This window comes from Salmo trutta, chromosome 32 (genome assembly GCF_901001165.1).
Source record: "Salmo trutta chromosome 32, fSalTru1.1, whole genome shotgun sequence".
Taxonomy (NCBI): domain Eukaryota; kingdom Metazoa; phylum Chordata; class Actinopteri; order Salmoniformes; family Salmonidae; genus Salmo; species Salmo trutta.
The window spans coordinates 8,899,351-9,043,529 of record NC_042988.1 but is presented as its reverse complement, the minus strand read 5'-3'; the positions used below and the strand labels follow the sequence as shown (position 1 = coordinate 9,043,529).

Below are 144,179 nucleotides of genomic sequence, written 5' to 3'. Positions count from 1 at the left end.
CTTTAATGTTGGGGATGAGGCACCAAAATATTATTTCTCTAAAATGTTGTGCACAAATTTGTTTACATCCCTGTTAGTGAGCATGTCACCTTTGCCAAGATAATCCATCCACCTGACAGGTGTAGCAAATCAAGAAGCTGATTAAACAGCATGAGCATTACAGAGGTGCACCTTGTGCTGGGGACAATAAAAGGCCACTCTAAAATGTGTAGTTTTGTCACACAGCGCCACAGACGTCTCAAGTTTTAAGGAAGCGTGTAATTGGTATGCTGACAGCAGGAATGTCCACCAGAGCTGTTGGCAGAGAATTGAATGTTAATTTCTCTAACGTAAGCGGACTCCAACGTCATTTTAGAGAATTTGGCAGTGCATCCAACCGGCCTCACAAGCGCAGACCACGTGTAACCACGCCACCCCAGGACCTCCACATCTGGCTTCTTCACCTGTGGGATCATATTTCTGTGTGTAATAAAGCCCTTTTCTGGGAACAAACATAATCTGCTTGGCTGTGTTCTGACTATCTGGGCCTGGCTCCCAAGTGGGTAGGCCTATGCCCTCCAAAGCCCACCCATGGCTGTGCCACTGCCCAGTCGTGTGAAATCCATAGATTGAGGCCTAATTAATTTATTTCTATTGACTGATTTCCTTATATGAACTGTAACTCAGTAAAAATCTTTGAAATTGTTGCATTGCTATTTTTGTTCAGTGTACATTAGTATAATCGTTTGGACACCATTAGCATAATAATGCCATGCCTTGTAACAGCAATGTATCTGATGTTGCCAACCAAGGTTTGATATGAGACACAGCATGACAGGTATTTCTCTCATTCCCACAATCGCTCAGTGAGGGTGCTAGAAATGGCATTTCAAATAAAACATTCTGTTGTCTCCTGGCTAGCTGCCAAGCTAAACGTAGCTGCAGGGAGCAAGCTGATCCCAGAGAGCCTCCTACTCAGCACATGCCAGAGGGCGTGATGAAGAACAAGGACGGGATGGGGGCGGTCTGTCTGAGAAGGGTTAGGAGTTAGGACATACTGCCAAGAGTCTGGCGCTAGCCCCGTCCCACTGACCCACAGGCCTGTCTTGTACAGGATATGCTGGATCAAAAGGTGGTTAACCCCTTGACACATTACAATTTCTGGGATTTTCCTTCCCTTTGTGACACGTTATTAAGAGGAAGCACTGCATGTTAACTATTCTTCAAGCTAGCAGGTTAATTGAGAACTTGTCCCCCTTAATATTATTTTACATTTTTCCCCCCATATCCCCGGATTCCTACCGCTAACTCTGAACATTTTCATCTGGATCTTCGCAACTAGCTAACCGCAATCCTGGGTGACTACTCCTGGCTAGCGTTTCCATCCCGGAGCAAGCACCAATTAGCCTGAAGCTAGCCCGGCCAGGGCTCCTGTGCTACCACCGAAGCCCACTCCTGGGCTGCAATATCAGGACCCCTTCTACTGCCGGTACGGGGCACGGTACCCCGCCGATCCTCTACGACTGGAATACCGACAAAATTTGCCCGAGGATTCCAACAGGCCCCCCAGGCGCGACGTCCGCTGAAGGCCCATTCTGCTAACCGCGGCCTACTAGCTACCTAGAGCTACTTGGAACCCTACTAATTCCACGACTGGTCTATCAATGTCACCACACGAAGAGGCAAAAACAGACTTACCCCCATCGCGACGTCCCCCAAAGGCTAACTTGCTAGCCCCGGTCTGTTAACTGCTAGCTTGCTTGCCCTGGTCTGCTAACTGCTAGCTTGCCAGCCCCAGTCTGCTAACTGCTAGCTTGTTTAGCCCCGGCCTACTGACTGTTAGCTTGTTAGCATCGGCCTGCTAACTGTCTGAATCGCCGTGTCCCCAGTCAGCCCAACCACTCACTGGACCCATATGTTAACTTGGCTACGAATGCCTCTCTCTAATATCGATATGCCTCGTCCATTACTGTACTGGTTAGTGATTACTGTCTTATTTCACTGTAGAGCCTCTTAGCCCTGCTCAATATGCCTTAACCAACCATGTTGTTCCACCTCCTACATATGCGATGACATCACCTGGTTTAAATGTCTCTAGAGACTATATCTCTCTCATCATTACTCAATGCCTAGATTTACCTCCAATGTACTCACATCCTACCTTACCTTTGTCTGTACACTATGCCTTGAATCTATGCTATCGTGCCCAGAAACCTGCTCCTTTTACTCTCTGTTCCCGAACGTGCTAGACGGCCAGTTCGTGTAGCCTTTAGCCGTACCCTTATCCTACTTCTCCTCTGTTCCTCTGGTGATGTGGAGGTTAATCCAGGTCCTGCAGTGCCTAGCTCCACTCCCACTCCCCAGGTGCTCTCATTTGTTGACTTCTGTAACCGTAAAAGCCTTGGTTTCATGCATGTTAACATTAGAAGCCTACTCCCTAAGTTTGTTTTACTCAGTGCTTTAGCACACTGTGCCAACCCGGATGTCTTAGCCGTGTCTGAATCCTGGCTTAACAAAACCACCAAAAACTCTGAAATCTCCATCGCTATCTATAACATTTTCCGCCAAGATAGAACTGCCAAATGGGGGCGGTGTTGCAATCTACTGCAAAGATAGCCTGCAGAGTTTTGTATTACTATTCAAGTCTGTACCCAAACAATTCGAGCTTCTACTTCTAAAGATTCACCTTTCCAGAAACAAGTATCTCACTGTTGCCGCTTGCTATAGACCTCCCTCTGCCCCCAGCTGTGCCCTCGATACCATATGTGAATTGATTGCCCCCCATCCATCTTCTGAGCTCGTGCTACGAGGTGACCTAAACTGGGACATGCTTAACACCCCAGCCATCCTACAATCTAAGCTTGATGCCCTCAATCTCATACAAATTATCAATGAACCTACCAGGTACAACCCCAAATCCGTAAACACGGGCACCCTCATAGATGTCATCCTAACTAACTCGCCCTCCAAATACACCTCTGCTGTTTTCAATCAAGATCTCAGCGATCACTGCCTCATTGCCTGCATCCGTAATGGGTCTGCAACCAAACGACCACCCCTCATCACTGTCAAATGCTCCCTAAAACACTTCTGCGAGCAGGCCTTTCTAATCGACCTGGCCGGGGTATCCTGGAATGACATTGACCTCATCCCGTCAGTAGATGATGCCTGGCTATTCTTTAAAAGTGCCTTTCTCACCATCTTAAATAAACATGCCCCACTCAAAAAATGTAGAACTAGGAATAGCTATAGTCCTTGGTTCACTCCAGACGTGTCTGCCCTTGACCAGCACAAAAACATCCTGTGGCATTCTGCATTAGCATCGAATAGTTCCCGTGATACGCAACATTTCAGGGAAGTTAGGGACAAATATACACAGGCAGTTTGAAAAAGCTAGCCTTAGCTTTTCTAACAGAAATTTGTATCCTGTAGTACTAACTCAAAAAAGTTCTGGGACACTGTAAAGTCCATGGAGAATAAGAGCACATCCTGCCAGCTGCCCACTGCTCTGAGGCTAGGAAACACTGTTACCACCGATAAATCCACTATAATTGGGAATTTCAATAAGCATTTCTCTACGGCTGGCCATGCTTTCCACCTGGCTACCCCTACCCCGGTCAACTGCCCGGCTCCCTCCACAGCAACCCGCCAAAGCCCCCACCATTTCTCCTTCACCCAAATCCAGAGAGCTTATGCTCTGAAAGAGCGGCAAAATCTGGACCCATACAAATCAGCCAGGCTAGACAATCTGGACCCTATCTTTCTAAAATTATCTGCCGAAATTGTTGCAACCCCTATTACTAGCCTGTTCAACCTCTCTTTCGTATCGTCTGAGATTCCCAAAGATGGGAAAGCTGCCGCGGTCATCCCCATCGTCAAAGGGGGTGACACTCTAGACCCAAACTGCTACAGACCTATATCTATCCTACCCTGTCTTTCTAAGGTCTTCGAAAGCCAAGTTAATAAACATATTACCGACCATTTCGAATCGCACCGTACCTTTTCCGCTATGCAATCTGGTTTCCGAGCTGGTCATGGTTGCACCTCAGCCACGCTCAAGGTCCTAAACGACATCATAACCGCCATCGATAAGAGACATTACTGTGCAGCTGTATTCATCGACCTGGCCAAGGCTTTCAACTCTGTCAATCAGCACATTCTTATTGGCAGACTCGACAGCCTTGGTTTCTCAAATGATTGCCTCGCCTGGTTTACCAACTACTTCTCTGAGAGAGTTCAGTTTGTCAAATCGGAGGGCCTGTTGTCCGGACCTCTGGCAGTCTCTATGGGTGTGCCACAGGGTTCAATTCTCGGGCCGACTCTCTTCACTGTATACATCAATGATGTTGCTCTTGCTGCTGGTGATTCTCTGATCCACCTCTACGCAGACAACACCATTCTGTATACTTCTGGCACCTCTTTGGACACTGTTAACTAACCTTCAGACGAACTTCAATGCCATACAACCCTCCTTCCGTGGCCTCCAACTGCTCTTAAACGCAAGTAAAACTAAATGCATGCTATTCAATCGATCACTGCCCACACCTGCTCGCCCGTCCAGCATCACTACTCTGGACGGCTCTGACTTAGAATACGTGGACAACTACAAATACCTGGGTGTCTGGTTAGACTGTAAACTCTCCTTCCAGACTCACATTAAGCATCTCCAATTCAAAATGAAATCTCGAATTGGCTTCCTATATCGCAACAAAGCATCCTTCACTCATGCTGCCAAACATACCCTCGTAAAACTGACCATCCTACCAATCCTCGACTTCGGTGATATCATCTATAAAATACCCTCCAACACTCTACTCAACAAACTGGATGCAGTCTATCACAGTGCCATCCGTTTTGTCACCAAAGCCCCATACACTACCCACCATTGCGACCTGTACGCTCTCGTTGGTTGGCCCTCGCTTCATACTCGTCGCCAAACCCACTGGCTACAGGTTATCTACAAGTCTCTGCTAGGTAAAGCCCCGCATTATCTCAGCTCACTGGTCACCATAGCAGCACCCACCCGTAGCACGCGCTCCAGCAGGTATATGTCACTGGTCACCCCCAAAGCCAATTCCTCCTTTGGTCGTCTTTCCTTCCAGTATTCTGCTGCCAATGACTGGAACGAACTGCAAAAATCTCTGAAGCTGGAGACTCATATCTCCCTCGCTAGCTTTAAGCACCAGCTGTCAGAGCAGCTCACAGATCACTGCACCTGTACATAGCCCATCTGTAAACAGCCCATCTATCTACCTACCTCATCCCCATACTGTATTTTTTTAGCTTGCTCATTTGCAACCCAGTATCTCTACTTGCACATTCATCTTCTGCACATCTACCATTCCAGTGTTTAATTGCTATATTGTAATTACTTCACCACCATTGTCTATTTATTGCCTTAACTTACCTCATTTGCACTCACTGTATATAGACTTTTTGTTTTCTTTTGTTCTATTGTATTATTGACTGTATGTTTTGTTTATTCCATGTGTAACTCTGTGTTGTTGTATGTTATCGAATTGCTATGCTTTATCTTGGCCAGGTCGCAGTTGCAAATGAGAACTTGTTCTCATCTAGCCTACCTGGTTAAATTAAGGTGAAATAAAAAATAAAAAAAATAGGGTGTCATTTAAATTGAGGATTCAGAAAGAGGATGGTGCTGGCTTTTATGCTACTTTCCAACGTCCTGTCCGTTATGTTTCACACTGCTAGCCAGTGACTGAAAGGTCAACGAGGACAGCAGTCATAGTTCAAAACTGCAGATTTTATTGTAGGTCTTAAGATGGTCAGAAGGGTGACCGCAGGTTTACACAACTTTAGATGTCTTCATTTGACAATAGACATTTACATTTACATTTACATTTAAGTCATTTAGCAGACGCTCTTATCCAGAGCGACTTACAAATTGGTGCATTCACCTTAAGATATCCAGTGGAACAACCACTTTACAATAGTGCATCTAAATCTTTCGGGGGGGGGGGGGGGTAGAAGGATTACTTTATCCTATCCCAGGTATTCCTTAAAGAGGTGGGGTTTCAGGTGTCTCCGGAAGGTGGTGATTGACTCCGCTGTCCTGGCGTCGTGAGGGAGCTTGTTCCACCATTGGGGTGCCAGAGCAGCGAACAGTTTTGACTGGGCTGAGCGGGAGCTGTGCTTCCTCAGAGGTAGGGAGGCGAGCAGGCCAGAGGATGAACGCAGTGCCCTTGTTTGGGTGTAGGGCCTGATCAGAGCCTGAAGGTACGGAGGTGCCGTTCCCCTCACAGCTCCGTAGGCAAGCAGCATGGACTTGTAGCGGATGCGAGCTTCAACTGGTAGCCAGTGGAGAGAGCGGAGGAGCGGGGTGACGTGAGAGAACTTGGGAAGGTTGAACACCAGACGGGCTGCGGCGTTCTGGATGAGTTGTAGGGGTTTAATGGCACAGGCAGGGAGCCCAGCCAACAGCGAGTTGCAGTAATCCAGACGGGAGATGACAAGTGCCTGGACTAGGACCTGCGCCGCTTCCTGTGTGAGGCAGGGTCGTACTCTGCGAATGTTGTAGAGCATGAACCTACAGGATCGGGTCACTGCCTTGATGTTAGTGGAGAACGACAGGGTGTTGTCCAGGGTCACGCCAAGGTTCTTAGCACTCTGGGAGGAGGACACAAGGGAGTTGTCAACCGTGATGGCGAGATCATGGAACAGGCAGTCCTTCCCTGGGAGGAGGAGCAGCTCCGTCTTGCCGAGGTTCAGCTTGAGGTGGTGAGCCGTCATCCACACTGATATGTCTGCCAGACATGCAGAGATGCGATTCGCCACCTGGTTATCAGAAGGGGGAAAGGAGAAGATTAATTGTGTGTCGTCTGCGTAGCAATGATAGGAGGGACCATGTGAGGATATGACCGAGCCAAGTGACTTGGTGTATAGTGAGAATAGGAGAGGGCCTAGAACAGAGCCCTGAGGGACACCAGTGGTGAGAGCACGTGGTGCAGAGACAGATTCTCGCCATGCCACCTGGTAGGAGCGACCTGTCAGGTAGGACGCAATCCAAGCGTGGGCCGCGCCGGAGATGCCCAGCTCGGAGAGGGTGGAGAGGAGGATCTGATGGTTCACGGTATCAAAGGCAGCAGATAGGTCTAGAAGGATGAGAGCAGAGGAGAGAGAGTTAGCTTTAGCAGTGCGGAGAGCCTCCGTGACACAGAGAAGAGCAGTCTCAGTTGAATGCCCAGTCTTGAAACCTGACTGATTAGGATCAAGAAGGTCATTCTGAGAGAGATAGCAGGAGAGCTGGCCAAGGACGGCACGTTCAAGAGTTTTGGAGAGAAAAGAAAGAAGGGATACTGGTCTGTAGTTGTTGATATCGGAGGGATCGAGTGTAGGTTTTTTCAGAAGGGGTGCAACTCTCGCTCTCTTGAAGACGGAAGGGACATAGCCAGCGGTCAAGGATGAGTTGATGAGCGAGGTGAGGTAGGGGAGAAGGTCTCCGGAAATGGTCTGGAGAAGAGAGGAGGGGATAGGTTCAAGTGGGCAGGTTGTTGGGCGGCCGGCCGTCACGAGACGCGAGATTTCATCTGGAGAGAGAGGGGAGAAAGAGGTCAAAGCACAGGGTAGGGCAGTGTGAGCAGGACCGGCGTTGTCGTTTGGCTTAGCAAACGAGGATCGGATGTCATCAGCCTTCTTTTCAAAATGGTTGACGAAGTCATCCGCAGAGAGAGAGGAGGTGGGGAGGGGGAGGAGGATTCAGGAGGGAGGAGAAGGTAGCAAAGAGCTTCCTAGGGTTAGAGGCAGATGCTTGGAATTTAGAGTGGTAGAAAGTGGCTTTAGCAGCAGAGACAGAAGAGGAAAATGTAGAGAGGAGGGCGTGAAAGGATGCCAGGTCCGCAGGGAGGCGAGTTTTCCTCCATTTCCGCTCGGCTGCCCGGAGCCCTGTTCTGTGAGCTCGCAGTGAGTCGTCGAGCCACGGTGCAGGAGTGGAGGACCGAGCCGGCCTGGAGGATAGGGGACAGAGAAAATTGAAGGATGCAGAAAGGGAGGAGAGGGGGGTTGAGGAGGCAGAATCAGGAGATAGGTTGGAGAAGGTTTGAGCAGAGGGAAGAGATGATAGGATGGAAGAGGAGAGAGTAGCGGGAGAGAGAGAGCGAAGGTTGGGACGGCGCAATACCATCCGAGTAGGGGCAGAGTGAGAAGTGTTGGATGAGAGCGAGAGGGAAAAGGATACAAGGTAGTGGTCGGAGACTTGGAGGGGAGTTGCAATGAGATTAGTGGAAGAACAGCATCTAGTAAAGATGAGGTCAAGCGTATTGCCTGCCTTGTGAGTAGGGGGGGAAGGTGAGAGGGTGAGGTCAAAGGAGGAGAGGAGTGGAAAGAAGGAGGCAGAGAGGAATGAGTCAAAGGTAGACGTGGGGAGGTTAAAGTCACCCAGAACTGTGAGAGGTGAGCCATCCTCAGGGAAGGAACTTATCAAGGCATCAAGCTCATTGATGAACTCTCCAAGGGAACCTGGAGGGCGATAAATGATAAGGATGTTAAGCTTGAAAGGGCTGGTAACTGTGACAGCATGGAATTCAAATGAGGAGATAGACAGATGGGTCAGGGGAGAAAGAGAGAATGTCCACTTGGGAGAGATGAGGATTCCAGTGCCACCACCCCGCTGGCTCGATGCTCTAGGAGAACACGTAGGCAGACGAGGAGAGAGCAGTAGGAGTAGCAGTGTTATCTGTGGTAATCCATGTTTCCGTCAGCGCCAGGAAGTCTAGGGACTGGAGGGTAGCATAGGCTGAGATGAACTCAGCCTTGTTGGCCGCAGACCGGCAGTTCCAGAGGCTGCCGGAGACCTGGAACTCCACGTGGGTCGTGCGCGCTGGGACCACCAGGTTAGAGTGGCAGCGGCCACGCGGTGTGAAGCGTTTGTATGGCCTGTGCAGAGGGGAGAGAACAGGGATAGCCAGACACATAGTTGACAAGCTACAGAAGAGGCTACGCTAATTCAAAGGAGATTGGAATGACAAGTGGACTACACGTCTCGAATGTTCAGAAAGTTAAGCTTACGTTGCGAAAATCTTATTGACTAAAGTGACGAAAATGCTAGCTAACTAACACAACACTACACTAATCAAGTCGTTCCGTTGTAATGTAATAGTTTCTACAGTGCTGCTAGTCGGTAGAGGTTGGCTATTATACAAAAGCAACTTTGTAGCTAGCTAACATAACATAACACTAATCAAGACGTTCCTTTGTAATGTATTTAGTTTCTACAATGCTGCTCGTCAGTAATAGTTGGCTGGGTATGGAACAATGGCGTCGCGGGGGACGGAAATAGCTGGCTAGCTAACCTAGCTAGCCTCGATAATTACTAAACTACACAATTATCAAGCTATGACAAAGACAGCTATGTAGCTAGCTAGCTAACACTGCACTAGTCAAATCGTTCCGTTGTAATGTAATAGTTTCTACAGTGCTGCTAGTCGGTAGAGGTTGGCTATTATACAAAAGCAACTTTGTAGCTAGCTAACATAACATAACACTAATCAAGACGTTCCTTTGTAACGTATTTAGTTTCTACAATGCTGCTCGTCGGTAATAGTTGGCTGGGTATGGAACAATGGCGTCGCGGGGGACGGAAATAGCTGGCTAGCTAACCTAGCTATTACTAAACTGCACAATTATCAAGCTATGACAAAGACAGCTATGTAGCTAGCTAGCTAACACTGCACTAGTCAAATCGTTCCGTTGTAATGTATTAGTAATTACAGCGCTGCTAGTCGGTAGCGGTTGGCTAGCTAGCGGTGTTGACTAGCTAGCAGCTAGCAGGCAGCAGTGTTGACTACGTTAGGAGGACGAAAAAATAGCTGGCCTCGATAATTACTCTAATTACTCTAAACTACACAATTATCTTTGATAGCTAAGAAAAAATTGTTCAGATCAAACAAACCAAACCGTTGTAATGTAAAGAAGTGTAATATTACCTGTGGAGCGAAGCGAAATGCGACTGCTCGCTCCGGACCGGAAGTAGTAATAGACAACAGCAGGAGATGAATGAGTAGGGAGGAAGATGGATTAATCATTCAAGAGAAATCAATATATTTTCATAGAGGTGCATTTATCATTTAAATAAACAGCACAGCAGTGGTCATGAGAAATTGTCCCTAAAGTCCAGCTTTGACTACAATGATCTTGAAGGATTGGGTTCATTATGCTTTACCATGATCAAACTGGGTCATTTCTAGTCAGATGCAGGAATCCTTCCTTCTCCCAAATCCCCTCCCTCTCTCTCTTAATACAAGCTCCCTTACTCTCTCGTTCTCTCTTTACTTAACTTGGTAACATTTGACTACCCCGACCATTCTTTCCTGCCCTGGAAATCAGCCCATGGGGGAACATGATACACCCACACACAGACCAGAGGTAACTTACCCATTCCCTCATAACAGTGACATAGGTAAAGCATACATTAAAGTTCTGTGTGCATCTGTGTACATTATGTATAAATATTATCCAGTATTTTAAATGTTACATTTCAGTGTTTAGAGACCCTTTGTTGTCATCTGCATGAACCTTGAATGGTTCCCCTTTATTTGTAGAAATCTGTCCCTTGACTTGACTCGAGCTCCAGATACAGTATTTGTTTGAAACATCAACCCAGTCGCCCTTTATTTCCTAGCTCCCTGCTGGACAGTGCTGTGAGAGGTTGGGCAGGGTCAAAGTGTTGTTTGAGGACAATCTGTCGAACACTAGAAACCAGATTTCTCAAATGTCATCCCGAAATCTCTCCAAAAGAAAAAAACTGTTCCCTGTTGATTTGAGCTCAAATAAAACCGTTTATGATCGATGTGGTAGCTGTGTCACCCTTTGTAACATACCTGCATGCTGTGATGGGATTTGAATTGGCAGGTAAAAGTTTTTGTAAATGACATGTAAAAGTATTTCTCCTTACATCGAATTAGGCCTATTGTCGCTACTACTTTTCAGCAACGTGCTGCAAATGTGTTCCGTGCCAGTTTGTCTGAGTAAAAGTTCAGTTCAACGCTTCTACTGTGGCATCATTATACAACTGAACTGCTATCTCTACACCGCTAACTCACTCGGTGGTTTGGGAGATTCATTTACAAATCAACACAGGGTTGAGATTGGGAAGAGGAGACTTAAATCCACATGCCAAGGTATCATTTGTGGTCACTAGAGACAGGGAGAAGACGAGAGAGAAAGATAGCAGACGAGAGACAAGCGTGCCAAACCCCTTTGGCGTGTTATAAAGTCCAAATGCACCAGCATGAATTGGTAAGGACCTTTTGGAATCTTTCTGGAGCAATCTCTTACTAACAGTAAAGGGTCCTCCACATGAAAAAAATAATAGGTATATTGGGTGCACATTTTCCCCTTCTGGACCTAAAGCTGAAATCTGTAAATGGGGAAACAGCGCCACTGTTCACCCCAGCGACTTGGTCATCGTTTATGTTTTGTTGATGAAACGGAGGAGAGAAAAATCCAGAATCGTGGTAAAAAAAAAGTAGCAGTACAAATTCTGCTGTTCCATTGTGCAATGATGTCCAAGGAAAAAAATAACTGTTTGGTGTTTGAAGTAGCTTCTTTGTTGTTGTAATATTGCTAAGTGGACGTGGACGTGGCCGTTTCACCAACTGTGGATTTCAGCTTTGAGGCCTCTTTCTGATGACCTTTCCCCAAAGGAATTTTCAAAGAAGCAGCGCACCCGTTACTCTCCTTCACAGGCCTTCTCTAACCTCACGGTCCTGAGTACTAATACTTCCGCCAATGTTGTGTTTTATTATGTCCAGGATACTGAGCAGCAGGCCCTCTAGTGAATGGTGAAACAGTTGGGAAAGATGCTATATCACACAGGAAACTGTGGACGGCTCTGGTTTACAGGACGTCGCTAACGGCATTCGTTAACCTTGAGAGTTTTCACACACACATACCAAATAAAGTCAAACTCCAGACATGCTGCTTGCCCAACAGGGACATGATCTAATTCTTTATTTTAGAAGAAATGATAGACATTACACCAAATGTTGGCCATGCATGGCTTTACTAATTATTTTTTCTTTACCATAACATAACGAAAGCATGGAAGAGGAAGTGGCATGGTTATAGGTCCGACCTCTACCCATGATCCTTTGCAGCAGTTAATTGGACCGTGGGTGCTGAGTGTGTGTGATATAAGGGGAAAATACTGATTGTTTACACAGTGCTGCTTGGTAGGTGCTGTACTGCCCTGTCGCTGCCTTCTAATGGAGAGAGGATTGTAAGTTCCAGCTCTCAACAGGCAGGCTGCACTACTGAGAGCATTCTTTCCCCATTACATCACGTAGGCCTCATCATCTACAGGAGACAATTCCTGGGCTTATTTTTTTTTTTTTCTTCACACAAGTTTTCTTTAAGTGTTGTACGCAAATCTTGATATATCTACAACATTAAAGAGAATGATAAATTCTACATTTAATGTTCCTTGAAAACAATAGTTTTTTCTCTATAACCGCTGTAGCAATCTCTCCCACATTCTGTTCTTCTCCTTTCCCTGTACTGCCTCTCTAAATATATCCTCTTTGATCCACTTCTCCATCACTCTTTCTCCTTTTCTGTTTCTTTCACCCGTTCTCTTTCCTCAGTTCCACCCTGTGTCTGTGCAGAACTGAACCAGAGGACCAGAGACCCAGATAGAAGACAGTGAGTTAATGTAGTCTCCAGACAGGCAGCTGAGCTCACTCTCTGACTCATTTTCCCATACTGGAACGTTGAACGACGGGGGGAAGGGTAAACCTAATCGCTGCCTCAAGAGCTGTTTTTCCAAGGCTGCGCAGGTCTGGACAGTATTTTCAGCCAAGCTGGAGAAAACGGCCTCTAGACTGACTGCAGTGATATTCAACCAAGAATCCCTTTAGATAAAATAAGGCTAGAATAATTCTCTAACAGCTGGTCCCAATGTATTATTTTCTAGGGAACAAGCCAGCATGATGCATGCTAGCATGATGCATACTATAGATGCATTAACATTCAGTGTGTGTGTGCAGTCATAATCTGTTGCTAAACCATGGCTTGCCCTTAGGCCCATTATAGTTTCATTTAAAGGTAATTAAATCAACTCCTAGTTCAGACAATCTCTGTCTGAGGTCACAAAACATACCTTCCCCTATAATGCTGAAAAGACACCCAAATTAGGAATATAACTTTAAAAAGCAGGGGAATATTTATGGGACATTTATTCAAATATCAACATTTTTCAAAGAATGCTAGGCTACTGTAGGTTTGCTAGGTGGTTTCTGTCAGTTGGCTAACCGTTTAAGTGTTTACCAGTCGTCCCAATGTCAGTGTTTCTTCAGAAATTCTAGGTGTGATATAGGCAATTCTGTTGGTGTCCGTTATAGTTAGCTACACAGTAAATCAAGGAGAGTTGAAATCACAGAGTAAAAAAAATGTAGAGTTAAATTTACTCTACTGGAGTTATCTTAACCCTCGACAGAGTTTTAAACGCTCCCTGGAGTTAGTGTTGATAACTGGAGTTGATTGGGACTGAGTACTTTTAACTCCATTAAGAGTAACCAGAGACAGGGAGTTAAAACTATGGAGTAGCCACAAATGTCTCATACTTCCCAGCATGCTCTGTTGAAGGTTGATTTTTAAAAAATTGTTTCAGTATCTGCTTTCGCATGTACATTGATTCATTTTGATCTTGTACTACACAATTATATGTAACATACATTTTCCTAAACTAATCTCATCTGTAAATGGTTGGATTTATTGTAACCATTACCGAGAAGACTGTTCCAGTTTACATGGTGTAGGCAGTCTACATGATGGTACTCTCCTCCTTACTCTGACATGTATTCTGAATGTACATTGTGGATGTAAAATTGCTGGACATCCTCTCTCTTAAATGATACATTATGTACTTTACACTTACACCTCAAATGGGACCATATAAACCCCAAAATAGTCTCCAAAGGAGTTGAATTAACTAGTGTAATTATATTGTGAAAGTAAATATTACTCTAAATATTAAACTATAGAATACTGAACAACATTGCAGAGTTTTAAAAAGGTACTTATTTTCAATGAATACTGTACAGAGTGAGTATGCCTTTCTAAAGACCATGAAAACACATGAATTCAATTTGGAAATTTACCTCCACATTGTCAATTTCATCATCTGTTTTCACTTTTGTTATTCAGCCAGGAATGTTCCATTACACACCCGTCTCTTCGGCCGACCCCCGTTGAACAATGTGCAATGGTCTAACCAAGTTCTGGACTGTCTGTCATAGAGCATGAGGGAAGAACAATGGCTTCACTGAAAAATCTCATTTTTTTACTAGTGAGAAAATACCAATGTGGCGCCAGTAAGAGTGGAAAGGAAAGGATTGAATATTGAATGGAGATTGCAATGTCTACCCCTCAGGTCAGAGTTCTTACCAGAGTATTTACCACTAAGAAAATGCCAAAGTATTTACCCCTAAGGAATCTATATAGCATGAATTATTATGTCTTGAAAAGGAGGAACCACAATGTCGGGCAGTGGATCCATAGAGATCCTTTAACTATAAGTATTCTCATTCTTAATTTTATGAGTGGGCCACTCTCTTTCATCCAGAGCGAATTATGTTTCCTTTAGGGTGTTTCCTTCTGGTCTGAACAAAAATGGCTGCCACAGTGATGTGGGTTCACAGATTATCAAAGTGGGAAGCTTACACAGGCAGGAAGCAATGGTGAGGTCACTGCATCTGGCCCAGTAAGAAAAACAGAAATAGTGCTAGGTTTTCATCCGTGGGGGTCCACGTCAGCCGTGACTAGCCACCCTGGAGGCAGAATCTACTGCGGGAGCACACTCATAGCTATCCCATGAAGCACCCTGTTCTTGAATTAGAGTCAAGCAAAAGGTAGTGCTTGGATCTAAAAGGCATAATCATATAGTAGAAAATGATACACTTCTTTGGGCGCTTGGACTCAGAAACCCATGTTGGCATCTTCCAACTGCAAAGCGATATCAGTGCTTTAGAAGTGAAAGAGTCATGTGCCGTGTCAGAAATCTGTCTTGCCTACTACTTACTTAAACTGCATACTGTGTACTAATTGTACAACATACTATTTAGAACGTACTGTTTAGTAAAAACAAACGCGGCAAGCAACAAATATCAGCATAATAAATATCAGCATGTGTCGTCTAACGCGTAATTACGTTGATTGGTTCATTTTGGTACAGCGCGTCCCCTCGGCTGATTATCAGCTGTTGTCAAACACACGTGAGTCTTGAAAGACGATTCTCTTCTTCCATAGCGTGCAGCGAATTCTACTAGATGAAAAGCCGAATGAGTACGACATCCTGGCATTTAAAGCATGCATACACCATTTTTTTTTTTAAATGTCACATAATATAAAACGTTATTTTTTCTCATACCCAAAATGCCAATTATTTATAACGCAAATACGGGTATTCGGACCGTGGATCTGAAAAAGTCATCGAAAATAACGAAAGAAGGAAAGAGCCTGCCCTAGGTTTCAATGGGCAGCCTGCCTATGCTAATGTGAGAGTCTTAGGCCTGGCACACAGATGATAGGTAAATTGATGTCCATGCCGACTCCGCTCCACATTGCTCTACTGTAGCTGCCGGTGATGTAATTCCACCCTGTAATTGAACCCCTCCCATGCTCGGCTTCGTCCTCTCTCTCATTTAGTAAAAACACTGCTTTTGGTGCTCTCCATCTTCCTCTTCGTCGGTGTATTTGCTCTTCCCACTGGGCAAAAAAATTTGTTGAATCAACGTTGTTTCCACGTCATTTCAACAACAACAAAAATCAATGTGATGAAGTGTTTTTACTAAACGAGAGAACGGAAAAATGATTGGATTTGAAAAAAGTTCTCAACGTTTGCGAATTTTGTCATTTCCTTCACCCAACTTTGAACCTAAATCCAATGACATGGTGACATTTTTTGTTGATTTCACATTGAATTCAGGTTAGTTGACAAATCAACAAATTGTAAATCAAAACAAGATGTTGAACTGACGTCTGTGCCCAGTGGGCCCCCTCTCGCCCATTCCCTCTTTGGCATGGCCTACTATACCTGTGGTCTGCTACACACACACACACACACAAAACCTGGTGCCAGACACCAGTCCTCAGGCCCTGTCTGTGTTTATGTTGGGTTTGAGAGAAACAGCCCGTCTGGGTGTGTGGCACTGGCTGGCTGCGGCAGGTGAGCTACACACTGTGAAGTGTTTGTAGGGCGAGTGATGTTTACTCACACTCATCTGAGGATTAAGAGCCATGCCAATTAGGTTAAGACGCTTATAATAGATCTGAGACCAGATGATCATCACTTTAACATTTCTCAATGGAAGCTTAGTGTGGCCAACCACACTCTATCCCTGGGTTTCTCTCTGGAGGGAACAGATAAGTAAACTGACATTAAATAAAAAACATATATTAAAAAAAGCTACTGTCAAATGTCACTTTTTTATTCATGAAACACAATTTCAAATCAACTTCCTGGATTGACTGAATCAACATGGAATTGACTCCAACCCTGAAACGAACAACTTTAGCATCTACAGACACGTCATCAAATTGCTCCATGTCGGTGTGGTTGTCCCTGGGTTTTGCTTCATACTCTCCCTCTCCATGCTTCTCCAGTGTCTTCCCTGACCAACAAAAACAAAGGCAGAGAAGTGTACACAGAAATGATTCCATTTGGGAATGTTGAAAACCCACTGTGTGGGGACAACAGTAGTTCGTAAGCTACAGAGCAAAGGCTTTACCTTACTTTCAACCGTAAACCATGAGAGTTCCACAGTTCCCTGATAACAAATGACTGACAAATCACTGTACCGTGGTAAAACGTATCCAATGTTTTCAGGAAATGCAGTTAACTTGGGGGGGTAGCTCAAGCAGGACTCAAACCCACAACCCTGCATCAGCAAGAGAGCGAGAGCTCACAGAGGTCAATGAGCACCTAGCGCTGTGGTGTGAATGGTGCTGGTGACATGGATGTTCACAACTCAGCCGTGTGTAGACACCGCTGCCCATATTTACAGACCTGCCTGCTAACGGCATTGGAAGCCAGGATTTAATGCTCTACTTATAGAAGTTTAAGTTGCTTTCCCCCCCCTCAGCGTTAGATCTAAGCACATCTATACCTGTAGTTATCAATTTTTCTTCAAATCATCTGAACGCAATTCTCTCTGTTAGGACTATGACATTTTCTATGTTTTCTTTCGGTGCTTTTCATGTCTCCTGAAGACTACATAAAACCCTAATGTCTGAGTTTAGCTGCCGTAGCTGTGTTAGAGCCAGCCTGAGGTGTCTTTTATAAAACTAAGTAACGGGGAATACTATCGGTAATGAGCAATGACCTAGTTGACCATTAGTTCAGACAACTACCTCATCCCCATATTGTTTTTTTTTAAATGCATGAAATTAAATGTATGAAATGTATGCATTCACTACTGTAAGTCGCTCTGGATAAGAGCGTCTGCTAAATGACTAAAATGTAAAATGTAAGTGTATTTTTTGCTCCTTTGCACCCCAGTATGTCTACTTGCACATTCATCTTCTGCACATCTATCAATCCAATGTTTAATTGCTAAATTGTCATTATTTCGCCACTATGGCCTATTTATTGCCTTACCTCCCTAATCTTACTACATTTGCACACACTGTATATAGACTGTTTTATTGTGTTAACGACTGTACGTTTGTTTATCCCATGTGTAACTCTGTGTTGTTTGTGTCGCACCGCTTTGCTTTATCTTGGCCAGGTCGCAGTTGTAAATGAGAACGTGTTCTCAGCTGGCCTACCTGGTTAAATAAAAGGTGAAATAAAATAAAAATGAATTTGTCAACAGAATGGAGCCGAGTAAACTCGGAGTTGCAATAGGACAAGCCCAAGGTTAATGATAGGGTAAGGAAGCTGTAAAATGTTGTACATGACCTTATGTTCCATTCAGGTCATCCAGTTCCATTTGCCATGGCAACCAATGCAAGAATCCTTTCTGGACATTTTGTTTGTCAACATAATGACGTCATTGAACCAAGTAAGACTCAAGACACCCTTTCTCTCTCCCTCATCCCGGTCCTAGTGTGTCTGTAACATTGGGAAAGACAGTGGCAGGTTACCTGTAATTGGAGCAGATTATTTTTAACTCTGCGTTAAATGACATGTTTTACAGTCTCCCAAATTGAAGTGGCTTGAAAAGGGTGCGATTTTGCCCCCGTTCTCCCCCCGGCCTATAATTTGTCTGGAACGCGAGGGCCTATCAAAGAGGATCCAATACCGCCGCTGCACCTGGCGGGGATAAAAAAACAACAGACGCTCTGGGAAGGGAAAGAGGAGAGAGGGTATTATCTCCACATTAACAAACCCTTCTGTCTCATCTCATCCCACTGGGGCACGACCTGGTTTCCTCGAAGTTGTCGCCATGTCATTTCAACAAACATTTGATTACATTGTAACCCCATGAGCACAGAAATAGAATTCTATTCATGTGAATTTGTGTGTTGTCATATTAGCCAAGTCTCCGGTGTCTCTCTCTGGCATCCCTGCTCATCTATACTACCAGTAGGTCTCCTCATAACACCCCTGTCACTACAGATATGGTTGAAGTACTATATAATACAGCCATGGACTGAATTCTCAGCAGCTGGCTGGGGGCGGGGCCTCTGCTCTACCTCTACCTCACCTGACCATCCACGTCAGCTACTGACAGAACGAGGGATTTGATTCAGTGCTCGCGGCCCTGGAGGCCATATGCGACGCGGCAGAAAATGGTCAGTGCCGAGACGGGGACCTTTCCAAAGAATCGTATTGGCTACATTGGGGTTTAAACCAAAATCTACCTCGACAAGATGAAAATAGTCAGCCAACATTAGGCTATAGGAGACAACTTTATGCCTTGGATACCGATTTGAAAAACCCTATGTCTAGCATGTGTAGGAGTGCTACTACACATGTAGGAGCCAGTTTACAGCACATGTAGGAGTTGTACGTTACAGCCCGGTAGCGGTTCACTGTGCTTTGTGGAGTAGCGTAGAGTCCTGACACAGTAAAAATTGTGGCGTCTGGTAGTAGCCTAATCGCAGCCGGAACACCTGCTGTGAAACAGAAGCCCTCGTTGGAAGGAGGCGCCGAATGACTGCGCCTCTCCTGCCCCTTACCTCTTAACAGAGGCTCGTGAAGTGTGTCTCACAGCTAGTATCTGCTGCCTTCCTTGCCCCGGAGGTGCGCGCACACACACACACACACACACACACACAAGCATATAATCAAATACTCATGGAAAAAACACACTTTTGCAGACTCAGACACAAGAACATTCACACAAAACATGAATTGCCACCAGTGAAACGATACATTAGTAAACTATCGCATGAAGCCATTGCGCCATGATGTTCAGACTTGTGAGATGGCTAAGCATCGGCTAAATGGACGTTTGAACATTAACCTCTGCAAATCATACCCCGGTGCATCACTTTCACAAGTCCCTCACCTATTTCTCTGGGCACACGTCTGATAGCGTCACCTTGGTCAAATATCCCACTTCGGACACCAAGAAGGGAAATGGCGAGTGAGACATTCAAACCAGCAACCAGTTTCAGATGTTTTGCATCTTGTGAGGTTGCTAAGCATTTCAGTAATGGCTCCTATAAAACACACCCATATCTATGGGCACTTAAAAGGCGAAGATGGGAAATCATTACTTGTGATGAATAGGCATGAACACTCTATAGGTATAAAAGGCCTGATTGCTACCATTCAGCTAGTTTTATTTCACCTGGGAAATAACAGGGATCCTGCCAACCAATGCAGTACATTTTCCCTTCTATGGATTCTGTTCTCAATCTAGACGAGGGCTCATGAGAGGCAACATAACTCAATTACAAATGGGATGAGCAGAGAACATAAGAACCTGCGCTGCACTAACGATGCAGGGTCATTACTGTGGTACGAAGGAAGCTCTAAGTGACGCCACACACCAACTAACTATGCAGGCCCACAATGTGATGAGGTGGCTGCACAGTGCCCGTTCTAAATTCACACTTTCCTTACAGGGCTGTGTAAAGGAAGTAATTCAGGTTCAAATATCTGCTCAATAGCTGCAAAAAGTGACACTTGAAGGGGTTGTTCTTTTTGAGCAGCTGGGATTTCTGCTAATTTGGGGACAATTTATCGAGGAGGAATGTATACAATTAGTATTTAGGGAGGGTGCTAACAAGGCTAAATTACAGGATATCTATCAAACCTTACAGATGTTTTGTTGTATAAATAGACTCTAGTCTATGAAGAAACATGTACTGTATTAGTTGAAATGGATGCCTATTTCAACATTGTGCTTTGTATCCTAAACCCTCAGGAAAAAAAAACTATGTACATGACACCACTTCCTGGTACAAAAATCATTATGAGTAGCATGAGTTAGGCTACGCAAAAACAAATATCAACACACACACACACACACACACACACACACACACACACACACACACACACACACTTAATAGATTGTTTTAAATGCTCATAAATGTTCAAAACAAGCTGTTCAGTTACTACTCTGCCCCTCAGTGACTGCCAGCAGCAGCAGCTCCGCAGGCGCATAGGCCATGCAAAAAAAATGATGATTGTTTTTTCCAGCTATTTGCTATGAGGAGGAACTGCCCCAATGAAATCACAGGATTTCATAGAAAAATTATAAACGGCACAAAGTAAATGGATCGTCCTGGGGGCGCTCAAATGTGAGTCCCATCAGAACTTCTGGGTCTGCTCTCCCTCCCAATAAGTCCCTCGAGCCAAATGACTTACTTCCGCATGTGAGACTAGATCTGCTCTATCAGGTAAAGATGGCGCTAAACCAAAAAGTTCTTTGTAATCACAAGTCATGGGAGCCTGGAACCTGATGAACCGGACATCTACATCCGACAAGAGTCGAAGGACAGAAGGATACACTAGCTAGAACTTTCTCATCGCAGATCTAGTAGAACAAAAAAGCATGATGGTGGCTGGCCAATATTATTATTCATCAGGTTCTACTGTGGGTGACAGGTCGACATCTTGTTTGGACTAAAACAGCATAAAACTGGGTGTATCACAAAGCATGATAAAATTAATTAGCCTGCTAGAGTAATTTTGAGAAACATTTGTCAATTTTTGGGGTCAAATTAACCAGTTATCTACCAGCAGCTAGCTGGTAGCTTGCTAGCTGCTTAACTACCATGCCAATTTTAAGTCTTTCTAAACTAATACCTGATTAACTCGGAAATATGAAGTTATTTCAGAGTGAAAGTTAATGTTACAAAGCATGATGCGCTATCCAGTTATGTTTGTAGTGAGGGATAATGTGTTTTTACTTCTTGCATCAAAATGCTTGTTGTGTTCTCCCTGGTGCGCTCATTCGTTTGTGAGCTGGCTGCTTGTTCTAATTAGTATAGTCTAATCTTTTTCAGATTAAAAAAAAAATGTATTACCCCTTTTTCTCCCCTAATTTCGTGATATCTATATTGGTAGTTACAGTCTTGTCTCATTGCTGCAACTCCCATACGGATTTCGGGAGAGGCAAAGGTCAAGAGCTGTGCGTCCTCCGAAACACAACCCAACCAAGCCGCACTGCTTCTTGACACAATGCCCACTGAACCCGGAAGCCAGCCGCACCAATAGTCTAATCTTTTTTAACAAGTGGCATTATGTGCAGCAGTCTTCATTCAGTTTTTGACATGCAAAAGTGAAATACAGTTGAAGTCGGAAATTTACATAAACCGCAGCCAAATACATTTAAACTCCGTTTTTCACTATTCCTGACATTTAATCCAAGTAAAACATTCCCTGTCTTAGGTCAGTTAGGATCACCACTTTATTTTAAGAATGTGAAATGTCAGAATAATAGTAGAGAGAATGATTTATTTCAGCTTTTATTTCTTTCATCACATTCCCAGTGCGTCAGAAGTTAACATTCACTCAATTAGTATTTGGTAGCATTGCCTTTAAATTGTTTAACTTGGGTGAAACGTTTCAGGTAGCCTTCCACAAGCTTCCCACAATAAGTTGGGTGAATTTTGGCCCATTCCTCCTGACAGAGCTGGTGTAACTGAGTCAGGTTTGTAGGCCTCCTTGCTTGCACGTTTTTTCAGTTCTGCCGACAATTTTTTTATAGGATTGAGGTCAGGGCTTTGTGATGACCACTCCAATATCTTGACTTTGTTGTCCTTAAGCCATTTTGCCACAACTTTAGAAGTATGCTTGGGGTCATTGTCCATTTGGAAGACTCATTTACGACCAAGCTTTAACTTCCTGACTGATGTCTTGAGATGTTCCACATAATTTTCCTACCTCATGATGCCATCTATTTTATGAAGTGCACCAGTCCCTCCTGCAGCAAAGCACCCCCACAACATGATGCTTCCATCCCCGTGCTTCACGGTTGGGATGGTGTTCTTCGGCTTAAAAGCCTTCCCCTTTTTCCTCCAAACATAACAATGGTCATTATGGCCAAACAGTTCTATTTTTGTTTCATCAGACCAGAGGACATTTCTCCAAAAAGTACAATCTCTGTCCCCATGTGCAGTTGCAAAACGTAGTCTGGCTTTTTAATGGTGGTTTTGGAGCAGTGGCTTCTTTCAGGTTTCAATATATATATATATTCTTTCAGGTTATGTCAATATATGACTTGTTTTACTGTGGATATAGATACTTTTGTATCTGTTTCCTCCAGCATCTTCACAAGGTGCTTTGCTGTTGTTCTGGGATTGATTTGCACTTTTCACACCAAAGTACGTTCATCTATAGGAGACAGAACGCGTCTCCTTCCTGAGCGGTATGACGGCTGCGTGGTCCCATGGTGTTTATACTTGCGTACTATATTTTGTACAGATGAACGCGGTACCTTCAGGCATTTGGAAATTGCTCCCAAGGATGAACCAGACTTGTGGACGTCTACCACTTATTTTCTGAGGTCTTGGCTGATTTCTTTTGATTTTCCCATGATGTCAAGCAAAGAGGCACTGAGTTTGAAGGTAGGCCTTGAAATACATCCACAGGTACACCTCCAATTGACTCAAATGATGTCAATTAGCCTATCAGAAGCTTCTAAAGCCATGACATAATTCCCCCCAAAAATCCAAACTGTTTTAAGGCACAGTCAACTTATGTGTATGTAACATACATACATACTTGTGTATGTAAACTTCTGTATGTAAACTTCTGACCCACTGGAATTGTGATACAGTGAATTATAAGTGATATAATTTGTCTGTAAACAATTGTTGGAAAAATTACTTGTGTCATGCACAAAGTAGATGTCCTAACCGACTTGCCAAAACTATAGTTTGTTAACAATAAATTTGTGGAGTGGTTGAAAAACGAGTTTTAAATGACTCCAACCTAAGTGTATGTAAACTTCTGACTATTTATGCTGTTGTTAAAATGCACAGATCACTTTATTTTCTCAAAGAAACCCTTGGTAGTTCGAACAGTTGGTATTATATTTCTGTCATGCTGCTTTGTTGAGAACTCCAACCACCCCGCGCCCCGGATATTCAGCCAATCAGAGGCCGCCACTGTTCCGATGACACCTTTCATGTGGTTACTTCCCATCTTCTGAGATGAGCAAATGTTCCTCATTGGGTAATTACAGGTTCACATTACTGTACAGGTGTGTTTCATTTTTCAACAGACAGTTAGCAGAAACGTCCATGTAGCCATTGATGTGAAGTTGAACCCCTCTGCACAGACGCAAAGAAAATAAATCTTAGGTAACCGCGCTCCTCCAGCAGACACAAAATGCCCAATTTACTGGTGCCCTGGTTCCTGTCTTGCAGATGTTCGTAAACTACATGTTGTGTGTTTAAATATATGATTATTAGCCCCCCAGTAATGCGCTTTTTTTCACCCCCCTCCTCCCCACTGACATCCACTCGCTGCTTTTGGCAAACATGCGGCTCCTGCAAAACTTCAAACGGCAAGGCTTCCGTTCATAAAAACGACATGCTTTAAAGAGAGAGGCACCTTTAGGGTTGTGGGCCGTGAGGAAAAAGCCGCATCAGTGTATTCATTAAAGGCCTCTTATGGAGGTAATGAAAAAGCTACAGTCATCTTTTCATCACTTGCTGTGCTGGCTTGCTCTGTTCTGCAAGTCTGTGGTCTCCCTAGTGGGAAATGGTACATAATAAATAATAACGATAAAATCATTCTCTTTACCCCAAGCTGCTCTGAAGTGCAAGGTAGACCGAACAGAACATCAAGCTACATTGGTGTGTTTTATGGTAGCATGTAGCTGCTGTACACTTACACAGTGCAGTCAACTTCTGATAAGTAAAGATAAAGCCTTGTGCCTAAACTATAGCCCCAGCCATGCTAATATTCTTGATATACCTGTAGCCTCTCGGGGTTATTGCTTCATTGAAATGTGCACGCTTACATACTTACTCAGTCAAATCTTTCACGAGTAAGACAAAAGTACTATAATATAGGAGGCACTTGATCATCTTTCTATTGTATGTACATGTACTTAAAAATTATATTTGGATGAATTTGGCTCTAAAGCCTTGTGCCCCACCTCTTTAAGGAATACCTGGGATAGGATAAAGTAATCCTTCTAACCCCCCCACCCCCGCCCCCAAAAAAAAGATATAGATGTACTATTGTAAAGTGGTTGTTCCACTGGATATCATAAGGTGAATGCACCAATTTGTAAGTCGCTCTGGATAAGAGCATCTGCTAAATGACTTAAATGTAAATGCTGACCAAGAATCAGTCTGAGCAATATAAAGGAGTTGACCTCCTAGGTCTGAACAAACATTTGTCTTCAACTTTGGGGTAAATGGCAAGGCATAGAAGGGTATGGTGTGTGAAATTATGTGTACACACATATGGCAGTTGGCAAACTAAACCCCTAAATTTTACTAGTAGCTTGGCATGACCAACCCTGCTCTTATGGTTTGTCCTTAGAGGCCCCAAATGTAATAATCTGTCCTTCTTTAAAACCCTTTCCTGCAGGGAAATGACCTAGTGGCCTCATCGGTAGAATGTTCATATTTTTCATTATTTCATTTAATTAATAAACATTTTCAAAAAGACTACCAAGAAAGATGCCAATAAACACCTGTTTAGCCCACTGCATTAAAAGGTTAACAATGTGTGTAAATCAAACATCCCATTGCCCTTTGTTTCTTTCTGTGGTAAAAACAATAATAGTATTTTCCCCCCAATTAAGACTAATGCTAATCTTATGTGCTTCTCTGGCACTCAACTACATCCAGTCTCACAACTTTTCCACTATCTTCTGTCCAACTTAACTCAAGAGCCTGACGTCTGCTATCGCTATGGGGGGGAGGGGGGGGGTTATTGTCTCGTGTCAACTGCAAGAGGAGCTGTAACCTTTCTGCGCTGCGGTCTGCAGAAGAAAAGTACACCGCGACAGTTCGTCCTCTCCCTCTTTCCATCTCTCTAAGAGTCTGAGCCAACCCGACACAGTGGGACTCCACCCTTCTTAACCACCAGTTTGAACTGTACAAGACACTGACCACAGAACAGTAGATTACAAAGAGTCCTGTCTGGCCAGCCGGACCAGTAAATTAATGTTTCTATTTCAGACGCTGTTTGCCCTTTGGCCAATGCAAGGCACCAGCGGTGCTCTCAGGATAGCTGAACCCCTAACAAATGGAGATGGGTAAGAGTAGGTGACTAACTGGTGCGTGACTTTGTGGTACTGCAGTAATACATTTAGCATATATGGCATTTTGCAGCCATTTTGGTGGAAAGTAAAGGTATCTGACCACTTGTGGCCTTCACTGCACATTACAGAAACTCACTAAAGAATGAATGGTGTTAAAAATGCCAAATGCTAGTGAGAATTGCAGTACAACCCTTTGAATTCCACCGGCTCCTTGAGAGTAATGAAGCCAATGAAATGAAAAGCAACAAAGACAACAATCATATATAGGACAGAAAAGTTCAACTGGTTCTACAGTATCTCCTCCTTTCTTCCGAACTTCAATTCCTCCCTGGTCCTGTGTTTCCATTCCAGGAAAGCTTCCGGTCGGTCTGCTGGCAGGGCCAGGCTCAACAAGAGAACGTTTCTCTGCTCCGTCTGGCTTCAACCAGCACATTGAGCAACACTCACATACAGTGCATTCTGAAAGTATTCAGACCCCTTGACTTTTTCCACATTTTGTTACGTTACAGCTTTATTCTAAAATGGATTAAATACAAAATCTCATCAATCTACACACAATACATCAATGACAAAGCGAAAAGAAAAAAAACTTTTGGCAAATATATAAACAATTAAAAACAATTACCTTATTTATGTAGGTTTTCAGACCCTTTGATATGACTCGAAATTGAGCTTAGTTGCATCCTGTTTCCATTGATCATCCTTGAGATGTTTCTACAACTTGGAGCCACCTGTGGTAAATTCAATAGATTGGACATGATTTGGAAAGGGACTCATCTGTCAATATAAGGTCCCACAGTTGACAGTGCATGTCAGAGCAAAAACCAAACCATGAGGTCGAAGGAATTGTCCATAGAGCTCCGAGACAGGACTTTGTCGAGGCACAGATCTGGGGGAAGGGTAACAAAAAATGTCTGCAGCATTGAAGGTTCCCAAGAACACAGTGGCCTCCATCATTCTAAAATGGAAGAAGTTTGGAACCACCAAATCTCTTCCTAGATCTGGCCACCCGGCCAAACTGAGAAATCGGGGGAGAAGGGCCTTGGTCAGGGAGGTAACCAAGAACCCGATGGTCACTCTGACAGAGCTCCAGAGTTCCTCTGTGGAGATGGGAGAACCTTCCAGAAGGACAACCATCTCTGCAGCACTCCACCAATCAGGCCTTTATCGTAGATTGGCCAGACGGAACAACTCCTCAGTAAAGGGCATATGACATCACGCTTGGAGTTTGCCAAAAGGCACCAAAAGGACTCAGAGACCATGAGAAACAAGATTCTCTGGTCTGATGAAACCAAGATTGAACTCATTAGCCTGAATGCCAAGCTTTGAGTTTGGAGGAAACCTGGCACCATCCCTACGGTGAAGCATGGTGGTGGCAGCATCATGCTGTGGGATGTTTTCAGCTGCAGGGACTGGGAGACTAGTCAGGATCGAGGGAGAGATGAATGGAGCAAAGTACAGAGAGATCCTTAATGAAAACCTGCTCCAGAGTGCGCAGGACCTCAGACTCGGGCGAAGGTTCACCTTCCAACAGGACAACAACCCTAAGCACACAGCCAAGACATCGCAGGAGTGGCTTCGGGACAGGTTTCTGAATGTCCTTGAGTGGCCCAGCCAGAGCCCGGACTTGAGCCCGTTCAAACATCTCTGAAGAGACCTGAAAAATAGCTATGCAGCGACGCTCCCCATACAACCTGACAAAGCTTGAGAGGATCTGCAGAGAAGAATGGGAGAAACTCCCCAAATACAGGTGTGCCAAGCTTGTAGCGTCATACCCAAGAAGACTCGAGGCTGTAATTTTTATACATTTGCAAACATTTATAAAACCTGTTTTTGCTTTGTCATTATGAGATAATGTGTGTAGATTGTATTAAATTGCCCGCCCCAATCATTTTACAATAAGGCTGTAATGTAACAAAATGTGAAAAAAAAGTCAAGGGGCCTGAATACTATGAATGTACTGTATAATACATCTATTTGACTCCTCTGCTAAAATATACAGGATCTTAATTTGAGCCAGTTTGCTACAGCAAGAATAATCCTCCAGCAACAGGAAATGTGAATTATTATGTGGATTATAATTCATTTCATGGAAATGTTTGTAGGGGTTGATATATTTTTCATAAGGGCAAATCAAGACTGAAATGACAAACTTCAGAAGCCTTTTTCATTCTCAGCAACAAAAGTGATCAAATTAAGATCCTACATCTTTGTTAATTTCTTAATTCCCGATTTCATTGTATTCTTTGTTAATAATAAAATACAGTTTCACTGCAGTGCAGACGATAAAAAATACAGTATTCAACTACAGCATAACAGAAATTATACAGTATGAGGCGATGAGTGAGTGATAGTGAGTGATATTGGGTTGCATTCTTCCCCTACCAGTCCTTACTGAAATGGTAACGACAGCATCATAAACCCTCACCTGGTCACAGTGTAACAAAAGGGTGTGGTGGTGGGGGTATGGAACGATAGGTCTCCGTCTTACCCAATCTGACATCAAGAATCCATCTCATTTGCATACAATTGGTTGGAGCATGCAGCTAAGTCATTATGATAATGGTATTGTCAAGAGTTCCAGCATAGTAACACGATGAGACAGATCTGAAGTCTCACATGTTGTATGTCCAGGCTTCATTGAGTTCATAATATGTTACTTATCTTCACCCTTAGATGAATAGACAGTAATGGTATGCAGTATGGGTGTGATGGAACCTCAAATGTCTTCCTATTTGTAGTCCAGATAGGTAAAAACCCATAACTAAGTATTTGTATGTCTCAGATTAAGTCAGTTCGTCTTTTGTTCCATTTCAGACGTGGTGGTTTGGCCTTAGTTGTCAGAAATCATGTTGAGTGCTACAATTTCAGTGACTTGGAATGAAACGAGAGGACCCAAATATTTTGTAAGCAACAACTTCCTCTCAAAATGAGCCAATGGTTTTCTACGAGCCAATCGAGTCATAGTTTGAGGCCTTTGATTGGCTCATTCCGAGAACTTTAAGTCAGTCATTTCTATTTTTCTCAAGTCCTTTTTAGAGATTAGTTTTGTTTGTACATGTGTGTGTGGGTGGAGGCTGTTTGAGGACCTATGTGCTGCATCCAGTGTCCATAGATGTTCATATGACGTTGTGTTTGAACTATGCTGTCACAGAATACGTCTAGATGTACTTTCCAAATGCACATTTCTCTAGAGTCTAGAACAGCAAGTGATCAAGATAAGTTTCTGCAAAATAAAGCTATTATTACTATAGACAGAATAGAACCATGTCTTTTTATGAATGAGCAGCATACGCTTTTCTTTCCATGATTTACTGACGATAATTGAGGTCTTGCAGTGCCATTGGGTCCATCTTGCATTCCTCTCCTTCTTTCCAGGTTTGCAGAGAGTCCTACTCATTTTCTGGTTTTATGATGCTGCCGGGAACCACAAAGAGGATGGGACCCTTTCCAAGAGGGAACAGCTGCGGTGAAACACCAACCTGCGTGAAGCTGGTGTTTTCAGAGGCATTCCCCCCCTTCGTACAAGACTGACACCCACCCATCAACCAGTCTTCTTGTATTTTCCTTCAACAAGCAGCGCCAGTAGTTGTTGATTAGATTAATTAGGCAACGCTCCAAAATAGAATAATGAGAGGGTACGTGGCTGTGCATCAAGGGTCAGGGCTCAAGGCTTGTTATGTGCTGCGTTTACATAGGCAGCCCAATTCTGATAGTTGTTCCACTAACTGCTTTTTGACCAATCACAACAGATCTTTTCACATCAGATATTTTTCAGAGCTGATCTGATTGGTCAAAAGACCACTTAGTGAAAAAAAGATCAGAATTGGGCTGCCTGTGTAAACCCAGCTTCAGAGGGCCACTTGGCATAAAACAGCAAAGAATGACAATCATAGGAAACTGATCATTAGTTTATTGTAGATGGGAGTTCTACCTTGAAAGGTTGGGTAATTGGGTAAAGGGTAATTCCACGGTAACAGAGTGATGCTGAGACTCAGATTTTTCACTTTAAAACGTACTATATGTCAAACTAAAACCAATGGTTGCAAAGTTAAACAAACCAACTCTATACACACAGACAATTTGTATCAATTTCTACAGATTTTGTTGTACAAAAACACATTTACTTGAAGAACAGTGCAGAAGCAAAGTTCGGTAACAGAATGATGACACAAACAGCACAAACTATCATTCGGTTACCAAACTTTGCATCTGCACAGTGGAATTGCCCATATGTGAACTGGCATGCATGTGTAAACTGCCCTTTACTCAATTACTGTACTCCATTAACATCCTCTGACTTTATCATGTAGGCTTGGGGTCAATGGCATCTCAATTCTATCACTGGCATTGCATATCTAAGTGAAGCTCTGCAGCTCTTAATAAGCCACATGTGAGGTGTTTTGGTTGGCAAAGAGATGAAGATCCTTTTTCAATGCTGGTTCTAGACGATGGCGAGATCATTGAAGTCTCTGCGTTCTCTCGGCCTCGCTCTTGCCCTCCGACTGAATGATCAAAACTACAGCCCTTTTCGTTGCAGCTTCCCATCTCTCTCATGCGGTCTTTCCACCATCAACAGTCCATGTCCAAACACTCATAGGCCTAAATGTCTTTGCTTCCTCGTTTTATTTATCCCTTCCTTCCTGAGGTGAGAGCAATATGGCTGCTGCAGCCACCAGCTATAGCAGCGGAGATTTCCATCACACTGCTTTTACACATTCATATATCGTTAGGAGCATATGGCAATGTTGCCACACTTCTGGGGGGGGGGTCTATTTGTCAGCTGGTGCGTGATGTCTAATATTAACGAAGTCTTGAGATGTTGCTCGCCTGAGGTAGAGTACCTCGCTCGTCGGATGTGGCAGAGCTTGCAAACTATTACGGACTACAAAGGGAAACCCAGCTGCGAGCTGCCCAGTGACGCCTGCCTACCAGACGAGCTAAATGCCTAAAGCATGCATGAGAGCACCAGCTGTTCCGGACGACTGTGTGATCGCGCTCTCTGTAACCGATGTGAGCAAGACCTTTAAACTGATCAACATTCAAAAAGCCGCAGGGCAAGACAGATTAACAGGACATGTCCTCAAACCATGCGTGGACCAAGTGGCAAGTGTCTTCACTGCCGTTTTAAACCTCTCCCTGACCAAGTCTGTAATACCTACATGTTTCAAGCAGACCACCATAGTCCCTGTGCCCAAGAAAGCGAAATTAACCTGCCTAAATGATTACCGCCCCATAGCACTCACGTCAGTAGCTATGAAGTGCTTTGAAAGGCTGGTCATGGCTCACATCAACACCATCAACCCGAAAACCATATTCGCATACTGCCCAAACAGACCCACAGATGACGCAATCTCAATCGGACTCCACACTTCGCTTTCCCACCTGGACAAAAGGAACATCTATGTGAGAATTCTGTTGATTGACTACAGCTCAGCGTTCAACACCAAAGTGCCCACAAAGCTCATCACTAAGCTAAGGTCCCTGCGATTAAACACCTCCCTCTGCAACTAGATCGTGGACTTCCTGACGGGCCACACCCAGTTGGTAAGGGTAGGCAACAACACATCTGCCATGCTGATCCTCAACACGGGGGCCCCTCCTGTACTCCCTGTTCACGCACGACTCCATGGCCAGGCACGACTCCAACACCATCATTAAGTTTGCTGATGACACAACAGTGGTAGGCCTGATCACCGACAACGATGAGACAGCCTATAAGGAGGAGGTCAGAAACCGGACTGTGTGGTGCAAGGACAACAACCTCTCCCTCAACGTGATCAAGACAAAGGAGATGATTGTGGACTACAGGAAAAGGCGGACCGAGCAGGCCCCCATTAACATTGACAGGGATGTAGTGGAGCGGGTTGAGAGTTTCAAGTTCCTTGCTGTCCACATCACCAACGAACTATCATGGTTGAAACACACCAAGAACGTTGGGAAGAGGGCACGACAACACCTTTTCTGCCTCAGGAGACTGAAAAGATTTGTCGTGGGTCCTCAGATCCTCAAAAAGTTCTACTGCTGCACCATCGAGAGCATCCTGACCGGTTGCATCACCGCCTGGTATGGCAACTGCTCAGCATCTAACAGTAAGGTGCTACAGAGGGTAGTGCGTACGGCCCAGTACATCACTGGGGCCAAGCTTCCTGCTATCCAGGACCTATATACTAGGCGGTGTCAGAGGAAGGGCCAAAAAATGGTCAATGACTCTAGTCACCAAGTCATAGACTGTTCTCTCTGCTACTGCACGGTAAGTGGTACCAGAGCGCCAAGACTCGGACCAAAAGGCTCCTTAACAGCTTCTACCCGCAAGCCATAAGACTGCTGAACAATTAATTAAATGGCCACCGAGACTATTTACATTGACACACACACACCCTTTGTTTTTCCACTGCTGCTACTAGCTGTTTATTATCTATGCATAGTCACTTTACCCCAAACTACATGTACAAATTACCTTGACTAACCTGAACCCCGCACATTGACTCTGTTCTGGTACCTCCTGTATATAGCCTCATTATTGTTATTTTATTGTGTTACTTTTTAATTTTTTTATTACTTTAGTTTATTTTGTAAATATTTTCTTAACTCTATTTCTTGAACTGCATTGATAGTTAAGGGCTTGTAACTAAGCATTTCACGGTAAGGTCTACACTTGTTGTATTCGACGCATGTAACAAATCAAATTTGATTTGATATACTAAGAACTAAGCCAAGGTTAAGGTCTTGAATTACAGGCTTGTAGTTTGACTTTTTAAATTTGAGATATTTGACACTTTTGCTTGACCAAAAGTAGCCCTGCACAACTCCTTCTTTAGCAAATTTTTCAGCGTGACCATGTTTATGTATTTTTTTTAATGTAGCCAATTTTTTTGTATGCATTGCCCTCTGGAGACATTGGCGGCCATCACAGCAGACAACACTGTGGCTTTTGCTGTTTCACTTGACATTCTTACTGCACGGTCAATTTCACATTTTAGCGACGATTCGATTTGGAGAGTTTGGGCGAACATCTGACAACAACAAAAAAAAGAGTAACGCCTCTCGGTATGGAAGCATAACCTCAATTTATGACGGACATTACTTTTATACGACCCTGCGGTCTGTCAAAAATAAACATTTTTAGTAGTCTAGGCCTATACAAGCCAATCTAGGAAAGAGTGCCCAATACGTAATTGCAGTAACCAATGCGAAGTTGCAGTTCAGTCATTGTTGTTAAACATTCAACATGAATATACAGTCTTCCATCAAATTACGTTTCTATTTTAATCTGCTGATCGACAAGTGACGCTTAAAATTGCATCATCAAAAATAAAGCAAGGCTTACATTTACAAAAGGTAGGGTATTTTCCGCGCGTAAAGAAAATCACAAAACTACGACGAATTGCATTGATCATTGTAGACATACAGCCTATTAAACATGCGGCTGATCCGAGTGGAATTATTTTAAGCACGGATGATTTGGTCGTAACCGCAATCTCTCTCATTCACACAATTGCCGGGTGGCTCGCAATTGGTCCTGTAGACTGCCATTGGACTGTACAGCAGTCCATCCTAAATGCTACCTATCCAAATGGAGGGTGCATTCACGCAAAGCAAGCTTCCTTTTCTCACTGACTTTCCATCATTATGAGAAGCCAATCGTGCCCCGTTCTGTGTTTATAATGGTACAATGCACCTGTAATCCAGTCCCAGATACACCTGATTCAGAACTCGAAATGATGAGGTGGCGCTTTCCATCTCAGAGAAAGCATTCCATCGTCATCCTCGTAAAAAAAAAAAAGACACGCATTTCTTGGATAATGCGAAGGCACGTGAGAAAGGCTCAGAAGTGAAGGGAAAGAGTAGGGATGGGATTGGATAGTTCTGCTCAAAGCTGCAACGTGTCTGCAGTGCAGAGAAAAGACTACTGATGCCAAAAAAAAATATTTTTCATAAGGAAGACGCAGACGCGTCTATGGAGAGGTGTCTTTCTGTGCGCAATAATTATAGTATGGGCGCTACGGAGCAGTGCCTCTGACGAACTACAATTACACTTTATTCACTGATATCTCGTTGTATTGATTTGCTATATGTGCATGGATGTTGTATGATACCTTCATCTGGGGAGTTGGGATGCTTTTTGTTTTGATTTTTAACAAACTTGAGAGAGACAGACGTCCTAAATAAATACATTATTTTTCGTTCTGAATAATTCGTTTCCATTGTGGAAACTCCCCTGAACATCCACATCGGTTTCTGTCACGCTAACTTCTTTTGAGTGTTTATGGCCGTGCACAGACGTTCTGCAGCATACATACGACCAGTAGAAGTAGAATAATTGACGGTTTCCATTCACAGAGAGAATCGGGTATATATTATTCAAACAGGCTATAACCGGGAGTTAATTGACGGTATTCTCCTCAAGCGACCTGTAGTGGGGTTGATGCCAAGATGAAAGATGCGCTGGCAAGCCACAGGCATTCAATTTTCCGACCACTCGTTCCACGTACCTTTCTGAAGCCGAGCCCATATCGCATGAACTATACGATGAACAAATTTGAAATAAAAACGTAAAATTACAGCCAAAATAATACTATAGCCTAAACTGTGGGGTTACATTGTGCCACATAACGACACTGTACACACTCCTTCTCTAAACTGTAGCTCAGTAAGGCCTAGCAGCCATCCTTTCAGCAATCAAGATCCTTATAGATATGATGATGGGCTACATACAATAGGTTATCGAAAGCCCGCACACCTCTCCCAATATGATCGGTCATAGAACTTCAAACCACATTTACTACAAAAACGAAAATAATCTTAGGAATACATTCGATAGTGCCCCACATCTGGATTCAATCGATGAGCAATTTCACCTTACACAAAAATGTAGGCAAACGTTTCCGATAGGATATTTCTGATCGAAATGTATCTAGGCCTGGACACAGATGTATAGGCCTGCTAAGCAACAGCCAATCCATCCCCACAGAATAATACATGGCAAAGGAACCACAGCTCCTGAGCTTACAGTGCGTGCCCAATTTAGTGCCCAAGTTGATGTGGCACTTTTACTCGTAAAAGTAAGACTGTGCTACAACTGCAAAGCATTCAATATTGACAACAAAATAGCATCTTCCTGGAAACACACACGCGAGGTAAGGAACATAATTTCCTGTGCACAGCTCGTTTCTATTTAATTGCAACCCAGAAGAATCTACCGAAAGTGAGCTAGGTATCCGGGCCCTCCTCGCCAATCGACTTTTGGAGAAGTCATGGCCTGTCGTCTGTCTAAGCCAGGATGGGATGGGTTTTTTACAAAGCCTCCACCTTTTCTAGAAAGATCAAGTTTCCTGAGACTTTAAGGTGAAAAAAAAGTGCCTACGACACCCCCTTTGTACCGATGGAAGGAGGGACTTTTTTGTAATGAACATGAGCATGCTAGAGCTTTCTGGTGAAGCCAGCACCTCCCCAAAAGTTTGGAATATAAAAGGCAGGGCAAAAAGTTTATGTAGGCAGTAGGGAGTTTTCTGCGGGGTCTGGATTGGAAATACAGAGGACCGGTCCCCTACTTGTATGATTGGAGTCTAACGGAAAATATAACTTCCCCCCTCGCCTCAAAGAGTCTACATGTCTAATATTTAGACATGTTCAGCTTTGTGGATATTCGGTTAGCGCTGTTGCTCAGCGCAACAGTGCTTTTGGCAAGAGGACAAGGCGAGGACGATCGTAAGTGTCACTTTGTAGTCTATCCTTGCCTCTGGTATGTAATTGTCTTGATGAAATTCATATGGAAAGACAGTTGGTTGATGGAGAAAAGTGGTTTTCATAGGGTCAAGGTTTGCTCATGACTGAGCCATTGAGATACATATTAGGATACATTTCTATTCTTTATCTGTGGTAAGTGTTTATTGACTGGTTCCCTGTTTTTTTGTGTGTGTGGCATTAATAAGGATAGCCAACCTCTTGCAACTTGAGCAGAGTGTATGCGCATCATTGCTTGTTGGCCTTCTCACGCTTTGGAACGAGTTGGTACAGGTTCCAAGGCTTTCCCTTCCACTCGTTATTTGATGCCCTGGAGGTACATTTTAACAGCTGGAAATATTGGAATGCATGTAAGGGACAGAGGAGAAAGCTATAAGGCATGCCAACTCGCTGCCCATTGGATTGGGTGGAATTGAATAGGCCTATATGGCTCAACAGTCTGGAAATAAAGGATACAGCTATGCAGTTGGTTATTAAACAGTAATTCGTAGCCTGAGGCTAAATGGCAGCCAAGTAGAAAAGGATCAGGGTCATTCCTGAACGATGGAAATCTTGAAACTCTAGTTTTTCTAAATGGCATGTAGCCTAGGATACAGTCATTCATCACATGTAGGCTATACATTTTCTAATAGAATTGTTTTACTTTTGTGGAAAGATTACAGTGACCTCAACATTGAAGGAGAGGACAAAGCATCATCATGCGCAATAAGCTCAGTTATTTGGCCTAGGTAGCTACTTACAAAACGTTTATTCTAATAGAGGTAAAAGGATAAGAACTTAAATGCATTACCTATAGACAAACTACATTATCCGTTTTAAACTTTTGGATTATGGAGTCAAATTGTCTAGACTGGTTGAGTATAGGGTTTCTAGTTGCATCTGGGGCGGACAGATGTGCAAATTCGCTCTACGGCCCAGTAGCGCCACCATGTGGTTCTGACATGCAACTCCAACAATGAAATGCATTAGACGCGCCCCCTACCATCTCCTTCCATTTTTTTATGATAATTGAAAACACATTCAGACTTCGGAAACTTTCCACTGAGGGATAAACGCTGGTGCTTGCCAAGCCGATCGTTTTCAATTATTTCAGCAGCGTTTTGGGGACAGCATTGACGACGTGGACCTTTTCCACTGACTGTTTCGCCCTCTACAGTCAAATTGTAGTAACTCCTGTGGACCAACATTTTTGGTTTTGGACACAGGTAGGCGGCTAAACGAAGACCACAAATTAACCATCAATACAATATAGGCTATTTAGGCCTAGTTCGAGCGCTAGCTGGGCTTACTTCGGAAATGCAATGTCTGGTTGGATATCTAACAATAAATAAACAAGCTCAAAACGAATTTTGATGTAGTCAAGCCTGCTGAGTATACGACAAAGCAGGATCAATTAGTTAGCCAGCTAATTTGAATAAAATAAAATGAAATACTTAACGTTATACATTTTCTGGTTCATTAAGAAAATAATACGTTATTTCAGATTTAAGCAAGATATCCGGGTAACTAATTGAGCCTACTTTGTAGTATAGGTTACGTTTCAATAATATTTGTTAATATAAATGTAGGACATAGGCCTTGCTTTATTCGTTTTCCAGGCCTTCTGTCCAGTTGTTCATTCCTATCAAGGCATTACAAATGCATTTGTCATTTAGCAGTGTTTCTCAACCCAAGTCCTTGAGTACCCCCAACAGCACACACATTTTTGTTGTTGCCCCTGACAAACTCACCTGAATGAACTTGTTGGGGATTAATTCTAGTTGACAAGTTGAATCAGGTCAGTTTGTCTGGGGCTTCAAGAAAAATGTGTACTGTGGGGGTACTCGAGGACTGGAGTTGATTTATCAGACACTTATCCAGAGCGACTTGGTGAGTACATACATTTTCGTATACATCACCTGGTCAAGGCGTCATCACATGGGCATCCGTGTCTTCCAAGTCGACATTGAAGGCAGCGTTGTGAACTATTTCCTCTCTGCATCTTTCACAGGCACCGCCGGCAGCTGTACGTTGGACGGTCAATTCTACAACGACAGAGATGTCTGGAAACCCGAGCCATGCCAGATCTGCGTGTGCGATAGCGGCACGGTCATGTGCGACGAAGTTATCTGCGAGGACACATCCGACTGCCCCAATCCAGTGATCCCCCACGACGAATGCTGCCCCATCTGCCCCGATGACGGTACGCCGATTTCCTCCCGACTCAACGTTCACGGAGTTTACGTTACAGGCGCTTCCAGAATCAGTTTTGAAAAGTTTTTCGAGGCCTCAGAGGGACTATTCGGCTTTTACTTTTAAGGGGTTGGAGAGCATTTTGTGGATGGCCAACGAGGAATAAACTTGGATTTACCTTTATTCCAATCACACCAGTCATTTTTTCCCCTTTTCCTCCGAAATGTGATGGGATACTATTCAGTGCTCCAGGCACATATTATGCGCATGACCAGTCTGGTGCCACTGCCACCTCCTAACTACCTTTGGCCTTCCTTTCAACTTTGGCCTAGTCTCAAATTGGGCATTTTGTGTACATTTTCATTAGGCCTAGTTCAGAGATTGTAGGCCCCTGTTAGTTCTAAATCTAATAGCATAGGCCTAATGTACAATTTGAATGCACCCTACAAATATTAAAGTTTTTTACTATTCAGATTATTTCAGATATTTCACATTTTAATCTAATTGTTGTTTTTCTGTTGCTACCATAGGCTTCCAGGAGCCAAAGGTTGAGGTAAATATGATATGATCCTTATTGTTATTATCTATTAGATAAAACGTATAATTAGATTTGCTATTATTGTTAACGTTTAAAGTGTACTTTACATGTATTCTTAATTGTTGATTCATTATAAACACATCATTGCAACCAAACTATTTGATCTTGACTGCAAAGCTAGTAAGGCCATAGGACAATAAGAACCACATCCTCATTTACAATCATAACCTAATGCTCCTATTTTCCCGTCAAATAGGGACCCCAGGGTGATCGTGGAGCCAAGGGCGAGCCAGTACGTTTCACTTCCTTATTTCTATCATGCTTTGTATTCACTTCCTGGGGGCCAAAACCTAACAAACATGAGATGCATGCAAAACCTTCAAGTCACAGTCTTTCACCGATCCTCCTTTGACAGAGGTGTGTGGACGTTTTAAGGTTTGCACCTGTATCCCAAGTTAGGATTTGGCCATTGTGTTCTGGTATATTTTTGTACTTGTGTGCCTCTTGTCTCAGTTTTAAAGGACAGGCCTAGCATCTTGCACATATCACTCATCATGACTGTTGTATTATCTCGTAATACTCATAGCCGAGTTTTGGCCTATAAGATATTAGCCATTAGTAGTTTCTGCTTTTATATTGGTAATGTCTGACACGAGGTTAGATTGTTATCGAAGGCAATGGATAGACATGTACATCCAGAGTCTTTGGAGTTTACTAGTGGGGCTAAATGGCTAAATAGTCGACCACTACCTTCATTATTTAAATCTCAATTCATATTCTTCAATTGGTATAGATATTATACTTAATCCAAAACCCAACCTGTCTAGATACCCATTTGGTGACTAGCATTTTGAGATATGTGCGGATTTGTATTGGGCCAGCATATGCAGATATATTGTACATTTATTGAAATAGAAATACAATTTCTTAACTTGAGTAGTTCTACTCCATTTCAAATTAATTTGAAGAATAATGTAGTTCTCACAATATCTGGGACAGTGACTGGTTGGCCCTAACCAAATACTTTAAGTGGGTACAGTGTAGTGTAACAATCTTTATGACTTAAGTCACTTGGGATTGTCTTATAACTGAGACCGTGCGTGTAATTTTATCTCCGATCAGTTGGATGGATGGATGGATGGATGGATGGACCGACTGGTAGATACTTATACAGTTGGATGAACAAATAGATAGATTGATGTATGGAAGGACAGGTAGATAGCTAGACTAATGTACAAGTAATCTGAAGGTATTACAGATATGACCCATCAATTTGCTTCTAATATACTAAGGGCCTATATGCCTTGAGTTCACCCCAAACCCTGGGCCTATGTTAGCTTCTCCCTTGTCACTCTTCACTGATGCCTTATCCCCCATAGATAATAATGAAGCCATTTTCTATATTCAATGACTACTACTATGTCTCTGTGATAGTTCATCACTAACCAGCTTCTCTCTCTTGTCTCTCCTGCAGGGAGCACCTGGTTTCCCCGGCAATGATGGTATTCCCGGCCAGCCCGGCCTTCCTGGACCCCCAGGCCCCCCTGGACCCCCTGGCCTCGGCGGAGTAAGTATCTCAGGCCAAGATGGACGTTTAGCCCACTTAGTAATGACCCGGTGTCTTCTTTGACCCAGGTGGAAAGGTTATGCGTTAGACAGAGGAAACTGATCCTAGATCAGAGATTAGGGGCAGCTTCTGTTGGGGGTTAGTAACTCAGATTTAAAGAAATGGGAGAAAGTGGCTAACTCTGACAGCCGGTAGGAGAACACAGCAACACCCTCTTATGATGTCACATATCTTAATCTCACTGATCTCCATGTAGTCTGGACAGGCTCCAAATACAGTTAGCGCAGTAAATACAACAGAAACTTTTGTGCTAGTCTATTCAGAATGGAAATCTCCAAATCATAATGATAAACCTCCAAAAAGAGTACAGGCAAGAGCACGGGAGGTGTAATGCTAAGCTATCCTGGTTAGAGTGCAGTGCAGTCTGTATTTCAGCACCAGGGCAGGTGGACAGTGCCCAGCCAGGAGTGGACAGGGAGGTAATGCCAAACACAGCTAGGGAACGCCAGAGAGGTAGTCACCCTGTAGATATATAATGGTTATGAACAGATCTGCCATTGATATGGACAGGCCTAGTGCCTTGTATTCTCTAGCCGTGTTAGGCCCATCCATATACTGTATGTCGAGATTGCAGCACTGTTCTCATGATTCCCAATACTGACTGACTGTAACACACCTCTCCCTTGTGTTTCCCGTACAGAACTTCTCCCCTCAGATGTCTGGTGGTTTTGATGAGAAGAGCGGTGGTGGCATGTCCATGCCCGGCCCCATGGTACGGACATACAACTACACAGAGCATGTTGGCCCAGTAGTATCACTCGCTCGTGGAATCTGTTTTATGTATAGGCACTACCGAAAACTATGGCCATGAGAGACTTTTGCTCAGCAGAAGTCCCACAAATTGACCTCTGTGGTACTCCATAGGTCACAGAAAATACTATCCCTTAAAAAAGAAGATATTTTCATGTCTTATGTACTTCCATATTCCATAAACGACTAACACTATACATTAGATGTTTGAGATACCTGCATAACCTTTGACTCATAATCTCCCTGTTACCACTGTGTAGATGCCTTGAAAAGTTACTGATACCACTATTCTAATATCACTCTTCATGGAACGACTGTTGGGCATTAGAATGTATACTTTGGGAGGAATATAACTCTCGCCCACCCACCCTTTGGTTGATCCTTTGGTCAGTTGGCTCCTTCTCAAAGATATCTTCTAATGGGAAGACTGATGTGATTGGTCAATAATTGACTGATTGTTTCTCTTCCTTTTGATTGACAGGGCCCCATGGGTCCCCGTGGTCCCCCAGGACCTCCTGGCTCAAGTGTAAGTATCCCTTCCCATTGTGTTCTAGCTGTTTAAATGGCATTTGTCATGTAGGGGAAGAGACCTCGGGTCAACGGTCAAAAAGAGGTCAGTTTATGACCCTAAATGACTTGCATGATGGGAGTTGAAGTCGCTCTCGAGTTGTTTAATTGTAGGTGTGTTTTTTTAAGCATATATGGCTGTATGTAAACTTTGTTTCATTTGATAGGTTCCTGACCATTTCTATTTAGTATCTTTTTAGTTCTTGTTACTTTTATTTTAGTTTTCGTTAGCTCCTAGTGTCTGTCATTGGCTTTACTTTTAGACTATATGTATTGCTTTGTTGTTCATTTTTCTGTTGTTGTTACATTCAGTTTCAGTCTTCGGTAACTATAATGACCGTGGGAATGTTTTACCCACAGGACTCATTGTTCCATATGCTCATAGCCCATTGACAACAGAATTAAACAATGTTGTTTTTTGGATGGATGAGCGTCATAGTCTGACATTGTCTCTTTGTCTCCCCCTACAGGGACCTCAGGGTTTCACTGGCCCCCCTGGTGAGCCTGGTGAGGCTGGTTCTTCCGTGAGTATCTCGTTCCCAGAATTTTCCAGAAAATGATACACCACCATCTCAATATCACCTCAGTATCTGAATCCCTCATAAACACACACTTTGAACTAAATTCTACACTATATTCTGCAGGGCAATACAATGTCAAAAAGCAGGAAATAAATCAATATACAATAGCTACACTTAAAAAAACAACTTCCAAACAACCTCCAGAATACTAAGCCACCCATTACCTGCTGCATAGGCCATGCCCTAGCCTGATGCTTGGAATAGACTCCACTAAGGTCACAGGGTCACCAATGTATGTTAATGTAGCACCCCCCCCCACACACACACACACACAACACAGATACACACACACACACACACACACATCACCACCTTCCAATAGTATTTTGACTTACCTACCTATTAATTATAGTTTCTAGATTAAGGACAAATGATCCTAGATTATTTCCATTACTGAGAAATTGTAATGATATTTCTCATATCAAGAAATCTCACACACACACACACAGCCTTCTCACCCAGTGGTTTATTTCTTACAGGGTCCCATGGGTCCCCGTGGTCCTGCTGGTCCCCCTGGCAAGAACGGAGATGATGTAAGTCACCAAGATATCCATCATTAAAATCGACCTTTAACATCTATGTCCCAGGACAATTTCTGGGTAAGATATTCATAAAGGGGATGGATTTGGAGCATCATTTATTCCTCACCTTGTCTCCTCCTCTCCATCCCTCTCTCCTTCCTTCCTTCCTTCCTTCCCTCCTTCCTACCCTCTTCCCATCCAGGGTGAGTCTGGCAAGCCTGGTCGCCCCGGTGAGCGTGGAGCTTCTGGCCCACAGGTGAGTCGCAATGTCATTCTAATGTCACCTTATGTCACTCCATACTACACTCACTCTAGAACCTTAGTCTCAAGAGCAATAGCACCTAATGGTCAGACACCATGAGACATCTCATATACTTGAAGGGATGTTAAGCCATCATAACTCGCTCTCTTTCTTTCTCTTTCTTTCTTTCTTTCTTTCTTTCTTTCTTTCTTTCTTTCTTTCTTTCTCTCCAGGGAGCTCGTGGATTCCCCGGAACCCCCGGCCTTCCCGGCATCAAGGGACACAGAGTGAGTCACCGCATCCTCAAACTGTCCTGGTAGAAGTTGCTCTCCAGAGCAGACCCAGGATCAGCTAAACGTCCCCATGTCTAACCTTAATCATGAAGGGGATGCACGTTCAACTGATCGTGGATCAGTGTCTGGTGGCAACATCAGCCTACACTTCCCAAATAGCAGCAATACAATCTGCCCTATTTTCCTCTCTAATCTTGTCCTCTCTCCCTCTGTCCCTCTCTCTCTCTCCCTCTCTACTTCCTTCTCTAGGGATTCAGCGGTCTTGATGGAGCTAAGGGAGAGACTGGCCCCGCTGGACCCAAGGTGAGGCCCCTTCTCCTCCATCTCTCCTACTGATGTTGAAATCACACACAATCCCCCTTTCCCCCCTCTCCCATCCCCCATTCACTGACCTGTCTGTGTCCGTTTGTCCTTCCTCAGGGAGAGGGTGGTGCATCCGGTGAGAACGGAGCCGCTGGAGCCATGGTGAGTCCCAGCCTCCATTTAGTCAGCAGACCTACGCAGTACTATGAGTGTAGAGAGAAGATCACACTCATTTTTAACATTCTGCAGCAGTAGCAATGTGAATGGCAGCCATGGTTACTTACCGTGCCACTATCTCTCCCTCTCTTTTAGGGGCCCCGTGGTCTGCCTGGTGAGAGAGGCCGTGCTGGTCCCAACGGAGCTGCTGTAAGTCAACCCCAAAACCACCCCCTGTAACCAGTTGTGGGAAAAGTACCCAATTGTCATACTGGAGGGAAAGTAAAAAACACCTAAATAGTAGTACTTTAAAGTATTTTTACTTAATAAGTACTTTACACCACCCGCTGTAACCATAAACAAGGGGTGCAATATCATCATCACAACATTGTCCTATTGACAGAGACCCTATACCGGTAGTTCAAAGGTCATCACATTTCCCAAGTCATTTTGTATATTTCAGATGTTTACTGATCAGTCCAGGGCTAACTTGTTGGAAACAACCGTTCTTACTCTCAATCTACAAAATGCCTCACAAACTGATTTGCCTGAATGTCCTATATTGTTGAACATAAGCCTTGTACAGCCTTGCATACTGGCCTCAGTAGGAAGCCATATTTGATATGTTCTAAAAATTCAGTATGTCAGTTAATTCGTTTTACAGTGTCATGTTGGATTCTGACATTGAAGGGTCAGCCATTTTGTTTGTTTACAATTCATGTTTACAGTTCAGCCATATTGGAATTGGACCCTGAAGGGTGGTAGCTGGTTGCATCTGACCCAGTTGTGCCTCTCTCTCTTTGTATCTTTCTCTCCTGCAGGGTGCTCGTGGTAACGATGGTGCTGCTGGTGCTGCTGGTCCTCCTGTAAGTACTAACGCCAGCTATCTATTCACACAACCACAACCATCAACAGAAACATATTGGTACACAAGCTCACTTATGCAGTATTCATGATTTAGACTGTAACTCAATCCTCTCTCTCTTGTTTTCTTGTATTCTAGGGCCCCACTGGCCCCGCTGGTGCCCCCGGTTTCCCCGGTGGCCCCGGAGCCAAGGTAAGATATCAACTGGCACCTATCCGTGTTCACACACCTGTGTACCTTCTATCCTCCCCCCTCTACCCTCACCTCTAGTTCTTTCCCAGGGGGCCGTATTTGGAGAGGTAGATGAGATAAAACATACAGTACATCCATTCTAGCACAAAAGAAAACAACAAAACAACAATGGTAATAGTAATCTACATACTGCTGGGTTTCCAAGATAGTGGTATCCATTTGCACCATGCATGAAACCGTGTGCAGTTGACTGCCAGTTGAAAGTATATCCAGCTTCACTATTGTGATTGTGCCATGCCATGTGACCTTCAGAGGTCACATTGATTTATATGTGGATATGATTCTATTGAATGGCAGCATAGTCGAGTATTAGTACAGTACTACCATAGGGAAGTACTAGGTAGTAGGGTAGTATAGTACACTAGTACTTCACTTGGTAGCAGTAGTACTACTAGAGTAGTACTTGTGTAGGGTAGTACTAGTACAATACTAGTTCCATGTTCTTTCTGTTCTTGCCCTGACCATATCTATCTTCACCCCAACAGGGAGAGGTTGGTGCCCAGGGAGCTCGTGGTGGCGAGGGACCCCAGGGATCCCGTGGAGAGGCTGGTAACCCAGGACCCGCTGGCGCTGCTGGCCCTGCTGTGAGTCTCACCCTCAGAAACCTCTAGTGAAATACACCTCTGGACTGTGTGGGAGACTTGAAGTTACATTTGCTATCCTTGTGAGAGACTTTCCCCTCTAACCCGTTGGTTTGTGTCTCTTGTAGGGAAACAACGGTGCTGATGGAAACCCCGGTACCAAGGGTGCCCCTGTAAGTATACACCTCACCCCACTCCTCAGTGAACTAGCCATTTTAGTTGTCATTGCTTTGTCTTGGTATTTGTTAGAGTTCAACTTTGGAAATAACCAATATTGTTGTCACTGACTGGTCTCTCAGTGATGATGAATCCAGGAAGTATAATGATTGTTGTCTCTCTGCTGCCTCCTTTAGGGTTCTGCTGGTATTGCTGGCGCTCCTGGCTTCCCTGGACCCCGTGGACCCCCCGGACCCCAGGGTGCTGGTGGAGCTCCCGGACCCAAGGGTAACACTGTAAGTCCAGCTCTCTCTGACTTCCATCACTAAATATTGTGTATATATATATATATATATATATATATATATATATATATATATATATATTATATAATATCTTAAGTTGCTGTTATAACTTGGTCAGAATGCACAGACCATTGAGTGTGGATTCTGATAATGATGTTTGTTGTTTCTTCAACCTAGGGTGAGGTTGGTGCTACTGGAGCCAAGGGAGAGGCTGGTGCTAAGGGAGAGTCTGTAAGTACACCTTTTGACTTCCTCTTTGGTCAAATACGATCCACCAAGTCCCCCATACCACGTACACTGTATCCACATACTCTGTCAGCAGTCTATATGTGTCTGAACTCTACCACTGTACTGATCCACATCTCAGCACAATGCCTTGCCACCCTCCATTTCTCTGACCTCCATCTTGTTTCTCCATTACCCAGGGCCCCGCTGGAGTCCAGGGACCCGCCGGCCCTGCTGGTGAGGAAGGCAAGAGAGGGTCCCGTGGTGAGCCCGGTGCTGCTGGTGCCCGTGGAGCCCCCGGCGAGCGCGTAAGTACCCCAGATAGTCACACACTGTCCCTTCTTCATCATACTGTTCTCCTGTCCTTTACATGTAGGAATTCCCCCCTTCTCTTACTGTTAGGACAGCCAGTTTGACTGTCCTCTTACGCCACATGTCCTCTGATCTCCTAGTTTTAGATTACCCTCCCCCTGCCTCACTAAACTGTGTTGTAGGCCTCCAAAATCCACTGTCTTCCTATTCCAAAGAACCACCATTGCATTACTGCCCCATACCCATCAAAATGATGGTGTTTGAGCCATCCAATATGATGCATTCAATCAACTATAGGAACTGGGTCAGTAGGGGAGTGCGATACAAGAACTTGAGCATTTGTCTTTTTATACATTGCTTACTTCCTCAACAGTACAGCTAGCGTTGGCACACGCATACACAACGATGGTATCTCTATGACTATTCCATCACATAAATAATCACATTTCGACTTATGAATGCTTAGCTCGTTGGAACCAATGTCTAGCTAACAAACTCTCTGGTTCCCAGTCAGCTAAATGTAACTGTCGCCCTCTCCCTGATGTTTCACCTCATTTGGCCACCAGAGGGCTGTGAGCGCTGAGCAGTAATATAGTGTTACTGAATGGTTGTGTTATGGTGCTGAGGTAGCAGTAATGTTGTGGCACTGACTGAGTGACGGTGTTGAGGTATTGACCTGTGTTGTGTTTGTCGCCCCCTACAGGGCGGCCCTGGAAGCCGCGGTTTCCCTGGTGCTGATGGAGCTGCTGGCCCCAAGGTGACTACACATACACACACACACACACACACACACACACACACACACACACACACACACACATACCTGGAACAGACACACATACACACCTGCAACACCCACCCACTTGTTCAAATGTATATATTACAGTACACCACCAAACGTTGCTACATGCTATGGTCACTAGCTAAGTACAGCAAACTCATCTCTCCATCTCTCTCTCTCTCCCTCCATCACAGGGTGGCCCCGGTGAGCGTGGTGGCGCCGGAGTTGCTGGAGCTAAGGGTAACACTGGTGAGCCTGGCCGCAACGGCGAGCCTGGTATGCCTGGATCCAAGGTGAGTAAGACAGAGGACCGGTCTCAGATCGCTGGACCTTTGTTATGCTCTATCATTGTTGGATAATTACTCAACAACTAATAGATACTAGAAGAATGGAACCAATATATTCATGTTAATGTGGCATATCAAGATATGTTATGTACCTGACCTTTGCCCTCTCACCTTTGCCCCCCCCCCCCATCTCTAGGGTATGACTGGTAGCCCTGGCAGCCCTGGTCCCGATGGCAAGACTGGCCCCTCTGTAAGTTCCTCAGCTACAGATTCACCTGACCCTCACGACACCGATTCAACGACACTGAAAGACACTGATAAAGATGAAGACCTATGGCTACTTCACCCAATTTCACTGTGGTCACTGACTCTCTACCCTCCTCTGTGACAGGGAGCCGGTGGTCAAGATGGTCGCCCCGGACCTCCCGGCCCCGTTGGAGCCAGAGGCCAGCCCGGAGTCATGGGATTCCCCGGACCTAAGGGAGCCGCTGTGAGTAACCCCTCTCTCGCGCTGCTCTCATTCGGGCGCAGTATTTTATGGGCTGATTCGAGAAATGTGATCTGAAGTTGCGAGGAAACACAATGTATCAGTGGAGGCTGCTGAGGGGGAGGAAGGCTCGTAACAATGGTTTCCATGTGGTTGATACCATTCCGTTGACTCCATTCCAGCCATTACTATGAGGCGTTCTCACCTCAGCAGCCTCCACTGCAATGTATGATATAGTTGTCCATAGCCTAAAACCTAGGTTTCAGTATACAGTATTGATCTCTGATGGGAAATGAGCTAATGGGTATTTGTCTTCTCCTGTAGGGTGAGGGTGGCAAGCCTGGTGAGAGAGGAGTCATGGGACCCGGTGGCGCTGTTGGCGCTCCCGGCAAAGATGGTGATGTTGGTGCTCCTGGTGCCCCCGGTGTTGCCGTAAGTACACTTCCAGCATCCCACAATGCTTCACTCCCATTCTCCCCGAAGCTTTGAGGACAACATTCTTCAGTATTACCTGCACTGCGTCACACTTGCACACAAGCAAACACACTATCACTAATACAAGCCAGCATGGAATCTCCTAGGAGACTGCAACACCACTTTTGCTTACATTAAATGGGGGTAACTCCATATACATCCACTACCAAGGTGTAGCACCCACCATTATATCGGTCACACTGATTTTCCTAACCAACTCTCCTCCTTCTTCTCCTCCTCATAGGGACCTTCTGGAGAGCGAGGTGAGCAGGGAGCCGGTGGCCCCCCTGGATTCCAGGTACAGCACTGAACAATGGGAAATAATCAGCATCTGACCAATCACAGATCTCCTCCTACTTCAGGACCTCTGGCCCTTGCCTCACCTGTCTCTCACTTGTCTCTTTGTATAACAGGGACTTCCAGGACCCCAAGGTGCTATTGGTGAGACTGGCAAGCCCGGAGAGCAGGTAAGAATACTACAGGAGTACAGCATCTTTGGTGTCACTCACTGCCCCATGCCTTGTCCTTGGTACTCATCACTACATGACACTTGACTTCCTGACAAGATTTGTGACTTGACAATGCTAATCTCAAATCTCTAATTGTGATCACTAATATCCTCTCCTCTATCTCCTGTCTAGGGTCTGCCCGGTGAGGGTGGTGCCCCTGGTTCTGCTGGATCCAGAGTGAGTATCCCAGAATAAAAATGACATCACTTCCTGTGTGGTAGACTGCTACAGCTACACTGTAGCCTAGCGGCCTAGCCAAACTAGACAACGGCTAACAGCTAAAGCAGCAACAGACTAGCACCCAGCCGACCCTGGCTAAAAACATTAGCATTGACATCGAAAACATCCTTCATCTTATATACATGTGATGTGATGCTCCGGAACCAAAGCTGATGTCCTCTCTTCTCTCCGTACCCCAGGGTGACAGAGGTTTCCCCGGTGAGCGTGGTGCCCCCGGCCCATCTGGACCCGCTGGTGCCCGTGGCTCTCCTGGCTCTGCTGGTAACGATGGTGCTAAGGGAGAGGCTGGTGCCGCAGGAGCCCCCGGTGGCCAGGGACCCCCTGGCCTGCAGGGAATGCCCGGAGAGCGTGGTGCTGGTGGTCTGCCAGGCCTGAAGGGAGACAGAGTGAGTACCGGTGCCGCCCTTCACTTATCATCCGCCATGCCTAAATTCATGTTCATCAGTAGGCCTTGACTTCATACTTCTGTGGCACTCAGTGGCATACCCTCCATCCATCCAAACTTCCACTTGCATTACAGTGGACTTGACTGAGTCCATCCATCTCTGTATCTGTATAACCCACAGCCATCAATACTAATTCAGCTACTCTTGTGTTTGACAGGGTGACCAAGGAGTCAAGGGTGCTGATGGCGCCGGTGGTAAGGATGGCGCCCGTGGTATGACTGGCCCCATCGGACCCAACGGCCCTGCTGGCTCTCCTGGTGATAAGGGAGAGACTGGCGCTCCTGGAGCTGTTGGACCTTCTGGTGCCCGTGGTGCACCTGTGAGTACCCCAGGCCCACCCTGTCACCATCTCACCACAGACATGACACAAAGACCTAAAAACATAGCTCCCCATGCATCCATACCACAGGGCATCGCTCTATGGGAGTTAGTCTGGAAGCTTCAAATAGAGACCACATTGCCACAATGCATGAAGCAAAGTAAAAATGGTGCCGGAACGCACCGAGCACCAAAGCGAGCAATAAAGAATGAAACTTAAGTAGAAATAAAAGGCGTATAGAAGAAAGAACTTACCCACACTCATGTGATGCTAGTCCCTGACCTGTAACACACTCCTGGCCTGACTAACCCTAACCTTCTCTCCCAGGGTGAGCGCGGTGAGTCTGGTGCCCCCGGACCCGCTGGATTCGCTGGGCCTCCTGTAAGTACACACACCTCTTTACCTGTCCTCATTTCACGCAGAAATCACTTCTCAATTCACACAGAAATCACTTCTCAATTCACACAGAAAACACTTCTCAATTCACTCAGAAATCAGCTGCCAATTCAAACAGACATCGGTTGTCAATCAAGATGACGACTCGTAACATCTTGCACACTATGACAATTCTAAATTTAATTCGTTGACATTAAAGGAGACCGGCTTATCTTACCATAGCATCCAGTCTAGATGAACCTCCACACTAATCTACTCTACATTCACTCAATCACTTCTTCTTCAGGGTGGTGATGGTCAGCCTGGTGCTAAGGGAGAGGCTGGAGATAACGGTGCCAAGGGTGACGGTGGTGCCCAAGGACCCGCTGGACCTACTGGAGCCCCTGGACCTCAGGTATAACACGTGGGACTGACCACTGGGTACCCACCCTGACCCATCTTAAATGGTTCTCTGTAGCTCGGTTGGTAGAGCATGGCAGTTGCAATGCCAGGATAGTGGGTTTGATTCCCGGGACCACCCATATGTGAAATGTATGCACGCATGACTGTAAGTTACTTTAGATAAAAGCATTTGCTAAATGGCATATATTATGATATAGTTCTTTATTGATATGCATTCAAGTCATTCAAATGAATTCCACTATCATAGCCCTGCAGCGGGTACTCTCGGTGACTTCAGCTGTTATATTGGTCTACCCGGTAAGACCACAGTATTACAGAGATGTTTGGATTGCTCTTGCTTACTGACTGAAGCACTGCTGTATCCACACAGGGTCCCGCTGGAAACACCGGCGCTAAGGGCGCCCGTGGTGCTGCTGGTCCCCCTGTAAGTAGCTTTGTATCTTATCCTCCCAACGTCTCTCATCTGTCTGACTGTAAAAGATAGCATTTGTAAAGTAGAATCATGCTTCCCAATCTGATACACTAGGTTGACCAGTGCCTCTCTTTCTCTCCTTAGGGTGCCACTGGTTTCCCCGGTGCTGCTGGTAGAGTTGGACCTCCCGGCCCATCTGTAAGTACTTCTTTCTCTACCACCATTCCATTCGAACTGAACCATATCCATCCTCCATCAATATACCAGTCAATACCCTGGATCTGGCCGCTGGTTCCAGATTTAACCATAGGCTAACACTAAGCAAGCAAACAGCTCGATAAGAGCTTAAGACAGCAATCCCACAATACAACAGCACAACTATCAATACAACATGTTATTGTGCAACCAACCCAAGACATAACGGCATTGCCTGATGCCCAAACAAGCATCTAGCTAGGCGTTAGCTTAACATTTCGTTGATCCCAATACTGTCATCGATAACAGCCATCGATACAGGTTTATTCGGTCAACTTCAGCCTCATCTCATACTCAACCATCCTCTCCTCTTTCTTTCAGGGCAACAACGGACCCCCCGGACCCTCAGGCCCTGGTGGAAAGGAAGGACAGAAGGGTAACCGTGGTGAGACTGGCCCCGCCGGTCGTCCTGGTGAGCTTGGCGCTGCCGGACCCCCTGGTGCCCAGGGAGAGAAGGGACAGCCTGGTGGAGATGGTCCCAATGTAAGTACCCCTTTTTCGTCTGTCACTGTCACCCTAACAAAGTAACACTCTGACATCTAAACTAACAAGAGAGAACAATACGAATACTCCTTTTGGAGTGCACCTGTAACACACGCCGCTAGAGTTCAGATCTGACGCTTTAGAAAAGGGACACCTCAATGACCTATTCTCTCTTTCTCTTCTTCTCTCCTACAGGGACCCTCTGGAACTCCTGGACCTCAGGGTATTGGTGGACAGCGTGGTATTGTTGGTCTGCCCGGACAGAGAGGCGAGCGCGGTTTCCCCGGCCTCGCCGGACAACTGGTCAGTGCCTAAGAGTGCTATAGTTCTAGAACTTCACGTTAAAGGGCGTTAGGCTTTTGCAGAGGAGACAGCGTTCACGGTGGATATCCCTCGTTTTCAATAAGGCAGTGACTAGGTGGTCTATAAGCCTGCCGCAATGATGCTAAAGGCCCTCTGTGCTATCTCTGCCAAGATGGCAGATGACAAGTGCAACGCTCTTGCAGTAGCTTATTCATACAGTGTAGTTGTCATTGCGCTACTTCAGTAGTGGTACTCCGGTGTTATGATTGAGGTCTAACCCTGTTCTCTGTTTCCTGCTTTAGGGAGAGCCTGGCAAGCAGGGACCTGGTGGCCCCTCTGGTGAGCGTGGACCCCCCGGACCCATGGGGCCCCCTGGACTGGCTGGAGCACCTGGTGAGCCTGGTCGTGAGGGAACTCCTGGTAATGAGGGATCTTCTGGTCGCGATGGTGCTGCTGGACCCAAGGTGAGAGCTATGCTCGTACACTGTCCTCAAGACAGAGTTAACCCTTCACTTTGGGAACCAGCCTGTAGACAATCTACACTGGGCACCATTACACGACCACTTGCATGGCTGAAATAGGCATCACATACTGTAAAGTATTGGGATTATGTCAGGAGTTTGATCTTCTCTTGACCCGTCTCTGTTCCCCTCTGTCTTGCCTATAGGGAGAACGTGGTGAGTCTGGTGTTGCCGGTGCTTCCGGTGCCCCCGGGCCCCCTGGTGCCCCTGGACCCGTCGGCCCTGCTGGAAAGTCTGGTGACCGTGGAGAGTCTGTAAGTGTCCAGATCCTCAGCTATTACTCCCTTAGACTGACGAGGAATACATAACTGGATGCAATTCAGACTTGATAATGTTCAGAGACCTTACTGTATGTTGAAAACTGTTGTTGCCTCAAAATGGCCGCCCGTCGCACAGTAACTAGTTAAGGCTCTAGAAGGGGTTGAGGTCTTAGTTTGTAGTCCTGTTAGAATACAGCATATACTGGAGGTTCCTAGTAGTTGAGCTACATAGTCTTTATGACATGCCATCGAGTTGGGATTATCAATTGAATTGATTGTCATATTCTCTTTATCTCTCTTTCCCTTTCTCTCTTCTTCAGGGTCCTGCTGGCCCCGCTGGTATTGCTGGCCCTGCTGGTCCCCGTGGCCCATCTGTACGTATATACTCCATCACAAATTCATAAAACCATCACGATGAATACAATATCTGCTCTTCCACTCCGAGTCTGAGGAAAAGGTATACTGAACACACCTGTCCTTTTCCCACCCAGGGACCCGCTGGAGCTCGTGGAGACAAGGGAGAGGCTGGCGAGGCTGGAGAGCGAGGCATGAAGGGACACAGAGGATTCACTGGCATGCAGGGACCCCCTGGCCCCTCTGTGAGTACCCCTACTGATTACAAATCAACAATAATAACAACACACAAGTGACTCCAGCAGAAACAAGGGAAATGGGTCGCCACACACAAGGAAGAGATAACACAGAACCTAGCAAGTGGGAAAAATCAACCTTCTCCCTGTAATGTTGTTTGATACAATAGGCACCTAAATCTGTTGTTTCTGCCCATAGGGACAATCTGGAGAGTCAGGACCTGCTGGAGCCTCTGGCCCCGCTGGACCTAGAGTGAGTATGACCCACATTATGACAACGGTCACACAACTATCAGCACAGCAACGTTATGACTGTGGATCACTTCTCTGGTGACAACATGATGTGGATAGTCTACACTGTCGTATTAAGCGTTGGCTCTCCCTACACTAGGGACCTTCTGGATCTGCTGGTGCCGCCGGTAAGGATGGTATGAGCGGTCTGCCCGGCCCCATCGGACCTCCCGGACCCCGTGGTCGCTCTGGAGAGATGGGACCCTCCGTAAGTCACTTCAACCACTTCAAAATCGATATATTTTGCTACTTATTCTTCTTCACATCCTGAAACCTTATGCTTCCTCCACATATAGGGACCCCCTGGCCCTCCCGGTCCCCCTGGCCCCCCCGGACCTCCCGGCGGTGGATTCGACATGGGCTTCATTGCTCAGCCCGCTCAGGAGAAGGCCCCCGATCCCTTCCGTCACTTCCGCGCCGACGACGCCAACGTGATGCGCGACCGTGACCTGGAGGTAGACACCACCCTCAAGAGCCTGAGCCAGCAGATTGAGAACATCCGCTCTCCCGAGGGCACCAAGAAGAACCCCGCCCGCACCTGCAGAGACCTGAAGATGTGCCACCCCGACTGGAAGAGCGGTGAGTTGGAGAGTCATAGACCCATTCTAGACTACGGTTGCTCGCTCATCGTTAGTCAAGAAATTGCTTGGCTTTGAGGAAAGCATGGAGCTGTATTGGTTCTGACAAGCTTTGGCATAGTGTGTAATGACATCTTCAGTAGACACAAGCTCTTTTAGTTTCTGTTGAGTCTTGCTGTCTGTGGAGTCTCAAAACAACCACAATCACATTGGATGTTCTTGACGCGATCCACTCTCTTCTCCATGCAGGCGAGTACTGGATCGACCCCGACCAGGGCTGCACCCAGGATGCCATCAAGGTTTACTGCAACATGGAGACCGGCGAGACCTGCGTCTACCCCACCGAGGCTGATATCCCCAAGAAGAGCTGGTACACCAGTAAGAACATCAAGGAGAAGAAGCACGTCTGGTTCGGCGAGGCAATGACCGATGGCTTCCAGGTGAGAACCTCGGCGCGACAACCTGGGCTGTTGGGAAAAGAGGACCCTAATCGCACCATTCTCTCGGATGACGAGTCCTTGATGCTAACTCCATCTCTTTCTCCTCTCCCTCACAGTTCGAGTATGGCAGTGAGGGCTCCAACGCTAAGGATGTTAACATCCAGCTGACCTTCCTGCGCCTTATGGCCACTGAGGCCAGCCAGAACATCACATACCACTGCAAGAACAGCATCGCCTACATGGACCAGCAGTCCGGCAACCTGAAGAAGTCCCTGCTTCTCCAGGGCTCCAACGAGATCGAGATCAGAGCCGAGGGCAACAGCCGCTTCACATACAGCGTCACCGAGGACGGCTGCACGGTGAGTCCTCCTTCCGGGTGTTACCTACTCTCTGCTGTATCTTAGGCTGTGTCCGCTCAGGAACTTCTCTAGAAAGAATCCTTCCTCTCAGGGATGGTTCGAGAGAGAATTCTCGCCTCTAAAAGAGGTAGTTGGTGTAAGACTGTGGGAATGAGCAGCAGTAGTCTTGGAAAGAGAATTGGAAAGTGCTTTTGGGATTATGGTGTTAATGTAGGACAAGGGTCACTTGTTGGAAGCAGATGAGGGTTTGATGTGAGGGGCTTTGCGATCTGGGATGATATTCCTCATCCCTTGGTATAAAGGGCTTTTTCCAGGAGCCATCTTTTGAAAGGGGGAAGGGAGGGAATGATTTTAAATTGATTAGGAAACGCAACTATGGATTCTGATTGTGCCTTTTTCATCTTCTTTCTCATCACAGTCGCACACTGGTGCATGGGGCAAGACAGTCATCGACTACAAGACAACGAAAACATCCCGTCTGCCTATTATTGACATCGCTCCTATGGACGTTGGTGCACCCAATCAGGAATTTGGCATTGAAGTTGGCCCAGTCTGCTTCTTGTAAAAAAGAAATCTGGACTTGAAATTGTTTGTGTGTGTGTGTATGTTTTTTTTCTAGCAGTCATCCCTCCCAACCCTTTTCTATGCATTTAAAAAACCCTAGAGTTTCATTTGGCCGTTCAAAAATGGTCCACTTGCTTAAAACCGCACTTCTGAAGACAGTGGTTGTGTGTCATCAAGCTTTTTTGAGACCACTATTACCACCACCATCAACACCGAGGATACTTTAGAAGACTCAATGGTTTCACTGGCAAAAAGAAAATAATATATACTTGTAAAGTGTAAAATCCCCCCTGGAGTTTGACAGAAAAAAAACATCCCAGATACAGGTGACTTTTTTACCACTGCGGAAGGACAATGAAAAAGAAAACCAAATGCTTTGTACCACTTTCAGGTGATGTCAAATAAATCTTAAAAATGACAGTGAAGTGTCTTGTTGTTGTACCCACCTGGAGAAGCAGTTGTTGTTCCTTCTGAAGTCACACGAAAGCAGCATTAGAGACATGGGTTCAACTTCTTTTTTAATCTTATGGCTACCTCAAAAAAGAAATCCACGTTACCCAGTGTTAGTTAAACCCAGGTTAGATTTTACACGGCAGAAGTATGGTTGGAAGTAACAGCTGCAAAAGGTGCTATTCTTCATGAGGTCCTGACAATGGAGGGTGATCGAAATTGTGCTATTATGTTGTCATTCTTGCATGCAGGACCTTAGGTGCTAAATTAGCAGATTATCTTGATGTCAGTCTTAACAGATGTGTTTCAAGTGTTGGCTAAGATCTCTGCAACAGAGGCATAGCAAGAGGTATACTGTAGTTAGGATGCACACAACCCTGTCTAGTGTAGAATGAGCAGGTGGATTTGTTGTCTTTTGTTTTTAACATCTTTTGACACTTTTTGGTTGTTGTTTGTTTCGTTTTGAAATCCCCCCTTTTGTGGTCCAATTGCTTCTAGCAGTACCCCTCTTTCACCCCCCCATTGTTTTAGTTTTTTTGTTTTGTTTTCTTATTTTATGCGAAGGGTTTTGGAGAGAAAAAAATTGAACACAGAAAAAATTGAAATATCAAATTATGAGCGAAGCAGACACACCGTTGGGGGATTAAAACAAGAGGATCTGTACCTATTTTGTATATGTATAAAAATTTGAGATGTTTTTAATTATTTTGGATGCTGAAATAAAGCATGTTAAGTGGTCTACCTTATGTTTGTCAGACATGATCTTGACTATTCCCTGACTGCCCAATGGACTTGAATGAGGCACAGCTTGCACCTGTTACAGTTGTTTTGACTGAAAGGAAGATTAAAGAAAATCTCAGAAATGTTTGCCTCTGAAAATGATATGCTCCTCAGAATCAGGTAACATTTAAGGTGGAACCATGTCCAAGGCAACAATTAGGCTAAAGTAAAAACACATGGTGGCCATTGTTAGAGTTAAAGACAGTTCAATAGTACAAACACAGCACAGAAGATGGATACTTCAATACTCTACCTTTACAACATAGGCAAAATGGTTTAATCCTTTTTTTCTGACTTAAATCTACTCTGGGCAGAATCCAGTTTGAAGATGCATATCCAAGACATTTGACTTCAGTCCACACGCTGTTCGTCTCCTTTCGACGGGGTTGATTGAAATAGATATTCCATTCTGTTCTGTCAAGTAAATCCACCAGCGATCACCATCCACACTGGCGCGCCCTTGGAGACAGCAGCGGTGCGCGACACCTCTGTATGCAACAAAATCTATCGTGCCCACAGTTTACGCATTGATGTTTACGCATCCATCGGCAAAAGCAAAACCACTTCACAGTTGAAATCCAATTTGTTTCAAGCGAGTTAATCCGAAATAGGAAAATAAATACAAGAGGATAACCATCCGTAAGACATTCTCTCTGATAGGTGTTCAGTTGTGGAGACCCAGCACCATAGTCTAACCACCTCTGCCTTTCAGATGCACATTATTCAGGTGGGCTCTACTCTACCCGTTAGCCCTGAGCTGGCTTTACAAAGGGCCCGATTGTCCACCCTGTTATGTCAGCAGGCAGCAGAATAGTAGGCGGCTACCCACAAATTCCGTAGGACTATAAGGGTTTTATTTAGTCTGTAAATTCAAACTTTTGGGCTCACATTTCTCAGATATGCAATATCAATATTAAGCACAAATAACGGCTTTTTGGCTAAATAATATAGTTCGGGTAGGCTAGTCTGTTTTGGTTTTCCTGTTTGTACTCAATTTTGGAGATGGAGTGGTGGCCTGGGGTAGGGGTACGTGAAGATTTGGGGGGGGGTGAAGAATCATGAAGGAAAATTGTGAAATTGGATCATCCATTCTGTAAACGAATGCACTTGTAATTTCGCTCTAAAAGGATCTTTATAACAATGATATAATTGTTCAATAAAAAAATGAGTAGGTTATTTTTCTCCTATATTGTTGATATTCTCTATACCCTGTCTCAATCTGGACTTCATGTTAAGAAAAGTGTGACAACATGCAGGTACGCAGGCACATCCACACACAAGCACACACATAGCAACACACACGTTTGTTTTACTATCCTTGTGGGGACCAAATAATTGATTCCCATTCAAAATCCTATTTTTCCTAACCCCTAACTGTAACTCCAAACCCGTAAACCTAACCCTAACCCTAACTATAACATCTAACCCTAAACCTAAGCCCTAACCCTAATTGTAACCCTAACTCTAATACCTAACCTTACCTAAATCCAAACCCAATTGTAACCCTAACCCTAAATCTAACCTCTAAGCCTAAAATAGCCTTTTCCATGGGGAGACTGGTGAAATGTCCCCAAATTACTGTGAGGATTTCTGGTCCCCTTAAGGATAGTAAAACCAAACACACACACACACACACACACACACACACACACACACACACACACACACACACACACACACACACACACACACACACACACACACACACACACACACACACACACACACACACACACACACACACTCACACACACACACACACACACACACACACACACACACACAAACACACACGCACGCACGCACACACACAGATAGTTAAAGCCACATTCTGTATGTAAAATTCCTGTCATTGGAATTGATGAGATTATTACTGTCTTGTTTTATCACAAACCATCCTTGTTTTAGTAAGTTGTGTTGCTTTCATTACATGTCATGCACCAGGCCCAGATACTGTATATTGGCTATAGAAATTAAGTAGATCGACTATTTGCATTGCATGAATTTGCATTTGCTCTGTTGTTTCCCTTTTTGTTAGTGACCAACTCTTTGATTCATGGTGGGCATATTGTTTTTGTGCTGTTTGTAGAGTGCAGGTATTGTTTTATGTCAATAGAGGGAATACTGCCATCTTGTGGAATCAGGTGGTTCAGGTCATATAGGCTCGGCCTAGTAGCACTCTAAAAACAGTAGATGTATCTATCCCCTGAGGCAGGTATTCCCAAACTGAGGATGGCAATGCCAAATAAAAATGCGATTCACATAAAATAACTAAAAATAAAAATCTTCATATTTTCAAACAGTCCATTTATATTTTCCAATGGGGCTATACTGTACACCTGGGTGAGGTTTTTTTCTCACCTGAGTAGCCTCGTTTCTCGTTTCACTGCCAGAAATAAAATTAAACCATCTAGTGTTCAGCTAAATAACAACACAATGTCAAATACAGGTAGCCTAGTCAAATAATTAACATCCAATCACATTAACCGTTACTCCCCTCAGGAATTCCACTAACGGTCTGTATGTAGCCAAACTGTAGCTGCTGCTCATGTTGGTATCGGTACTGATGGCACAAAAGCCATGACAGGGAGACATAGTGGAGTGGTAACGTGTGCAAACAGTTGCTCCCGCCGCCACTTGGGTCCACTGCAGCATCCACCGAGAGGCTCTTGCTGCCAAGGGAATGCCTGACAGCTTGAAAGACGTTTTGGACACTACAGTGAAATTGGTTAACTTTGTTAAAGCAGAGTCCCTGAACTCTCCTGTATTTTCTGCACTGTGCAATTATATGGGCAGCGACCATGTAATGTTTTACAACATACAGAAGTGCTGGGTCGTTCGTGAACCCGGCTCGCGTATCAGAAGAGCCAAATCTATTTATAAAAATATAAAACATTTTAGATATGAATAATCAAGAGATTTAAATGAATAGAATTACCTAATTCAAAGAACGAAAAAAGAAATAAAATAATATAGGCCCAAATGCTCAAGCACAGACACATTCGTTCTGACTGTCTACTCAGACTAACAGCCTCAGCTGTTGTTCCTGTCAATCAGACACGCAGTGCCAACCAATGAACCAAAGATGCGTGAAGGAGGGCCGAGCCAACTCACTCACAGTCACACACTTAACAGCCGAGGAGAGAGAGGAAGGACAGCTGTGAAAACAACAGCTGGAAAATGAGTTGGAAGCACAGTAGCATTTGGATGCATTTTAATAATGTAGACAATGTTAGAGCACAGTGTAGAATTTGCCAAAACACAGTCTCATATAAAGCCGGTTCAATGCACAACCTACACCGGCATATGTGAACTGTGCACCCAACTGTGAAGCTAGCTGTAGCGGAGCTTCCAGAAACTAGCGGGCCTGCTAGTGATAGTGGTGGAGCCAGCACCTCCACACGTGGAGATGTATCCACTCAGTCAAGTAGGCCTACTCCGCGACCCACAGCAGCGCAGTCTTCTATGGACCAGTTTATGCCAAAGTCTATGTCTGTAGCAAAACAAGGCCAAATTGATATTGCATTGTCTAAAATGATTGCCACTGATTTCCAGCCATTTTCGATCGTGGAGGACAGAGGTTTTAGAAATTATAGCAATAGTCTAAATCCAACGTACACAATTCCAAGCAGGAAAACCCTTTCAAAATCACTTATTCCACAACTGTACGAGAGCACACAGGCTTCAGTGCGGGAAAGAGTCCAAAAAGCTACTGCAGTTAGCCTTACCACTGACTGCCGGACATAAAGTGTAACCACTTCTTACATGTCGGTTACATGTCACTTCATTGAAGAATCACAGCCAGCCACCAGAGAGAAGCAAATGTAAACACAGGACATGTGACAGAGTTGATGGACACCCTATGTTCATCAATGGACAGAAAGTTCCACAGAATGGAATATAATCACGTGCTATCAGAAACCGCTACACTTGACCCCAGGTTTAAGAAGTTAGCCTGCAGTGATGTCAGAGCGATTGATGAGGCTCTTCAAAGAATAACCTCAGCAGCAGGGAGGGACAGCCCCAGCAGTCAGCTGGCTCAGGCACCAGGGCAACAGGAAGAAGAGGGAGCAGATGGAGCAGAAGCACCAGCAGTAGTGCCACAAACGTCTGCTGTTTGGATTGGTGTTCATTGGTGTTCTTCCATGCCGTCCCTAGGAGGGGTGCGTCACTTGAGTGGGTTGAGTCACTGACGTGGTCTTCCTGTCTAGGTTGGTGCCCCCGCTTGTGTTGTGCCGTGGCGGAGATCTTTGTGGGCTATACTCGTCCTTGTCTCAGGATGGTAAGTTGGTGGTTGACGATATCCCTCTAGTGGTGTGGGGGCTGTGCTTTGGCAAAGTGGGTGGGGTTATATCCTTCCTGTTTGGCCCTGTCCGGGGGTATCATCGGATGGGGCCACAGTGTCTCCTGACCCCTCCTGTCTCAGCCTCCAGTATTTATGCTGCAGTAGTTTATGTATCGGGGGGCTAGGGTCAGTCTGTTATATCTTGAGTATTTCTCCTGTCTTATCCGGTGTCCTGTGTGAATTTAAGTATGCTCTCTCTAATTCTCTCTTTCTTTCTCTCTTTCTTTCTTTCTCTCTCTCGGAGGACCTGAGCCCTAGGACCATGCCTCAGGACTACCTGACATGATGACTCCTTGCTGTCCCCAGTCCACCTGGCCGTGCTTCTGCTCCAGTTTCATCTGTTCTGCCTGCGGCTATGGAACCCTGACCTGTTCACCGGACGTGCTACCTGTCCCAGACCTGCTGTTTTCAACTCTCTAGAGACAGCAGGAGCGGTAGAGATACTCTCAATGATCGGCTATAAAAAGCCAACTGACATTTACTCTTGAGGTGCTGACTTGTTGTACCCTCGACAACTACTGTGATTATTATTATTTGACCATGCTGGTCATTTATGAACATTTGAACATCTTGGCCATGTTCTGTTATAATCTCCACAGCCAGAAGAGGACTGGCCACCCCTCATAGCCTGGTTCCTCTCTAGGTTTCTTCCTAGGTTTTGGCCTTTCTAGGGAGTTTTTCCTAGCCACCTTGCTTCTACACCTGCATTGCTTGCGGTTTGGGGTTTTAGGCTGGGTTTCTGTACAGCACTTTGAGATATCAGCTGATGTAAGAAGGGCTATATAAATACATTTGATTTGATTTGATTTGGATTCTGTTTGACGAGAGAGCAACTGGGGATGCAGCATGAAGGAATCCCTCAGCAGATGCCATAATGGAGGTCCAATCCTATTTGGAGGAGCTCCTCCTGCAGATCTGCAGATCCTCTGAGCTGGTGGAAGAACAAGACCACTGTCTACCCACGGCGTACTGAAGTCATGACAGAGAGACTCATAGTGCATAGTGGCCACATCTGTTCCCTCTGAAAGGGTCTTCTTGAAAACGGGACAAATAATTACTGAGAGAAGAAACCGCATCAGCCCCTCGAAAGTGAGACAGCTTGCATTTCTGAATGCAAATCTCTCATAAAAGCAAAATATGGTCAGCATTGCTGTGTGCTGCTGGTTATAACATGGCAATAAAGAAGAGAGAGAAAAGAGGGACCACATTCATGTTTTAAGTGGGATGCTGCAGTTTTGCAAATTGTTATTTATTTTCTTTGATATGGTGCAATATTCTATTATCATGTTGTTCAGATTGTATTCGTTTTGCATTGTTAGATTTATATCCACTTTGTTTATATACCTTAAAAAGTTATACTTTAAATAATAGCGTTCTTTTTCATAACCAAATGTATTTAAAAAGGCATTGGTTTGTAAGGTAGAGTATGATTTCATTTAATAATTTAATTTGAATTGTTTTAACACCAATCATAGTCAAACTATCGCAAACTGTTTGACTTGAAAAAATACAAAACATATATTTTTAAAGAGCCGTTTGGGAGCCGAACGAGCCGTCTCAGTGAAAAGAGCTGGAATACCCATCACTATTACTAACTATCATTTTCACATGTCTGACCGCTTGCTTGATGACGAGTTTCTCACACGACTGGCCTCTGGGTGATGTTTTTTCTCGACTGAATGATCTGAATCTAGGATTACAGGGACTCTCCGCAACTATATTCAATGTGCGGGACAAAATTGAGGGTATGTTTAAGAAATTGGAGCTCGTCTCTGTCTGCATTAAGGACAACACACAGGTCTTTCCGTCATTGTATGATTTTTTGTGTGCAAATGAACTCAAGCCTACGGACAATGTCAAATGTGATATAGCGAAGCACCTGATTGAGTTGAGTGCACAATTACGCAGGTACTTTCCCGAAACGGATGACACAAACAACTGGATTCGTTATCCCTTTCATGCCCTGCCTCCAGTCCACTTACCGATATCTGAACAAGAGAGCCTCATAGAAATTGCAACACGCGGTTCTCTGAATTGCAGAGTGTCCTGCCTTTGCAAATCGCGCTGTTAAGACACTGATGCCCTTTGCAACCACGTACCTATGTGAGAGTAGATTCTCGGCCCTCACTAGCATGAAAATGAAATACAGGCACAGACTGTGTGTGGAAAATAATTTAAGACTGAGACTCTCTCCAATCCAACTATATTGCAGAGTTATGTGCATCCTTTCAAGCAAACCCTTCTCATTAACCTGTGGGGAGTTATTCACAATTTTCGATTAACAAAGAAGGTTTTATATGTAAGATGGTTAAATAAAGAGCAAAATAATGTATTATTATAATATTGTTATTTGTGCCCTGGTCCTATAAGAGCTCTTTGTCACTTCCCACGAGCTGGTTTGTGATAAAAACTCACACTCATTCTGATGTTTAATAAATGTATCGTATAGTGTGTGTGGCAGGCTTACAATGATGGCAAAAAACAACATTTGAGAGTGCGCTGACCCTGGTGCTGGAGGGGGTACGCAGCTGGAGGTTGAACGTTTGAAGGGGCAGGGGCATATAAAAAGTTTGGGAACCACTGCCGTGAGGCAATAGAAAACAAAGCTAATGGAATAGATAGAATGGAGACTTCTAGTCTTGGGCGGGACTTAAATTGGGGAAAGATTAACTTCATGCAAAAGTCTCTGCGATATCGCAGCGCAATTTACCAATATAACTTCCAGACCCTACTGGATAGGCTGTTGATACCGAGCACTATCGGGCACGCTGTCGGCTTGCTAGCAACCACAGGACGAGCCACGCTGGACAATGCTAGCGTGGCTAGGCAAAGCATCGCTGCTTGTGGATCACAGCCGTGGGATTAAACGTATTGTAATGAAATAGGCAGGGAGCAGGCCTCGAACCCTCGACCTTCTAAGCACGAAGTCCAGCGCGCTATCGACTGTGCCCCAAAAGCATGCTCAAGCGGCAGAGTCAATATCCGCGCGTATAAACCCAGGGTCATTACAGTATTGTGGCGTGATGCCTGACAAAATGTGCACCACCACCGCCCGCAGTCGCTATTGAGTCATTTTGGCTGTCTGTCACATGCATCACATGTTGCCTGGGGAGGCTCCAGTCGTTCACCACAGTGAGTCTCCAGACAGAGAGAGACAACAGGCAGCACAAATGTGGGTCATTACTGCGGTGTGTGTGTGCAGCAGCCACATGACCACAGGCAGGGGAGGCGTTGCCATGGAGTTGAGAGATTCAAGGCCTCAGCTGCAATGAATCTCCCTGAGAACTGGTGCCTGCTGTGAGCCAACCTGCTGCAGGTACAGTGATCTGGACCCTACATAATTTGGTTCTGGTGGCACTTGGCTGCAGCATGCTGCTTACAACACCACCAGAGTTGTGGGTTTGAATCTTGAATGGGGCCACATATACAGAATATGTTTGATAATACAAGTTGCTTTGCAGCTAATAATCATTTCATTATGCAATGTAGATGTGGATATTCGATGATGTTACATATAAATAATTGAAGCCCATCAATATTAATAATAAATCTGTGCATTTTCTCACAGACTCACACTGTAGGAACCCAATTCTCTTTTGTTATCCAAGCTGGAGAAGAGTAGGGACGGCTGGTTTGTTGCTCTGCCATCTGCTGGCTGCATATGGTCAGTAGAAATAAATCATTACATTTGAGTAGGTTGAAGATAATAATATTACCACTACCAGTATTACTGTTACCACTAGTCCTATTGTCAATAGGTATGAATGATACAAGTAATATTTAATATGTTCATGGTATATAGTGAATGTGCTGTTATATAGGGATATATTGGGTTCAGTCAAGGCAACATCTCTTACCATCCCGCCTCTTCTCTCTGCAGCAAGTCTGCAGTGTTGAGTCATTGGTTTAGACAGCTGGGCTGCATCCCAAATGGCACACTATCCCCTAAATAGTGCACTTCTTTTGCCAGAGCCCCATGGGCCCTGTTCAAAAGTAGTGTGCATTGTAGGGAATAGGATGCCATTTGAGACTTTCCTCTGCTGTGTTGACCCATGGTTAACTCCAAAGGATGATAATTCTGCCACTGCACATTAGAACCTGGTGATAGAGGGAAATTATATCTCTCTGTGTAGACTAGACAGATGGAATCCCATTATAAACTGGAAGGTAAAAAAAATGTACACACAGATATTTTAGAACATGGTTTTCTCACCATGTCCTCTGTGCCCATCAGGTCTGTTATTGGAGTGTTTTACATGCCCAAGGAGCATTGTGGTGACACTGACAGGAAGAACCACCCAACCTTAACCAAACAGAAAGAATGGCAAGGGCAACATGTGTAAGAGGCTAGGGTAGACCAGGCCTTCTCAAAGTCAAATTATAATGGCTGAACATGAAGATGGTGTTTGTTCTTTAAATAAACAACACAAAAAGATTACAAAAGAATTACACTATTGCAATGCCTTTTTAATTCAGTTTATAGCCTATGGTATTCTTTCTATATAGGGTGAGTGAGCAAATCACATGGGTATGAGCCTATAAAAAGATGCCTGTAATTTAATCTTTAAAAAAATATCTATAACATGCCACTTTCCACCTCCGGTGCCCAGAGAATGGTGGCAAAGTGTCTCTAAGTGCAAAAATGATGACTATCAATTTACGAAACATAAAACAATGACATCATAGAATACAAGTTTCCCTCTAATCCTGCATGTTATTGTTATATTCAGTGGGATAGGCCTGCATTTTAAGAGATGGCTTGGTTTATTCCCTATTTTTCATTTGTTTTTTACCAGGTTAGAGTCATTGAGATAAAAATCTATTTTTCAAGAGAGACCTTAATTTATATACATTTCTACCATGTATATTCAGCTATCCAGTCCATATGTGCAATTAGCCTAGTAGTAGCCTACACACTTTGGAAAAAATACGCTATCTAGAACCCAAAAGGGTTTCCCCAGAGGATTCTACATGGGACCCAAATGAGTTCTACCTCGAACCAAAAAGGGTTCTCCTATGAGGACAGCCAGAGAACCCTTTTGGAATCCTTTTTTTTCTAAGAGTGTATGTGATGGGTTGAATAATATGACACTCATAATGTGAGTAGAATTATTCAATACTGTATAAGGCAATAGCTGTATAAAATGTATTCTCTGTTCAGTGCATTGGTAAATAACAATGTCATGCTCCCTGATGTGGTTAGTGGTATAGGCTACTATAAGACATATTTATGTCAAGAGGTCATTTGTTTGTAAAACAACTGAACAAAAATATAAACTGAGAAAAAATATAAACACCACATGTAAAGTGTTGGTTCCATGTTGAATGAGCTGAAATAAAAAATCCCAGAAATGTTCCAATTGTACAAAAAACGTATTTCTCTAAAATGTTGTGCACAAATTTGTTTACATCCCTGTTAGTGAGCATTTATCCTTTGCCAAGATAATCAATCCACCTGACAGATATGACATATCAAGAAGCTAATTAAACCGCATGGTCATTATGCAGGTGCACCTTGTGCTGGGGACAATAAAAGGCCACTCTAAAATGTGCAGTTTTTTCACACAACAAAATGCCACAGATGTATCAAGTTTTGAGAGAGCGTGCTATTGGCATGCTGAATGTCCACCAGAACTGTTGCTAAATCATTTTATGTTAATTTCTCTACCAAAAGCCGCCTACTACATACTTTTTGACAATTTGCCAGTATGTCCAACCGTCCTCACAACTGCAGATGACGTGTAACCAAGCCAGCCCAGGACCTCCATATGTGGCTTCTTCACATGCTGGATCGTCTGTAATAAAGCCCTTTTGTGTGGAAAAAAACGAATTCTGATTGTGCATAGCTCCACAGTGGGTGGGCCAATGCCTTCCCAGGCCCACCCATGGCTGCGCTCCTGCCCAGTCATGAGAAATCCATAGATTAGGGTTTAATTAAATTATTTCAGTTGACTAATTGAATTATTGAAATTGTTGGATGTTGCATTTATATTTTTGTTCAGTATACATCGATAAAGGAAATGGAAACACGTTTAGACAACATATGTTTAATGTAATTAAAAGGCACTATAACGCCTGTAGCCTATCCGATAAACTTGACAAGGATCTCATCTAGATTAGGCCTTCTTAAACCCCCTAAACCCATAAACGATAAAGAGATTTTTGTTGTAATCCAGGAATAACTGTGTTCGACTATTTGTCCCTGCATTTAAGGAGCAACTGCCCGTGGCAAATGGTATTTTCATGTAAGTGGGACATTCTGCAAAGGATTGTTTCAATTTTACCACACACCAAGAACAGAAACTCGTCACACTTATCACCATCGTATAAACGATCTAACAAAACCTCACTGGGTTTGGATAATCCTATGGTGAAGTGTCAAAAGGAAAGTGGTGCCATTTGGAGGTGACACTGGCTGTTGTTACACTGCTGTGCACTGTACACACATACAAATAGTAATACAGGCCTAGCATACCATCCCGTCAAAATAGTTAATTGTGTCTTTGGAAGATGTTGTGATTGCTTTTGAATAGTGAGCATTAACCATTGTTCTTCTTGTGTGTTCACAGATTTAACTCACGAGGTCGCTGCCGACTCTCACATTTTTGTTCCATTCCAAGGAACAGGCGAACAATGTAACAACCACTACCACTTCGATATATATATTTTACTGTTCATTATAATCTATTTTTTAATGATGTGTGTAACATTTCATTGGGCTATACTTTCACTTTATTTATTTCAGATCGAGCTATATGAAAGTGTAACAGCTTTTGGCGTTTGGTCACCAGTAGGCCTAATGGCTTTGGGCTATAAGGGGCTATACACGCAAATACAATGTCATTTGTAATTATTTGGGTGCTGAAATTAGTCACTTGTATAAAAACTTAATTTTAAGTGACGTCGGGGCTCCAGTTTAATCGGCTATAAACCATAGGTCTAGCAGTCGGTTCAGTGGGCTAATAAATCATCTATAGGCCTGTTCGATTATTGTCCCGAATTTATTGTAGCCAACAGCCCTACGAGAGGCATGTCTCTTGCAATATTAAATAGGGGGGAATCTTCAAGTGTATTTTGTTTTGCTCTACATCAAGGGTTAAGGTTGCCTGTGATGCCATATGCTGTTGGTGGTGAGGAGAGGAGGGGAGGGGGAGGGATGGAGAGAGAGAGAGAGGGATGGGGAGAGAGAGAGAGATTGAGAGAGAGAAAGAGAGAGAGAGAGAACGAGCAAAAGGCATCAGTTCGCTACGCTCGCAAGGGAATCAGAAGCGAAAACAGAACGTGGACACAATGGATTCTATAACAGACGGATTGTAACTTGAACCAACCTCTGTGAAACACTGTGATCAAGGTACGGTAAACAAACCTAGTAAAGATGTAACGGCATTACATGTTTTTGCTTTTATCTTGCTCTTGTAGGGCAAAATAACTATTATTCCGACTGCAGAAGATGCAGGAAGCGAGGTGTTCGAGGCCCTTAATTTCCGCAGGGTCCTAATGTTTTTGACAACACGGAGTTTTGACGGACGCACATAGGGTATTGTCGGGGATGTTTAATGAAAAGTGTATTCCACAATAAATGTCCTGTATAGACATAGTTTGTTGAGCAGTGCTAGCGTTTATAGCGAACAGACTAAACTATAGCGCTCCGTAATCCTAACTGACTGTCTGCCTGGTAGTCTATTAGTCACAACAAAAACCTAACATGACATGTGTTTATTCTAGATGCTCTGTTGCACATCAGACACACGTTGCTACATTTTACAGACTACCTATTTGGAACGTGTCGTTTCCTGATACAATGTATCGTACGATTGTTGGACTGTAGCTGAGAAAATTGCTATTTTGTGTCAAAATTACGGAATGGTCTATACGCTGAGAAGGTAAGTCACTGACAAAATAGCGTGCTCTATCAATAAAGAATTTAGGGTAGATTGTGTTCGTGTTTTGTAGAGGATGTCCTTTGTGCTGTCAATGCATAGGCTGTTGCAATAGGTTATTCCATTCATGGAAATGGCACTGATCAAATGCGGATATCCGGATTCTCTGTCCGATTTCAATTCGGCCCAATGTTGGATAGATTCTCATCAAAGGCATTAGGCATATCATATTTAAATCCAACTGACATCATACATTACATGTAGACTACAGCAGTTTACATACAATAGGCCTATGTGTAGTGGTAGCAGGATACTGTGCTTTCTTTGTAAATACAATTAGAACGTTCATGGGATAAGGGGTCGCCATGGTAATATACAATAACAGGAAACTGGATCAATACAGTGCTGCTGATTTGAAGAATAAAGGCATTGTGGCTGGTATTTGCATAAGTATGGTCCAGCCTGATATGTTTTACATGGTTTGCAACAACAATTAGGCATATTTAGTCTATAACATGGTCTGAGTGCGGGAAGGTAGCCTAGCGGTTAGAGCGTTGAACTAGTAACCAAAAGTTTGCAAGATCGAATCCCTGAGCTGACAAGGTAAAAACCTGTCGTTCTGCCCCCTGAACAAGGCAGTTAACCCACTGTTCCTAGGCTGTCATTGAAAATAAGAATTTGTTCTTAACTGACTTGCCTAGTTAAATACAAATATATACAAAAGTATGTGGACACCCTTTGAAATTAGTGTATTCGGCTATTTCAGCCACACCTGTTGCTGAAATGTGTATAAAATTGAGCACACAACCATTGGCAGTGACTTTCAACATGGTGCTGTCATAGGATGCCACCTTTACAACAAGTGAGTTTGTCAAATTTCTGCCCTGCTAGAACTGCCCTGGTCAACTGTAGGTGCTGATATTGTGAAGTGTCTAGGAGCAACAACGGCTCAGCCGTGAAGTGGTCAGGCCACACAAGCTCACAGAACAGGACTGCAGAGTTCTAAAGTGCATAACATGTAAAAATCGTCTGTTCTTGGTTGCAACACTCACTACCGAGTTCTAAACTGCCACTGGAAGCAACGTCCGCACAATAACTGTTCATCGGGAGCTTCATGAAGTGGGTTTCCATGGTCGAGCAGCCGCACACAAGCTTAAGATCACCATGCGCAATACCAAGTGTTGGTTGGAGTGGTGTAAAGCTCACCGCCATTGGACTCTGGAGCAGTGGAAATGTTCTCTGGAGTGATGAATCACGCTACACCATCTGGCAGTCCGAAGAACGAATCTGGGTTTGGCGGATGCCAGGAGAACGCTACCTGCCCCAATGCATAGTGCCAACTGCAAAGTTTGGAGGAGGAATAATTGTCTGGGGCTGTTTTACATGGTTCTGGCTAGGCCCCTTAGTTCCAGTGAAAGGAAATCTTAACGCTACAGCATACAATTACATTCTAAACAATTCTGTGTTTCCAACTTTATGGCAACAGTTTGGGGAAGGCCCTTTCCAGTTTCAGCATGACAATGCCCCTGTGCACAAAGTGATGTCCGTACAGAAATGGTTTGTCGGGATCACTGTGTAAGAACTTGACTGGCCTGCACAGAGCCCTGACCTCAACCCCATATAACACATTTGGGATGAATTGGAATGCCGACTGTGAGACAAGCCTAATCGCCCAACGTCAGTGCCTAACCTCACTAATGCTCTTGTGGCTGAATGGAAGCAAGTGCCCGCAGCAAAGTTCCAACATCTAGTGGAAAGCCTTCCCAGAAGAGTGAAGGCTGTTATAGCAACAAACGACGAGCAGGTGTCTACATACTGTTGGTTATATACTGTATTTGAGTGACCGTAAAGACATTGGATTTGTAGTCCTCTCTCACCCAGACTCATGGCTCTGATTACATGAATGAGGATTATTGTAATACAGTTAGCTTTAAGACCCTGTGGTGTCTTTCTACTTTGCAGCAGCTTTTGCTGTCGGTGGTGAGACCAGAAATCTTGAGGCAGCTGAGAGAAATCCTAGCGATCAAAATTATATAATGACTAAGGGATACAGCACAAGTAATCCGTCACAAGTTGGATTTCTGCCAGGCCTACTCCAATTTGCTATCTCTGTGTTATTGTTGTAAACCCTAGACTAGTCATATCATATTTATCTCATATCATTCACTGCAGTTCTCCTTTCTAAGTGTAGGTGAATAGATAGGTTACAGCCTGGGGCGCTGCAAATCTCCTATTTACATCAGCATAAACTTCCCTCACACCCACGTGTGTAGCTTTCTATTTTTTCTCTCTCTTGGATTTCTCTAACTTGCTCCTTTTCAAGCCTCTATCCATCCTTCCCTTTCTTTCTTGTGTGCAAGATCTCTATCTATCTTCCTTTCGTTTTCACTAACCCGCTCTCTCTTCCCCACTATCGCTCAATGCGGTTATTGCTTTTGTGTCTGTCTACCTTATGTGGCAACCAAACTCCCTCAGGTGAAATTGAGTGGTTTTGTTTGTTTTTCTCATCCAGGGGGAGGAAGACAGAGGAGCTATGCTGTCACTTCCAAGTCTCAGTGGCTCAGTTTGATTAACCATGATGAAGACTGAACCCCCATCGGCGGGCAGTGCCAGCTCCACCCTCCGGAGCCCGTCCCCCCACAGGAACGCCTATGAGGCGGGCATCCAGGCTCTGAAGCAGGCCCACGACGCCCTGAATAATGCCGCCAATGGGGACGATGCTGCCAAGGACGGCAAGCCGCCACGACCTACCGGTAGGGGCCGCCGCCAGTACGGCTCCAATGTCCACCGCATCAAGAACATGTTCATGCAGATGCAGTCGCCTGGCGACGAGGATGACCCGTCCAAGGCCAATGACCAGGCGGTGCGGCTGTCCCTGCCCAGGGCCAGCAGCCTCAATGAGGACGTGAACCACAGCGCCCTGCTCAAGCTGGGCGCCACTGTCTCCGAGCGCGTCAACCGCTTCGACCCCAAGGGCGGCGAAGTCGGCGGGTCCCGAGGGGCCTCAGCAGGGTACTCCAAGCTGCAGGAGACGAGGAAGATCTTCGAGCAGCGCCAGCTGCAGGAGAAGCAGTCAGCCACCAACCGCATCCTGCTCAAGAAGGAGCGTCCGGTTTCGTCCGCGGTCCAGGACAGCCGGCTGGACGTGGTAGTGCGCTTCAATGGCAGCACTGAGTCTCTGGACTGCCTGGATACGGTAGGGGCAGCCGGTGAGGCGGTGTCGCCCACCGTTAGCCAGCTAAGCGCCGTCTTCGAGAAGGGTGACCTGAGGAACAACCTGCACCGGCCCTCCTCCACGTCCCCGTTGCCCTCCCGAGGAGAAAGCCCCACTCCGGCAAAAACAGCGGAATGCCTCAACTCCAAAATCATCGCCAGGAAGGTGCAAGTCTTGCCCCCAGGCAGTCAGGAGGATGGGAGCAGCCAACCCTTGGACCAGGAGGGTTCCCCCAGAAGCCCCAGGAACAGAGCAGCTCCCCGAAACGACAACGGCTCCTCAGGAAGTCAACAAACAGGGGACAGGACCTCTTCTGCTTCTACTGAAGCCAAGCCTGAGAGGGAGAGAGGGAAGGAAGCCAGGGGCTCAAGTACCGGAGGCGAGCCTGGCAGGGAACCACTACCCAGGGACCAGGTGGACTCCTCCGCACCCGAGGCAGGATGCCGGCTGGTGCAGGCCGAGATCCACGCCTCACTGGAAAATGGAGAGGCCTCTGGGGGCCCCAGCGACATGGCAGGGCGGCAGGAGGGAGAGAGGGGCCACAGGGAGGAGCCAGGGGAGGGTCCCCAATGTGAGAGACAGGAAGAGGATGGCCTGGAGGAGGAGTCTCGTAAGGATGATTACTCGGAGGGCGACCTGGTGGACATCAGCGCGTACAGCGGCATCGGAGAGGACTCCGGCGGCAGCCAGCTGGATGAAGATGAGGAGGAGGAAGATGAGCCCTACGAGCCAGAGTCGAGCTGCTCTGAGATCCCAGGACTGCCTGCTGAGGAGGAAGCACCGCCGGAGAACAGGAAGATCTGCTTTAGCACTGGACCAATAAAGGTGAGTCTGGTTCAGGTGGGCAGAAATGAGGAACAGTTTATCAAGAGATAAGGGAAGAGACGTTAATACTGGTCTGTAGTGGAGATCAGAAGCTATCTGGTGGTAGACTATTATTTCGACCCTTAGGCATAGTACTTAGTTTTATTATTTGTTTTACAATAGTATTCAGAAGACAAAGCTCTATGACTCATTTGTGTAGAAGTTATAATGGTAGTTGGTTGACACTGCCACACAGTTTACGTTGGCCTACGTCTCTACACTGACACATTTGAATGACTTGCATTTCCTGTATTGGTGAAAACATCTTGTGAAAGCCTGTGCAAAGATCAGCATCCACACACTTCCTTCCACCTTCAAGTCAAATGTTATTAGTCACATGCTTTGTAAACAACAGGTGTGTACTAACAGTGAAATGCTTCCTTAGGGGCCCTTTCCAACAATGCAGACGCAATGATCAACAATAAATTGTCTATATACATGGGGTACCAGTACCGAGTCGATGTGCAGGGGTACAAGGTAATTGAGGTAGATATGTACATATAACTAGGAATAAAGTGGCATATAATAAACAGTAGCAGCAGTGTATGTGATCAGTCAAAATAGTTAATGCAGATAGTCCGGGTAACTATTTGGTTAACTATTTAAGAGAGGTGCAAGAAAGGTGATCAAGTTACATTTGAAATTCTCTACTAGTGTTTGCCATGTAAGTTTACCTATCTAAGATGTGCCAAATACATTCTCTCCAGCTCAGGGCTCCAGCTATGCCTTTGGTTTGCTAACTTTCTAGATAAGTAGCTAGCTTGCAAGATCAAGTTTCTTGGTTACAGCAGAGACAATCAATCCACTCCTGGATCAAGATCCCTGCTGTCTAATATTTATTATGTGCGTGCAACCTTTTTCAGATAATTGTACAACTTCATGACCTGTGGTGTCTTTATCCTTGCAATTAGTTTAATGTTCTCTTGCGCTTGCTAGCATTTAGCTAGTGTGAATTTGCCAGTTTTTTTTTAGCATTTATTTAAAAAAAAAAAATCATTCAATTGTGTGCACTGCCGGTATAACCATATACCCCGGTATGGTACATATACCCCGGTATGGTATACTTCCCAACTCTTCTACAGAGTGCTTCAGAGATAGAAGCTAATAGCCCTGGTTTTGACTTCTGGATATCAGGCCAACTTATTGGTTTAGCTGTTTCAACACAGCAGCTGTATCCAGTACAGCGTGTGTTTACTGCAGAACACATTTAGCACTACTATGTGAGCTGCTCTATGTATGACTAAGTGACTGACAACTTGTGAAATCTCTTTTTGGCTTGGTCAGCATTCATTCATTTGCTTGACACCGAGGGCCTTCTCATTAGTCCTGACAGCAAGATAGACTTGTTCCTCCTGCCTTGACGCCAGTCAGGTTAATCGTTTCAGCTTGCACCAGCAATAATTATTGTGGTGAAATCCAATGTAGAAATCCCCCTTCAACAGCTTATTTCCTCTAAGATCTATATGTTGGATCAAGGGACCTCAAAAAAGCTGAGGCGTAGAAAACGGATTTTTTAATTCCTAAAGCTGACTTCTGCTCCAGTGATATGTCATTTCCAGCCAGGTATAGGCTGGGTGTTCTCAGGGGCTTCAGCCTGAACCACAAGTACATAGTTTACATAAAATGTGAAATGATGTAGGTAGGTAGATATTAGCTCTAGGCTTCTGTATATTGTCATTATGAAATGTCAGATGAATATGCCAGTGGCCTTTCTCTCCTGTCCCTTGGTGACTTGCCATTAAATGCCACCAGCAAGGATTTCATCTCCCCACCATGCACAGCATGCTAACCAACCGGACAGCCACCGTATCACTGTAACTATGTGAGATGGATTTTCAGTAGCAATTTTTGCCTATAAAATATATCTTCACCTCTTCTCAGTCAGTGAGTGTCTGAGATTTCGTGATTGTGATGGGGCACAATAGATTGGCTGCATAGCCTTGTAATCCTTGTGAAGCATTGACTGCTTCGCAGTGGGCCACCCTTAAGCGCAGCCACTTGTGAAATGTGTAGTGGCAAGCCATGACTTTGCTGTCACAGCAAGCAATGTCCCTTTATTCCTCAGTGGCGGAGGATAGAAGCGATCATTTAGGCTAGTCCACCATGGCGTAGAGTGGAAGGTGTGAAGCTGTTAAATCTACTAGAACTATCTCTGCATAGCCATTGCTGTTGCACTGGCTTGATCGGACCTGTGCAAGAACTGGAGATGACAGTTCAGCGTCTTATTTGACCTTTCTGACCTATCGACCCTGTTATAATGTTATGGCTTTATTAACTCATCCAAGGGTGTGGCTTAACCATGGTACATTCACTGCAACTGGGAGTTCATTCTGCAGTCAGCTTCCATTGTTGGTAAACTGTGCTGTATATGAGTGTCTTCTTTTGTCTGCAGTAGTGCCTGATACTTACGCATATCCCCGTACCGTGACTGACTGACTCCCTCTCTTAGCCAAGGTGAGGGCACTCGGTGAAGAGAATGAATGTCAGGTAGGCATTCAGCAGGCCGTGGGGATGACTTGGTGAATCACCCGTGTTGTCCTCTTTGCAGAGATAAGGACAGAACAGGCAGGTACATTGTCCAGTCAGTCAGCTCCAGAGTTTCTGGGTCACAGGAGGGCTGCATCCCAAATTGCACTGTATTCCCTAGATAGTGCACTGACCTGGTCAAAAGTAGTGCATTATAACAAATTAAATTCAGACATTGGCCTCATTATGAAAAAAATGCCATCATTGATACATTTAATTACCATTTGTTTTCAGCGGGGTATCTCTTTGAAATAACTTATTCCAGGCCTATTCACAATGATATTGGGCTGGATGCTGATTGGAGAAACTTGCTGAATGATCATAGAAATCATTGTCAAAGCTTTTCTTTGAGGCAATTTACAAAAAATAAAGTCCTGGATACTTTACATACACAATTATATATATATATATATACATACACAATTACACATACACACATATATATATATATATATATATATATATATGTGTGTATGTGTAATTGTGTATGTATATTGGTTTATACAGGGCGCCTCCCGGACTGGGTCATGGAGGCCTGCGGTAATTCACCAGCTTTTCATAATTATAATAATAATAACAGTACAACAGAGAAAGAAATGTGCTGAAATTACTTCAAGTAAAGTCAAGATTATTTTAATCTGGTGGATGAATGCCTGGTGTAGGAGGACCTTTAGTCTAAAGAGAGAGAGAGAGAGAGCCGTGATAGGCCTCATAATTATATGTGTGGCATTGTGCAAACCATAGGGTAGTAGTCTGTAGTGGAAGAGTCCATGTTTGTGCTATATAGTGTTAAGAAGTTGAGGTGAGGGTCATAAGGCATTTTGGGGGTATTTGTAAGAATTATAGGTTAGGACACTTGAGTCTTGAGCTTGCCTTCACTTTTTTACACTAACTTACACGTTCCATGTCTGTGACTTGCTATTCTGAATCATATTTTGTTCAGTTCAGGTAATACAGGAATTGCTACCTTAAGGCCTCTGTGAAAGGTACTTTTCTATCGTTATATGAAGACACATGGATAAGATGTGACAGTTTAAGGACAGGAGCCTTGTGTAAAAGGGGTAGCTACTATAAGCTGGTGATCTGGCAGACCAAAGGCTTAGTGCTTTAGGGTTTCCAGAGAAGGACCAGTTCAGCTCTGCTGTTGTGCTCCAATGACTGAAATTGGCTTTTCAGTCCCTGAAATCTCCAAGGGAAACTGTAGTGCTTCTTTTGTTACACTCAAAGCCATTAACCTGTTCAATCCTGCCTTTGCTTTTTCTTCTCAGTGATTGATTCATTAGATTTTTCAGACTAATATGGCATTCATACCTCAATGACAGTGAAAGCACCGAAAAATGACATGAAAGCATAATACATTCTCCATCTCTTTCTTCAAAGCAGGGATGCTGTCACTCTTATCAGACAAATGTTTTACTTTCCATGGTGGAGAGCTGAGAATAAACATAATCTCTGCATTTAGAGCAAGCTAGACCCTGCACTCTTTCTTTCTGTCTGTCTGTCTGTCTGTCTGTCTGTCTGTCTGTCTGTCTGTCTGTCTGTCTGTCTGTCTGTCTGTCTGTCTGTCTGTGTCAGCTGGCTGGCAGTACATTCCTTCAGTCCCCTATGTCATACCACCCTGCATCCCACTGCTGGCTTGCCTCTGAAGCTTAGCAGGGTTGGTCCTGGTCAGTCCCTGGATGAGAGACAGATGCTGCTGTTGGAGGGCCAGTAGGAGGCACTCTTTCCGTAGGGCCAAATAAATATTCCAATGCCCCAGGGCAGTTATTGGGGACATTGCCCTGTGTAGGGTGCCTTCTTTCAAAGGGGACGTTAAACGGCGTCTTGACTCTCTGTGCTCACTAAAGATCCCATGGCACTTATCCTAAGAGTAGGGGTGTTAACCCAGGTGTCTTGGCTAAATTCCCAATCTGACCCTCATCGCATCATGGCCACCTAATCATCCCCAGCTTCAAATTGGCACATTCATCCCCCCTCCTCTCCCCTGTAACTATTCCCCAGGTCTTTGCTGTAAATGAAAATGTGTTCTCAGTCAACTTACCTTGTAAAATAATTTGCTGACAGCTCTGTGAGTTGGTCCCACACATGTTCGTTGTGTGTATGCCCACTCAAGTGTGGTTGAGTATTTGTATGTGATGCGAGAGTTTGTATCTGTCCACCCTTGTGTGATTGTGAGAGAGTGACCCTGTTAAGTTTTTCCTGATCCCAGACAGACTTGGGCGGCCCCTCTTATCATCTCAAAGGGAGGAAGCCATAGAGAGGGAAGGAGGGCTGGGAGTGTGGGGGCAGTTTAGGGGGAAGTAGGGCTGGGTGGGGCTAGGGCTGTGGTGATCATGAAATTGAATTAGCCGGTGATTGTCAAGCAAATAACTGCCATTCTCACAGTAATTGACGGTTAATTAACATGAACACATTTAGCATCTCCTGCGTATCATGCATAGCCTACAAGCCACTGACGTAGTCCTTTGGAACATTACATTTAAAAAAATCTAGTACATCCATGTAATATAGCCTACACCATCACAATACATCTATTATTTATTTTAGACAGGTCTAAAACATAATATGTAGAAAATGTAGTCTATTTCAGATGAACAGAATAGCTTAGTCTGAGTTGTCCTTATGTTAGTCCCTGATCTGGCTGTGCCATATGGCTGTGGGCTACACTAGTTCATTTAGCAGACAAGATTTGCTTGGAATTCCGTGATATTATTTTATAGTATGAAAATACAATTGACCATAGCTGAATAAATAGCGCAAAAGCAGCTATTCTGTGTTGAGCAGTTAATAAAGAAACAGGTAGTCCTATATGCTTAATTTAGAGTTATTTATGTAACTTTAGTTGTGATAAAAATGTTGGGCTATATGTTTTGATTCTTAATACATTCTAAGGCTGCATGATGCGACACTAATGATGATTTGAAAAAAGTTGCATGAACTCTGCTTTGTTTTTTTTGCACAGGCTGTACACACGTCATCAGTCTCTCATTCACAATTTGACAAGCACTTAATAATACCTCAAATTTCCCGGCAGCATCCCCTTACTGTGGCCGTAATGCTCCCTAAAAAAATCCAGGCCTTTTCCGGCCAGTGGCCGTTTTGCCTTTGGGCTGAATATAATAATTATAATTGTAATTGGGGACGCAACTGCGCGCATCCTTATCCTATTCTGAGGTGGATATTGGAAGAACTGTCGAAATGTACTTTTTGTCAGCCAACAAGATGAGTAGGCCTAACGAACAGCAAAAGCACTAGCCTATGTCAATCTACTATCCCTCATAGTACAAAAGTTGACCTATTCTGTGCGAGAAAGAAGTATTCCAAACATAGTCTGGTACAGTTGTAGGATGGGATAGATCCCAAATCAATACAACCACTAGCATAAAAAAAACTTTAAGCAATGAGACTGACATAACAGATCAGAACGTTTAGCTTAAAATTTAGAGAAACTATTAGGCTATTTCTTCACATTATAAGCGCAGCAATGCGAACATGGCAGTAGGCTATAAGCGCAAATTTTCCATTAGCGAGAAAACACCATTCTCAAAGTGACCAGAAATGTGATTATGCATGTAATGCTTTCATTATAAAAGTGCGTTTTTATGGTGAAAATTATCTTCCCCAAACTTCATAAACACATGCTGCGTATGTATGCCAGTTAGGCTCTAAACCCGTTGTAAAGCTGATTTAATGTACTTAATTTGATGAAGTTATTTGGCCACTTTAGTTGTGATACAAACCTAATCAAAACATATAGGTCTATGGGCTAGGCTACATTAGGTGTGCGACAATGATTTGAAAAAGTTGTGTTAAAAATGTTTCTTGCCTTACTGCACACAAGCTGTGCATCATTCACAAGTGATAATATATAATTCACAAGTGATGGGTGACAATATTAGCCTATCAGACTATTCTTGATTTACTCTTGTCTTAACATATACTAAATAATATATGTGTGAAACCTGTCGGAACAGGGGCAGAGGGAAAAAAATACATGTCATCTATGCATTTAAATAGCGAATGGAGGACGCTTTTCCCGTGGTTCCTTTTCATGCCAGTCAGTTAGGCTACACTCCTGAGAAGAAACGTGCTTAATATTAAAAAAGTTGAGAAATAATTTAGGCCTAGCGTATAGAAAGCTGATGGGAGCCTCCTCTTTTTAATAGAGGCCATCACTCTTTTTTTCTCACGCAATTGCATAGCCTGAAGAAATGTTGAGCAGGCTCATGGGCTCTCAGGAAGTGTTTGATTAGATTTTCGATTACATTTGCATTGATGTCAGAGGGACAATTAGAGTGCTGAGTACCAGGCAGTTACTGAGTTTTGTAGGCTACTAATGACCATCAGCAGCATCAGAGCTTGGAGAAGCCTAGTTACCGTGACTAAATGGTCACGTGGAAATTGACTGTCATAATGACTCGTGACTGCTGGTGTGGCGGTAATCCGGTCACCGTAACAGCCCTAGGTGGGGCATGTCTCAGAGAAGGATATAGCCCAATTTTGAGAGGAAGGGTGGGAGGGAGAGAGATGACGTTTCAGTGTGTGGACACCTGGCTCACTGCTGAGGTAGCGCCTTGATGAGTCTGCCATCACCAGAGCCAGCTGGGCTTGTGTCTCTGACCTGGGATCTGAACCTGCAGACACTGTCTTGTAACAGGTCAATGTTTCACCTTCCTCACATTGAATAACAACTGCCTGCCATCCGTAGTATTACAAGCTGACATCCTTCAATGCATCTGGTAGTTTATACGTGTCCAACTAACCACCAGCTACCATAATTGCGTAAGTAAACAATAGTGTTTTTGATGCATCATCTAAGTCGCCTCGGTGGGTAGATCTAGCTTATGCATTCCAAAGGAAATGACTTATTTGAACAAATTACCTTCTCATCAACATCTATCCATAGCATTGGGGTATAAGCAGTATATAGTACCATACCCTGGTCCATTGTCTTGCACAGGCCTTGTACAGTGCCACAGTCTAAGTATTGAAACAGATTAGCGGAATGCCCTAGTGGTTATAAATAGAAGTCTACTGCTCTGAACGTACCCATAATCCACTGCTTGGTTCTTAGAGCCTCTGTACTGCCGTGCGGGGTTATTTAAAGACATCTCCCTGTGTCAGAATGCTAGGGTGGCGCTGCGGGAGGAGGGGGGGGGGGCAGGTCTGGAAGCCACTTAGGTTAGGTAGACGTACTGTACCATAGACGAGAGAGTAACGCCACCATACCGTGGATCTTTTCTTCTGTTTCTCTCCCCGTTATGCAGAGGCCCTTATCTTTCCGATACAGACTGCTCTGCAGTCAGCAGCCTTTCTGTTCACGTTTCGATTGTTATCAAAGTTTCTGCATTCCATGACAGTGCTTTTTATAGTCTTAAACGGGCAGCCTTGGTTACAATGTTGCCTGAGGCGGAGGAGGTCAATAATGTCAGTAGACAGGAAGTTTTAACATCTCCAGTTCCTGCCCCCTCGTCACCACCTGATAATGACACTGATAATGTCATTTGTATACGAATGTCAAAAGCGTGACACTCTCATGACTCATTGTTTGGGTTAAGCTAGTTAGTAGCCTATAAGACCAGTCACCAGACAGGACCAATGTACTGAAGTTCTGTATTTGTGACATATAGAAGGCTATTCAAAGTTCCAAATCCACGCATAGCCTAGGCTACAGTCTAAATGTCCACTCAGGATGCTGTATATAGCATTTTTTACATATTAAAACAAATTTTGAGAGAAATAATATTTGTCCAGCAATTGCCGCTATGCTTGCAGATGTGCATCATATGCTGCCACCCTAATCCAAAAGTACTCCAAATAACAAAAATGCAGCTTTTGTAACATTTAAACAACTCCTTTGTAAGATAAATATTTTAAAATCAAACATGTATGGAAACAGGTGAATAAACACTCCTCAGTTAGCAGGCTTAAAATGTCATACCCCTAAAATGTCATACCCAAATCTAACTAACTGCCTTGGTACCATTCTTGGTACCATTTGAAAGGAAACACTTTGAAGTTTGTGGAAATGTGAAAGGAATGTAGGAGAATATAACACAATAGATCTGGTAAAAGATAATACAAAGAGAAAAAAAACTTTCTTTTGTATTTTTTTTTAACCATCTTTGAAATGCAAGAGAAAGGCCATAATGTATTATTCCAGCCCAGCTGCAATTTTGATTTTGGGCACTAGATGGCAGCAGTGTACGTGCAACGTTTTAGACTGATCCAATGAACCGTTACATTTCTGTTAAATTTTGTATCAAGACTGCCCAAATGTGCCTAATTTGTTTATTAATAACTTTTCATGTTCAAAACTGTGCACTCTCCTCAAACAATAGCATGGTATTCTTTCACTGTAATAGCTACTGTAAATTGGACATGCAGTTAGATTAACAAGAATTTAAGTTTCCTGCCAATATCAGATATGTTTATGTCCTGGGAAATTTTCTTGTTACTTACAACCACATGCTAATCGCATTAGCCTACGTTAGCTCAACCGTCCCGTGGACTGGACACCGATCCCGAAGAAGTTTTAAGCTAAAACCCACATGTAGCAAAAACTAACTAGCAGAAATTGTAAACAAGTTAGAAATGATTTAAACACGCTTTGCTGTAGGCTACTATTTACTAGTTCACAGAAAAATCATATATGTCATATAAAATATATTCACCCCACCCAGTATTGTAGTCAAAACTTAGCAGAAAGCATGTAGTCCTTGGCTCAGACAGTGTACTAGCGTGGGCTCAATAGCACCTCATTAGTGTGCAAGATCTTGTGAATCAGCTGTACATGTGATATGGAAGAGTGTGATGAAAGAATGCAATGTGCATGCAGAGGGTTGCAATTCCATTGAATTGGGGATAGTTTAACCAAAATATGCCACAATACCTAGAATTGCCTTGTGTATCCCACAAAAAAAGGTTCACTGTTATAAGCTAACTTTTTTGATGAATTTAAGCAAAATTCCCGGGCTTAACTTCCCATGGAAAATTTCCGGAAACATTCCGTAAATTTACCAGAAGGTTTCCAACCCTTTGCAATCATAAGTAGCCAGTCTAGGCTACTGCTCATATGTTTCTGTAATAGGCCTACATGTTTCTCCTTTGCATGGTGTTTTGTTGCAGGTTTTTTTTTTTTGGGGGGGGTTATTCATTGTCAAGCTTTAAAAACGGAAGCCAGACTGCAACATTTTAGTACCCTAGCTATGACTGTGACATGTGTCTGTACACTTTCCCTCCACTGCACGAGGTAAACGGGACACACGAAGCAGCGCAATTGACGTTGAATTCACAGATGCCAGCGTCTCATCAGGCTGTTATTTCATAAAGTAGATAACTTATTTATACTTGCTTGTGTCCTATTGTCCTTTAGTAGTAATTTATACCCGCGTGTGAATCCTTTATCTTATTGGTATTTATTATGGAACCACATTGGTAAGGCAGCAGCTACTCTTTTTGGGGTCCAGCAAAATTAAGGCAGTTTATACAATTTAAAAGAACATTACAATACATTCACAGATTTCACAACACACTGTGTGCCCTCAGGCCCATACTCCACCACTACCACATATCTACAGTACAAAATCCGTGTGTGTGTGTGTGTGTGTGTGTGTGTGTGTGTGTGTGTGTGTGTGTGTGTAGTGCGTATGCATATGTGTATGCAAGTGTTTGTGTTACTTCACAGTCCCCGCTGTTCCATAATGTGTTTTTAATGTGTTTTTTTAAATCTAGTTTTACTGCTTGTATGAGTTACTTGATGTAGAATAGGGGGGCACCCTGGGTAGCCATTTGACTAGATGTCCAGGAGTCTTATGGCTTGGGGGTAGAAGCTGTTGAGAAGCCTCTTGGACCTAGACTTGGGGCTCCGGTACCGCTTGCCATGCAGTAGCAGAGAGAACACTCTATGACTAGGTTGGCCGGAGTCTTTGACAATTTTTAGAGCCTTCCTCTGACACCGCCTGGTATTGAGGTCCTGGATGGCAGGAATCTTGGCCCCAGTGATGTACTGGGCCGTTCGCAGTACCCTCTGTAAGTGCCTTGCGGTCGGAGGCCGAGCAGTTGCCATACCTGGCAGTGATGCAACCAGTCAGGATGCTCTCGATGGTGCAGCTGTAGAACCTTTTGAGGATCTGAGGACCCATGCCAAATCTTTTCAGTCTCCTGAGGGGGAATAGGTTTTGTTGTGTCCTCTTCCCGGATGTCTTGGTGTGCTTGGTCCATATTAGTTTGTTAGTGATGTGGACACCAAGGAACTTGAAGCTTTCAACCTGCTCGACTACAGTCCCATCGAAGGGAATGGGGGCGTGCTCGGTCCTTCTTTTCCTGTAGTCCACAATCATCTCCTTTGTCTTGATCATGTTGAGAGAGTGAGGTTGTTGTCCTGGCACCACACGGCCAAGTCTTTGACCACCTCCCTATAGGCTGTCTCGTCGTTGTCGGTGATCAGGCCTACCACTGATGTCATCTGCAAATTGAATGATGGTGTTGGAGTCGTGCCTGGCCGTGCAGTCCGAGTGAACAGGGAGTACAGGAGGGGACTGAGCACGCACCCCTGAGGGGCCCCTGTGTTGAGGATCAGCGTTGCCGATGTGTTGTTACCTACCCTTGCCACCTGGTGGTGACCCGCCAGGAAGTCCAGGATCTAGTTGCAGAGGGAGGTGCTCAGTCCCAGGGTCCTTAGCTTATTGATGAGCTTTGAGGGCACTGAAGTGTTGAATGCTGAGCTGTAGTCAATGAATAGCATTCTCAGATAGGTGTTCCTTTTGTTCGGGTGGGAAAGGGCAGTGTGGAGTGCAATAGAGATTGCATCGTCTGTGGATCTGTTCGGGCGGTATGCAAATTGGAGTGGGTCTAGGGTTTCTGGGATGACGGTGTTGATGTGAGCCATGACCAGCCTTTCAAAGCACTTCATGGCTACAGACATGAGTGCTACAGGTCGGTAGTCATTTAGGCAGGTTACCTTAGTGTTCTTGGGCACAGGGACCATGGTGGTCTGCTTAAGTTTCCCTGCATTAATGTCACCGGCTTCTAGGGGACATTAATGGGTTAGCGTTTTCTTGTTTGCTTATGGCGGAATACAGCTCATTCAATGCTGTCTTAGTGCCATCCTCAGACTGTGATGGTATGTAAACTGCTATAAAGAATACAGATGAAAATTCCCTCGGTAGGTAGTGTGGTCTACACCTTATCATGAGATACTATACCTCAGGCGAGCAATAGCTTGAGACTTCCTTAGATATCGTGCACCAGCTGTTTACAAAAATACATAGACCGCTGCCCCTTGTCTTACCAGATACCGCTGTTCTATCCTGCCGGTACATCGTATAACCAGCCAGCTGTATGTTGATATTGCCGTCATTCTGCCACGACTCCGTGAAGCATAAGATGTTACAGTTTTTAATGTCCCGTTGGTAGTTTAATCTTCCACATAACTTGTCGATTTTATTGTCCAAAGATTGCACATTTGCTAGCAGAATGGAGGGAAGTGGGGGTTTATTCGATCGCCTACGAATTCTCAGAAGGCAGCCCGACCTTCGCCCCCTCTTTCTCCTCCTCCTCTTCACGCAGATCACGGGGATCGGGGCCTGTTTCTGAGGAAGCAGTATATCCTTCGTGTCGGGCTCGTCAGAGTCATGATAGGAAAAAAGGGATTCTGCTAGTCCGTGGTGAGTAATCGCAGTCCTGATGTCTAGAAGTTATTTTCGGTCATAAGAAACGGTAGCGGCAACATTATGTACAAAATAAGTAAAAAAACAAGTTACAAACAACGCAAATAAACAAAGAAAAAAAACACAATCGGCTGGAGGCATGTAAAACGTCTGCCTTCTTCTCCGGCGCTATCTTATGGCATGTATTGTGGGGTATGCATGGGTGTGCGCCAGTAGTTCAAACCGACAGCTCGGTGCAGTCATCATGTCAATACCTCTCATAACTACAAGTAGTGATGAAGTCAATCTCTCCTCCACTTTGAGCCAGGAGAGATTGACATGCATATTATTAATATTAGCTCTCTGTGTACATCCAAGTGCCAGCTGTGCTGCCCTGTTCTGAACCAATTGCATGTTTCCTAAGTCATTTTTTGTGGCTCCTGACCACATGACTGAGCAGTAGCCCAGGTGTGACAAAACTAGGGCCTGTAGGACCTGCCTTGTTGATAGTGCTGTTAAGAAGGTAGAGCAGCACTTTATTGTGGACAGACTTCTCCCCATCTTAGCTACTGTTGTATCAGTATGTTTCTGACAACCAAGATTACATTTTCTGTAGGCTACGGCAACGACCCGTTGGAACCGAAACTTGGCATGGACATTTAGCCACAACACCTTTAAACATTTCGGTCTGGTAGAAGATTTGGTCAGTATAATACAGTGCACTGGCTGGCTCGTGTGTGTGTGTGTGTGTGTGGTCTAGAAAGAAAGGTGTGTGTGTGTGTGTGTGTGTGTGGCAATGCACTGCTGTTTGGCGTTGGCAGTGCTTGCTGTGACTTGTAGTGCAGTGCAACGCGGGCGGTATGGAAGCCAAAAATAAATTGACAACCTAAATCATTGCGCGGGCCAGATAGTAATGTGTCACTGGCCAGATCCGGCCCGCGGGCCTTGAGTTTGACACTTGTGGTCTAAATCTATTGTCTAGATGTCTATGGTTGGACTGTGTGATGGAGTTCAAATGGTGATCTGTGTGCATTTTGTGTCAGTGAGTTTGGAGAAACTGGGTGTATCATATTAAAGAGAGGAAGGAGAACAATACCAATGGCATGCCTGAGCAGCACAGCAGACCTCCCTCTCTTTCCCTCCCTTGCCTCAGTCTGCCATTCCCCTCTCCCTGGAGAGAAGGATTAATAAAAAACCTGTCTCTCCCTTTCTTTCTTTCTCCCAAATCCTCAACAGGAAATAGGCTATGACGTGAGTCTCATTGTGCCAGTTCACACCAAATACACCTCAGAATTTCAACGTAGCTTTTAAGTCTTTGATTCCACACTGTGGTATTTTCGGTTTTGAAAACAACCTCACATGACATATTATCATTTCCCCACAACAGACATTTTGTGTTGCCATCTGGCATGTTTGCTCTTTTGCCGATGGCGGTTTGCATCCAAAGGGCAGGACTCGTTAGCAGAATCCTTGAAGACTGCTTCCGAGTTCCGAGTAGAACCTCTAAGAACAGGAATCGGACAGAGAGCATGTTCCATTTCTTTCAATTGGTTTGCCTCACCAACAGCGCAATATTGTTCTCCACCATCCAGGCTGGTTTGTCTTGAACTCTTTCTATGCCACTTCTAGACAATGTTACTGATACAGAACAGTTACTGTATTACCAATGGGCTTAACTCAATTTAAACATGCTATTGTATTTGTTCTGCATCATTAGCCTAACCTTGGGAGTCTCTCTCCAGTCTGCTAACAGTGTTCTGCCTGTGTGAACGAAAGCTCCTAATGATCCTAATTATCTCCGAAACTCATTCCATCCCTCCGATGCCTTCGGAATTGCCTGCTGTTGAATTGCCTGCTGTTGTAATCCCCCATTACCGAATGGGAACAAATGAGGATATAGCATGACTTCAACATTACCAGTAAAAGCCAATGTAATTCGACCCCAGTGTTTGTTTCTGCCAACTGGAAAACCACTAGTTTATGACGCTCCTCGTGCACATTTCCAAGATGGCGTAGCAGTCAGACGTCTTTGTCCTGTCGTGTCCCTTGTATATATCTTTTTACATCTTTTTCTTTGCATATCTTTTAAAAATATTTTCCTAAACCTCAACTTCCAAATATTCTCCTGCAACCTGCCTCACCCAATGTGGCGTGGATAATTTTTTTTTTTTTTTTCTAAAGTATTTCTATTTACTTCGGATCTGGAATCCCTCAACTGAAGCTAGCCAGCTAACTACCTACCAGCTATCAGTCAGCAAACCATTGCTAGTGGTCATCAGCTAACCTTTAGCTCGGAAAGCTCTTGCCAGTTCGAACAACGTGACTCAAACCAGAGCATAACGGACCTATTATTATTTTATATATATTTTTCCCCATATCCCCGGATTCCTACCGCAGATGAACATTTTCATCTGGATCTTCGCAACTAGCTAACCGCTATCCCAGGTGACTACTCCTGGCTAGCATTTCCATCCCGGAGCAAGCACCAATTAGCCTGAAGCTATCTCGGCCAGGGCTCCTGTGCTACCACCGAAGCCCACTCCTGGGCTACAATATCCGGACCCCTTCTACTGCCGGTACGGGGCACGGAACCCCGCCGATCCTCTACGACTGGAATACCGACATAATCTGCCCGAGAATTCCAACAGGCCCCTCAGGCGCGATGTCCGCTGAAGGCCCATTCTGCTAACCGGCCTACTAGCTAGCTATCTAGAGCTACTTGAGCCCTACTAATTCCACGACTGGTCCATTGACGTCACCACAAGAAGAGGCAAAAACAGACTTACCCCCATCGCGACTTCCCCCAAAGGCTAACTTGCCTGCCCCGGTCTGCTAACTGCTAGCTTGCCTGCCCCGGTCTGCCAACTGCTTGCTTACTAACCTGGTCTGCTAACTGCTAGCTTTCCTGCCCCGGTCTGCTAATTGCTAGCTTGTTTAGCCCCGGCCTACTAACTGTTAGCACCGGCCTGCTAGCTGTCTGAATCGCCGTGTCCCCAGTCAGCCCAACCAATCACTGGACCCATATGTTCACTTGGCTACGCATGCCTCTCTCTAATATCAATATGCCTCATCCATCACTGTCCTGGTTAGTGATTACTGTCTTATTTCACTGTAGGAGGCTCTAGCCCTGCTCAATATGCCTTAACCAACCATGTTGTTACACCTCCTACATATGCGATGACATCACCTGGTTTAAATGTCTCTAGAGACTATATCTCTCTCATCATTACTCAATGCCTAGGTTTACCTCCAATGTACTCACATCCTACCTTACCTTTGTCTGTACAATATGCCTTGAATCTATGCTATCATGCCCAGAAACCTGCTCCTTTTACTCTCTGTTCCAAACGTGCTAGACGGCCAGTTCGTATAGCCTTTAGCCATACCCTTATCCTACTTCTCCTCTGTTCCTCTGGTGATGTGGAGGTTAATCCAGGTCTTGCAGTGCCTAGCTCACCTCCCACTCCCCAGGTGCTCTCATTTGTTGACCTCTGTAACCGTAAAAGCCTTGGTTTCATGCATGTTAACATTAGAAGCCTACTCCCTAAGTTTGTTTTACTCACTGCTTTAGCACACTCTGCCAACCCGTATATCTTAGCAGTGTCTGAATCCTGGCTTAGGAAAACCGCCAAAAACCCTGAAATCTCCATTGCTAACTACAACATTTTCCACCAAGATAGAACTGCCAAAAGGGGCGGTGTTGCAATCTACTGCAAAGATAGCCTGCAGAGTTCTGTATTACTATCCAAGTCTGAACCCAAACAATTCGAGCTTCTACTTCTAAAAATTCACCTTTCCAGAAACAAGTCTCTCACTGTTGCCGCTTGCTATAGACCTCCCTCTGCCCCCAGCTGTGCCCTCGATACCATATTTGAATTGATTGCCCCCATCTATCTTCTGAGCTCGTGCTACTAGGTCACCTAAACTGGGACATGCTTAACACCCCGGTCATCCTACAATCTAAGCTTGATGCCCTCAATCTCACACAAATTATCAATGAACCTACCAGGTACAACCCCAAATCCGTAAACACGGGCACCCTCATAGATGTCATCCTAACTAACTCACCCTCCAAATACACCTCTGCTGTTTTCAATCAAGATCTCAGCGATCACTGCCTCATTGCCTGCATCCGTAATGGGTCTGCGACCAAACAACCACCCCTCATCACTGTCGAACGCTCCCTAAAACACTTCTGCGAGCAGGCCTTTCTAATCGACCTGGCCGGTGTATCCTGGAATGACATTGACCTTATCCCGTCAGTAGATGATGCCTGGCTATTCTTTGAAAGTGCCTTCCTCACCATCTTAAATAAGCATGCCCCACTCAAAAAATGTAGAACTAGGAATAGATATAGTCCTTGGTTCACTCCAGACCTGTCTGCCCTTGACCAGCACAAAAACCTGTGGCGTTCTGCATTAGCATCGAATAGCCCCCGTGATATGCAACTTTTCAGGGAAGTTATTAACAAATATACACAGGCAGTTAGAAAAGCTAAGGCTAGCTTTTTCAAACAGAAATTTGCATCCTGTAGTACTAACGCAAAAAAGTTCCTGGACACTGTAAAGTCCATGGAGAATAAGAGCCCCTCCTCCCAGCTGCTCACTGCTCTGAGGCTAGGAAACACTGTTACCACCGCTAAATCCACTATAATTGAGAATTTCAATAAGCATTTCTCTACGGCTGGCCATGCTTTCCACCTGGCTACCCCTACCCCGGTCAACTGCCCGGCACCCTCCACAGCAACCTGCCAAAGCCCCCACCATTTCTCCTTCACCCAAATTCAGATAGCTGATGTCCTGAAAGAGCTGCAAAATCTGGACCCATACAAATCAGCCGGGCTAGACAATCTGGACCCTCTCTTTCTAAAATTATCTCCCAAAACTGTTGCAACCCCTATTACTAGCCTCTTTCGTATCGTCTGAGATTCCCAAAGATTGGAAAGCTGCCGCGGTCATCCCCCTCTTCAAAGGTGGTGACACTCTAGACCCAAACTGCTACAGACCTATATCTATCCTACCCTGTCTTTCTAAGGTCTTCGAAAGCCAAGTTAACAAACAGATTACCCACCATTTCGATTCCCACCGTACCTTCTCCGCTATGCAATCTGGTTTCAGAGCTGGTCATGGGTGCACCTCAAGCCACGCTCAAGGTCCTAAACGACATCATAACCGCCATCGATAAGAGAAATTACTGTGCAGCCGTCTTCATCGACCTGGCCAAGGCTTTCGACTCTGTCAATCACCACATTCTTATCGGCAGACTCGACAGCTTTGGTTTCTCAAATGATTGCCTCGCCTGGTTTACCAACTACTTCTCTGATAGAGTTCAGTGTGTCAAATCGGAGGGCCTGTTGTCCGGACATCTGGCGGTCTCTATGGGGGTGCCACAGGGTTCAATTCTCGGGCCGACTCTCTTCTCTGTATACATCAATGGTGTTGCTCTTGCTGCTGGTGATTCTCTGCTCCACCTCTACGCAGACAACACCATTCTGTATACTTCTGGCCCCTCTTTGGACACTGTGTTAACTAACCTCCAGACGAGCTTCAATGCCATACAACTCTCTTTCCATGGCCTCCAACTGCTCTTAAACGCAGGTACAACTAAATGCATGCTATTCAATCGATCACTGCCCGCACCTGCTCGCTCGTCCACCATCACTACTCTGAACGGCTCTGACTTAGAATACGTGGACAACTACAAATACCTGGGTGCCTGGTTAGACTGTAAACTCTCCTTCCAGGCTCACATTAAGCATCTCCAATCCAAAATGAAATCTAGAATCGGCTTCCTATTTTGCAACAAAGCATCCTTCACTCATGCTGCCGAACATACCCTCGTAAAACTGACTATTCTACCGATCCTCGACTTCAGTGATGCCATCTATAAAATAGCCTCCAACACTCTACTCAACAAATTGGATGCAGTCTATCACAGTGCCATCCGTTTTGTCACCAAAGCCCCATACACTACCCACCATTGCGACCTGTACGCTCTCGTTGGTTGGCCCTCGCTTCATACTCGTCGCCAAATCCACTGGCTACAGGTTATCTACAAGTCTCTGCTAGGTAAAGCCCCGCATTATCTCAGCTCACTGGTCACCATAGCAGCACCCACCTGTAGCACGCGCTCCTGCAGCTATATGTCACTGGTTACCCCCAAAGCCAATTCCTCCTTTGGTCGTCTTTCCTTCCAGTACTCTGCTGCCAATGACTGGAACGAACTGCAAAAATCTCTGAAGTTGGAGACTCATATCTCCCTCACTAGCTTTAAGCACCAGCTGTCAGAGCAGCTCACAGATCACTGCACCTGTACATCTGTAAACAGCCCATCTATCTACCTACCTCATCCCCATACTGTATTTATTTATTTATCTTGCTCTTTTGCACCCCAGTATCTCTACTTGCACATTCATTTTCTGCACATCTACCATTCCAGTGTTTAATTGCTATATTGTAATTACTTCGCCACCATGGCCTATTTATTGTCTTAACTTACCTCATTTGCACTCACTGTATATATACTTTTTGTTTTCTTTTGTTCTACTGGATTATTATTATATTATTAACAGATTTGGATAGAAAACACTCTGAATTATCTAAAACTGTTTGAATGGTGTCTGTAAGTATAACAGAACTCATATGGCAGTCAAAACCCTGAGACAAATTCTGACAGGAAGTGGATACCTGATGTGTTGAATTACTTTTAAGCCTATGCTATTGAAACACACAGGGGCTTATTAATCATTGAGCACTTCCTACGCCATCCACTAGATGTCACCCGTCTTTACAAAGTGGTTTGAGTCTTCTACTGTGAAAACTAACCGAACAAGAGACTTGGAACGTTGGTCATAAGCGGATGGCCGATACTACTCTGGCGCGCGAGTGCATGTTTGGGTACTCTCGTTCCAATACGTTTTAAAAGAGAATGCAATCGTCCGCCTTGAATATTATTGAAGCTCTGGTTGAAAAAGTCCCTAATGATTTATGCTATACAACGTTTGACATGTTTGAACGAACGTAAATATTTTTTTTCCCTCTTTGATGAAGACAAGTCCGGCGGGCGTCGTTCATGTTTTTGAGTAGCCTACAGGACGCGCTAACAACACGGAGCTTTTTGGACATAAATTATGAGCTTTTTCGAACAAAACTACATTTGTTATGGACCTGGGATTCCTGGAAGTGCCTTCTGATGAAGATAATCAAAGGTAGGGAAAAAAGTATTTGATCCCCTGCTGAATTTGTACGTTTGCCCACTTACAAAGAAATGATCAGTCTATCATTTTAATGGTAGGTTTATTTGAACAGTGAGAGACAGAATAACAACAAAAAAATCTAGAAAAACACATGTCAAAAACGCTATAAAATGATTTGCATTTTAATGAGGGAAAAAAGTATTTGACTCCTCTGCAAAAAATGACTTAGTACTTGGTGGCAAAACCCTTGTTGGCAATCACAGAGGTCAGCCATTTCTTGTAGTAGGCCACCAGGTTTGCACACATCTCTGGAGGGATTTTGTCCCACTCCTCTTTGCAGATCTTCTCCAAGTCATTAAGGTTTCGAGGCTGACGTTTGGCAACTCGAACCTTCAGCTCCCTCCACAGATGTTCTATAGGATTAAGGTCTGGAGACTGGCTATATATATGTATATGTATTCTTGAGCAGGGGGACCTTGCGGGCGCTGCAGGATTTCAGTCCTTCACAGCGTAGTGTGTTACCAATTGTTTTCTTGGTGACTATGGTCCCAGCTGCCTTGAGATCATTGACAAGATCCTCCCGTGTAGTTCTGGGCTGATTCCTCACCGTTCTCATGATCATTGCAACTCCACGAGGTGAGATCTTGCATGGAGCCCCAGGCAGAGGGATATTGCCAGTTCTTTTGTGTTTCTTCAATTTGCGAATAATCGCACCAAATGTTGTCACCTTCTCACCAACCTGCTTGGCGATGGTCTTGTAACCCATTCCAGCATTGTGTAGGTCTACAATCTTGTCCCTGACATCCTTGGAGAGCTCTTTGGTCTTGGCCATGGTGGAGAGTTTGGAATCTGATTGATTGATTGCTTCTGTGGACAGGTGTCTTTTTTACAGGTAACAAGCTGCGGTTAGGAGCACTTCCTTTAACCTCTCTGGCGCATGTGGGACGAATTCGTCCCACCTACGTAACAGCCACTTCAATCCAGTGGCGCGATTTTTGAATCGTTTGAAATACTATTACTTCAATTTGTCAAACATATGACTATTTTACAGCTATTTAAAGACAAGAATCTCGTTAATCTAACCACACTGTCCGATTTCAAAAAGGCTTTACAACGAAAACAAAATATTAGATTAATTCTGGCTGGGCACTCTCCTGACATAATCAGACACCCATTTTTCAAGCTAGCATATCATGTCACATAAACCCAAACCACAGCTAAATGCAGCACTAACCTTTTATGATCTTCATCAGATGACACACCTAGGACATTATGTTATACAATACATGCATGTCTGTTCAATCAAGTTCATATTTATATCAAAAACCAGCTTTTTACATTAGCATGTGATGTTCAGAAAAAGCATACCCCCCGCAAACTTCTGGGGAATTTACTAACAGTTTGCTAAATTACTCACGATAAACGTTCACAAAAAGCATAACAATTATTTTAAGAATTATAGATACATTACTCCTCTATGCACTCGATATGTCCGATTTTAAAATAGCTTTTCGGATGAAGCACATTTTGCAATATTCTAAGTACATAGCCCAGCCATCACGGGCTAGCTATTTAGACACCCACCCAGTTCAGCCTTCACCAAAATCACATTTCCTATAAGAAAAATGTTCTTACCTTTCCTGTTCTTCGTCAGAATACACTCCCAGGACTTCTACTTCAATAACAAATGTAGGTTTGGTCCCAAATAATCCATCGTTATATCCAAACAGCGACGTTTTGTTCGTGAGTTCTAGACACTATCAGAATGCTACATCACGGTCACGAGCATGGCGCATGGCGTGACAAAAAATGTCTAAATATTCCATTACCGTACTTCGAAGCATGTCAACCACTGTTTAAAACCAATTTTTATGCCATTTATCTCGTAGAAAAGCGATAATATTCCGACCGGGAATCTGCAATGAGCCTAAACAGCCGAATGAAATTTCTCCACGGGGGCGAAACGTGCACGCGCCTTATTCAATGGTCCTCTGATCGGCCACTTACCGAAGGCGATAATCTGTTTCAGCCAGAGGCCGCCTCGTCATCGTTCAGGTTTTTCCCGGGTTCTGAGAGCCTATTGGAGCCCTAGGAATTGTCACGTTACAGCTAAGATCCTTACTCTTCAATAAACAGATGCAAGACGCACGACTCCTTGTCAGACAGGCCACTTCCTGCATGAAACCTTGTCAGGTTTTTGCCTGCCATAGGAGTTCTGTTATACTCACAGACACCATTCAAACAGTTTTAGAAACTTTAGGGTGTTTTCTATCCAAACCTGAACAATAATATGCATATTCTAGCTTCTGAGTTGGTGTAGGAGGCAGTTAAAAATGGGCACATATTTTTTCCAAAATTCTCAATACTGCCCTCTATCCCAAACAGGTTTTAAGAGTGTGCTCCTAATCTCAGCTCGTTACCTGTATAAAAGACACCTTTGAGCCAGAAATCTTTCTGATTGAGAGGGGGTCAAATACTTATTTCCCTCATTAAAATGCAAATCAATTTAAAACATTTCTGACATGCGTTTTTCTGGATATTTTTGTTGTTATTCTGTCTCTCACTGTTCAAATAAACCTACCATTAAAATTATAGACCGATCCTTTCTTTGTCAGTGGGCAAACGTACAAAATCAGCAGGGGATCAAATACTTTTCCCCCCCACTGTACCTGGTTAAATAAAGGTGAAATAAATGTGTTACTGTATCGTCTTTGTCTTGTGCCCTCATGTTAGAGAGAGCCTACTCCTCTGTAGATGCCCATGAACTGAAACATGCTTAGAATGAGGGAGGACGAGTGTTTTTTTAAAAAAAATTTCCTGTCCGTGAGGCGGCCATCTTGGTAGTGATGTAGGCCGATGTGACATGCCCCATTTATGGAAGTAGAGGCATTCTTACTGTACATGACATAGATTGTTTGTACCCCCAGTCAGTGTGTCGGGCCGTATGAACTGGTCTTGGCTGTGCTTCAGCGCTCAATGAGATTAACATCCTACTTGACTGTAATGGTACAGTAACTTATCTATCTGATTTAAAGCAGTGATTATTGAATATGGTGTTACGTAATATTTTTTTATTTCACCTTTATTTACCAGGTAGGCCAGTTGAGAACAAGTTCTCATTTACGACTGCGACCTGGCATATTGACTTGGGCTTGGTTAAATCACAACCCAAAACAGGAAGGCATTGACAGAAAGCAGATTCTGTTTTTCCTCAGGGCTTATTCTGCAGTTCTACATAGGCCTACTCCAATCTCTTCTACCTCAGTATGTGCCCCACAAAACAAATCTACTTTCAGGTGCTGTCACAGTCAGAAGCCTGACACAAAGCCAGGTCACAGGTAAACATTGTAAAGCACACACAGCTTTTGTACATGTATCATGGGCAGTAGGTAGCCCAGCTGCTAAGGACTTGGACCTGTAGCCGAAAGGTGGCTGGATTGAACCCTGGGCTGGGCACTGCAAAAATGTGGGAATTGATGGGTTCAACACATCCTAAAAGACATTGCCCTACCATTAGGCCCCTTGAGCAAGGCTCTTCACATGCTCTCCATCCAGGTGTGCTGATCCTGTGCTTTTTAAAATGTTTTATTGTGTGTGTGTGTGTGTGTGTGTGTGTGTGTGTCTGAGTGCCTTGCCGTCAGGGTGAGATGAGAACAGCATTTAACCATAAGACTGTGGATTTTCAATCCAAGGTCGTGTTTATTTTATAGCCCCAGGTATAGGCAGTGTCTTAGCCATGACTTGTTTTATCTTGTGTGTAACCTCCACAGTGATCTCTTCTCAGTGTTTTCTCCCAGTCAGCGGAGTCTGACATGTAGAGTAGGAGGATGGTGAGAATGGATTGTTTGTGCCACATCGATTTAAGAGGCTGGAGTGCCATTTTGTGCGTTGCGGGGGTCTGAATTGAGCTGGGATGTAAGTTAGTAACCCTTTACATCCCTGTCATCATAAGGTTACAATGAAACGATTGTGTAATAATGATTAATAGACTACCCTGCGCCTCTTGGCTCTCATTGTAGCGAAAAATAGTTAGTCCCTGTAAAGTTTTTTCCTATATTATCTCCTTAAAATAGCTAGCCATCAAACCTCAATATCTAGCAACTTTCTCACGTTTGAGGAAGTATGACAATGTGATTGGCTTACATTCACTCCAAGTGACCCATGAAAGCACCTAGCCTTATAGAAAACCTCTGCAGTGAGCTATGTATGTTGGTTAATGACTAGCCCTTGTGTAACCCATTCAACTTGAACCCCACCCTTACTGCGCCGCGGTGCGACGTGACGCTAGCCACATAGTAACCGTCATAATAGGATTACTGCTACGTCTCTATTCGATAACAGCGACACTTACTAGTGTATACAGGGAAGTGTGGCCATGTTGGAATCCGAGATTCAGAAATACACTATGAACCAAGATCAACAAGATGGTGCACTTTGATTCAAGCGTAGATGATCAGTAACCAAACTTTGTTATGGCGGTCTCTTAAATAAACAACTTAGCCATGTTGTGACCTGATCAACGCTAGTCATTGTTTCCATTCTGTATTTGTATGTTGGTTACAGTGAAACCTTGGTTTGCATGTGGCTGTTCTGTCTCCCCTTTGCATTAATGCGACTGTTTAAGTAAGCTAATTTTGAACCATGAAGTCTGGGTTCATAGCATTACACCAGCATGGGTTTCCATTGTAGTTTGATGATCATGTGAACACAGTGAATCAAGCCATCACACTCAGAGAAGGATTTGACCTTCTAATGGTTGTTGATGTGATTGTTGCCCAGGCAACTCCAATCACTGCTGCCCTTCTTACTTTCTGTCTCTGACATCTGTTTCAGGATCAGGTTTCTACCAAAGGCCATGACCATTATGAGCCAACAAGCAAAACAATCCTCTGCAAATTAATCTACTTCAAGGACATTCTACACGGAACGTGAATAATTGTCTTGTTCTCGTCCTCTAGTCTCGCTCTCTCTTTTTCTTGTAGAATGGCTTCTGCCTGTCTGTCTAAACTGTGGCAACCTTTTTTCTACTCACATATTTATATTAAGAATTTCTGTCTGAGGTGGAGCCACAGCTTCTTCTTCCTCTCCCCTGTACACACACACCTTCTCTCTGACACCATATTCACCTGTCTGTCTGTCTGTCTGTCTGTCTGTCTGTCTGTCTGTCTGTCTGTCTGTCTGTCTGTCAATGCATTCCTGCACAATACCCCCACGCTTAAGCTGCCTCTTTACCAAGACATCAACACCAATGCCATCTAAAGCAGGACTTGCTTATGTCTGACTTTTTTTTTCTTCCTAAAAGCAACGAGCAGGGTTGCCAGTACTGGACCTTTCAATCCACCATTTCTAAAGCGCTTGGGTTTGATTTAGCCTAGTTCTTATAGAGGCTGTCCAAGGAAGGTCACAACAGGGGAACAACTGGCAACCCCCTCACTAGTTATGACTCACACACTGGTCTCTGTCTCAACATGCTACTGAGCCATGATTCAAAACTGCCGCTTTCATTCATTCTTCCTTTCTCTAATGCTCTCTTTATTTTGCGCCATTTTTTTGTCCTCTCTTTCTAGCTCTTTACCTGTCTCTGACTGACTGCTTTCTCTCTTTCTTTATCGTGTTGTCTCTCGCGCTGTGTCTTTCTTTATCTTTCTTTATCTTCCCTCTTGAGTCAATTCAAAAGTCACAAAAAGAAGAAATGTGCCATGAATTGACTGAATTGAAATGGAATTGAGCCCAGCCCTGAAAGATACCATGTAGTCAACACTCCAACGTTACAGCTACTGTGCATTGTGAGGGATTTTTATTTTTGTGGACAGCACATGGAGGCTTTTAGCCCTTTTGGATACAGGCTTAGTTAATGACTTTCTCAGACACAAAGAAGCTAGGCTAGAGTCTGCTGTTAGTGTTATTGTGTTTTCTCTCCGGCATGTTTTCCTGGTGTTTGGGACAGACGCCTACGAGGGCACGTGGAAGTGTGAACCGCGCCCGCCAGGAAAAGGGGGAAAGGCGAGGAGCAGAAGTCGTTGCCCGGTGGAGTGAGGGTGGAAGGGAGGGAGGGAGGTCGATATATATGAGGTGATGTATATAGAGGTGATATGTGCCAGGGTGAGTTTGGTGGAATGGAAGGAGGGAAAAGGAGAGAAAGAGAGGGGTGTTGATTCAGGATGTCCCTCCCAGACTGCGGAGTCTAATGAGGTGCACAGTGCATTCTCACGCACATAGCCAATCAATTTCTCCCTCTCCCTTTTTACACCCTTCTCTCGGACACTTGAACACTTTATCTGAACCCCTGACACGTCTCTATCTCTCTCTGTTATCATGCTGGCTCTCCAGTGTTGGCTGGCCCTGCCTGTTAAAACTATAGAAGGATCCTCCTTTTCACACTGAGCCCACCTCCAAACGCCCCCCCCCCCCAAACATCCACACTCACCCCCATTCCTCTTTCCAGCTTCTCTCAGCCCACTTCCCCTCCATAGACCGACTCTGATGGCGAGGTTGTGGTGTGGCGGCCTGGAACTCCCACATCCTCCATTTTTAGAAAGCGCTTATTATTTTCTCCACTTGTCCTCAAGCTGTCTGCACCGTCTCCTCGCCTGTCACTACAACTACTCTGCTCTTTCTGTTACTCTGTAGCTACACGCCAGCTGGTACTGCTGTTGGTCAGTTTATGCTCGCTTTATTACGTATGCAATCCCGCAACGCTGGGACTATAGTGCATCCCTTTAATACTAGCAAACGTTGCCTTTTCTTTACTTTTCAATGTCTGTCTCAACCTGGTATTTTGAGGCAAGGTCTTTCATTTCTAAACTAGAGTAAATTCTGTCCCTGTTGCACCCCACTTTGTGTAGTTTTGACATATTTTTGCCTATTCGACATGCCCTTAGTGAAAAGTGCCTTAGTATATTACAGACAAACCTTGATTGTATTTGTCGCTGCTGGGGCTTCTATTGAAGTCTCAAATATTTGGTGTGTTTGAAGTTTAAAGTGAACAGTAATTATTATGTTTTTATTTTTTTCATTTAAACTTTCTTTAAAAGTGTTCCCAACACCTCTGGTGGTATGCAAACAGAACTTAAGGAGAGTTGTTTGTTTGGTCTATGAGCTCACACTAAAATCTCAAATGTCAGACTATCTAGTGTGACAATCTAGTGTGACTGGCTCTCGTTCTTACTAGAGGTCGACTGATTATGATTTTTCAATGCCGATACCGATTATTGGAGGACCAAAAAAAAAAGCCCATACCGATTAATTGGCCGATTTAATAAAAAAAAAATGTATTTATTTATTTGTAATAATGACAATTACAACAATACTGAATTAACACTTTTATTTTAACTTAATATAATACATCAATCAAATCAATTTAGCCTCAAATAAATAATGAAACATGTTCAATTTGGTTTAAATAATGCAAAAACAATGTGTTGGAGAAGAAAGTAAAAGTGCAATATGTGCCATGTAAAAAAGCTAACGTTTAAGTTCCTTGCTCAGAACATATGAACGCTGGTGGTTCCTTTTAACATGAATCTTCAATATTCCCAGGTAATAGTTCTCTCACGTCACCCCGCTCCTCCGCTCTCTCCACTGGCTTCCAGTTGAAGCTCGCATCCGCTACAAGACCATGGTGCTTGCCTACGGAGCTGTGAGGGGAACGGCACCTCCATACCTTCAGGCTCTGATCAGGCCCTACACCCAAACAAGGGCACTGCGTTCATCCACCTCTGGCCTGCTGGCCCCCCTACCTCTGAGGAAGCACGGTTCCCGCTCAGCCCAGTCCAAACTGTTCGCTGCTCTGGCACCCCAATGGTGGAACAAGCTTCCTCACGACGCCAGGACAGTGGAGTCAATCACCACCTTCCGGAGACACCTGAAACCCCACCTCTTTAAGGAATACCTGGGATAGGATAAAGTAATCCTTCTAACCCCCCCCCCCCCCCCTTAAAAGATTTAGATGCACTATTGTAAAGTGGTTGTTCCACTGGATATCATAAGGTGAATGCACCAATTTGTAAGTCGCTCTGGATAAGAGCGTCTGCTAAATGACTTAAATGTAAATATGTAAATGTAACAAGTTTTAGGTTGAGGTTATTATAGGAATTATAGGACTATTTCTCTCTATACCATTTGTATTTCATATACCTTTGACTATTGGATGTTCTTATAGGCACTATAGTATTGCCAGTGTAACAGTATAGCTTCCTTCCCTCTCCTCGCCCCTACCTGGGCTCGAACCAGGAACACATAGAAAACAGCCACCCTCGAAGCATCGTTACCCATGCAGAGCAAGGGGAACAACTATTCCAAGTCTCAGAGCGAGTGACGTTTGAAACGCTATTAGCGCGCATCCCGCTAACTAGCTAGCCATTTCACATCGGTTACACCAGCCTAATCTCGGGAGTTGATAGGCTTGAAGTCATAAACAGAGCTGTGCTTGAAGCATTCCGAAGAGCTGCTGGAAAACGCATGAAAGTGCTGTTTGAATGAATGCTTACGAGCCTGCTGCTGCCAACCACCGCTCAGTCAGACTGCTCTATCAAATATCAAATCATAGACTTAATTATAATATAATAACACACAGAAATACGAGCCTTAGGTCATTAATATGGTCAAATCCGGAAACTATCATTTCGAAAATAAAACGTTTATTCTTTCAGTGAAATACGGAACCGTTCCGTATTTTATCTAACGGGTGGCATCCATAAGTCTAAATATTCCTGTTACATTGCACAACCTTCAATGTTATGTCATAATTACGTAAAATTCTGGCGAAATTAGTTCGCAACGAGCCAGGCGGCCCAAACTGTTGCATATACCCTGACTCGTACAATGAACGCAAGAGAAGTGACACAATTTCCCTAGTTTAATATTGCCTGCTAACATGAATTTCTTTTAATTAAATATACAGGTTTAAAAATATATACTTCTGTGTATTGATTTTAAGAAAGGCATTGATGTTTATGGTTAGGTACATTTGTGCAATGATTGTGCTTTTTTCGCAAATTCGCTTTTGTTAAATCATCCCCCGTTTGGCGAAGTTGGCTGTCTTTGTTAGGAAGAAATAGTATTCACACAGTTCGTAACGAGCCAGGGGGCCCAAACTGCTGCATATACCCTGACTCTGTTGCACAGAACGCAAGAGAAGTGACACAATTTCCCTAGTTAAAATAAATTCATGTAAGCAGGCAATATTAACTAAATATGCAGGTTTATAAATATATGCTTGTGTATTGATTTTAATAAAGGCGCTTTTTTCGCGAAGTAGGCTATGATTCAATGATAAATTAACAGGCACTGCATCAATTATATGCAACGCAGGACAAGCTAGATAAACTAGTAATATCATCAACCATATGTAGTTAACTAGTGATTATGTTAAGATTGATTGTTTTTTATAAGATAAGTTTAATGCTAGCTAGAACCTTACCTTGGCTCCTTGCTGCACTCGCTTAACAGGTAGTCAGCCTGCCATGCAGTCTCCTCGTGGAGTGCAATGTAATCGGCCATGATCGGTGTCCAAAAATGACGATCACCGATTGTTATGAAAACTTTAAATCGTCCCTAATTAATCGGCCATTCCAATTAATCGGTCGACCTCTAGTTCTTACACAACCCTCTTAATTCAGCTTCCCTGTACTTCTATTTCAACTCGTGTAAGACATTTTGGGGGGGCATAGAGTATGTGACACGTGTGTGTGATCCTTACAATGGATGGCTTTCATGTCATGGCTTATAGCAGGCTGTCCCTGCTCACTGCTTAGTGATCACCTTGTCGATGAACGCTGAATATGACGACTGTTGATATCACCGTATATCAAACCTATTGTTGAAAGTCTTAGTTCTGCATGTCTAGTTTCATAGGCCGTGATCTCTAAAAAAAACAAAAAGCCTATGTACACTAAATGTAACTAAGACGTGATGAAAATGCTCCTGCATAAGTAATCATGTCTATAAAAACATGCTGCGTCCTCCCATCCATCCTCCCACTGCCCTGGCATCTCTGTTGCTTTTATGCTTCTGCAGTTTCCTTCCAGTTTCACAGAAACAAGGAACACTATTTTAAACAAGAATGTTCTCTGGAAGTCGGCTCGCTAGACATGACATCCATTGGAATCACAGCACATAATGTGACAATGTCGAAGTCCCAAATGGCACCCTATTCCCTATGTAGTGCACCACTTTTGGCCAGAGCCCTATGGACCAGGGTAGAAAATAGTGTGGAAACTGTCAAATGGTTAAGTGTTAAGTGTTTGTTATGAACTTTTAGAAGTGGGATTTTCACTGGGCGGTTACTTTAACCATTTGTTACCATTATCACCATGTTACAGATTGTGACAACACAACGGCCATTTCAAAAGCCAATCCAACAGGAACCTGCTGACTTCAAGGTCTAATCACGCCTTGTGAGGGCCGAGGTCATGAAAGACTTAGCAATATAAACTTGTTTACGAGAGCCGAGGGCAGGCAGGAAACAGCAGTTAGAGCTGAAGAGAGAGAGCTGTGTTCATGTTGCGCTAGTGACGCACAGCTTTTACTGTCACTTAGCTAGCTGGTCTACAAGAGGCCCCGGGAGGAGTAGGAGGAAGTGCACTGAAAACAAGGTGTTTTGGCTTTCGCAACAGGCAGCGCCAAACATAGATGTATAAGTAATAGCTTGGGTATTACCGCAACCAAAGTGTGGTAATTGTTTCCAAGTAGAAATAGCTCATTGACTGATTTGGTCTTTTTTGGGGGTAATTCTAGATCTATGTGTCTATCTGGTCTATTTTACATGTTATTCTAAAGAAGAGGTTTGTATGGAAAGTGATACTGTCGTCCTCAGTGCCCTGTTGTTACCCCACACTGTCTCTTCTTCAAACGATGTAGATATGATCTGAAATCATGTTTGGTGCTTTGTTCTTACTTCCTGAATTGTTTGGCGGTTGTAATGCCTACTCTGTTCTACAAATGCCAAATGCTACAAATGTGTTACCCTAAAAGTGAATTGTGTTAGGGGGCATAGCTGACTTTCGCCTCATTCTTTTGACATTACTGTCAGTGTCTTTTTTTTTTATACCGAGTAGCAGATAAATAGTGTGTGTGTGTGTGTGTGTGTGTGTGTGTGTGTGTGTGTGTGCGCGCCACGCACACTCCATTGTGACATGTAAAGTCTGTTCCACAGCAATGACCCCCATTAGCACTGGTAGACTGAGACCTATTTCTCTGTCATTTAGTTTCTGTGCAACACTTTAAGACAGCTTCCGCCTGGAGAACGGCTTTTCTGGACGACATTGTGATTGTTTGGCCCCAAAATGGCTGTCGTCAGCGAGGAATGTCACTCTGGCTCAGTGGCCTCCAGGGCTGTTTTTGCTCTCACATGTCGTGGCTAAAAGACCGAGAGGAGGAGTGGGGACGGTGAAGAGGACCTTTTAAGACGTGCTTTCATCGTGTGTGTTTGTCCTGTTTTTCAACTTTTCACATTCATCATTTCCACTAAGTACCTCTTCTCCGATGACAGCCGATCTTTGCCGTTTTTAGTTTTTTCCTCTATATAATGCAAATTATTTAGGTGAGGTGCATCTCTTCACGTGACGGGCAGCCTTTGAATAGACTTTTTCGGTTCTTCTGGTTGTCTTGTTATTGTTCTTGTTTTGCTGCAGGATGGTCCCAGAGGGTTGTTTTGGTCTAGGAGAGGAAGTGCTAAGGCTGCTGACACAAAGGCTATTTTCCTCCCCTTCTCCTCCTCCGCGTGGGAGAAAATGGCGCCTGTCTTTGGCTGGAAACACAGGGGGTTGGTTGTCAAGAGGGGCACAACGGGTCAGGCTGAAGTGGAAAGAGACAGAAAAACGAGAGAGAGCTTTTCTGTCTTTCGCTCTCTTGCTTTCTGTTCACGTCCCTTTGATAGTCTTCCACTGGCTAGAAGCCTGTGGAATGGTTAGAAAGAAAGAGAGAGTGTGAGGGAGAGAGAGAGCACACTGCCATCTTTGTTCTCTTTCACTCTCTGTCTCCTTCCCTCTTTTGCTCATGAGATCTGTGCCTCTCCCTGCCCTCTCTGCCACTCTCTCCCACTGCCTCTCTCTTTTCTGCCTCTCATTCCATCTTTCTCGGTCTGTTGTCTCTCTGTCAGTTAGTGCCACTGTCTCCCCTCTCGCTTTCTGTCACACCTCTCTCCTCCTCGACCCTCCTCCTTTTACGCTGTCCTCCTCTAACTTGATCTCTCTGTCTTTTCTCCACCTGTCCTGCATCCACCTCACTGCGTATCTGTTCAAAGCAGCCATTTAAAGAAATGGTCTCATTGTAATCACTGCCACACTGCCTCTGGGTGTCAAACTCATCCAGCCCAGAAAGCCTACTCACTGCTCCTGCATTATGTATGCGTTGTTTTGTTATTGTCCCTCCGCGGTGTGTGCCTGGTGGGTCCTGGTTTTTTTTTTTGGGGGGGGGGATCCACACGGTACAGGAGGGACCATTTTGCCACTAAGCGTGTCTCTGTCTGTCTGTTTGTCCGTCTGTCTGTGTGCGCTAGGTTAACTGTTTTCTAAATGGGATTCCTGGAGCTACACATTTAGCAACCAGCTGGGTGGTTGTGGAGAGGAAGGAGGGAGAGGGGAAGGAAGGAGGGATGGGGAAGTAGAGATGCAGTGGTTTGGGGAGAGAGATCATGATTGGTTTGTTTGTTGTAACTGGTAGAAGCTTCGGGGTGGGTCTTTCTCTCCTAATCGGGCATTTAGTAGATCAGTTAAAGTAGCTGTATTGTTGCTAGTAGCGGTAGGCTAAAAGCACTGGGAGTTGTCTCTCACTAACATAATTGTAACTGTGCAGAGTTTACAGTTAGCACAACAGTAGTAGCTACTAGCAGCCGTGACCTCGGAGGCAGTAGCCAGTCTCAGTCAATGGGACAGAGAGGCTGAGACGGAGACAGCGCCCGGGGGGGGGGGGGTTAAGCTGGGCGGCATGCCTTTTGACCCCTGATCCTTTTCCCTCCACGCTACTGAGCCTCTTTTGTGTGGCCAAACGACAGCCATTTTGGTCAGTGTAATGCCCCCGTTATCGGCCTCGGTCCAGTGGCCAGCGAGAAATAAAGGACCTGTGAGGATCAAAAGGGCATAATCAGGCTTTTACAGCTGCTAAGGCTGAGATGGAAGTGTATACTGTATGGAAACACACACATACATTGTAGTAATCCAATGTGTGGACAGTTCTACAGCTAGTGTTTCCCTGTGACATAATGTGCAGTAGTAGTTCCCTACCAGCAGTACAGTACAGTACAGTAAACCAGCAGCAGGGATATTTCTGGGTGTTCATCATTAAAAGGCTGCAGGCTGAGAAGGACATGACCTCTAAAAGAGCGAGAGAGACATGCCCCTGCTTCTTCATCAGACATAGCTCAATGACTGGGTGTGTGTGTGTGTGTGTGTGTGTGTGTGTGTGTGTGTGTGTGTGTGTGTGTGTGTGTGTGTGTGTGAGAGAGAAAGGGGGAGACCATTTGTGCATTCTTAATGTGTATCTGTGGCCATCTGGCCAGTATGTAGGAGAGAGTGTTCGTATCTTTATGTGTGTGTGTGTGTGTGTGTGTGTGTGTGTAGTTATATTGGTGAGCGTGTGTGTATGCCCTCCTCCATTCTCTCTAAGCTGATTGGACGGTCTCTGACAGCCAGTGTGCTCTGTGGCAGCAGTAGCAGTGTTGTGATTGGTCCAGCTGCTCCAGTGGCGGGGGCTGTCCCAATGGGGGGGGGGTTTGACGTCAGTACTGCTCACTGGGTCAGCATGGCGAGAAGGGAGGAGAGAAAGAGGGGGGAATGATGGAGGAGGGAGGGGACACTGCAGCATTCAGAACCCCTCCAATACAAGGACGGATGTTTTTTTTCTTGCCAGGTTGGAGGAGGGAAGATGGAGAGAAGAGAGGAGACATTCATATAGACTCTCTCTCTTCTGCAGTGACACTACTGCTGGTAGTAGTGCGTTGTGGGCCTGCTATTTTCAATGGCGGTTGTGCAGAAGGAGTGGGGGCAATTTTGGGGAGGCCTTTGACTATTGTGGCTTCTGCAATGCTGGATTCTTGGTGGGCAAGGCTTGTCGTTTCAAAAGATGCCATCAAGATAGAATGTGGGAAACTTTAAGGTGTTAGCAAGGCTCACACCATTAGAAAGAGGGATAACCGGCCTGCCAGTAAAACACTTAATCCCTTTGTTTTTTAAACTCTAAACGGAGAGTGTTCAACTCTGCGTGTTGACTTGTCATTTATTATTTGTAAAATCGATGGTGGATCGCTTTGACATGCAGTACTGTCCCCATTCATCATGGTGGAGGGACCAGGAACAAACACCTCAACTACCATGCCGTTTACAGCCAGATACACTCTCTCGATGTAGTTCTCTCTTTCTCCCTATCCACATCCTAGTTCTCGCTCGCCCTCTCTCACTGCTCGCTCTGTTTCTCATTATGTACAGGGCCAATAACAGAAATGAAGAGTGCTCTATCCTTCATTTTCTCCCTCACTCCTGGGGAGAGGTAGGGGGTTATTAGAACAGAGGGAATGCTGCATTCCTCTCGCCATCTCTCTCTCTCTCTCCTCATTGTTGATTAGCAAGGAGGAGAGCGTCACTCCCTCTATTGCTCTCCTCCTCTCTCTCCCTCCCTCAGCACCCCCCACCCTGTCTTTCCTCTCCTCCTCTCTCTCCCTCCCTCAGCACCCCCCACCCCTGTCGTTCCCCTCCTCCTCTCTCTCTCTCTCTCAGCACCCCCCACCCCTGTCGTTCCCCTCCTCCTCTCTCTCCCTCCCTCAGCACCCCCCACCCCCGTCGTTCCCCTCCTCCTCTCTCTCCCTCCCTCAGCACCCCCCCACCCCTGTCGTTCCCCTCCTCCTCTCTCTCCCTCCCTCAGCACCCCCCACCCCTGTCGTTCCCCTCCTCCTCTCTCTCCCTCCCTCAGCACCCCCCACCCCTGTCGTTCCCCTCCTCCTCTCTCTCCCTCCCTCAGCACCCCCCACCCCTGTCGTTCCCCTCCTCCTCTCTCTCCCTCCCTCAGCACCCCCCACCCCTGTCGTTCCCCTCCTCCTCTCTCTCCCTCCCTCAGCACCCCCCACCCCTGTCGTTCCCCTCCTCCTCTCTCTCCCTCCCTCAGCACCCCCCACCCCTGTCGTTCCCCTCCTCCTCTCTCTCCCTCCCTCAGCACCCCCCACCCCCGTCTTTCCTCTCCTCCTCTCTCTCCCTCCCTCAGCACCCCCCACCCTGTCGTTCCTCTCCTCCTCTCTCTCCCTCCCTCAGCACCCCCCACCCCTGTCGTTCCTCTCCTCCTCTCTCTCCCTCCCTCAGCACCCCCCACCCCTGTCGTTCCCCTCCTCCTCTCTCTCCCTCCCTCAGCATGTTTGTATAGGTTCAATCATTTCTAGTCGTCGTCTGTCTATCTGTGTGCCCTAGAAGGGTTAAACAGACAGAACACCGAGGATTCGCTTGTCAATCTCCAGTGTGTCAATCCCTGCAGAGATGAGAGAGTGCAGTGTGCTAACAGTGCAAAGCCCCAAATCCACAATTTAATACTGTTATATTGGATATAAGAGTCATATTGAATGTTGATTGGACATGCATTGATTATGTGACAGAGATGCTGGTGCTTATCGGTATGCTGACTAGTGTGATAGTTGTTTTGTGACGGGCATGACAATTTTCACATGACGGTGATTGTGTTGCCAAATGACTCGCGTTACTGAGTCTCATATTCAGCTGCATCACCTTATCCATCAACAGAGTGGTACTCTGTCAACCCGAGACACAGTGTAATTACAGGGACATGATGAGGGGATAGCTTCCACCCCTGCCGTCTCTCCTCCTCATACAGCTGGGTTGTAAGTAAGTATGCCTCATAGGAGCAGGAGCCTATCTCCTGTTTCTGTAGCGTGAGGCAGCTTGATGTACCAGTACACCCCCACCAGACAGGATGCTGGTCTATCACAGGGCCTTACCCCCGATCTATCTCCTTAATGCTGAGTGCCAAGCAAATTGGGTCCCATTTTTACAGTCTTTGTTATGACTCTTTTGAGGATCGAACTCCCAATCTCAGGGCGGACACTCTAAACACAAGGCCACTGAGTTGGCTACAGCTGGGGTGTACACCGTAATGAAATGTGATTGCTTTATTGATTGGTGACCACTAAAAGCAGCCATACATCATGGGATCAATAACATTTATTTAAGCTTTGATCTTTTAACCCCAAATGGTGTTTGGAACATTGGGAGATCTGTTGTCGTTTGAGGCCTCCAGGCTTGGAGCCTCCAAGCTTTTTTTTGGGGGGGGGGGGGCTAAGCACTCTGTGACAAATGACCTTTTGTGTAATGTAAAACAAAAAACCAAAGAAGGTTAATTGAACAGGAAATTGAACGTCGCTTCAGCTCGATGGCCTCGGACACAGTCCTTAGCTACTGCGGTTTAGCTACTACGTGTCATGCATTTATCTGGTTTGAGCCCTGGTATGAATCGATATTCAAGTCAGCCAATATCATATACAGTAATTAACTCAACACGTTATTTATATGAATGCTTTCCTTCAGCTCCCCCAAAAAATGATGTTTACGTGCTGTACACGAGCCACGTTGTTGTTTCGGTTTGAATCTTGCCCAAAGATTTCGTCTTCAACCCTGGTCTGGTCTCAAACCTGGTACCCTGCCCTGGCTAGCTCAATGTGTTGATGACGATGACAGCCAGAAGCCCTGCAGCTAGTCTGCTCCCTCTCCTCCATCTCCTCCTCTGCTCCACCAATCACAGAAAGAGGAGCGTCTGTCCCTCTCTTCACTCCTTCATCAGTTATCCATGCTAATGAGCCTGGGGCCAGGGAAGTGGACAGAGCGGTGCAGAGCGGTGCAGAGCGGTGCAGAGCGGTGCAGAGCGGGGAGGAAGGGAACGTGGGATTTTCTCGTCTCCATGTGGATTCCATCCCTTTTAGGAGATCAAAGCTCTCTCTGTCTGGCGGTTTTTAAAAAAACTGCTGTTTATATATTTCTAATATATGATTAAATATATTGTATTTCATACACTTCCAGTTAATCTAACCGTTTGACATGCTGTATGATAGAAATGGATCTAATGAATGATTTGGCTTGCTGAGTGTTGACCTAGTATTAGCAACACATGATTTAATAGCTCGTAGCTGCTACCCTGCCAGGCTTTAACATACTATGACCTCATACATATCTTCTGACATATATCCCCACTGTTACATAGGAAACTGCTGTAGTGCCTGCAGTGTTCTACTACGACTACATGTCCTACTGCTAATCTAACCCTTTACAATGCCACCTGATGGTAACGGAGCTAATGAATAGTCTGTGCTAGTGTCAGTGATGTTGATAGCCAAGGATAACCATGCTAGCTACAGGAATGTGCCATCTCAGTGATGGCTAGCTATAGCTAGTTGCTATGTTTTAATGTACATAGATCAGACTGACATGCAGTGATGTATACTATAGGCTATAAACTATCCTACAGGGTTGTGTTTCTACTTCCAGGGGATCTCTGTATACAGTACATATATCTTATGGTTTTTGAAGCCATCTTGTGAGAATGCATCTAGTGAATGGTTTGATTTAGTCTCCATGTCATTATTGGCACATCATCCTTACACAATGGACTGGCCAGTCCCTCCCTCTGGCTATGGTAAGATAACATATCTGCTGTACAACCCAAGTAATTCCCAGAAAGGCATATGAAGCATTTATTGTGTTTCAACTGTGAACGGTCGCTTCAAATACCAACTGGTGTGTGTGCATCTTCTGAATGGTTTAATTGACTAGAATAGTACACTGTTTATCTGTAGGCTTAGGCCTACTATACAGGCTACAGTGTACAGTGATTCAGACCAGTGTTTCCCAAATGGTGGGTTGTGGCGGATTTCTTTGGGTTGAGTCATAACTGGCTATATGCTTTCGCTTTATTTGTGGCTTATATTTTCAGGAAAACACCCAAAAGCTCTATTGAAGATACGTTTGAAAACACACACACACACACACACACACACACACACACACACACACACACACACACACACACACACACACACACACACACACACAGGAAGAGAATACCCCCCCACACAAGTCTGACAGTGGAAACACACACAGGCCTGTCACAAGGGAGGTGGAACACAAGCTCGATCTGTATCTACCACTTCCTGTCGTCATGTTGTGCTTCCTGTCGTTCCCCAGTAGTGTCTGACACTGTCGCAGAGTCAGTCTTGAGCGTATTCTGCTGAATATAGCCCTATGATACAGCGATCGCGCCACGGCGTGGCAGACGCCATAGTGACACCATAGCAACCCCTTAGCTGTCAGATGTAGTGACACATGAACCCCCTAGAGACATACAGACAGATTGAGGCTAATGGTGCGCATGTGTGCGGGCGCTGTCAGACTGCATCCCCAACACATCATCTCATCAAGTCAACAAGTCAACAAGGAAATCTTTCTCTAAACCTGCACATCTAGACAGGAAAACATCTTCATCAAATTAGTCTCTCCCCACTCCCCCCGCCTCCCTCCCTTCCTCCCTCTCTAAACCCCAGCAGCGTGGTCCCTCTCCCCTCCACTGTTAAAACCAGCATGTCTCCTCAGGTTCATTATCAGATCACCAAGTGGATTATTTAGCTAGGCAAACACCCTCCTCTGCATCCTCCTGCCCCTGCTGTGGTAGCTGTTCGCACGCTATGCTAACGTTTCTAGGCCTAAGGCAGCAATGTAAAATAGTGGCTGGGACAAAATTGGTGTTATAATGTGGGATTCGGGCTTTGAATTAAAGGCGTATACCTGCTGTTTTCCCTTGAGAAATGTATAAAAAAAAATCGGAATCTCAATTATTAATCGTTTTAAACTGTTTCCAAAAGAAACTATTTGGTTGCTAAACTAAATCAATCAGATACTCTAAATGTACACTACCATTCAAAAGTTTTGGGTCACTTATAAATGTCCTTGTTTTTGAAAGATAAGCGCATTTTTTTCTCCATTTAAAATAACATCAAATTGATCAGAAATACAGTGTAGACATTGTTAATGTTGTAAATGACTATTGTAGCTGGAAACGGCTGATTGTTAACTTAGGCCTAGGCCCCTTTTTTCTCCACTTCCTGTCTGAATGACGTGCCCAAAGTAAACTGCCTGTAGCTCAGGCCCTGAAGCCAGGATGTGCATATAATTGGTACCATAGGAAAGAAAACACTTTGAAGTTTGTAGAAATGATTACTCAAATCGCTGGCGCCAACTAAACAGACTTTTTGGGATATAAAGAAGGATTTTAGCTAACAAAACAACACTACATGTTATAGCTGGGACCCTTTGGATGACAAATCAGAGGAAGATTTTCAAAACGTAAGTGAATATTTAATCGTTATTTGTCAATGTATGAAACCTGTGCCGGTGGAAAAATATTTTGATGTAGGGCGCCATCCTCAAACAATCGCATGGCATGTTTTCGCTGTAATAGCTACTGTAAATCGGACAGTGCAGTTAGATTAACAAGAATATAAGCTTTCAGCCAATATAAGACACATATGTACATAAATGTTTAAAATCCATATTATTTATTTGAATTGCGCACCCTCCAGTTTCACCGGAAGTTGTCCCGCTAGCAGGACCCCTAGCCCTAAGAAGTTTTTAATGGAATATCTACAATGGCGTACAGAGGCCCATTTATCAGCAACCATCACTCCTGTGTTCCAATGGCACGTTGTGTTAGCTAATCCAAGTTTATCATTTTAAGAGGCTAATTGATCATTAGAAAACCCTTTTGCAATTGTTAGCACAGCTGAAAACTGTTGTTCTAATTAAAGAAGCAATAACACTGGCCTTCTTTAGACTAGTTGAGTATCTGGAGCATCAGCATTTGGGGGTTTGATTACAGGCTCAAAATGGCCAGAAACAAAGAACTTCCTTCTGAAACTCGTCAGTCTATTCTTGTTCTGAGAAATGAAGGCTATTCCATGCGAGAAATTGCCAAGAAACTGAAGATCTCATACAATGCTGTGTACTACTCCCTTCACAGAACAGCGCAAACTGGCTCCAACCAGAATAGAAAGAGGAGTGGGAGGCCCCGGTGCACAACTGAGCAAGGGGACAAGTACATTAGAGTGTCTAATTTCAGAAACAGACGCCTCACAAGTCCTCAACTGGCATCTTCATTAAATAGTACCCGCAAAACACCAGTCTCAACGTCAACAGTGAAGAGGCGACTCCGGGATGCTGGCCTTCTCCGGGATGCTGGCCTTCTCTGGGATGCTGGCCTTCTCCGGGATGCTCTCTCTCTCTCTCTCTCTGCGGGTTGCCCAAACTGATTGCATTTGTATGGTGTTCCTCCGTGAGGGATGCTGAAAATACTCTAGTCACATTCCCTGTGTACACAGGCCTGGCTGAGAGCTATGCTGTGTGTGTGTGTGTGTGTGTGTGTGTGTGTGTGTGTGTGTGTGTGTGTGTGTGTGTGTCTGTGTGTGTGTGTGTGTGTGTGTGTTGCATGGTAACCAGGCAAACAGTGTCAAACATCGGCCCGCATGCCCAATTTTCATCGCTCTTAAGGCGCATGAAACCATATGCTTCTTTTTAAAAAAGGAAAAACTGCTAGTGAAATACAACCTACGCACAAACTCTGCCCCGCCTCACTGGATTCTGAACTGCTGACTGCCAGAGCTTCTACATACATTAGTCCGTGGTGTTCGCCTTCTGAATGTTACGTCATGTCTCACTCTCCCTCCACCACTCCCACTCCAGCCAGCCACCACACCCCCTCCACCACACTGCAGTACACATACAGCTGGGCAGAGCCGAGAGAGAAGGAACAGGCTATGCTATGGTTGTTATTGCTATGCTGTTAGCATTAGCAACGTGCTATGCTGCTGCTAGCGTAGTGCCAGCCACATGCCAACTAAATCCTGTGGAATGGCTGAAAGGCATGAACCAGGAGATGGGTAAACACAGTGGTCAGCCCAGACACATTCCTCACGGTCTCTGTTTGCGTCCCAAATTGCGCCCTATTCCCTGTACTTTTAATCTGGGCCCATAGGACCGTTTGGGACGCAGGCACTTTCTACCCATCTCCCTAAGTAACCCGCTGAAGGTGGGGTTGCCCTTAACAGATCTAGGTTGAGATTTACCCTCATTCTTCATCTCAACCATTTGGGAGATTGATGGAATAATAACTGATCCTGTATACATTGTTAAGAACAGCTCCCACAAACTGAAAACAACCAGAGCATCTGTTTTATCCCCCCCCCCTCTCTCTCTCTCTCTCTCTCTCTTTTCTTTCTTTCTCTCGGTCTCCCCCTGAATCGGGTTAGTCCATGGAAGTGTTAATCTGTCTTCCCTACTAAAGCTACATAGGCTGTGCTAATCCTACTTCATACTATTTAGAACACACTTTTTAGTAAGAACAAATGCCGTAAGCAACACATATCACCATGTTAGGCTCATCCTACTGAAAATGCGTAATCTAATGCACAATTGCGTCAATTCCAGCCATTCGTTCATTTTGGTACAGCGCGTCGCCTTATGTGATTATCAGCTGTTGTCAAACACGTGGATCTCGAAAGACGATTATCTTCCTCAATAGCGTGCCACGGAAATCTACGAGATGAAAAGCCAAAACGAGTATGACATCCTGGCATTTTAAAGCCTACTAAATGTTCGAAATGTCAAACTATGAAACGTTGTACTTTTGCATACCCTAAATGTCTACTATTTAGAACGCAAGTACGGGTATTCGGACACTCTCCCTGCCACAGCTGGCTACTTGTATCAATGTACAGCTCCAGAGGGACGGCAGGCAGGGGACTAGGACAAGCTGCCAGCTCGGGATGAGGCCAGAGCAGGGCCCACAATTCAGACTTGGCCTCGTACTGTAATATCAAAAGGATTTATTCACGTCTGTGTGCTATACAGTAGCCTGCTTGCTAGCCTGATTTTGCTACGTGTCATTATGTGTCTTTGGCGAGATGACAATATAGCATTGGTGAATGTAGAGCTAGTCAGGCACACAGGCTAACTGCACATCTACATGGATACATTATCTGAAAATTGTTGGCTACTGTAACTATCTTAGCCACCCTTATACACTACAATAACTCCACTCTCAGCTGTAGAGTTGTATTTTTTTACTGGTTTGCATTTGGCTGGTGTTTTATGGCTGTGAAACCATGCTGGGAAGCTGTGTTCATTTTCCACTGGTCATATCTAGATCTGAGGTCATCTGGAATCTGCTCTCTGAGTCTGCCGTCATTCTCATGTTGTATTTCATGCTGGTAACCACTAACCAGTTTATAATAGAAATAAGGGGGGTTGTGGTATATGGCCTATATACCAATATACTGAACAGAAATATAATGCAACAATTTCACTGACTTACAGTTCAAATAAGGAAATCAGTCAATTGAAATACATGTAATTATGCCCACCCAATAAGAATGAGTTTTTCCCCACAAAAGGGCTTTATTACAGACAGAAATACTACTCCGTTTGATCAGTTGTCTGGGTGGCTGGTCTCAGATGATCCTGCAGGTGAAGAAGCCGGGAAGTGGAGGTCCTGGGCTGGCTTGGTTACACGTGAGGCCGGTTGGACGTACTGACAATTTCTCTAAAATGACATTGGAGGTGGCTTATGGTAGAGAAAATTAACATTAAATTCTCTGGCAACAGCTCTGGTGGACATTCCTCCAGTCAGCATGCCAATTGCATGCCCCCTAAACTTGAAAAGATAAACATCTGTGGCGTTGTAACAAAACTGCACATTTTAGTGGCCTTTATTTATCCCCAGCACAAGGTGCACCTGTGTAGTGATCATGCTATTTAATCAGCTTCTTGATATGCCACACCTGTCAGGTGGATGGATTATCTTGGCAAAGGAGAAATGCTCACTAACAGGGAAATAAACAAATTTGTGCACAAATTGAGAAATTTAGCTTTTTGTGCGTATGGAAAATGTCTAGGATCTTTTATTTTAGCTCATGAAACATGGGACCAACACTTTGCGTTTATATTTTTGTTCAGTAATATATGCCATTCAGCATATGCTTCTATCCAAAGCGACTTACAGTCATGCTTGCAAACATTTTACCTACGAGTAGTCCAAAGAATCAAACACACTATACTGGCATTGCAAGCGTTATGCTCTACTAACAGCTACAGTACATACCTCTCTGTGTCTGTCCTCATTCTTATTACAGCTCTAAAAGCCATTACTTAGATTTTGTTCATTATAATTTTAGTACAGCACATTTCATAATTGACTCTATAGGAAGATAGAGATTAGTATAGAGATATCATTGAGCTGGTCAGCTTTTTCATATCGAGTAAGCGCGGGCAGTATCTTTTATGTTCTGCCCGATTATTGAAGCTTCTGCTAATTCGGCCATATTGTCAAAGTTATTGTAGATTATGTTTTCAAATGTCAAATAGTTTAATTCGATGTTCACAATTTGACTGAGCAATACGCCATGATAGTGGAGACACTGAAAACACACAGGTTTTTGCAAATGTGTGTGCCGTGCACATTTTAAAAAGCGTGTGAGTGTTTGTGTGTATGTGTAAAATTAATTCCCTGAAGTCTAGACCGAGAGAGATGCTGAGACTGGGGGGAAAAAACTGCCTTCTTACTGCAGCCTGGGGAGAGGGAGACAAAGAGAGAGAGAGAAACTGGTGTCAAACTAACATTTGCCAAGCTGCTGGTTGCTATGGCGACGGGCATCACGTGACCATGGTGATGGTATTCACACAGAGTGGGGAAGCCATTGAGAGAGCTCAGGTGAGATATTCTTGAAAAGCAGAGTCAAGATTACAATGCATTTGATAAAATATTGATGCTCCTAGGCAGAGGGAGTGAGATTGATGGGATGTGTGTGGAGGGAGAGGTCAAAAACAAGGTTGCGAAAGAAAGGGCATATGGGATATTTAAGGATTTTTATGCTTGTTTTATTTATTTTCTCTGACCGACCCAATCATTCTATATCCCTCTAACTTTAAATATTCAAGCCTAAATACTGTAAAAATGTGCTTAACAAGTCACATAAATTGCATGGACTGTGCAATAATTGTGTTTAACATGATTTTAGAATGACTACCTCGTCTCTATACCTCACACATACAATTGTCTGTAAGCTCCCTCAGTCGAGCAGTGAATTTCAAACACAGGTTCAACCACAAAGATCAGGGAGGCTTTCCAATGCCTCACAAAGGGTACCTTCTAGGGGTAGATGGGTAAAAAAAACTAAAACAGACATTGAATGTCCTTTTGAGCATGGTGAAGTTATTAGTACACTTTCGGCAGTGTATCGATACACTCATTCACTACAAAGATACTATAGGTGTCCTTCCTAACTCAGTTGCTGGAAAGGAAGGAAACCGCTCAGTGACTTCACTGTGAGGCCAATGGTGACTTTAAAAAAAAGTTTGAGTTTAATGGCTGTGATAGGAGAACTGAGGATTTGTAGTTACTCCGCAATACTAACCTACATGTTAGAGTGAAAAGAAGGAAGCTTGTACAAAATACAAATATTCCAAAACATGCACCCTGTTGGAAACAAAACTAAAACTAAAGTAAAACTGCAAAAAATGTGGCAAAGAAATTAACTTTGTGTCCTGAATACAAAATGTTATGTTTGGGGCAAATCCAACACTTCATATTTTCAAGCATGGTGGTGGCTGCATCATGAGTATGCTTGTAAACAGCAAGGACTAGGTCGTTTTTTTTAGGATAAAAAGAAACGGAATAGCGCATAGAGCTAAGCTAAGCACAGAGAAAATCTTAGAAGAAAACCTGGTTCAGTCTGCTTTCCAACCATATTAGATATTTAGATATTTCTTATTCAATAAACGAGCAAACATATTTAAAAACATGTTTTCACTTGTGTGTGTAATTGGGTGAAGAAAAAATATATACATTTAATCAATTTTGAATTCAGGCTGTAACGCAACAAAATGTGGAATAACTCAAGCGGTATGAATACTTTCTGAAAGAGAAAGGGGATACCTAGTCAGTCGCACAACTGAATGCATTCAACCGAAATGTGTCTTCTGCATTTAACCCAACCCCTCTGAATCAGAGAGGTGCGGGGGGCTGCTTTAATGTTGCTATTTGGGACACATCCATAGACTGTCTGGTTGTAGTTATCTAATAGCTGGAGAGACAAAAATCATCTTCGCTGGCTGCTACATAGGGCCAATCATATGATATTATGCGAAAACACACTTCTGGTTTATGTGCTTTGAAATGGCTGTTCCTTTTCTTATGCTATGGTGTAGTGTAAGGTAACTTATCCAGAGCTGTCTTAGGATGAAATGTTTCTGTTTTTTAAACATCTGGATGGCGCTGCTGGGTTTTCACCGGCTGAAATGAGCTGTAAAATCAGAGGCATAGTTTGTAGGCTTATATTCCATTCGGGAGGTGTTATGTAAATTGGGCCCTCATCAGATAAAATCATGTTGATTTATGGTTGGGTTTGGTTCAGTGTGGCTTTGTGATAAGTAGTCCGTCTCTGGTGTGAAAGAAAGCTAACAGGTATTGGTATTTACTAGGGGTAGTGATCTGGCTTGCACAGTAGTAATTATGAAGCGTCTGCCTTTTTGGAGCAGAGGGACGTGACACACCTACTAGCAGCCCTGAATAGAGCGGCTGATAAGGTGACGTCTTTCACTTGACAAGAAGACGTATCACACTCCTACACTTTATTTAGGTGTACCTGTCATTTTGTTTAAAAAAATAATAATTAAAAGTTGTACTATTTTGATATTGAATCCTGCATTGTTGGGGAGGGGCTTGCAAGTTATTAAGTTAAGCATTTCAGCATTTCATTGTACTTGTGCATGTGACAAATAAATCAGCTTGAAAATTGAAGTGTCAGGTCTCGGCTTGTTTTCGGCAGAGCTTATGAGGCAGACGGTGTTCGTGTCACTCTATGGAACGCTGAAACTTGAAGAGGAGATTCAAGGACTTGAACCAATGCTGAATTCCAAAACCTTGTTTGTCATGTTTTCTTTTCACCTCTTCTCCTTCTGCCTCTCACACAGTAAACCTCCAGTTCTTTTCACCTCTTCTCCTTCTGCCTCTCACACAGTAAACCTCCAGTTCTTTTCACCTCTTCTCCTTCTGCCTCTCACACAGTAAACCTCCAGCTCTTTTCACCTCTTCTCCTTCTGCCTCTCACACAGTAAACCTCCAGTTCTTTTCACCTCTTCTCCTTCTGCCTCTCACACAGTAAACCTCCAGTTCTTTTCACCTCTTCTCCTTCTGCCTCTCACACAGTAAACCTCCAGTTCTTTTCACCTCTTCTCCTTCTGCCTCTCACACAGTAAACCTCCAGTTCTTTTCACCTCTTCTCCTTCTGCCTCTCACACAGTAAACCTCCAGTTCTTTTCGCCTCTTCTCCTTCTGCCTCTCACACAGTAAACCTCCAGTTCTTTTCACCTCTTCTCCTTCTGCCTCTCACACAGTAAACCTCCAGTTCTTTTCACCTCTTCTCCTTCTACCTCTCACACAGTAAACCTCCAGTTCTTTTCACCTCTTCTCCTTCTGCCTCTCACACAGTAAACCTCCAGTTCTTTTCACCTCTTCTCCTTCTGCCTCTCACACAGTAAACCTCCAGTTCTTTTCACCTCTTCTCCTTCTGCCTCTCACACAGTAAACCTCCAGTTCTTTTCACCTCTTCTCCTTCTGCCTCTCACACAGTAAACCTCCAGTTCTTTTCACCTCTTCTCCTTCTGCCTCTCACACAGTAAACCTCCAGTTCTTTTCACCTCTTCTCCTTCTGCCTCTCACACAGTAAACCTCCAGTTCTTTTCGCCTCTTCTCCTTCTGCCTCTCACACAGTAAACCTCCAGTTCTTTTCACCTCTTCTCCTTCTGCCTCTCACACAGTAAACCTCCAGTTCTTTTCACCTCTTCTCCTTCTGCCTCTCACACAGTAAACCTCCAGTTCTTTTCACCTCTTCTCCTTCTGCCTCTCACACAGTAAACCTCCAGTTCTTTTCACCTCTTCTCCTTCTGCCTCTCACACAGTAAACCTCCAGTTCTTTTCACCTCTTCTCCTTCTGCCTCTCACACAGTAAACCTCCAGTTCTTTTCACCTCTTCTCCTTCTACCTCTCACACAGTAAACCTCCAGTTCTTTTCACCTCTTCTCCTTCTGCCTCTCACACAGTAAACCTCCAGTTCTTTTCACCTCTTCTCCTTCTGCCTCTCACACAGTAAACCTCCAGTTCTTTTCACCTCTTCTCCTTCTGCCTCTCACACAGTAAACCTCCAGTTCTTTTCGCCTCTTCTCCTTCTGCCTCTCACACAGTAAACCTCCAGTTCTTTTCGCCTCTTCTCCTTCTGCCTCTCACACAGTAAACCTCCAGTTCTTTTCACCTCTTCTCCTTCTGCCTCTCACACAGTAAACCTCCAGTTCTTTTCGCCTCTTCTCCTTCTGCCTCTCACACAGTAAACCTCCAGTTCTTTTCACCTCTTCTCCTTCTGCCTCTCACACAGTAAACCTCCAGTTCTTTTCACCTCTTCTCCTTCTGCCTCTCACACAGTAAACCTCCAGTTCTTTTCACCTCTTCTCCTTCTGCCTCTCACACAGTAAACCTCCAGTTCTTTTCACCTCTTCTCCTTCTGCCTCTCACACAGTAAACCTCCAGTTCTTTTCACCTCTTCTCCTTCTGCCTCTCACACAGTAAACCTCCAGTTCTTTTCGCCTCTTCTCCTTCTGCCTCTCACACAGTAAACCTCCAGTTCTTTTCACCTCTTCTCCTTCTGCCTCTCACACAGTAAACCTCCAGTTCTTTTCACCTCTTCTCCTTCTGCCTCTCACACAGTAAACCTCCAGTTCTTTTCGCCTCTTCTCCTTCTGCCTCTCACACAGTAAACCTCCAGTTCTTTTCACCTCTTCTCCTTCTGCCTCTCACACAGTAAACCTCCAGTTCTTTTCGCCTCTTCTCCTTCTGCCTCTCACACAGTAAACCTCCAGTTCTTTTCGCCTCTTCTCCTTCTGCCTCTCACACAGTAAACCTCCAGTTCTTTTCGCCTCTTCTCCTTCTGCCTCTCACACAGTAAACCTCCAGTTCTTTTCGCCTCTTCTCCTTCTGCCTCTCACACAGTAAACCTCCAGTTCTTTTCGCCTCTTCTCCTTCTGCCTCTCACACAGTAAACCTCCAGTTCTTTTCGCCTCTTCTCCTTCTGCCTCTCACACAGTAAACCTCCAGTTCTTTTCACCTCTTCTCCTTCTACCTCTCACACAGTAAACCTCCAGTTCTTTTCACCTCTTCTCCTTCTGCCTCTCACACAGTAAACCTCCAGTTCCTGTAAAATACCACACGGCTAATTACATTCTCCCCCTGACCAGCTGATGAACTCAATTCCCTTGTTGCCTACTTTTAATTATTTCTCACATCTGTGCCCCATCTACCTTCTTTACTCCCCTCCTATGAGCACAAGACGTTGAAAAGATGTCTTTGGGCAAATTTTTCTCACTGGGCCTTGATAGCATAGAACTGGACCAGGCCACTAGGGGGTATGAGGTTAGAATTCTAGCAGTACAAAATCCTAAAGGTTGAGGGTTATGTTTATCCTTTAACCTCAGCAAGAGGATATCCACCTTATTTATACTTTACCCTCTTAGCACGCTTGTGGATAACTCTGTTAGAACTGTTGTTCATCTAATTAGTTGGTGGGGGTTTTTACTCTGGAAATAACAAATGCATATTAATAATGTTGTCATGGCAACCCTGGATCAGATCAAATAACTGAATAAAGGATTCCTCCCAATTTATGATATGAATAATACATGTGAAACTCCATGACCTGTGTGTGTGTGTGTGTGTGTGTGTGTGTGTGTGTGTGTGTGTGTGTGTGTGTGTGTGTTTGTGTGTGTGTGGCCACGGCCACGTGCATGACCCCATTTCAAATATTAAACCTCATCTCTCTGACAGCAGAACACATACCAAAAAACGCCCCTACCTGCCCGGACACCTCTCTAATACACTGATGCAGGACGGGAGGTTATGAAAAATACATCCCCCTGTTAAATATAAATCGCCTGAGAAGCACTAAAATACACCCCACCTAGCCGCTCACTGGAGCATCCTCACCGCTGCTCTCCACACCCACAAGTTGCCAGCGTAACATGGCACTCCAACACCCCCCAGAAGTATGTCCTCGCTGCCAGAGTGAATTTGGCTAGCTGCAGAGGGAGGAGAGAGGCCTACAATACACACACGCTCTCTCCTCTCTCTCGCACTCACACACATTAAACTAGATAGACTTTATTAGGTTGGATGAGAAGCCATTAGCTCAGCGAGAAGCCATGAGGGTGTGTGTTTGTGTCAGCGAGCCGTATATAACACCACCCCTGTCTGTCCGGCTACTGGAGGCATCTCCTTCCGCCCTGTTAGCGCCTTGCCTGCCTGGCTCTCCTTTTAGCTCCGGGTAGAGGCCTGTAGGCACAGATTTAGGATCAGCTTACTCTTCCCGTAGTCTTATCCTTAACCATTAGTGGTGAACATGCTAAACTGACTGTAGATCATTTTCTAGAGCAAGGGTTCACAAAGTTTTTCACTCGGGGGGGCCCCCCTTCCAGCATCGGGGAACATCCTGCGCACGCCCCACGTCTATTTCTATGGGCACAAGCACAGTTCATGACACAAACTGTTCACACCCCTCTTGTGGGTGGAGAGAATTTTACAGGTTTGAAGCTTATTTTCTGTAATTCTCCACATTTTGTCATGGGATGCAAAGGAAATGTTGCAAATTTTCTTGCAATTCTATACATTTTGCCACGTCTAATATGTGTTCATGTGATATTTGAGTGACAAAAAAATTACAACATCTGTGGGCTAAAAAAAACATTAGCAAACATGGGCTAGTTGATCTGGACATTTCAGACAAGTTCTAAATAGCTCTCTAAGATATGTAATGACTAACATGACAAGAGGAAAACTGAGGATGCGCTACTGTTCTAGAGGACGTCTTCTCTATGGGAAACCTGTTGTGGTGTAAACCTTGCGTGTTGGTGAGTGTCGAACTGACCTCTGACCTTTTTGTCTTTTGGCAGGTGTTCACCACATACTCCAATGAGGACTACGACCGGCGTAATGATGATGTGGATCCCATGGCGGCATCGGCTGAGTACGAGCTGGAGAAGAGGGTGGAGAGACTGGACCTCTTCCCTGTGGAATTGGAGAAAGGTAAAAACCTGGTGGAATCTTCTAGAGCATTACAGAACCCTACTGAACCTCACAGTATATTGTTAGTCCTGCATGGCTCAGTCGGTAGAGCATGGCGCTTGCAACGCCAAGGGCCGTGGGTTTGATTCCCGCTGGCCCAAACATAGGTAAACTGTATGCACACGACTGTCACTTTGGAGTTCAATAGCATAAACCAGTATAACAGAAAGACAGACATAAATAGAATATAATTAATTGTAAACATTTAACTGTAACTATTAAAGTTACAACTGGTAGCTAAACATTTTCAGTGAAGTCTGTAGGTTCCATTAAATACATTTAAAAATAAAAAAGATATATATATATATATATATATATATATATATATATATATATATATATATACACACACACACACAGTGGGGGGGAAAAGTATTTGATCCCCTGCTGATTTTGTACGTTTGCCCACTTATAAAGAAATGATCAGTCTATAATTTTAATAGTAGGTTTATTTGAACAGTGAGAGACAGAATAACAACAAAAAAATCCAGAAAAACGCATGTCTAAAATGTTATAAAATGATTTGCATTTTAATGAGGGAAATAAGTATTTGACCCCTCTGCAAAACATGACTTAGTACTTGGTGGCAAAACCCTTGTTGGCAACAGAGGTCAGACGTTTCTTGTAGTTGGCCACCAGGTTTGCACACATCTCAGGAGGGATTTTGTCCCACTCCTTTTTGCAGATCTTCTCCAAGTCCAAGTCCCGTCCATCTTCCCTTTGATGCGGTGAAGTTGTTCTGTCCCCTTAGCAGAAAAACACCCCCAAAGCATAATGTTTCCACCTCCATGTTTGACGGTGGAGATGGTGTTCTTGGGGTCATAGGCAGCATTCCTCCTCCTCCAAACACGGCGAGTTGAGTTGATGTCAAAGAGCTCCATTTTGGTCTCATCTGACCACAACACTTTCTCCAGTTGTCCTCTGAGTCATTCAGATGTTCATTGGTAAACTTCAGACGGGCATGTATAGCTATTCTTGAGCAGGGGGACCTTGCGGGCGCTGCAGGATTTCAGTCCTTCACGGCGTAGATGTTACCAATTGTTTTCTTGGTGACTATGGTCCCAGCTGCCTTGAGATCATTGACAAGATCCTCCCGTGTAGTTCTGGGCTGATTCCTCACCGTTCTCATGATCATTGCAACTCCACGAGGTGAGATCTTGCATGGAGCCCCAGGCCGAGAGATATTGCCAGTTCTTTTGTGTTTCTTCCATTTGTGAATAATCGCACCAAATGTTGTCACCTTCTCACCAAGCTGCTTGGCGATGGTCTTGTAGCCCATTCCAGCCTTGTGTAGGTCTACAATCTTGTCCCTAACATCCTTGGAGAGCTCTTTGGTCTTGGCCATGGTGGAGAGTTTGGAATCTGATTGATTGATTGCTTCTGTGGACAGGTGTCTTTTTTTACAGGTAACAAGCTGTGGTTAGGAGCACTCCCTTTAAGAGTGTGCTCCTAATCTCAGCTCTTTACCTGTATAAAAGACACCTGGGAGCCAGAAATCTTTCTGATTGAGAGGGGGTCAAATACTTATTTCCCTCATTAAAATGCAAATAAATTTATAACATTTTTGACATGCGTTTTTCTGGATATTTGTGTTGTTATTCTGTCTCTCACTGTTCAAATAAACCTACCATTAAAATTATAGACTGATCCTTTCTTTATAAGTGGGCAAACGTACAAAATCAGCAGGGGATCAAATACTATTTTCCCCCACTGTGTGTGTGTGTGTGTGTGTGTGTGTGTGTGTGTGTGTGTGTGTGTGTGTGTGTATATATATATATATATATATATATATATATATATATATATATAAATATATATATATATATATATATATATATAAATTGAAGTTTTATATATATATATATATATATAAATAAAACTTCAATTTATATATATATATATATATATAATTAATTAAGAACCAATTCTTATTTACAATGACGGCCTACCCCGGCCAAACCCGGAAGATGCTGGGTTCAATTGTGCGCCGCCCTATGGGACTCACAATCACGGCCAGATGTGACACAGCCTGGATTCGAACCAGGAACCATAGTGACGCCTCTTGCACTGAGATGCAGTGCCTTAGACCACTGCGCCACTCGGGAGCTCGAATTGCTTCAACTAGCTAGTTGAAGTCTTTAAGTAACCTTTATCTTTTTCCTCACAAATCTGCTAGCCACATATATTTGCATGACGAGCGAACACCTTAGTGGTCACTAATGAATCCAGAGTCGCCCGTTATCTCCTTATTGGATTTATATTACACTAGATTAGCAGTGGCTAATTGGGTTCTAATACGGATAATGCCTGCGTATACAAAGTGGCGTAATAGCATTAGCTAGCTTCTGTATCTTTCAGTCAAGGTCCCCCATTTTATTCAATTTATTTCCTTACATTGGGAAGGGAACATATTTATGAGGTTAGAGTTCAGGTGGGCCTTCTCGCTTCAGCAAACAAAGGAACGGAGGGGTGCTTAACAACCATGACAAAAATCATGAGAATGGTTTAACAAGAAAAGCTTCCAAAAGGAGCACTCAACAAAAAAGAGCGGAGTGATTTATTTTTGCTGACTTTAATCCATTGTACAGGATGCGAACAGGTCAATGATGTTTCGACGTCAAGCTGACGTCTTCCTCAGTGACCACTGCACTTAGCTCCTATTTCTAGCCTAGTGGCCCATTGAGACACAACAATGGATTAAAGGGAGCAAAAATAAATCAATCTCTGCTCTTTTTTTGTTGAGTGCTCCAACTTACCTTGAATTAGTCCTTTTGGAAGTTTGTCTTGGGAAGACACTCATATTTTTGAGGTTATTTCCCCATTTCCTATCTCCTATCCCCTCTTCTCCACAGATGGGGACGGTCTGGGGATCAGCATCATCGGCATGGGTGCCGGGGCGGACATGGGTCTGGAGAAACTGGGCATCTTCGTCAAGACGGTCACTGACGGAGGAGCTGCACACCGAGATGAAAGGTTCTGAACAATCTGTGTTGCAGCAGTGTATCCCAAAATAGTTTTTTTTCGCTTGCTCCTCGTCCCCTTTTCCCGTTGTTCACTATCACTCTATCCCTCCCTCCCCTGCAGGATCCAGGTGAATGACCTGATCGTGGAGGTGGACGGGACCAGTCTGGTGGGCGTGACCCAGGCCTTTGCTGCCTCCGTCCTCAGGAACACCAACGGCACTGTCAAGTAAGAACCCTCACTCAATAGCTGTCAATAAACACTTTGTTTCAACATTAAGCTATTGGTACGGTATCTATTATGTATTTACTGCACTCTGGTCAAATATGGTTCAACAGTAACCCGGACAAAATCTGTTATGAGAAACTAAGCATGGGATTGGAGAGAAGGGGGTCTAGATACAGAACTGTATAAAGACTGGTGATGGGGAACCAAACACACTATTGCTCCCAAGTACCATACCTCTACCTCCCTTCAGACTGGATCACAACTGGAATCCCTCTCTCCCCATTCCCACCTCTAATCCCCTCATATCCCTCTCTCCTGCATTATTAACTGCCTGTGTGGGTCCTTGTGTTCATTGGCGGGGCAGTTTGACTGTAGTGTAGCTAGGCGAGCAAAGACGTCTCTCCATGCCGTCACATCACAGCCACCCAGAGATTGGACAGCCTGATTTTAATACATGAGCCTGGATCCTAGGGAGATAGCCGGAGAGGCCAGTGTCGGTGAGGGAGCGGCGAGGCTATTTATAAAACAACCTGGTCCAACCTGATTCTCGGACCAAGCTCAGGTTGCTGTCTAACACTACGGACTGTAATCAAAGGAGTGAGGGAGGAAGAGAGGGAGGGAGGGATGCCCCAGAAATGTTATCGCCTGCCCAATCGGACTCTTGTCTCCCCTTGTGGAAGCACATTTGTTCAAAGTGAATTTGCCTCCTATTTTTCAGTTTTGTACCCCGTTTAATCAAAATTCAGGAAATGGATTTGTCTCTAGACAAAATTCTCTGTGGAGAATGCTGGTGTATGACCTCATCCAAGGTAGGATGGGTTTGTACAGATGGTGGCAGGGGGATACTTGCAGATTCACACGTACAGACGGTTCCAGACAAGGCCTGGTTCTCTTCCACTTCACCTCACGTCCTACATCCTGGATGGAGCGTGTCTCTGAGCTTGTGAATATTCATTGATTAGCACATCCGTCGATCCCCCTCACAGGCTGCTGACTGGTTGCACGGACAGGCGGTGACGTTTTGATTGATCCAAAATTAGAAGCGTCTCTCTGGTAAATATGCTTCAGCATAGTCGCAGAAAATAGATGGCGTGGTTTGTTTTGAAAATGCTGGAGAGGTTAGGTGTCGTATTTGCTTGACATCTTTTTCCGTGCACAGCTTGGCTTTTCCACATAGTGGTTAGATTCCTAGTCACCGTTTCTTCCTCCCTTTTGACCAACACGGAGTTATTTCTCCTCAGGCAAGAAAGGGGCACCCTAGTGGGTTCTTAACCCTCACACACTCATCACGAAACCTCCGCCCACACTGAGTGCCACAGTGATGCCCGGCAGTCGTGTTGAATTATGTAGCTACTTCTCTCTGGGGTCTCATTGCGCATGTGTGGTAGTCTAGTCTCAGGCAAAGATACAGATTGGTGACCAGAGGTTTGTTAGTTCAAATCTCACTTAAGGGATTTTTATGATGTAATGATCAATGCCATTTTTTTTCTGCAGTGAACCATATTAGGTGTACAAAAATATATCACGTTAGAATAGATTTAGAAATGATTGTTTTCATCATATTGTCTAGTGCACCAAAATCAAGGAATATGATGTTCTGTTGAGAGAATCCCTTTTAGTACATTGTGGTATTAGCTACAGCGACATGGTTTCCTTTGTCTTACGTGTCACTGTGCATCTGGCTGCTTTGCACACATGCTTGGGTGTGAAAAATGATCCCCAGGCAACCCGTCCAGTTGAGGTCTTTCCGCTCGATCATTCCATTGGACAAACATGTGACAGACAGAACTGGTGTTAAGGGTCCCATCTGCAACAGGATAACTCTGTAGACGCTTCAGTCACATATTCTATAAAACATGCATGTCCTCTCATGCTTTGTTTATTTCATTGTTATTCTCTGTGATACATAGAAAAAGGCTGTGTCTAAAATGGCAATCTATTCCCTATATAGCTTTCTGGGCAAAAGTAGTGCACTAAATAGGGAATATGGTTCCATTTCAGACACAATCTTCTGATGGCGTGCTACACTTATTCACTAAATTGTCTTTCTCCCTCAGCATAATCTTATCACATTTTCTACTCGTTACAATGTCAACTCATCCATCCATGTACAGTGAGTGTCATGTTCCTTCCAGGCACACGCTGTAATTTTCATTTCCCATCAAAAGTTGCTGCCCTGGCTTGCACTTGTTTGTAATCTGTGGTGGCTCTTTTCTTGGAAAATGTAACTGATGAGTTATTTGAATTCTACAGTATGGTCCTTCTGTGATTATAACATATTTATCTACATTCTACTGTGTATCTTCTGAAGTTGCAACCACTAGACCTAAACTTAACCACCCTACCCTAGGTTTACCTTACTACCCACTAAACCATACCCTAGGTTTCCCATTGGCTACTTCTTGACAGGCATGCCTTCCTACTCACCCCGTTGTTGCCCATGCAGGTTCATGATTGGCCGAGAGAAGCCAGGTGAGCAGAGCGAGGTGGCCCAGCTGATCCAGCAGACCCTGGAGCAGGAGCGCTGGCAGAAAGAGATGATGGAGCAGCGTTACAGCCAGTACACGGAGGAGGACGAGGAGGTGAGGGGCTCACAATGGCTGTTTCCCCAATGGCATCCTATTCCCTCTATAGTGCACTACTTCTGACCAGTTACCATAGGGCCCTGGTCACACACACACACACACACACCATGAAAAAGATTACTTCAGCCCATCCAAAACACCTTCGCTCGTTCTGTCAGTCAATAATATGACAAAACAAGATGGCACTAATGAAGCGTTTGACACTTCCTCCCCAAACCCTTACAGATATTCCATCAGGCTCCCTTCACAATGGAATAATACAACTAGAAATTCTAGACAGAACACTCTTTGTTCACCTCCCCTTCACTGATCTAACAGGACTGGATAGGTGTAAGCAATATGACGGAACCTAGGTGCACATAGTGCTTTACACCTGCCCAGTCATCTCAGATCTTTGAAAGGGGCTGAATAAGGACAGCGGCGGTAGGGGAAAGCGTTGTGGCATGAAGCCCAGCCCAGCAATTTTCTCAGTTCCTTGTCTCCCCTCAGTCTCTTCCATGGAGAGGAAATGCTTGAATAATTGAATCCGTCTCCTTGCTAAATTCAATCATGTTCAATAGATGTCTGGGCTTGGGTGTGAAAGACCGACAAGTACGGACCAGATGCCACGACCCAGGTCTGGTATTCCATCACACTGTCTCCCCATCAGAACATGCCGCCCTCCCAACAGATCTGAGCCTGCATCAATGTCTTTTCCTGCTAAAGATGCGTTACCAGTTAACATACACCTTTCTAATACGTTTAAAAATGAATAGTAGGTGTTATTTGGTCTTGTTTTTATGGGTAGGCATCGTTTGATGGCATTGTCCTATGTGACTCCGGCTAATCTCTCAGTCTTTGTTCGTTTCTCCCCCAACTCTGGTTGGCTATGCAACGTTCAAACAGTGTAAACATTTTTCAGCACGTTTGGAGAGTTGACACATCAGACAGTGTTGTTGTGACAGGCACGTTCAGGGCTTTGATGCTTCGTCTAACTGGGAGGGAATCAGACGGGCAGACAGACCAGGGTTGAGTGGGAGGGGGGGGGGCTGTGGGTGTGTGGCATTCCCTCAGAGAGAGTGACTCATTGGTGTGACAAGGTTAGGAAACCTTTGTTGGGGCTTGTCCCAGGCGGCTGTTGTTAAAGGAATATTTGGAATGGCTGTGTGTCAGTCTTTGTGTTGTGTGTGCGTGAGGTGTTAGGAGTGAATGTGTTGGAGTTCAGTGTGTGTGTGTGAAGGTGGAATTTCAAACAGAGGTGTGTTTTTTGTTATTGACCTCACCAGGTCCATATAGACGGTACAGTATAGTGGGATTTATTGCACCAATCAACAGAACGATTGTAGACTATTTCTCAACAAAGATTCCCGTCCCTGCAGCCACGGAGTCCCCTGACAAGCTTTGCCTTTTGACAGGCTTCCCTGGTAAACATAAAATGGTGGTTGCCCAATTCTAGTGTGTCAATTCTGGCCCACTAACATTCTACTCCTGGATAGCTTTTTCCTCTAAGCTCAACTTTACCATCTAGTGGCCATTTTAGGGTACAGGGAAAACATTGAAAACATTGATGAGAAATAGAAATAGAGGCCTATCCAATGGGAAAACATTGGTTTCCCATTGGTGAAACCATGTATTTACTTCACATGGTACTTACATAGGCAGGTATGGTTACTGTGTGACATTGTTGGTTCACAACAAGACAGGAATGTGTCTATATGCACTCCCTGAATATACTCTGAATCTTCTGAATGTCCTCCAGACAGGTGAGTATGCCACGGACGAGGAGGAGGAGATGAGCCCCATGTTCCCCAACGCCATAGAGGTGTTTGACCTGGCGGAGAATGAGGACATGCTCTCCCCCATGGAGATGGACCCTGAGAAAATGGCCCACAAGTTCAAAGAGGTGAGCGGGGAGGCTTGATGCCAAAGGCAAATGTTCATCTCGAGATGGAGAAAAAGTTATATTCAATTCAACTTCTTGTTGAGAGAGCGTATGAGATGAGACATTGTGCCAGAGTGAACCACGGTGTTAAATTTTTTACCTCTCTCTCCCTCTATAGCTGCAGATAAAGCATGCTGTCACCCAGGCTGAGATTCAACAGCTAAAGAGAAAGGTTAGACCTGCTCCAAAATCAATTAGCCAACAAACATAGGACTGGTTTCACAGACCCACGTTAACCCTTGACTAAAACACACAGTCCAGGAGTAAACTAGAAGTATACAGGAGTAAACTTGACACTTTCTTCCCTTATGTAGCTGGCGCATTCAGAGCAGGACAAGCTGCGCTGGCGCATGGAGCGTGCCCAGCTGGAACAGAGCGTTCGGGAGAACAAGGAGCGCATGGAGAAGCTGGAGGGCTACTGGATGGAGGCCCAGAGTCTGTGTCAGGCGGTGGACGAACACCTGAAGGAGACACAGGCCCAGTACCAGACCCTGGAGCGCAAGTACAGCAAGGCTAAGCGCCTCATCAAGGAATACCAGCAGAAGTAAGGCTGATAAATAAGGGGGATTCTGGGGGTTTGTAGGGGGGAGAGGAATGGAGGATTCTGGGGTTTGTAGGAGGTAGTGCTGAGCAATTAACCGAAATTGCAGGTTTTTTGTTATTAAACGACCTACATCGGTTCAATTACTTAAATTCCTTTGGTTGAAGGATCTACAATCATGCCTGATGAGGCCAATGAAATCTGTATCTCGCTGGAAGCCCCGCCTTCCACAGGTGATAAGCGTGAGGCTCAGATTAATTCCTTCAATTTAATACCGCTCTTCACCGAGCCCAGAAACGGGTGGTGCTGGGCCAAACAGGTGTTTTGACCTCGTTTCCTTCTTTCAGGGAACAGTAGTTATAGTCATAATGCTACGTTCCCTTTCAGTCAGTCAACTTTGGTACAACATACTATGGGGAAGTATAATCACACCCCAGGCCGACCCCAACGGATAAGAACACCGGAGCCTGTAAGATGTGTTCTGGTAACCGGCTGGCATCTAGCGCTGGACCGCACGCATAAAAAATAGACAGGGAAAACTTTATCATAGAGGTTACCCTACCGACCAGTCGTAGGTCTGGCGACCAACGCGTCTTGTAACCTAGCTGGGAATGGGACAGACAGCTCTGAATAACAGACCCCTTCTGTTGTAACAGACGGGGGCGGTTCGTAATGAAATCTAATTCCCAGGAATGAAAAGCATTGAGCTGGAGACAGACAGTCCATATAAACCACAGAGACTGCATGTGGGATAATGGTATGATCGCGTCCAACCCTGCTTGTTCCCTTGACTCTGCTACCAATAACCCACTAATTGCCTAGAGAGCCCATAACCTGTATCACTAAACACCTCATAGGGACTAGTGAGCTACAGGCAGGAATCAGCAATAATTCCCAGTAATGAGCCACCTATGGGGAGGGGTGGCCCAACTTGTCACTGTTACCCTGGGGAGATTGATATACCTCTTGATCCCCATGAAACGCAGGGTAACAGAGGGGGCAGCATTAAACACGCTTCCAGCATGAGTTGTGCTTCCGTGAGACTTTATAGCCTGCATGAAGCCCGGACCCTTTATCGGCTCTGGCAATGGCTGACGTATCACCCCGTTTGACATGGCTTTGGCCTTGGCACTGTTTCCTTCACTCCCTCCAACTCCAGAGGGAAATGGGGATGAGGTTACCATAACGCCGGGGGAAAAGATATTACGTTTCACTCGCCAGAAGTTAAGCATGCTAGCCAACGTTTTTTTTAGCATAAGCTAGGCTAGCTAGCCTCTTTGACCGCAGCATGGTCCATTTTAGAATAACCAAGCGACTTAACGCTACATATACTAAACAAAAGAGCTACCCCAGCAACTCCACTGTGGTGAGGCAGGAATAGCTAGCTCACCTCTGCGACTGAGTAAACCGAGGTGGGACCGGACTCTCCATCAACAAGTCTGGGAAGAGAGGCAAGCGGTGCTTGACCGAGGCAGACACAGGCGGTAATGTACGCTAACGCTATTCCGTACAAATGTGCGCATCAGCGACATTCAAACGAGGCTGCAAAGAAAACTAATGGGACTGTTTGACATCAAAATCTGGGGTGTGAACTACGCTTCTATTCAAGCGCTGATTACATTTACATTTACATTTTAGTCATTTAGCAGACGCTCTTATCCAGAGCGACTTACAGTAGTGAATGCATACATTTCATACAATTTCATACATTTTTTTCTGTGCTGGCCCCCCGTGGGAATCGAACCCACAACCCTGGTGTTGCAAACACCATGCTCTACCAACTGAGCTACAGGGAAGGCTGATTGACATGGTAATGGTGTTACATCTAGCCTAGCTGTAGAAGAACGCACATCTGCACAGTTTCACATTGTACATCACTCTCTCGTTTAATGACATGTGCCACTCATCCTGACAACCCATTCATCCGTAAAGCAGCACACTGTTGTAAACCATAACAACGTACAGTATGACGTACAGCACGTCGTACCATACATAACATTTCCCCCCCCCTTTCCAAAACCAGGGACTGGTACCATATATAAAATGTCCATAGGGCAAGAACCTAGAGTGATACCTGTAAGAAATAAACATTAACCCTTAAACGGAAGGACTCTCCAAACTAGCCCGTTCAGTCCATTAACCTGGAGGTTGACTAAGACACCTACCGGAGCCTAAGACTGAAAAGAGGTTAAGTAGTCCCCCAGATGAGCAGGGCGAGTTCGTGCCCGCATAGGCCTTTCTTCAACCGCCACCGCTTGTGGCTCTGGCCCTTGGGGAGCCCACAGAGGCTGGGGCTCGGGTGGTAGTGGTGGGGGAGGTCCATCCGGTGGCGTCTCTGGCCTGCATGTCTATTTTGTGTGCATTCGTTTTCCTTGAGGAGCAGGGACTTTCCTGAGGCGGCTGGCGTGCCAGCGTGATCCATTGCTCAACATGAATGTGGCGGGCCCCAGTTGTCGACTGACCTGCAAGGGGTCCGACCAGAATGAGGCCATTTTGTTGCACCGCTGAGGCCGTCGGGCTCGGACCCAGTCAGACACTTGGATGATCGACTTCTTCACCCTGTGTGCCTTGTCAAAACGCTGTTTCATTGCTCTTTGGTGCCTGGTCACTGCCTGCTGTTCTTGGGTGCACCTAGTCGCCGGTTCTGCAACTCTCTGTGTTCTGAGTCTGTCCAGTGGCAGTTCCATCTCACGACCTTGCATGAGGGATGCCGGGGAGACCTGTGTTGTTGTGTGTTTGCTTGCTCTGTAGTGCATTAGCGTTTGATTCAAAGCAGTTTGGAACATGCACCCCTGGACCAGGTGCGCTCTGATGCCGTTCTTCAGCGTTTGGTTGAAGCGTTCCACCCCTCTGTTAGCTTGTGGGTTGTAGTAGGCCGTATGGATGTGTTTGATTCCCTTGTTGCTGAGATATGAGGAGAACTCGGCAGAGGTTAGCTGGGGCCCATTGTCCGTGGTAAGGGTGAGGGGAAGGCCCCACCTTGTGAACAGCCTGTCTAGGATGTCCACGATGGCCTGTGCTGTGACAGTTCTGACAGGAACCACTCCTGGCCACTTAGAGTGGAGGTCATACACCACCACCAGGAAGCGCTGATGGTGAGGGACTGCATGTCCATGGATCTCACCACAGATGTCCAGTTGGATGTGCTCCCAGGGGTGGGACGGCCATGCGAGAGGCTGCAGGAGGGGTGGGGCGGACTGTCCTGTTTTCCCACTGAGGAGGCATGCAGCACAATCCTGATGCCGACAGTAGCGTTGTGAGGGACTGGTGGTCGGTTCTGAGCGTGAACAGATGGCCATATAGGTATCGCACGCCCAGACACAGGCCAGTGCTTCTCGTTCGCCCACAGAGTACCGTTGTTCTGTGGGGCCCAGGGCCCTTGAGGCGAAGGGCCTCTCAATGCCCTTCTGCACTTCTGCAGCTGTGAGAGGACAGCTCCTAGTGCTCCAGCTGAGGCGTCACATGTGACAATGGTGGGGCAGACGTGGTCAAAGTGAGCCAAGACTGGGGCTGTGGTGAGCTGGCTCTTCAGTGAGCGGACCGCGTCTGAGCAGGCTGCCGTCCAGGCCCATGGCTCATGTTTCTTGAGGAGCTGGCGAAGGGGCACTGTGGTCTGGGAGTAGTGGGGCAGAAACCGGAGGTAGTAAGCTGTCATGCCCAAGAATGAGGCCACCTGAGAGGCTGAGGTTGGTTCCGGGATGCGGAGGACGGCTTCAATGTTCGACATGAGTGGGGCAATGCCTTTGGCCGACAGGCGGAACCCCACAAACTCGACGGCTGGAGCTGCAAAGGTGCACTTTCCACCGTTAAGGGTCAGGTTGTTCTGCAGTAGAGCGCTGAATACTCTGTGGAGTCGATAATCATGGATGTGGAGGTCAGGGCCGTGGACCACGATGTCATCCAGATAGACCACCACCCCAGGTATTCCAGCGAGGATGGTGCTCATCACCTTCTGGAAGCAGCATGCGTGTATATCTGAACACGCCAGCATGTGTGACAAAGGCTGTGAGGTCTCTGCTAGCTGCATGGAGGGGTACCTGAAGATAACCCTGACGAAGGTCAAGCTTTGTGAAGATCGTGGAGCCATGGAACTGTGCGGTCAGCTCCTCAGCTGTAGGCAAGGGGTACTTATCTGGGACAATGGCCTTGTTCACAGCACGGAGATCCACACAGGTCCGGATTCCACCTGACTTTTTGGTTGCAATGACCAAGTTTGAAATCCAGGGGGCAGCGTTGACTGGCTCAATGATGCCTGCATCCAACTGTGCCTGGAGATCTTTTGTGACGTCATCACGCAGTGCAAAGGGAATGCGCTGCAGGGGCTGCATGACTGGGGTCACTTCCGGATTCACTAGGGGCCTGTGAGTAAAGGCTGTGAGGCAGCCCAGTCCATCAAACAGAGTTGGCCAGTTCTGTTGCCATGTGCAGGTAACCTTTGGATAGCTGACCCACTGTCATCTCTGTGTGAATCCCAAGCCTGTGAAGAGGTCGAGGCCCAAGAGGTTGGCACCCCGCTTTGCAACAGGAAATGTGAATGATGGCAGATGCTTGGTGCCATAGAGTACTGGGACCTGGAGGGTGCCAACAATGTCTATCTTGGATCTACCGTACCCACACAGGGCAGTGGAGGGCTGTTGGAGTGGTAGGTGACTGAAAAACTTGTAGTAAGTGGCAAGGTTGAGCAACGACACCACTGCGCCAGTATCCAGCAGCAAAGGCAAACCCACCTCACCCAGCTGCACAGTGCATGTCCTGAATGACACATGGTTGGTGGAGACCGTGTGTTCATGTTGAGAGTGAGATGAAACTAAGGGCCTGTGCTGGGTGGAGCTAGTAGCTGGGGCAGAACGACACACTTTCGCAAAGTGATTGTATTTTGAACAGTTCTTGCATATTTTCCCACGGGCTGGGCAGTTTGAAGCCATTGAATTGTGAGAGCTAGCCCCACAGTTGCCACAGCTACTTCTGTTTGTTTGTCTCTGTGCCTGCTGCACGGGCATGCCGGTGTCTGTGTCCATGCAGCTATCGATGTGGGAGGCCGTGCGCAGCGCATGATCGTTGTAGTGCGCCTGCTCAGGCTGAAGCTGCTGTGTGAGAATGGCTGGGGGCCGAGTGTATGCTGCAGAGCGGTCTGTTAGCATAGTAGAGCATTCCAACGCCGCTTCAACCTGGAGTGCTATTTTAATAGCTCCATCTAGTTCTAAATTATCCGATTCCAAAAGCAGTTTCTCCCTTGTCTTTTCACATAACACCCCCGCTATCAACTGATCCCTGATGATCTCGTCCTGAAGTGTCCCGTAGTTACAAGAGCTAGCCAAATCCCTCAGATTAGCCACGTAGCTTTGAATGGACTCACCCGGCCGTTGGTGTCTCTTCCGTAGCCGGTAGCGTCGGAGGAGCACTCGCTCTTTCCCGGCGAAGTGGTTCCGTAGGAGGCTGACTGCAGCAGTGAATGTAGGAGCCGATCCAAGCGCTCTGAAAATCCTCTGTACCGAGGCAGTGACGGAGCAGTGCTGTCCTCCGCTTGTCGGAGATTGTAGAAAAGTCCATAGCTTCGAGATAAGTGTTAAAGTTTCCGAGCCAGTTATTCCACGGGACTGGAGGTTCGCCAGGCACGGCGAGGAATGGTGCTGCCGGTGGTAAACTGAATTCAGCCATCTTCGTAGCCATAACAAATGGGTCTATAGTATTGGTGACAATTTTAAAAAACCTACCCCTCTGACGCTGTACGTTACATCGTAACTTGTCATAGTGTAACGTACAGCACGCATAAAGCAACTAATTCTGTCTTACAGCCTCTCTCCACCAGGTGTAGCACTTCTCTCATCGTTTAAAAACAAGAAATGGACAGGGACAGGGGGATACCTAGTCATTTTTTGCGTCATCTAAAAACCCGATTCAAATATGTATGTAATGACACATTATATAAACTCTTAGTGTTTTATTTACATTTTAGAGGCGATAGGGTGATAAGTTGGACAGATCGAGGGAATTCTCCCCCCCTTCGCGTTCTTCATTGCTGTGCCCACACGCCCTGTGCCGCCCCGGCAAGATGCCGTCCTGGGCGGCTGCCCATGTCGCCCGTACCTAAATCAGCTACTGCATTTTGTAATAGTCTATTTAATAAATCTCTTTGCCAAATTTAGTCATCTCTCCCATGTCTTATTCGACTAGTATTTTTGAAAGTGTAAGGATAATTTAGCCATAGTTCTGAAATGTTTGCTTGCCAACATCTTACTCCCTCCTCTGTTTAATATAACACACATACATTAATTATTAATTTCGGTTGCCTATCCTGATGTGAAGTTTGTTCTATAGAAAGTATTTGACTCTGATGTGTGCCACAGAAAGTAATTGACTCTAGCCACAAAATTAAGGACATTAGAAGGGGGGAAATCTGTCGGGGGGGGGGATTTTCGGCACACACAAGCATCCGGTTAAGGAAAGTCGCTATCGGTAAATCCAAGCTTCCCCAAGAATACTTCACGTCTTTCCAGGGAGTTTGTACGCAGTATGTGGCAATGCGCACACCGACTGGTTTAAGCGAGGGCCGCCTGAGCGTGCTGCAAGCTGAGACAAACTACACATAGATCGTGAGTATCTTTCAGAGAAATACTATAACCGCCATGACTGGGGGCATGATCTCGACCACAACTCGGCTTAGCCATCGTCGTCTCGGGGGTTTTAGCCATCTTACTCATTGCACCAGCAAATTGAAGAATAATTGTTTGTGATTAGAAAAGTAATGAGAACAAATACAACCTTAGCACACAACGTCCAGGGGATGAGCACGCTCTACCACCATGGGACAGTTTAGTTGGCGCAACGTAAAACAGTCTCGTTTTCAAATTGTTTGTTTTAGTAGCGTGAATCATTCCTGTTCACGCTGAGCGGAATAATTGAAAGAATGAATCATCCCTCACGCTTATCACCTTATTGAAGGCAGGGCTTCCAGCGAGGCGCAGATTTCATTGGCCTTGTCAGGCGTGATTGTAGATCCTTCAACTGAAGTCACAAGAGTGCGACTCCCCCATTGTATGTTGTACGGAAGTTGACTGACAGAAATGGAACTAATAAAATGATTTTTTGTCAGACAGCATACTTAGTAGCTGTAGCTGCCTAATAGCTGGCTATGTTCGTCAGACAGTACAGTACGGGGAGCACCGAGATAACGTTGGATGGTTGTGTGGCTGGCTGGCTGTTATTGCCTGAGATGCGATGACTGAATGAAAAATAATAAAGTCATGAAATAAAAAACAAATAATATACACAACTGATATATTGAGTTATTTCCCCCCCATTTTTTAAAATCAAAACTGAAATCGAAAACCGTGAACAATTTTTGTATAATCGAACCGAAACCGAACCAACCTCAAAAAAGCACTAATGCTCAGCACTAGTAGGAGGATGAGAGGAATGGGGTTTTCGGGGTTTTGTAGGAGGAAAAGGAATGGGGGGGTTCTGGGGTTTGTAGGAGGTAGAGGAATCGGATTCTGGGGTTTGTAGGAGGATGGATGGGTAGGATTCAGCCTAACAACACTTTGTGTCTCAGGGAGATTGAGTATCTGAAGAAGGAGACGGCTCAGCGCAGAGCCCAAGAGGAGACAGAGGCCACTCATAAGGAAGAGGCAGACAACCTCCAGGACAAGGTGTTGTATGATTAGGTTCTACTGTATGTGGAAACATTTCATGAAATTCTCAGTAATTATGTAAGACATTTTCCTTTGGTTAATCAAGATGCATAGCAAGAGGATGCTACTGAGTTATGATCATTCTGCCTGGACATTTTGGATGTAATAAAAGCCCCTTCTCTCACTCTCTGTCCTCTCCTCAGATCACAGACCTGGAGACCAAGGTGGATGCTCTGAAGACCTCTGATCCCTCCTAAACCTCTGGCAGAGAGAGGGAAAGGAGGAACAATGCCTTCACACCTGGGCCACCATTTTTCCAATCCACGTTGTCCCCGACGGATTGTAAGAACAACAAAAGAAGAAGAAAATAAGGGAGAAAGGAAGACTTTCGGGGCAGCAGTTTGAAGGGGGGGGGGGGGGGGGGGGGGGGGGGTTCAAAGACACCTGCAAGGGAAAATTGAATACTTTTTTTTTTTTTTTTACTGATGTCTGTCATTTGCTTTGATCCGCGTCAACAATCCCAATATTCTCCTTATTCAGAACCTGGAGTCCTTGTTGCATTGAACCACATTCAACTAGTTAACTACCCAACTGATAAATCTGTGAAGGAGGTCGCTTGTCTTCTATGCTCTTCTTTCTGTCTAATCACTTGTAAAATAACTCACCAGGAAATACAGTCCCTACTGACTTAATGCTTCTAGTCTATTCTAGACTTACTGGATATGGGGGAACAGAACTGGACAGAAGAAACTGTATTGATGACAGAGACTCTCCTCCGATACTGTTGAATATACTGGTGATAGACAGTGCTTCTGCTGTATGGCGTGATCTCTCTTGATTTCTACTAACTGAACAAAAGAAAATGTCCGCTTCCCCTTTTTGCTAGACTGCTCCCCTTGTATGATGGAAAGACTCAGGTTGGGTTCAAGTTCATTTGTACAGTGATGATATGCTTGTTTTGTATATATTCTTTACATATATTTAAAATTGCTTAAAAAGCTTAAGCAGTGTGGCTGGGTTGGGGGTGGGAGGGTGTTGAATGGAATCGACGTAAGCATCGAGAAGACTGGGTATACAGACGATGGTCTAATTCCAAGTGGATATAGGACACGCAAAGTGGGTGCATTTTCCTTTTCTATTAGCAAAATGGCAAACAGGGTGTGAATATGTGTAAGGTTAACAGTTCAATGTGTTACTCGTGGTTTTACTTGCGTATGTCTCACCTTGGGTTCTGATAACGTAGAGGGTCAGTATTATTTGACTTTGTGCTTCACTCTATATGAATTTCAGAATCCGGGTTTTTCCCGCGCCAACCAGTAAGGTCTTACTCACGCTCCAGCGTTTGCGTCTGGAGTCACTGCTAGATTAGCAAAGGGGGTTAAATCTAGCCTTCAGACGGTGTAGCCCTTCGAATTTGGGGACTGGATGTCAATCTTTGTGTAATGTTGGGGTAGCTAGAACCATGGGAAAATGTTGTTACATAGCAGCTTTGTGAAAGAGAGCGAGATCGACGGAGGCAGGGGGGGAAACGCTCCAGCATGCGTCAATAGTCTCAAGTGGCTTCCTATCTCCTTGTCTCCTTTTCTTCATTTCATCTGATCTGAAAAACACAGGGAAGGTAAAAGCAAAGCAGTGTGTCTGATCTGATTCCTACCAGAGGTTCTCCTGTCACCTGTCCAGTGTATCTCAGGTCAGTGCAGATGAAGGAGACAGGAGGCCACTGTGGACTACTGAGGTGCAGTAAAAGGTCTTTGTCTGTAGACGCGATGCTCTCACTTGATTCTCCAATAATACCAGTCAGCTGCCTTGCTCCCTCTTTGCTGCTCATGTTTGTCAACAGTGTCTTCTTATCCAAGACTAGGCATTTGGAACTTCCTGTCATCACTTACTTCACTGTCCCCTAGTAGCACAAACAGGTCAGACTCATTTGCCCCCACTATGTATTCCATTTTTTTCTTAAAAGTGGCCCTATTATTATTTTAATCTTCTATAATTTTAATTGTTTTAATGTCAAATTTGTATTATTTGAATTATGAAAACAGAGTTTTCATGGGCCCAATGTTACTGTACAGCTCTGTTATGTTGCAGTACTGCTCTAAGCCAGGAGGTGTCACTCTTTCAGTGAGTTTTGATTGAGAGAAGGCATACTAGGTCATCAGGTAGTGAAAAATTCCTGGTTTGCCATCTCTAGAATAAGCTGACACGTTTTCTGACCATATTTTTCAGTATTAGGTAATATTGGAGTCGATGTGTGAACCACTTCCACGTGCTGAGAAGTGGCATTGAACAGAACTTAAAAGGGACTTAAAGGCCCAGTGCAGTCAAAACAGGATTTCCTGTGTAAAATTATATATTTCCATACTATGAGGTTGGAATAATACTGTAAAATTGTGAAAATTATGATAATGCCCTTTTAGTGTAAGAGTTGTTTGAAAAGACTGCCTGGGAATTTGTGCCTGTTTTGGTGGGATGGAGTTTAGGCCTGCCCTAATTAGCTAATAGAATTCCAAACAGCTAGTTTTCAGTTTTCCCCTGCCCACTCAGACCACTCTCAGGCAGTCCTAGAAAAATTATTGCTTTGTTTCTTTTTGATGATTTTAATTGAAAACAATCACAGTAAGGTACTTAGATGTTACCCAGAAATTAATTCATATTGAGATGAAATGGCGGCATTGGACCTTTTTAAAGCAAAAGGAAACACATTCCAAAAAATGACTTGTGTGTTTGTCTTGTATGGCCTACTAACTCCATACAGTATGCTTGTATAGGATGCTGGTCGTAACATAGTGAGTGTGCCAGTATGGAACACACATGGTCCAACTTAGAGATAAGCAGTGCCTCTCTCATCTCAAGACCTTTTATATCCACTGTCCCCAATGGTATTATTGCTACTTTGCGCTTTCCTCTTGGCTATATGCAGTATATGTTTACTTTTTAAATCCATCTTCATAGTGAATACCTTGCCTACAGTTGTGAATCAAAACTGTTGACCTCTACTAACCAAAAGAAAGAGAACTACATAGAACACATTCAGATAGACGCGCTGCTACTGTGTCTGTTAATGTATGACTCTCAAACGGACCTAACCAACGGACTTGCCTGTAAAGTCTTCATCACAAAATGGACTCCTTCTCTCACCTCTCAGATGGCGGGCAGACACTGGACAAGTATCATTTAACTACAAACTGGACTAAATGAAATATGTTCACCCATTAACATTCCATGGCTAGCTATGCTGTCAGTAAAGTTACAACCATGGGAAATGTGTCAGAAATGGGATAGTTGACCAATGAAATGGCTGGGTGAAAAAGGGATGTGGTTTACTGAAGTGGATCTTTTGAATTCGACACAACATTTAGCATCTTTGTGATTCCAGTTCTGATAGTACCCCTCAAGGCAGTATTAGAATACAGTACATATGCTGGGCAATGCATGTTCATATCTGTACTTCAGAATAGGAAAGAGGAACCACATGTACACATAAACCACGCCAATGAGGGCATGAAACAGGAGCTCTATATTGTGATCTAGACCAGATTAATCGTATGGCGTCTCATCTTTTCACATTCCATTGTACACTTTGTCATTACTTCGAGTGCATGAGATTCAATATGCCAGATAAATGCTGTTGGAAACTCATTCTGGATCTCTGCTTCATACTAGAGACTCTTGCATTATTGACCATGGCCCATTAGTATGTGTAATAGCATTGCCCTCCTCTGAGGTGGAAGGAAATTGGTTACATTCCTTTTTGTATTATTATTTTTTTTATCCTTGCCTTGTGGTTTGCAAACACAATGGGTAAGAGGGGAAAAAGTCCTGAAATTCATCATGTTTGTCTCACATAATTTACTGTCATTGTTAATAAATGCAGATGTGTTGAACAAGAGCTCAAGGGTCACGTTGGCTTGTTTTGTATGCACTGAAAGGGGGATCTTTTTCATAAATGAAAGATTATAGTAATGTTAGTGTCTGTTTCAATTTTATGCACTCAATTTGTTCACCAAAGTCAAGAGGATCTTAAAGATTAGAGGCTATTTCACTTTTAAATGATTTCCTCAAAGTGTCTAATAGGAGCTTTAGTCTAATAGTTGGCCTAAAGGTATCACAAGGAACATAGCCAACACATCCTTGAATTATTGCTCTTATCACAGCACCATGCCTATATCCTTGCCCCGACCATGTTGTTCCCAGCCCCCGCAATCCTCAGGAACAAAACTACCTTGAGGTCATGCACAACATTAGGTAGCGTGACGTAATACCGTTATAAAGTCTGTTACTTTTCATCAGTCATCATTAGTAGTTACCGTTCTTCCATGGAGCTGATACAGACATGGACAGGGAACTTCAAGTGGATACCTTATGGATGACAATAAGGCAGGTTTAGTCCTTGAAATACATGTAGGCCAGGGATTTCAAAAGTTGCCTATATGAAAGATTAATCTGACTGACTGCATTGGAAATAAGATGTTATGCCCTAAAATATTGCAATAGCGGTATGGTTACTGGCTTGTAGCCTTTGGATTGTTTTTACTTGGATAAGTGCCCTTCTCAAATTCCTGTTATGTAGCTAAAACAATCAGGGGCAGGGGTGAGCTCCCTCAGCCCAATGCAGAGCAGGATTAATTTACGGCATCATCTCGTGCCTGACTGTGAGACCGCTGATAAAAACACGAATCATTCATATTTAGCTATATACTCTCATCGTGGTGGCGCAAACAGTTTACGAACATAATTCAAATGTTTTAAGGACTTTTAGGCCTCTATAGCCACAATCAGTAAGCTATTTAATCAATAAGGCACAAGGGGGTGTGGTGTATGGCCAATATACCACGGCTAAGGGCTGTTCTTTATGCACGACACAATGCGAAGTGGTAATAAATGTTTTGTCATACCTGTGGTATACGGTCTGATATACCACTGCTGTCAGCCAATCAGCATTCAGGGCTCGAACCACGCAGTTTATAAACTTTTATAATCATCAGTGGGCCTATTATTTCATTAGCCTATGAATACATTTTTAAAAGTTGTAATAATCATAACAACTGATATTGATAGGCATATTAGTCATATAATAGTCCTATATATTAGTGCTATTACTAATAGGCTATCTGTAGTGGTTGCATTATAGAATAGCACCTAGCCAATCAGGTGCAGTAGGACTATATTTATGACATTATCATTATCACTTTATGACACCTGCAATTCCCGAATTCAGGGTGCAGTTTATTAAACGGGCTTGTACTGGTGGTACATGTTTTAGCAAATAGAAATAACGAAAATGTTGCATTCTTCCCAAGTCGGATGGAAAGCAGTTGGATTTGAAAGAGCAAAAGGAGAGAGAGATGGAGGAGGATAAAGATTCAGTAGTCCAGCCAAAGAAAGACAGGACTGGCAGTGGAAAGACAACCTGGTCTCAGAGCCTTTTGTATTATTCTGTATGTAAAACCAAGACACTCCATTTAGTATGATATGTTAAGTTTGGTATGGTTTCATAAGACAGATGGTTACTTAGTAGGGTGGTTGGTCGGGTGTATAACGCAAACATCTAGCAACCCAAAGGTTGTGAATTTGAATCTCATCATGGACAACCTTAGCATTTTAGCTAATTAGCAACAATGTACTACTTTTGAGCTACTTTGCAACTACTGAGCATGTTAGCTAACCCTTCCCCTAACCCTAACCTTAACCATTTTAGCTAACCCTTCCCCTAACCCTAACCTTAATCCTTTTAGTTAACCCTTTACCTAACCCAAACCTTACCTTCTTTCCCAACCTGGTCTCAGAGGTTAAGTTAAAATGACAACAAATACTGGTTCCTTCCTGCACTGTAATATAATAATATGAATATAATCTCAACATTTGAGTTGGCTCATGATTGGAGATAGCACATCCACCCTCCTCTAATGCTCCACAATTTCAACAGGACCTATTCTATCCAAGTATTTGAATGGATGTTAGTCCTGCATGGCTATCTGTCATAAAGTGAGATTTGTTTTCTT

At 44.6% G+C, this 144,179-nt stretch overlaps 2 protein-coding genes and 1 long non-coding RNA gene across 3 annotated transcripts; all 3 read left to right on the top strand.

The window, feature by feature from the left end:
• Nucleotides 1-35,099: 35,099 nt before the first annotated feature.
• LOC115170991 (collagen alpha-1(I) chain) lies at nt 35,100-56,520 on the top strand. Its single transcript, XM_029727418.1, has 47 exons — nt 35,100-35,333; nt 37,360-37,551; nt 38,072-38,094; nt 38,336-38,371; nt 39,554-39,646; nt 40,347-40,418; nt 40,938-40,982; nt 41,494-41,547; nt 42,084-42,137; nt 42,328-42,381; nt 42,600-42,653; nt 42,909-42,962; nt 43,080-43,124; nt 43,275-43,328; nt 43,940-43,984; nt 44,122-44,175; nt 44,721-44,819; nt 44,945-44,989; nt 45,170-45,268; nt 45,455-45,508; nt 45,703-45,810; nt 46,518-46,571; nt 46,790-46,888; nt 47,079-47,132; nt 47,274-47,372; nt 47,694-47,801; nt 48,088-48,141; nt 48,257-48,310; nt 48,485-48,529; nt 48,772-48,978; nt 49,196-49,357; nt 49,685-49,738; nt 50,040-50,147; nt 50,526-50,579; nt 50,712-50,765; nt 51,144-51,305; nt 51,501-51,608; nt 51,911-52,072; nt 52,276-52,383; nt 52,710-52,763; nt 52,881-52,988; nt 53,179-53,232; nt 53,371-53,478; nt 53,567-53,849; nt 54,098-54,288; nt 54,405-54,647; nt 55,066-56,520. Exons 1-47 carry the CDS (start codon nt 35,252-35,254, stop codon nt 55,210-55,212), a joined length of 4,350 nt encoding a protein of 1,449 aa, XP_029583278.1. The 5' UTR covers nt 35,100-35,251; the 3' UTR covers nt 55,213-56,520.
• Nucleotides 56,521-64,010: 7,490 nt separating this feature from the next.
• On the top strand, nt 64,011-67,417 carry LOC115170605 (uncharacterized). The gene is made up of 3 exons (XR_003871071.1): nt 64,011-64,102; nt 64,355-64,450; nt 67,356-67,417. It is a non-coding gene; the product is annotated as an uncharacterized LOC115170605 (long non-coding RNA).
• Nucleotides 67,418-67,979: 562 nt separating this feature from the next.
• LOC115170990 (neurabin-2-like) lies at nt 67,980-138,548 on the top strand. Its single transcript, XM_029727417.1, has 11 exons — nt 67,980-68,137; nt 71,179-72,705; nt 122,139-122,271; nt 125,163-125,283; nt 125,395-125,499; nt 127,946-128,081; nt 129,823-129,966; nt 130,124-130,177; nt 130,320-130,549; nt 138,099-138,195; nt 138,381-138,548. Exons 2-11 carry the CDS (start codon nt 71,242-71,244, stop codon nt 138,432-138,434), a joined length of 2,538 nt encoding a protein of 845 aa, XP_029583277.1. The 5' UTR covers nt 67,980-68,137; nt 71,179-71,241; the 3' UTR covers nt 138,435-138,548.
• Nucleotides 138,549-144,179: the final 5,631 nt, after the last annotated feature.

Excerpts from the sequence above, each read along its gene's own strand:
- LOC115170990 (XM_029727417.1), top strand. The coding sequence starts at position 71,242 with ATGATGAAGACTGAACCCCCATCGGCGGGCAGTGCCAGCTCCACCCTC. Across the intron at positions 72,706-122,138 it reads TTAGCACTGGACCAATAAAG|GTGTTCACCACATACTCCAA; the intron begins GTGAGTCTGGTT and ends GTCTTTTGGCAG. Across the intron at positions 129,967-130,123 it reads TGGCCCACAAGTTCAAAGAG|CTGCAGATAAAGCATGCTGT; the intron begins GTGAGCGGGGAG and ends CTCCCTCTATAG.
- LOC115170991 (XM_029727418.1), top strand. The coding sequence starts at position 35,252 with ATGTTCAGCTTTGTGGATATTCGGTTAGCGCTGTTGCTCAGCGCAACA. Across the intron at positions 49,739-50,039 it reads CTGGATTCGCTGGGCCTCCT|GGTGGTGATGGTCAGCCTGG; the intron begins GTAAGTACACAC and ends CTTCTTCTTCAG. Across the intron at positions 53,233-53,370 it reads CTGGCCCCGCTGGACCTAGA|GGACCTTCTGGATCTGCTGG; the intron begins GTGAGTATGACC and ends TCCCTACACTAG.